Source organism: Electrophorus electricus, chromosome 16 (genome assembly GCF_041902795.1).
Source record: "Electrophorus electricus isolate QZ-2024a chromosome 16, ASM4190279v1, whole genome shotgun sequence".
In the NCBI taxonomy this organism is placed as follows: Eukaryota; Metazoa; Chordata; class Actinopteri; order Gymnotiformes; family Gymnotidae; genus Electrophorus; species Electrophorus electricus.
Genome location: NC_137512.1, coordinates 7,352,501 through 7,465,000, shown reverse-complemented (window position 1 = coordinate 7,465,000; position 112,500 = coordinate 7,352,501). Strand labels below are relative to the sequence as shown.

At 42.3% G+C, this 112,500-nt stretch overlaps 10 protein-coding genes across 27 annotated transcripts in view; 8 read left to right on the top strand and 2 right to left on the bottom strand.

Moving 5' to 3' along the window:
- The window catches only part of frmpd1b (FERM and PDZ domain containing 1b), a 22,654-nt gene extending 15,907 nt beyond the window's left edge, over nt 1–6,747 (top strand). For 5 of the 6 annotated variants that reach the window (XM_027017399.3, XM_027017407.3, XM_081698787.1 and 2 more), the window contains exons 13-17: nt 65–157; nt 432–614; nt 788–932; nt 1,129–2,097; nt 2,247–6,746. In XM_027017399.3, the coding sequence (XP_026873200.3) occupies nt 65–157; nt 432–614; nt 788–932; nt 1,129–2,097; nt 2,247–4,627 (3,771 nt within the window). In that variant the 3' untranslated portion in view covers nt 4,628–6,746. Of the gene's footprint in view, nt 1–64; nt 158–431; nt 615–787; nt 933–1,128; nt 2,098–2,246 lie in introns of all 6 variants that reach the window. The other variant, XM_081698790.1, reaches the window with a different exon arrangement.
- Nucleotides 6,748–8,393: 1,646 nt separating this feature from the next.
- Nucleotides 8,394–12,280, bottom strand: slc25a51b (solute carrier family 25 member 51b). 2 transcript variants are annotated; one of them, XM_027017759.3, is made up of 2 exons: nt 12,067–12,280; nt 8,394–10,669 (listed from the first exon to the last, which is right to left on the bottom strand). In XM_027017759.3, exon 2 carries the CDS (start codon nt 10,592–10,594, stop codon nt 9,659–9,661), a length of 936 nt encoding a protein of 311 aa, XP_026873560.2. In that variant the 5' UTR covers nt 10,595–10,669; nt 12,067–12,280; the 3' UTR covers nt 8,394–9,658. The 2 variants fall into 2 exon arrangements, with proteins under 2 accessions (XP_026873560.2, XP_035388348.1); XM_035532455.2 differs by lacking the exon at nt 12,067–12,280 and adding an exon at nt 11,224–12,006.
- Nucleotides 12,281–15,765: 3,485 nt separating this feature from the next.
- Nucleotides 15,766–21,160, top strand: cenpu (centromere protein U). Of its 2 annotated transcripts, XM_027017107.3 has the most exons (12): nt 15,767–16,429; nt 16,713–16,821; nt 16,923–17,184; nt 17,327–17,408; nt 17,537–17,638; nt 17,949–18,069; nt 18,268–18,370; nt 18,550–18,628; nt 18,755–18,802; nt 19,022–19,083; nt 19,267–19,423; nt 20,563–21,160. In XM_027017107.3, exons 1-12 carry the CDS (start codon nt 16,382–16,384, stop codon nt 20,683–20,685), a joined length of 1,296 nt encoding a protein of 431 aa, XP_026872908.3. In that variant the 5' UTR covers nt 15,767–16,381; the 3' UTR covers nt 20,686–21,160. The 2 variants fall into 2 exon arrangements, with proteins under 2 accessions (XP_081555678.1, XP_026872908.3); XM_081699552.1 differs by lacking the exons at nt 19,022–19,083; nt 19,267–19,423 and having other exon boundaries at nt 15,766–16,429.
- Nucleotides 21,161–24,590: 3,430 nt separating this feature from the next.
- On the top strand, nt 24,591–29,131 carry casp3b (caspase 3, apoptosis-related cysteine peptidase b). 2 transcript variants are annotated; one of them, XM_081699193.1, is made up of 8 exons: nt 24,700–24,743; nt 25,029–25,140; nt 25,637–25,726; nt 26,464–26,618; nt 26,714–26,842; nt 26,940–27,115; nt 27,905–28,022; nt 28,410–29,131. In XM_081699193.1, exons 3-8 carry the CDS (start codon nt 25,656–25,658, stop codon nt 28,637–28,639), a joined length of 879 nt encoding a protein of 292 aa, XP_081555319.1. In that variant the 5' UTR covers nt 24,700–24,743; nt 25,029–25,140; nt 25,637–25,655; the 3' UTR covers nt 28,640–29,131. The 2 variants fall into 2 exon arrangements, with proteins under 2 accessions (XP_026872521.2, XP_081555319.1); XM_027016720.3 differs by lacking the exon at nt 25,029–25,140 and having other exon boundaries at nt 24,591–24,743.
- A 1,006-nt stretch (nt 29,132–30,137) lies between these two features.
- Nucleotides 30,138–41,586, top strand: irf2b (interferon regulatory factor 2b). 4 transcript variants are annotated; one of them, XM_081699130.1, is made up of 10 exons: nt 30,138–30,366; nt 31,265–31,454; nt 32,720–32,812; nt 33,123–33,222; nt 33,386–33,562; nt 33,755–33,789; nt 33,971–34,085; nt 35,270–35,416; nt 36,918–36,961; nt 39,659–41,586. In XM_081699130.1, exons 3-10 carry the CDS (start codon nt 32,726–32,728, stop codon nt 39,971–39,973), a joined length of 1,020 nt encoding a protein of 339 aa, XP_081555256.1. In that variant the 5' UTR covers nt 30,138–30,366; nt 31,265–31,454; nt 32,720–32,725; the 3' UTR covers nt 39,974–41,586. The 4 variants fall into 4 exon arrangements, with proteins under 4 accessions (XP_081555256.1, XP_026872489.2, XP_026872497.2 ...); XM_027016688.3 differs by lacking the exon at nt 31,265–31,454 and adding an exon at nt 30,518–30,673; XM_027016696.3 differs by lacking the exon at nt 31,265–31,454.
- A 3,612-nt stretch (nt 41,587–45,198) lies between these two features.
- enpp6 (ectonucleotide pyrophosphatase/phosphodiesterase 6) lies at nt 45,199–53,156 on the top strand. Its single transcript, XM_027016527.3, has 8 exons — nt 45,199–45,490; nt 49,019–49,198; nt 49,492–49,603; nt 49,845–49,986; nt 50,096–50,275; nt 51,385–51,522; nt 52,057–52,177; nt 52,279–53,156. The coding sequence occupies exons 1-8, from the start codon at nt 45,244–45,246 to the stop codon at nt 52,482–52,484; spliced, it is 1,326 nt and encodes a 441-aa protein (XP_026872328.2). The 5' UTR covers nt 45,199–45,243; the 3' UTR covers nt 52,485–53,156.
- Nucleotides 53,157–54,775: 1,619 nt separating this feature from the next.
- On the top strand, nt 54,776–83,165 carry snx25 (sorting nexin 25). 6 transcript variants are annotated; one of them, XM_081698513.1, is made up of 19 exons: nt 54,779–55,916; nt 57,517–57,601; nt 63,236–63,452; nt 64,955–65,127; nt 67,583–67,769; nt 70,459–70,529; nt 72,133–72,323; nt 73,361–73,492; nt 75,455–75,646; nt 76,127–76,291; nt 77,057–77,188; nt 78,303–78,443; nt 78,712–78,825; nt 79,294–79,455; nt 79,546–79,663; nt 80,366–80,432; nt 80,915–81,141; nt 81,887–81,987; nt 82,503–83,165. In XM_081698513.1, the coding sequence occupies exons 1-19, from the start codon at nt 55,581–55,583 to the stop codon at nt 82,566–82,568; spliced, it is 2,877 nt and encodes a 958-aa protein (XP_081554639.1). In that variant the 5' UTR covers nt 54,779–55,580; the 3' UTR covers nt 82,569–83,165. The 6 variants fall into 6 exon arrangements, with proteins under 6 accessions (XP_026872951.2, XP_081554640.1, XP_026872940.2 ...); XM_027017113.3 differs by having other exon boundaries at nt 54,781–55,916; nt 75,455–75,730; XM_027017130.3 differs by having other exon boundaries at nt 54,784–55,916; nt 75,455–75,730; nt 80,960–81,141.
- On the bottom strand, nt 82,753–87,432 carry lrp2bp (LRP2 binding protein). 2 transcript variants are annotated; one of them, XM_027016617.3, is made up of 8 exons: nt 87,110–87,432; nt 86,442–86,548; nt 85,616–85,729; nt 85,081–85,214; nt 84,862–84,967; nt 84,429–84,652; nt 83,754–83,919; nt 82,753–83,461 (listed from the first exon to the last, which is right to left on the bottom strand). In XM_027016617.3, exons 1-8 carry the CDS (start codon nt 87,228–87,230, stop codon nt 83,396–83,398), a joined length of 1,038 nt encoding a protein of 345 aa, XP_026872418.2. In that variant the 5' UTR covers nt 87,231–87,432; the 3' UTR covers nt 82,753–83,395. The 2 variants fall into 2 exon arrangements, with proteins under 2 accessions (XP_026872418.2, XP_081554641.1); XM_081698515.1 differs by lacking the exons at nt 86,442–86,548; nt 87,110–87,432 and adding an exon at nt 86,306–86,441.
- Nucleotides 87,433–87,845: 413 nt separating this feature from the next.
- Nucleotides 87,846–94,675, top strand: fnta (farnesyltransferase, CAAX box, subunit alpha). The gene is made up of 9 exons (XM_027017629.3): nt 87,846–88,051; nt 88,528–88,613; nt 88,705–88,819; nt 88,956–89,060; nt 89,447–89,573; nt 91,037–91,185; nt 91,294–91,356; nt 91,662–91,839; nt 94,091–94,675. Exons 1-9 carry the CDS (start codon nt 87,921–87,923, stop codon nt 94,214–94,216), a joined length of 1,080 nt encoding a protein of 359 aa, XP_026873430.3. The 5' UTR covers nt 87,846–87,920; the 3' UTR covers nt 94,217–94,675.
- An 8,250-nt stretch (nt 94,676–102,925) lies between these two features.
- tmem271 (transmembrane protein 271) lies at nt 102,926–104,674 on the top strand. Its single transcript, XM_027017529.3, has one exon. The coding sequence runs from the start codon at nt 103,342–103,344 to the stop codon at nt 104,131–104,133; it is 792 nt and encodes a 263-aa protein (XP_026873330.1). The 5' UTR covers nt 102,926–103,341; the 3' UTR covers nt 104,134–104,674.
- The last annotated feature ends 7,826 nt before the right edge of the window (nt 104,675–112,500 follow it).

The following is a 112,500-nucleotide window of genomic DNA, read 5'->3' as shown; positions in this document are numbered from 1 at the left end:
CTCTCTCCCTCTTCCTCCCCTCCATCACTCTGGGTCCTTGCGTGCCTCCCCTTCTCTCTCTCAGGTATTTTCTGTGGCTCAGGCCAGGTTGGCATATCTAACTCAGATGGCAGAACTGATCTCGTACAGTGGGAGAAGCTACAACGCCACCATGCTGGTGAGAGCACACTCTCCATCTGCTGATGTACACACACAGAATAAACAAAATCTGCTTGTTACAAGCTGTCTGCTAGTCCTCAACTCACTGTGACCCTTCATAGCTAAAGCTTGTACGTATCCTTTTCAGGACAAAATCGCTTGAGAGTGTCTGTGTGGAGGAAAATGACTGTTGAAATATCTTAATCCTTCTTTGAAGTTAGCTGTATAACCATTTTTATTTGCTAGACATTCAGTGGGTATCAGGATGATGATAACAAGGTATATGTATTCAGCTGCAGGACCGGGAGTCATTGGTGAGTTTGCTGGTTGGAGCACGGTATGGCGTCAGTCAAATTCTTAACCACAAGCTCAACATGATCTCCACCATCATAGACTTTCATTATATCAGCCGTGTAGAGGTGCTCTCTGAGTCTGACAGGGTCAGCATGCTAAAGATCTACCTGCATGACATCCAGGTGGGTTTGCACACCTGCACAAACCAAGACAGAAAAAGCACACACTTTACACTCTGACATAATTATGGGTTCAAATACAAGCTTGACCTTATGAGATTATCTGTATTTTTGAAGAATTTAACAATGCATCACTATGAACCAATAATCTTTTTTTTTTATCTCCTTGTGTTTAGCCCCTGGCCTTGCTAATGGATTCAGTATCTGCTAAGGATTTGGCCTGTTTGCTGGCTGGCTACTGCAAATTATTGGTAGATCCCAACATGAACGTGTTCCGCTGGGGACCGCGACCTAAAATACGCCGTATACCTTTGGATGAAGGTGATAGGCCATGAATTCAGTCATCGATACTAATTGTTTTTTCCATTCTACTGAGTAGGCTTAAAATCCTTTTGAAGTATTTTACTCCAAAGAGAGTAATCATTGATGAAGAGAGAACATTACATAAAAAGTACATTTTTAGCAAGAAATTGTTTAATTTCTGTGGCGATGAAACTGTAATTAATATATTCCCTAGGCTATGGGTTCCGCTGCGGCAGCGGCTCGGAAGCAAGCTCAGAGGAGGACTACCCAATGGACAATGTTCAGGACGCACAGTTCTCTAAAGACACAGCTGCGACCAATGCAAGGGAAGATGGGAAGGATGAAGAGGACAAACAAGGGGTCAAGGCAGAGACTGTTAGGGTCATTGTGACCCAGGCAGAAGTGATCGTTAATGCAGAGGGAGATTGTTTCGAAGGGACAAGCACAAGTGGCTTTATTGAAGATGAGGATTATGCGACAAGGGTGGATGCCCTTCTGGAGACAGGCTGGTACACTGACCCAAGGGTTAACAGTAGCTTCTCTAGTCTGTCCAGTAACTCCCTCAATGCTCTCGAAGAGAGTAGCAGCAGAGTATACATTACAGGGCCTTTTCTGGAGGAGATATCCAAATCTGATCAGGCTACTGGGTCTAGCCTAGATGTCCACCACCCATACCTTTTGGAGGTGCCTGAACAGCTGAACCAGGATGATGATTCAAATATGCTAGCGCAGCCAGGTTTGAGATACAGTGACTACTCCCAAATGTCTAACTACCTCCCCAGCCCAACCGAGGCCAGTGATGATGCACTGAGTGATTTGGAAGGAGATGAAAATAGAAATTATAGAGTTATTCCAGGTGTGTCTGCAGACCTAGACACTGTGCCAGCTTCAGGGAGTAGCAGTAGCATAAAATCTACAGTAGCTGGTGTCGATGTTCAAGCACTCTTAGCAAGGATCCGAAACCATCCAGCTTGCAAGCAAGAATGGGAAAACTCTAACCTCAGTCAGAGAGAGCATGCAAAAAAATCAGCTAGGGTCAAAGCTCCACCTCCACCTCCAAGAATAGTGTCTTCAAGGGTTTATGAAATAACAAAGGACTCCAGAGACAATTGTTCAGAATCAGAGGATGAGTTCTTTGATGCCCAGGACCGTCTTACTCCACCAGTTCTAGATCCTATAGGAGGTAAGTTAGTTTTCTATAAATAGAATTAGGCATTTAGCCTATCGCAAATGTATGCTTTTCTTCTAGTAAAGCTACTTAGCTGTTTAAGCTGTCTTTTATTCAGTCTCTACTATTTCTTATGTCCAGATGTTTTTCTCTATCTGTTCCAGAAAAGGACTTACGTTTGAGTTGCAAAAAACAATCTCTGAAAATGACTGGGGGCAAGGTCAGCGTGGAGAAGACATCAGCACCTGAAACCATACAGAACCACGAGGACAAGCAGCACAGGAACGCTTCCTTACCTGCCAGTAGATACAGCCTAAAGAAGAAAACTTCCTCCATCACTCTGGCAGAAGCTCATCAGCCATCACTGGTCCTTCTCAATCAACAAACCCTGAAAGAATCTAAGCCTGTCTTGGGCATCTCTGAGCAGAAGGGCCAGCGAAGTAATGGAGAGATTCATGGCCGCAGTGCTCACCTGTTGGAGATGGAGCCAGACACCATGGAGTTTAAGCCTGTTACTACTACTGGGCCACTGCTTCCTTCCCCCTTAATTACTGCGGTATGGCAAGGTAACTCTCAACCAGTGCCCACAGTGAATCCTGAAACACTTTGGAATGAAGGCAAGCAACAGCAAGAAACTTCCAGTCATGCCCCAATATTTTTGGAAAATGCCATTCCCAGTCATGCGCCTGTCAAGACATCTGATTATCAAAATATTTCAAAGCCCACAGAGATTCCAGAAGATGAAAGAGCTGCATTAATCAAGAATAAGAAAGCAGCAGAAAGCCAAACATTGTCAATTTCTCAGCCCAAGAAGGATGTTTCCTCAAAACCCCCAGTACCTCCAAAACCCACATCCATCGTTTTTCAGCCATCATCAGTTCCAAATATTAACCCTCCTCTAAAACCTGAAGGCAAGAAACATGTACCTCTAAATGGGCTTGCTTTGCCCCCCTGGTCCCAGGAAAAAAGAACCAACCCAGCCCCTACTCTGAGTAAAGGGGTGTCTCTGAGCCATGAGAATCTTAGAAGTGAACTAAACACAGAGGACACTACTGTCAAAGTGACCAGTGCATCAACTACTCCAACCCCCACTTCCACACCCACTCCATCCCCATCTGCGGCTATCAGAGGTTCCATAAGTATGGACCACAAAGATCCATTTGGGATTGGGGTCAGTTTAAGTAGCAGAACTTCTTCTGGACGTCTATCTGCTTCCGCACTACGTGGAAAGATCCAGGACATGCCATGGTATCTCACCCGATCCCAGGAAATCTTGGGGACGGTAGCACTCAGCGGAAATAGATCATCAGACACTAAAGCATCCAAGGACACAGATGAGCACAAGGAACCTATAAAGGAATCACAAAAAGTCACTTCAATACCTTCTTTGAATGAATGGAAAGACAAAGATGCAGAGGTTGTTGTAGTGAAACTCAAAGATGGGCCACAACAAGTTGCCTCACTTGTAAAAGAGACCAGTGAGACTTCATTGTCTCTTAGTCTAGACCTGAACCAGAATGCTTTGCGTGGCTCAAATGAACTCTACTCACACTTGGGAACATGCAAGTCTGAACAGCCCCAATCTCAAAAAGACTGTGGTACAAAGGATGGTCTGGAAAGGCCATCTCCTCCATCCAGCACTGGCACACCCCATCGCAAAGCATGTGGTTGCCATACTGTTTATGCTCACTGCTTCAGTGGGGATTTGGAGGATACGTGTAGCTTTGATGATGATCTGACAGTTTACGAGTTCTCCCGTCAAAAGCGGATCAGCAAACCACCACAGACCTTCTCCACACCTTCCTCCCTTACAGCACCTTCTCCAAACATCCTATCCCTGCTCAGAGACTCTCCCAGGCCCCTCTCAAACTCCTCAGAGCTTAGCCCGCTCCTTACGCCACCCCGGCCACTGGAGCCTCGACTCCTGGGATGTAGCCGTCTGGAGGATCCGCTCCGTGACCTTCAGAGCAGACGGTATATAATGGGCCCTAAAGGTACAGGACTTAAAGGGGGATACACTTCCCTCCACAGAGACATAGATGAGCTACTCCTGGTGCTTAAAAATGGAGAGTGTGCAATAAAACCTGCATGCCACAAGGAGCAGTGTGATAAGGGCAGTTGTATGAATGGACACTCCATTTCAGATTCGGAGCGCTGCCTGGTGCAAGCTGAGGCACGGCGGTTGGCCTCGGGCTGCCAGCGTGCCACACGAGTTAGCTGGGCACCAGATGATGCCCTGCTCTCTCTGGGCAATAGCTTTGGAGCCCTGGTACATCTAGCAGCAGCTTGTCTCAGAGTATCTTGTTCAGAATGCAGAGGTTGCCATGTTGATATTGATGGAGCTGAGGCTCTAAGGAAACTCCAGGAGATTGTGTGCCTGTATAAAGAGTTTGTGACAGCTGTGGAAATGACGCAAGAAGGAGAAGGTGTCAGGTTATTGGCCAAACAGTGCACGGTTCTCATCTCAACAGTATTCTCACTCACACAGCTCTTCAGGACACATACTCCAGATACAGACAATAGACACTTACCTCTGAACTTCTGAGCTTGGACCTTATAGGTGAAACTGAACATAGAACTCAAAGAGAGAATGGTGATTCTTCTTTTCATTTAAAGACTATGAATGTGTGCTGGCACACATGAAATTAAAGTGCCGTATACACACACACATGCATATACACATTCATACACACTAACAGGCAAATAAGTCTACCCAAAACTATAAGTTTTATCCATTACAAATGTTGGCCTTGCCAAGTTTCCTTATAAACATACCTGGGTTATTAATTTATTGATATACATACAGTAGTTATTTTCTAACAGTTCTTCTAATATGTACAGTATGTATTCAAGTACTTATTTATTTTTACATACTGTGTGTGCACCATGGATTCTAAGCTATGTTTTTATTTATTTTTACATACTGTTTTTATTTTGCTGTATATAAATTCCTACCTCTTCGAATAATGTCCATGGAAACCTACACGGAAGTATTTTGACATCCCATTTGTGTTCTTTTTTGTTTTGTCACGTTGCTCTTCAGTGGATCAGGTGTGATACTTTAGGATAAGACAGACAGAGGAGATGCTGAACGCTCTCTTTCCCTTACTCCTGAGCATGTACACAAACAGTGGATGCTAGTGAGGATATAAAGAACACTCGGTAACTCAGCAATCTTGGCCAGTCTTTTTGTCATCCCATTACCCAATGGACTTTCCTTTCTTTTTGTCTGAAAGATGGATAAGACTGGATTTAGTAAAAGACTGGAGACAATATGTATGCGACAGTGTGGAATTTTATATCTGTACATCAGTCTGCAAGTTTGATGCTGGTTTTTATATTTGTGATTTAGCTGACACTTAATTGTAGTGATCAGTTTTATCCAAAGATATTATAGCACAAGAGAGGTGCTTTTTCACCATTCAGTTCTAACACTGACTGATCTGATTAACACTGGTCAAACTATGGTATTTTCACTGGTCTTTATTTTATTACTATGCAAGTGTCACCAGTTCATCATGGAAATTTTACCACATATCAGTCTTTCTTATAGTGAATATTTTATGTCTGATCAAAACTGTTAATGAGCTGTCCTTGATCACTAATCATTTAATTTTGATAAGAGGGCTTCCCTAACTAACCTAAGCCTTATACGTGATCTGGAAGGATTTTTAAGGAAATACCCTTCATCAAGGTCAAAATAATTAATTATGCAACATGGATCCAAATTTGCCTTGTGCTGATTGGAGGAAAAAAATACTTTGTTGCCAAGGATTGCTCTGTCTTCCGCTAGCGTTAGGCAACCCCAACTTTAGTCAGCGCATTTGTTGTCCGAAATACACTCAGCTGTAAAGCCTGATAAACTGGCTGCACGGTCTTTAGTAGCATTACACACTTCATGCTGATGGTGGACCTTTCTGAAGTTTCACAAGTAATGTGTGAGGTAAGGATCTGTAAGGGAGAGACTGGTTCTAGTTTGGCAGCTGGCAGCTCTGAATGATGAAAACCAGGTAACGTGACATACTTCTTAAGGCATATGATCTCATTTAACATAAAACATTTTTAGCGTTTACCTGTATTCTTTACATTATAGAAGAGCTTCCAGATGGCAATAGTAGTGTAACACACACACACACACACACACACAGATTAGATGTTGAATCATGTCAGATGTAGCAAAGTTTTCCTTGAGGCATAAGGTATAAGGACAGGGAAATAAGTTCAATGTTGAAGGACGGTTTCTTATAATGACTCAATACTGAATTTTTGGTCATTTGAGCTGTTAATATTTTATACATTTGTAGCATGTCAGCACAAGTTAATACACTAATCTCTGTGCTGACAGAGAACTCTCATATCAGATTACTTTAGGAGGAAAATCTCAAATGTCCTGTAGCTCTCAATGTTTCTAGAAGTGAAATGAGTTGTCGTAATTGCAGCAAATGAAAAGGGGAAAAATGCTAAATATATCTGAAATGAAATGAGAACGGGATATTCAGAGTGCACATAAACCAGGTGCACGTAAGAAAATATCTTGTATTGAGTATACATAGACTAGATTTGAACAGTGGGAAAATGTCTTAACTGTACAGTTAAAAAATTATATAAAATTATATATATATATATATATATATATATATATATATATATATATATATATATATATATATATATAAAAAATGAAGGGACAATCGTGAAATCATTTTGCATTCCTTCTACTGTATCAATAATTAAAGAATGAATTTGAATGGAAATGTGCTGTTGTTTATCATTCATTTTCTAGTTTTAATGTGCTTTTGGGTCATGATTCTTTAGTTCGATGTGCCATCTCCCAGTCTTTCCTGTATTCTAAAATGCTTCATGTAGCATTCTTGATCATTATTTTTGTGTAAACTGCTTGTCAACTAAGCATAATGACTCACATTCATGTTTGTCAGCATGTCTGCAATGGGAGACTACAGATCGAGGCTGGGATTAAATGCTGTCAAATTTAGAATTCAAATCAACCGTGATTAGATTGAGCTCCTGGCCTCAGAGCTTAGCCCGCTCCTTACGTCACCCCGGCCACTGGAGCCTCGACCCCTGGCCTAATCTGTTGTAGTTTAGCAGTGAAAGAAGTTGGGATAACATTATTACTAAGGTATTTATGTTAGCGTCTCCATATTTTTTATGGTTCACAAAGGTCTTTCTCTAGGAAAAATGAAGACTATCCATTGTTATTGGAAAATACATCACTCAACTTTAAGGGATGTCATCTTAAATGCTACACTTCATCAAATAATACACTAATAAATATAGCTTGTATGCCCAGTAAATAATGTCACAGTAATATTTTTGTTGAAAAAGACAGGGCTCTATTAGCTTCACAGGAGAGAAAAACCATAAATGGCCAGCATTCAAGGTGCAATTTCACTGACTACAAGCCTGACAATGCCAGCATAAATATCTGAGATGTGAGGTATTTAGCAATACAGACTCACCTCTGCTCTCACCTCTGCTCAAACCCCGGTCGCTATCATTACAAGCCAAAAATCAACGCCATCTTCTTTGGGGTGCGTGATCATTAAAAATGATGTCAAGAATTGTCTTATCTTCAGTGCTTAGCCTGTCAGGCAAGTCAATTAGTACTATAGCACTAAATAAGAATGACTAATGAATAATCAAACTTAATTTTAATCTTAATATTAATAATGAATATTGACTAATTTTAAACCTATGTTGAAGATCAGCTCTGCAAATGAAACACCTTATGTGGTATGATGACATATATAGAAGTTAAATTGCATGTTTCTGGAGAACCAGAGAAGCCAGTACTTCGGTTGTATCCAAACATCATATAAGACAAAGACTTCTTCAAAGAAGGCAAAATGGGTGAACTAGTGTCAGAACTGTCATATGCCTTTCCTAGTGTACGCTACATTTACCATCACTCTACAAGGCTGTTAACTTCTGCCTTTTCCACTTAGTCTGTTTACTGACACCTGAAGACACTCTAGCACAACTGGACTAGAGGCAAGTGGTCAACTCACAAGGCACTTGAGGTCAGTAACTGAAGCCATTATGTCAGCAGAGGTGTTGCCACTGGAGACAAGAACTGTGTGTGCACATGCATATTTGTGGGAGAGTGGAGCAGTTGGTATGGATAGGATGGGTCCAGGGATCAGAAGGAAAGTAGGTTACATTATTATGTTACATGAATAGACAAATGTCAAAATGAGCTCCTATACAAAAAGAAACATTCTGAAATGGGTTTTAAAAATATATGTGGCACATGTGAGATCTGCAACTTCACAAAACTGAAACAAAACATATGAGGCTTACTGAACTCGTGTTTTTCTGCACAATATTCATAAAATCTGCAGTGTTTGTTTTACTTAAAGAAAACAGTTACACTGTAAATATCTTGACAACTAAAAAAAAAAGTTTCATTAACAGTGTAAAAAAAAAGCCAGTGTAATTGCTCATTTACTTCCAACAATATGAGTTCACACTGATCACAAAAAATAATAATAAAAATGTACACATTTTTTAAAACAGCATACAAGGATTTCATCCAAATGGCAAGCAATACTGAAGAGTCTTACATTTGATAGACCACAAATATGCCATTAACCTTACACCAGAAAATATAGCAGAGGAACAACAAGCAACATTTTCCCATTTAACTTAAATCTTGCAAACCAAAACATAAGGGTGTTTCAAACAATACATCAACACTTCCACCTCTGAAAAATGGATATTAATTCTGCCAGCTTTCAGATAAGAATTTAACCACCACACATTTCCTTTGCTCTGCACATCATTTTTGCCAGTTCTCCTTCCAGATTATTCACACCCAAATCTCAAATGACAGACTCTCTTACTGCCTTGTCAGCGACACCAGCCTATGACACATCATTCCTAACTACTTGACACCCCACTGTACTTGGAGTTGAAAATTAAGTGCTCAATTGCTGTGATCCTGCAGCCTGAATAAGTGGTAAACCATACATCATGGAGGGGACATCTTCCCGTCTCTCCTAAATGAGAATGCAGTAATTACAATTTCTGCTATCCCATGTCACAAAGGTGAACGCGATTCCCTAGCTAGCTCTTTTCCTCTGTGGCTGTATTGGAAAATTTGGTTTATTGTGACAGAACATTAAACGCACTACAAAGGGACCAAATAAGAGTCTGGTGTGGTCCAGGCACCAATTTCTGCATTTTATTAGGTTCAATACAGTTATTAACACAAAATTGATTACCTGTGCACATTTCAGAGACAAAGCGTGTTCAGCCACATTAAGTTATACTGACAGATTAAATTCTTAATCTCCCTTTTCAGGCCTGACAATCCACTGAAAACTCCTAACCGCAAGGACACAATAGGACCAAGAAAAGGGGTTCAGCACACTTTGCAATGTAAGTGTTTATATAGGCATAACATGAACGCAATTTCATTGCAAGTGAATAAGAAATAGCAGTGTCCTAGATCTTGGATAAAGGAGCAAAAATGGGCAAAGAACAAATGCACAGGCAAGATGGCAAAGCATCCTCAGTGCACTCTCTGCTGGACCCCCTTCCTCTTCACCTGTCCTCAGATGACTTTGAGCAGGAGTTCATAAGTGGCATTGATAATCCCCCATGACAGCAAAGAGCGATGGTAGTTGAGCGTCGCGCCCCGGAACAGCTTCACCACGCTGCCACCCCTCTCCCTCCACACGGTCATCAGCACCTGACCACAGGGCACAAAGGCGCCGCCCACCTGTGCCTGCGCCCGCGACTTGGCCACGTTCAGTGGGTAGAACATGATGCCGAGCGCAGCACCCAGCAGTCCGCCGCACACAAAGTCGTTGACCATGTGGCCCGTTCGGGTGTGGGCTTCAGGTAGCCTCTGCTTGATGGGTCCACGCAGGCCGAAGAAGAGTACGTTGCTGGGGCCGTTGCGCATCAGTACAGGCACCAGGCCGCGGTAGCATTCGCGCACGCCATGCTCACGCAGCAGCATCCGGAAGGCATGCGCCGTGTTGCGGAAGCGCCCGTTGTGCCGGTGGTCCTGCAGGAGCGTCTGCACGCGCTCAAACGGCGCGAGCGCCGCCTCGGCCGTGCCGGCCAGCGCCGCCGCCACGCTGCGCGTCAGCAGCTCAGGTGCGCCGCTAGCTCTAGCGCGTTGCAGCAGAAGTCTCGAGAAGTCCTCGTACAGGCCGAACATGATGGCCACCGTAGTGGTCTTCTGCAGTAGTGGTGGCAACAGGCCACGGTACAGGTTGCGCAGGCCCTCGTGCCGGATCTGACGCACCGCCTCACTGGAACGCAGCCCATGTAACTGCTGCCGGAAGAGGACCTTTTGAATGGGGAAGGTGGTGATGATGTTGGTGAAGGCAGCCACTGAGCCGCACACGTAGTGCTTGCCACGAGAGCTGAGCCCCGTTGCCCCAGCGACATGCCCAATTTTGCTCAGTTTGCTCTGTGGTGAAGGCAGGGCCTGCGGTTTCGGGACTGATTCCGGGTCCATAGTCGTGACCGCCCCCATGGGAACTCAGGCATATGACCGCTTGGTAGACTGGAATTCCAGATCCATAAGAACACCCGTCAATAGTGTTCTAGCCTGCAAGAGAAAGAAAATGTAAACCTAACAACTGGGCGATTTAAATATCTTGCCAAATATCTCGCAGACCAAAACAAACCATTAAGTACCAGGACGTCCAGATCCAACGGACGAATAAATATTGCATAATCAAGACAAACGTAGAGCAAGGGAATTTGGTTTCAAGATCACTGCGTAAAAGTTACAAACCGGGCAGCATGCTACATCGAAGTTTAAACGAAAAATAATTTGGCAAAATTATGATGGCACGTCAGATTAGACGATTAGCGTTAGCCGTTATAAATGGACTACGTTGCCTTCACTCTCCATCAGAAACCAAGCCCAGCGCCAAATTACGACCCTGACAGGGCATATAGTCACCGACGGAGTTCACTAGGTTACCCGACACTGAAAAGACAGCAGGCAGTTGCAAACAATGGCATCATATTTAAACGATAGCTAGCAAGCGTCACTTTCAAAGAACGTAGTCTTACATAGCTACATAGTTTAGCTAGTTATCTAGCTAGCGATAGCTAGTGTGACGTACGGAGCTTTTCGCCAACCTAAATAACTACCTGCTTAGGTAGCTCTGAAACACAGAGGATAGAGGTGATTCTCTTTCGTGAAGTTTGAATTCCCAAAGTATCGTTCCTTTTCACGACAACTAAATTATACAAGCTATGTAGGCAGCTAGCAAGCAACTATTTTTGAACGATATAGCTAATGCTAGCTAGAATACACTATGCATTTAAAGACTGCACAAGATACAGGCAGAGATGTTTCACTTCCGATCTAGTACGAGGGTCAGCTCTCAGTCAAAGTGATTAAATTGGGATTCATCCTTTGTTCCAACACGTGTAAAATACTCTAAAGTGTAGTTGAAAGATTGCTTATATGGGGAGAATAATGTCGACAGGGCGTGCCCTTGATTTGCCAGCTAGCATGTATGACACTGATAACTAATCTCTCATTCACCTAGCGTTAGCTGGCTAATCTGGCTAACTGAATTAGCTGGGAAATGTGGGCGTCATGAACCATGACAGATCACACCTTAACAAAGCCGAGTAGCCAGACGGCCAAACGACAGCGTTAACGTCCTGCCATAGCGCTAGCTGGCTAGCTAGCTAGCCGACCTAGCGCGCCACTAATCGACTCATCCCCGCCACTTGCGACAGTTGGCTTTGAAATACTGCCACTGTAGCCGCCAAGTACCGCCGTTAATGTGGGAGCGTTTGTGTAACGCTGGCTACATAAGACACGCGAACACACGCCACGTACGGTCAGGTTGCCTTCAGCAGAGACGCTAACTCTAGCTGGCTGGCTCGCATCCTCAAGTGTCAACGTTCAGATAAGATTTTTCTTTTATTTAAAAGCACAATTAATTTCAGCGACACTGAAACGCAGACTTGTTTAATTACCTTGACGGACACGTTGAAACAATACCGTTGTAAAGAGCCCGAAGCGTCGCTTTGGTTTAGTCTTCTTTTATATGACATCGCGGTAAAGGGCCGTTACTGACACCTACCGGAGACAGCTAGCTACCTGGACTGTTTGTTGCTTTTTATTTAAGCAATTCAGCAGTTCATTCTCGGTCAGTAAAAGGGTTTTATGTTTCCGCGCTCAGGGGTAAATATACGTTTCTTACTTTTAATATAGCCAAAAAATAAAAAATAAAATAAATCCTAGAACATTATGCGGACTCGGGAGCTGAATGGATTGGTTGCACTACGTTTTAGCCAATCAGAAACGAGCCATGCTTATAACACGCAGGAACCTCATGCTCAGGGTGTAGCGTTTGGATCAGCGAGATGTCTGTGTTTTTAGCTGCAGTTGTGTCTGGGGTGGGGTTTTATTTATTTATTTATTGGCAATAAATGTTATTTTAGAGAGAGAGAGAGAAAGGCACAGAATGTTCCGGACAGAAGTCATCAGCTGTGCAAGCAAAGTGCTATATAGATAGATAGATATAGATATAGACACACACACACACACACACACACACACACACACACACACATATATATGGTGGTCGGCCAGACATTTTATGATTTGCTCTTCAGACAAGATAATGCACACTGAATAGCCACTTATTAGCGACACCCATCCAATAGTGCATTGGACCCCCTTTGGCAAAGTAATGTGTTAATTTCTGTTATCCTGAGTACAGCTGTACAATAAAGAAATATTTTTGGATGTTATGTGCTGTTACCCGCGAAGCCACTGGTCATCCTGACTGTACAGTCAAGCACACAGGCCTGTACCCTTCTGCAATAGGCCACGCATGCACTCACCCACAAGTTCAGAATACAGTGAAAAATGACATCTGACTAAATCACTTTTTTCCATGTATCTGTACGTAAGCCTTTGGTTATTACACCACTCATTATGAAATGTGCATTCATATGGGGGATTCTTGCACTGCAACCCCACTATTATATCCCTGTGTAGGGGTCGACAGATAATTCTTGCCAACACTCTGATAATGTTTTGTATTGACATTCTCAGTTACCTGAAGTACAGTCGCTCTTCTATTGTCTTATATACTGTACTCGTGCATAAATCACACATTTTGATCGTGATTTCCAACACTACTTACTGATGTCTTTCCTATTGATCCAAATGTACATGCCATTTTAGTCACTATTCTGATTCAGACATTAGTCAGTTGAGCAGGCTTTGCGACTGAAGCTCATGTCAGTGGTGCCCCAATCGCCCTCTTAAAATTCACCAGTCATTTCCTCTTTTCATTATGATTCAAAGACAAAGTCAAGTGTGCCTGCTCAGGATTTTTATACAGGCATTTTTTTACATTTATTTTTTTTTCTCTGTTGCTTTGGCTCATTTCCTGATACATTTTTAAAATGATCAAATCTATAAGTGCATCACCATATCAGTTAAACCAAATTGCACAGCTACATGGTTTGCAAATGGCCATATCACAGAGTTTGAAAAAGACATTTTTAAATGTTTAACTTTTTTTTTAGTTAATTAGCACTGTAAAACGTGGTCTTTCATTTGCTTATATATATATATATATATATATATATATATATATATATATATATATATATATATATATATATATATATATATATATATATATATAAAATGCATTATATACATTATATATATATATATATAAAAATGCATTATATACATATATATATAAAATGCATTATAAACATTTTATATATATATATATAAAATGCATTATATACATTATATATATATATATATATATATATATATATATATATATATATATAATGCATTCTATACATTATATATATATATAAAATCCTGTAGCTCGGTGTTCATCTTCAATAACTGAACTGTGGATCTGCACTATGGATCTGTCTTTCCATCACCATACTGCAGATATCCTCATATTTGCCATCACCATGTACTTGTCCAGCAAAACACAGTTAACACACTGTCATTCAATGAAAGGATGACCAGTTACAGTATGCAATCGTATTCTGTAGTGGTATGAATAATTACACACCTAGCTTCCTTCCTGAATGTTTGGGTTACTAAGTGCTCTGTGGACTGGCTCATGCTAAGTATCTGCCCAGCTTCTGTCACAATTAGGCCATTGTTGGTTATGTGGCCTGCTGCTTTATCTCATTTGAGACGACTCATGTTGTGAGTGTTATCTCATGTTGTGAGTGTTATCTCATGTTGTGAGTGTTATCTCATGTTGTGCCTTTGTCTCCCTCCTTCCTGCTCTCGATAACCTGATCTTCATCTTTCCAAACGCACCACCTATCCGGGCTTCGACAATAGCAGGCTGTTGATGTTGTCCCAAGTCTACTTGCTCTATTTTTAGGGCTGGAATCCTATGACTTTCCTGTGCCTTTTCTATGACTTTATTCATGTGTTCAGAATGGATAACTGATGAATTACACCTGTGACCTACGCCCCAAAACCTGTGTAATTGGTCGCTCTAAAATGTGAGAAAACTGAATCTCAGGACTCTGCAATGATCAATTCATGCCACATAGCAAAAGTAGATCATTTCATTTACCTGACATTTTTTTTTAAATCCAAAGCAACTTACACTTATGACTGAGTCATACTTGAGCAATTGAAGGTTAAGGGCCTTGCTTAGGGGCCCAACAGTGGCAACTTGTTAGTGGTGGGGCTTAAACCAGCAACCTTCTGACTACAAGTTAAATACCTTAACCACTGCCCCTACATACAGCCTCTTCAGTCACACAGGGAGAGAGGGGGAAAAAATAAAAGAGAAACAGATGGAGGGAGAAAGACAGAGTGACAGCAGTTGCTAATGTGTGCTATGTTGATGGGTGTAGGGCTGGCATAGGGGTTATGTGCAGTATAAGGAATGTGTCGCAACTGCTGGGTCCCTACGACCCCACAACTGTGGCCGCCAGCCCCTGACAGAGAAGGAATGGCTAAGAGGCCAAAGAACTCTCCTCTAGCCATTATTTCCCCAAATTTGCCCTGGCATTCCCCATCCCCTCATTTCTCTCACTCCATTCCTTTCTGCTCCTCATTTCTCTCTCTCTCTCTCTCTCTCTCTCTCTCTCTCTCTCTCTTTCCTTCCCCGTCCCATTGATCAGCAACGTTTACACATTATGCATTTGACAGTATTGTTTACTGGGGGTGTTCTTTTGCATGTAAAGTTCTACATAGTGACCACAGTGATCAATGTGAGTGAGAGAAATTAAATTCAGCAGCAAAACATTGGTAACGGTTCTGAGCAGTTATCAGTTGTCTGTTAGCCAAAGGATACAGATTTAGGATAAAAGAAGTCTATATTATGTTTGTGGAGTATTTAAAGATTGGGAAAAAAGAAGAAACCCCACTCAGGCTTGCTCTCTCTTATGACTCGTTTACCGAATCCTTCCAAACCCCATCTTTTCCTGGCAACTCTGGCCTCTTGCTTAAATGGTACATTTGGGTCTCATTTGTTAATATGTTTAATTGAAATGGTAAAACCCTTCACCGCCTGTGTCCATTCACCGGGTTCAAGACTCTGAGTACTAACTGAAATTAGAGAAGGGCTAGCTACTCCTTCCCTTCTCTCAAAAATGGCAGCTGTCCTTGAAATGTGATACACATTTGTGCAGCACCCTGATGCAATTACAGAATTACTTGTTTAAAGTAGTACGTCACTGCTTCTTAGTTTGTTGCTTTCATTTTATTCTGATATTTGTTTTATGCTTCTTATCCCCCTTGTTTCTTTTCCCCAATAAATGTATGTGTACAGCTACTAGACTAGCACATGTAAATCTGCAGGGTAACGTTCATTAATTCCCTCGTTCATGGAGTCGACTAACTAAATGTGCTGCCATTATATATCAGCAGGTGGCAATATTTACTCGTATGTACTTGAAAAATCTGCTTGCAATAAGAGAAGAAGAAATGGGACGCTATCAAGTTTAAGAGGGGGGAAATATAGACAAATGTTTCATTTCAGTAAATACTTCACAAATATTATTTACGTTATAGTTTCAGTTACATGTGTTAATCGTTAGTTTTCCAAATAAAATACGAGTTGATCAAGATTATATATATATATTTCAATAATGTAGCTGTTTACATCACATTCTTCACCCATTTTACAACTATGGTATAAGAAACGTTATAAAAATTCGCGGGAAAGATTTATGGGACGCAGCGAAGCGATTCCGCGGGCTAATCAGCTTCACAAACTTTAACAACAGGCTGTTTCGTTTGTTTTGATTTTGCTCTTGCTTCTTAGGCAACATGAGTCGGAAAACAAAGATGTCTAAATGTCTCCAAGAGGAGCTGAAGGTTGACAGTATATCAGTTTATCAGTATATAGCTACAAGTTCTAAACTAACAATACGCCGAAGATAAACTAGTTAACGCTAGCTATGCTTGCTAACGTTATTTAGCTAACTAACCATTTTTAAATAGCTGTTCGCAGCATTGTAATTTCACCTGCTTGTGAAATTGGAAAATTATTTAATCATAGCTACATTTATTAACTGAATTACATAGTTTGGCTCACGCAGTAAAGTTAAGACTGGGCTCGGCTGGTCATCTGATTATGAGACATCATCTCTGTTTACAGAATGGGGTTCAAAAAACGTCCGAGGAACTTTTGCAGTCCTCCGGAAGTCTTGATGTGTCTTCGATAGAGAAAGCCAGTTTCCTTCAAGGAGAGCAGTATTCTTCCCACGGCACGTCATACTGTTTGCAGTATTATTTGCCAGACACTTGAATTGTTGAAATGGTTGTTGAATGTTAAGAGCTTTGGCATGTTTGCCATTTGCTTCTGTAGGTAACCCTCTACATAGCACTGCTTTAGAAGGACACAGCCCCGAACCTAACGGTGATCAAATGTCTAATGCGGAGAGGAATGCGGGCAAAGGAAGAGCTGACCATAGCGGCACAGTGACTCCGAAAAGACTGGTCCGTTCAGAGAAGGGTCTGGCCAAAACAAAACAGAAAAGTGGTGTCCAGGAAAAGCTGAAGAGCTCAAATTCTACAGCGAGTCAAAGGCCATCACAGCAAACGCACCAAGCACCAAAATACCAAACTCGGTAATTTTATGAATCTTTAGTATGTCTGTATCTTAACAATTAGCTACATTATTTGGCTGTCTGTAAGGAGACAGAGTTTCATAATTATATCAACCAATAGAGTGACAACAATAAAAGTTGTATGCATTGTGCGTGTTCTCAGACATACGCGGACCATCTCAGAGAGCAAAGAAAAAAGACGGAAAAGTGCAGATTCTGAAGTCTCAGGGGCAGCAGTGTCTAACGTTGGTGTTATTTTATTTTTATACAATCTAAAGTATTGTTTGCTTATTTATTGTTGTTGTGGTCAGTTGTCAACCAGCTGAATATGTGAATAAGAAAATGCGTAAGTGGAATTTTTGCTCCTTTCCAGGATCCAACCACTGATGGTTCTGCAGGTGTGGTGTCACGTGACCCTAGCCAGCAGCGGCAATTTGTGTCCTCGGAGGAATTGACAGATGAGGACGAGAGTTTTGTGAGTTTGATCTGCCTTTGTCCTTGTTTGTTTTACCGTTCATAAACCAGTACACAAGTTGTTCTGAGCCCCCTCTTGCCTGCAACATTGGCTGTGGCATCAGTGAATATAAATATCTTACGTAAAACAGTTCTGTCTGAATTCAGGACTTTTGCAAAGATGTTTTAGAAACGGTACAAGCTGTGCTGTTTGTGGTCCTAGAATCTTAATCCAAGGCAGATTATCAATTCATTAGCTATCTGTTATCTTATGTTTACTTAAGATTATTACTTGTAGCCAAAAATAACTTGATTTGGTGATTATCCTACAGGATCCAAATAATGAGAAACGCAGATCATCCAGTGTGAGACTTCAGAAAAGGCAGAGGTCATTCTCCAGGCACCTGAAGAAAGGTCCAAAACAAAAGAGGAAGTCTTCATCTGGATCCTCAGGTAAAAAAAAAAACCCATAAGATTTATAGTCTGTGATGATAACGATGAAAACATGGTGACCATGCTACTTAAGTTATGGGCTAGTTTGGAAATAACACTAAGTTTTATGTTTAGTTTAGATTCATTAGTTTTATGTATGGCCAAATGTTCTGTAACTTTCAGTTAGTACACAAAAAAGATGAGCAATTTCTTTTATAGATGGTGGAAACCTCAGTAAGAAGACGAACCGTGCTGCTGTGAGAAATTTGATTGATCTGGATGTCATTCTTGAAGCATTCCAGCAATTTGTCACAGAGTACAAGTAAGCTTTCGATACGAGTTGAACAAAGTGCCTTAAATATGTATAGCAATAGTATAATGCTCCTCTCTAAGATTAGATTTTACACTCAAGATTTTTTTTGTTTTGCTCTTATAATGCAAATAAATTGTGGCTTTAAATGTTTCTGAAATATCTCATTCAGATTTAATTATTTTGCACAGGGAGACAGTTAACTCTGAACCTGTTAAACAAGCCATAGATACAGTCTCTCACTCATTTGAAGAGCAGCTCAATGATATGGTAAGTGTCTCAACTCTCATCTATAGTAAATACTGCGCACTGATTGTTTGCTCTTGGTGTCCCATTCTGTTACATTGAATCCTGGTCGACCATGCATAGCACTTAACAAGAACATGTCTGTTCTAGATTACAGCAGCTAAGGAGTGCAGCAGTGCGAAGCGGAGTGCGGTGAAGGTAAAACCTAGCTGTGATGGAGTAGTAGCGTTGCTTAATGCCTCACTTGATTGGCAACAGTAGCTTTTTACATCAGTGCAGAGAAATGGTGAGAGAGTTGTGATTTATTACAGACGAAAAGGGTGTTGGTTTAGGCACTGCTATAAGCTATTTCCCCATCAAGTATACTTTCTCAAATGCTGGGCAAGACATTTAATTTCAAGATCTCTTTCGGCTCAGATTAATAGTACCCTGAACTGCAAGAAGTCTAGACTGTTGGAGGTTAAAAACGAACTAATCAAGTAAGTAATGACAATTTACACTGAAATCACAGGACTTACAGATGCATTTTTATCTTGGAATGTTTTAAGATAATTTGAAGTAAAACAGCAGTCTGAGTAATCTTTATTGGATACCATTTATTCAACTAATGGCACGGGCTTGGCCGACTGATGGGGAGCGGTCGTTGCTATCCACTGTGTCAGGACTGAAGCAGAGCTGGGGAAATTGCAGAAAGAGTACGGTCAGCTTGAGCAGAGGCTAACAGCCCTAACACAGGGCACCACCTTCCTCACTAACCTGAAGGAGCTGAACAGGAGGTACCTGCAGCAACGCTCCGCTCACCCCGAGGACCCTGAAACGGTGAGAGTATATTAAAGTACAGAGCCAGATTGACCAGCCTTTGTTCTGTTAGGCTGTGTATGCTGAAAAGTAATAATCCCCCCCACTCCATACCAGTCGGCCATCACATTAAAAAGCACTTGCTTAATGCTGTGCGAGTCTCCCTTATTCTGCCCAAACAACTCTTGATCTGTGGAAGCATGGACTACAACAAACCTATGAAGGAGTGCTGTGGCATCTGGCAGCAAATTTTGAATATTCTGTACATTGGGATGTACTTCAATAGATCAGACTTGTTTTTCCTGAACATCCCACAGTAGGTCAGTTGGATTGAGATCTGGGGAGTTTGGAGAAAGAGGCCACTGCCATTAGGGAATACCATTGCTATGAAGGAGTATACTTGGTCTGCAACAGTGTTTACATATGTTGAAGATGTAACTTGCACATTATGCCATGAGCCAAGGTTTCCTAGGAGAACATGTCCAGAGCATCATACTCCCTCCACCAGGTTGCCTTTTTCCCATGAACACACCCTGGTGCCATTTCCTCTCCAGGTCCGCATGATTCATCAGGCCTGGCCACCTTCTTTTATTGGTTTCTTTTCCATTTGATACTCACATGCCGATTGTAGATGCATTAGGTGCAGAGGCGTTAGCATGGGCACTCTGACCAGTCTGTGGGTATGTAGTACCATGTGCAAGCTGCAATGCACTGTGTTCCAATACCTTTTTATTATATTATTATAGCCTGCAGTGAGCCTTGGGCAACCATGACACTTCACCAGTTGTCTCTCCTTGTACTGCTTTTGTTAGGTACTAACCATTACATACCAGAACACCCCACAAGACCTGCCGTTTTGAAGATGCACTGACTAGTTGGCCCTTGCCAAGGATCAGATCCTTACACTTGCTAAACCTTTCAGCTTTCAAGACGGCAACTTCACTTGCTACCTAATCTATCCCACCCCTTGATGGGTGCCATTGTAATGAGATAATCAATGTTGTTTAATTCACCTGTCACTAGTTAAGCCTGATTAGTGTGGGGTGTTTCTTTAGCTAGAAAATCCTTTCTCTGGAATCTTAGGATATTCTCTCTTCTGTGTTGTTAGACTATTTGTTCTCTCTGTCAGCAAAACAAAGCTTTTACTTTCCCTTTAACAGTATGGCCCATCCTGCTTGCCTGCAATGCTGTTGGAGGCCAGGAGCATCATGGGAACTGAAAACCAACTAAAGATGATCAATGACAAGATGCAGCAATATTTAGAGGAAACTGGTCACAAGTAGCATTGCTCTTACAAAAAAGCAAATCAGTGAATGTAAATGGTTTAAAATACAAAATATTATAGCTTCAGCAATGAATATAGTGTGTCAGAATGATATGGTTATCAATTTTGTTCATTGAATTTGTCAGTATACAAATCATGTAATGTCAGATGGTGATATGTCTGCTGTTTTGAGAGGAAGATTGATTGATTAATAAATAACTTCAGCTTTATCATTAAGCATATTATGAACACAATATAAATAAACATACTGAAGTGCATCTAAAGACTTTAGCCTTTGACAAAGATGTATAGCAACTGAACTGGAGAGAGTGTTCGTCCTAGACTAGCCTGTTTTCAAGGGTGTAGAAACCCTGAACATGTATCAGAAAGCAGTGGAAAGTTGTTACATTGTATCATTGTTGATTTGTAGAAGGTGTGCAACAAGTCTGTATATAAGAACTGTAAGTCTGTTCAATAAAAGGTTTTTAAAAGAGTATTTGTTAATTTTTTACAATTTCTTCTTGTATTTTGCAATCTGTGCATACCTCTATACCAAACTAAGTACACACACACAAACATAACAGAGATATGAGATATATATGTGTGTGGCAGCTGCATGAATGAGATGTTATCATTTGTACCTTTGGAGCAAACCAGTATCCCATTTTCCTGTGTACCTTATCAAATGTTCCTGTTAGTGTGCCATAGACAAACTACTTTGAGAGCTGGACCTTTGTACCTCAAGGTAGTTTGTCTATGGCACACTAACAGGGATATTTGATAAGGTACACAGGAAAATGGGATATTGTTTTGCTCCAAAGGTATTTCCACATATTATTCTCTACTTAGAACAGAAAGCAGACCCACTCAAACATCAAAACAAACAGCTGGGTCTATGACCTCTAAGATGGAGGAGAGCATCCGACAGATCCCAGGAACGATGTCAGTCTCGGTCCAGAAGAACTCAATTGGATCGTTGAAGAAGGCTTGATTGTGAGGGCAAGGCAAGAATTTAAATAAGCATATATATATTTACTTACATATAATGTTTGCTGTTTTAAGCATGTGCAATAAAACACTGACGGGTTAAATGTAAAGTGCTAATTGACATTTACTGATTTAGCAGTAAGACATTTAACTGTTCTTGTGAAAAAATCCACAGTGAATTGTCATGTGCATAGTGTGCAAATGCAGTCCAGAGTTCATCATTAAATGGCATGTGTGTGTGTGTGTGTGTGTGTGCGCGCGTGTTGGAGTACATCACACAGATGAACAGATAGAATTCTTGTGTCAGTGGTGGTCATTCTCAAGTCTGATGGCCTGTGCATAAAACCTGTTCCTGAGTTGAATGGATCTGAATTTCAAACTCCTGTACTGTCTTCTTAATGGTAGGAGTGTGATGAGACCGTGCTGGTGTGAGTTGTGTCTGGTTCTGGAAGTCTTTACTGCCAAAAGTCTAGAGAGGCTTTCGGTCCTGTACAGTTTCCAAACCAGACTTGAGAATGCTCATGATGTAGAATTTGGTGAGAATTTTAGCTGGCATGAAAAAATTCTTCAGCTTTCTCAGGATGTAGAAGTATTGCTGTGACTTCTTCTGTTGCTGTGACCAATTGAGATGTATTGTGTGAACAGGTGAGATCCTCTGTGACATGAATGGTGAGAATTTGTAGGTGTTCACCCTCTCCAACTCTGTCACCTATATGTAATGATGTGTGCTGTGCTGTCCTCTATCTTAGTTTAACAAAATTTAAATAATCTTGTTGGTATTTAAGAAATGATTGTTGTCCTGGCACAATACCAATACCACAATCACCTCCAGTGATTGGTCCATGGACTGTATCATTAGCAAATGTAATGATACTGGCGTAGTTCTGGGAGGCAACACAATCACATGTCAAAGTAGAGGGATGTGAGGATTATCCATGTGTAGGAGGGTTACAGTCTTGGTAAAGAAGCTGTGGATGGTGGTGTCTTTAAGGTTCTCACTCTTGGTCTCCACTGAGGTGGGAGTTACTAGAAGAGAGAGTGACCAGGGTGTGTTGGGTCAGCTTTGATTTTCCATACCATAGTCCTCATCCTAGATGAGCAAAGGTCTTCAATCTTACGCATGCTGTGCCAAGTTGCAGAGCCGAACCAGACAGAGATGGATGAAGTGATGGAGGATTCTATTATAGCAGTATAAAAATGGAGCAGCAGTACCCGTGGCTGCTGAGCTGTCACTGGAAATAAAGGTGTCTTCTATGTAACTGCAGCGCTGTGTCTGTTCATTTCAGATCTGTCTCCATAACTGCATGTGACAGCCCGAGTGCCGCAGGGCAAGGAGCAGGATGCACAAACGTCTCTCGACGCAGACAGACATTTATTAAACACAATGAAAGATGGATAAACAATAAACATTAATGGCACTCACACATAAACCAGTGTAGCGTGATACAAACGATGAACTAGAAACAAGCATATAACCAAAACATTAGTACAAAACATAAATGTGAGCAGTCCCCTGAACACTGACACTAACCCCTACGATAACTGACAACCAACAACACACACACAGGGGTTTATATACATACATATATACATACATACATACATGATTGGAACAATAAGGTTCAGATTTGAGATAACAAGGGGGGCAGTTTCTGTCCATTTCTGATCTTGCTGAATGGTGGTGTCCAGCAATTTGTAAGACTCTGCTTTGCTGAATGGAACCATGAATTTCCAGTGGCACCAAATGTTTGTGCTTTCTTCTGAAATCAGTGGTTGTCTCCATCGTTTTTCAAGTGTTCAACTCAAGGTTGTTAGCTCCACACCATGACTTACTTCCTCTCCCAATGTGGATTGTTTCAGATGAGTCTCACCAGAGTAGTGTCATCCACAAATTTGATATGTTTGATAGAACCACTTATAAGTATTGTCATGGGTGTAAGGAGGGTAGAGCAAAGAATTGAGAACACACAGCTCTGTGCTGAGGCAGAGAGGGTCCGAAACTTGATCACCCATCCTGACATACTGTTTCCTGCTGGACAGGAAGTTGTGGATCTAGAAGCAGACTGGGGGAAACACTGAACCTCAGCAGTTTATGCAGGAGAACATCAGAGATATTTGCATTGCCTTCAGAGCTAAAATCTACGCACAGTACATGGACATAGGTGTTGGACCCATCCAGGCGTTGAAGGATATAGTGCAAAGACATAATAATAATGCAATCATTTACAGACCTATTAGCTCTGTATGGGAACAACAGAGGGTCCTGGAGACTGTGATCATGATTCTGAGGTGCTCTAGTCTTTCAAAGCCCTTCTTGACTACAGAGGTTAAGACAGCTAGTTGATAGTCATTCAGGAGGTTCTGTTTTGGGGTGGAAGGGGTATGATGACAGAGGTCTTGGATCAAGCAGCCACAGCACCTTGCCAGCGACTGACTGAAAGAATCAGTATGGCTGGGGAAAGCGGATCAGTGCAGTGCCTGAGTACAACAGGTGAGACAGAATCCCATAATAAGCATGCTTGTTTTGGTATCATAAACTGGCGTCACATATACCCCTGCTGTGCATGTAAATATAACCAGTCATTGCAGTTTTAACATGTAGTATATTAGTATATTACACTGCCACGTTCAGTGTTAATACTTAGTCAGCAACTGTCCCCATTATATTATAAGTTTGCCTGATAAAATGTCTGCTGAAGTAACTACCAGGTAGTTATATAGTTTTGGTTTGACAAGTAAAACGTTGCAGCACAACCCCCGCTCATGTGGGGATCATTGGTTAGCGTACGGATTACTTTCTTCGGAAGTAACCACAACCAAATCCGCCTTTGGTGAAAGTAACGCAGCCACGATATTGCTTTCTTACGTCACCGTCAAGCTACAGCAACTGAAACCTTACAAACGAGCGAGCGCGCGCCGGTGTTCCATCACGGTAAATGACGCACCAAATTGACAGCTCGCATTGCTCGCGCAGCAGTGGGTGGAGTCCAAAAAAAAAAAAAAAAAGGGTCCCAAAGGTTTGGCACGACTGTTCATGGTACTCTCCGGCATACCTTATCCGACTCACATTCGACCGACTCATAAAACCCCGTAAGTAGCCTGATTTACATTTACTAAGGAAAACTCAAGCGTGAGCTGTCATTTGTTTTAGTCGGTATGACCAAACTGTGATACTATACTGATAAAGAAAGAGCACGACGATCAAATACATTTTCACACACACTTGCTATTGACAGGGAAACATGTAGGCCTCACTATTGACATGGTGAGCGTGATCGTATTTATGTAAAACTGGCAGGTCTGGGGGGAAAACAGTAATAATAGTAATCTCTAATAATAGAGGTTAAATAATAGTAACCTCTTATTTATTCTCAGAGCATATGAAAAAGAACTTGTTGTTCTAGTATATTCCACGTAGTTTCAAGGAGAAAAGTTTCACAACCCAGCTTTACTTATCTTTTGATGTCAGTGCCTCACTTCCACCTTAGTGAGTATGACCTTTCAGTAAATTTGAATTTTAAAGATGTTGGATCACCGGAATTAGCATTCTAGACGGTGTTTATTGAGCTTAATCACCACTGTGATTGTGTACTTTTTGTCCGGCTTCCTTAAGGGCACCAGTCAGTATACTAAAAAAAGAAACTGAATGCCTGTTAATGATAATGTGATCCACATACATTTAAATGAGGAAGTATCTTACCAGTGAGCCACAGTGTCATCAGTAAATTAGGGCCATTATACAAATAAGCATGAGTAAGACGAACAGAGTAAGACGAACATACAAACAAGTAAGATGAACAGAAAATCTCTGTATGCAAAACAGCACATTACACTGTGATAGAAATGAGACTTTCAGTATTTTTATTAATGTTTTACATCCACATGGTTCAAGGGTGGTCTTTTGTGAAAAGGTTTTTCCAAATGAGCAGGATTTTGATTTTAGAATATGTCTTTTAATTTGACAGTATTTACCTTCCTTTCAGGAATTTATTTTCCAGAGCCATGTCAGAGAACAGTGCCACAGGAGCAAATGTGGGAGACTGTATAGATGCCAGAGTGGTCAGCCCCAAAGGGTAAAATATTTTAAACTCCTGACAATCATGTATGTAGCTCCTGTTTATGAAATGTGGGGGAGGTTTTTTCATGTTTGCATGTTTTATTGTGTTATTACAAACTCTAGTGCTATTGTGTTATGTCATATTTCGGTATAGTTTGTTTTTTAGTTTCTTGGCTTTTTTTCTCTACTCAAAACTGAAAGTGCTAGTTTCCAGGACTCATTGACCTTAGCACTGATACTGAAATAAAATAAAAATGTCACCTGGGTGAGGTACTCAAGCAAACAGAAAACGGGAGGAAACTACACCTATAATTAAACAGCTATGAGGGATTGAAGCAGAATTTTTTAGAATTCAGATTATAGGGCTACACAACATGGACAAAAATACGATATTGCTACTCATCACAATTGCATTGTAATTGCAGTGTGTGCAGTAGATTAAAAGGCAAAGATTCCTCAATGGGACATGCTTACACTTGATGGATAATGTGAATACTGTCATTAATATTCATGATACACATCACGTATTATGAATAAATACCCATAATACCCAACACAGCTGTGATTCATTAGGAGGTTGCTTTGCAAGTTACAGTGTTTTGTGATGGCAGTACTGTCCAGATCAGTGCTGTGAGCACAATTACCAGGTTGTGTATTGTGCAGCCCTAATTCAGATTTAGTCATCTTATTCCCATCCATACTGCACCACAACATCTTGGAGACTGTGAGCATAGCTGTCTTCCTTCCATTCAGGACTCAGACTGGATCCAGTGGGAATAATGAGATCACAACTGGATCAAAAAAAGCCAAAGGAGAAGCACAGTCTGACTTGTATAGATACAATATGGGCTACCCCAACCTCGGGAAATGTATCATCATCAACAACAAGAACTTTCATAAACATACAGGTAGGAACTGAAATAGACAGTTTGTTCCTTATTTGGTTGACGAGGTCACTGTCTGTCATGTGGCATGATTTTTCCCCTCACATTCTCTTTCAAAGGGATGCTTGTGCGGAATGGGACAGATGTGGACGCAGCAAATGTGCTCCAAGTTTTCACAAAGCTGGGTTTCAAAGCTGTGATTCAAAATGATCAGACCGTTTCACAAATGAAGAGCATTCTAAAATCAGGTCTTATGGCGTGATATTCCATATTTACTTTACATGGTTTTTCTTACCTAAAATGATGGAGAAGCCTATACTGCTACTTTTTTCTTTGTACGCCCAGTGTCCCAGGAGGACCACAGACAGTCCGCCCTCTTTGCATGCGTGATACTGAGTCATGGGGAGGAAGGAGTGGTTTATGGTACTGATGGATGTTTGGAGGTTAAGGAACTGACTACATTCTTCCGAGGAGACAACTGTACTTCCCTAGTTGGCAAACCTAAGCTCTTCTTCATACAGGTCTGATTCCAAATGACAAAGACTGATGATCTACACACATACTACATTGATTGACAGATGATCACATGAGAAATCTTTGCTTTTACATCCTCTCTTTCTGAAATACAATGTCACTTCGGTTTATCACTGCAGTGTATTTTAGCAAACATTGCTCTGTTTTTCAGTAATGTATCCATTTCATTTCATAGTTTTCGTTGAGCAAGCAGTTGCTCTTGTTTTGTGTTCTTTGCTTCTCATTTCCTTTCCTCTGTGTCAGCCAGCAGGGGTCACCAAAGGGAGGCCTTTGCATTTTTGTGTGTGTTTCAGTATTCACACCAGCCAAACCTGAAACCTAACATCAAACCTTATTCCCTTTAGGCAAATAAAATGATATAAACGATTTCTTTAAATTATAAAGTTTAATCCAAGATGCACATTTATACTAACCCTAAGAGATAGTTAACATTTTGAATTCTTTTGGAATTTAAAGCCTAGAGAGATACACATAAATGAAAATCAGTGAATAATCAGCATGCAAAAGAACAGTCAGCATGAGACAAACGGTTGGTATGCAGAAACAACATTCAAATTAGAAAAATAATAGAATGGGGGGGAAACCCAGTTAGTATGACATTAAAACAGTGTGAGGGGAAAAAAAAGGTCAGTATGAGTAGAAAACAGTCCGCATTAATCATGATTTTAGGTCATAAGCTACAGAAGAGAAAATGCTCCTGTGTCTGTTTTATCTGTCCCTTCCTAATCTCTGGTTTATTATAAGCGTTCTTATTTCTGTTATCCTTGTGTGGTGAGGCTTGTCGTGGGTCAGAATTGGACAGTGGCATAGAGACTGATGGCAAAAGTGACTCAGAAGACACTCAGATGATTCCTGTTGAGGCAGACTTCTTGTATGCATACTCCACTGCTCCAGGTAAAATCCATTTTACTCCGAGTTAATTATTACAGTATTTATTAGAAACTCTGTAGATGTACATGGATTATAGTCCATCTACTGTATTTGTATTTTGTATTAACCTCCCTCCAGCTCTTCGTCATTGGTGAGTTTCTGACAGCTGTAAAGTGACATTGATGTGTAAACACTGCAGCAATATTGCTGTGCATGATGCACTTATTCCAGTGTTACAATTGCTGACATTTTGTAGAGAATGGTCAATATTCAATATTATCTTACCAACTCAATATTATCTGCAGTGTTTGGGCTTTTAACTGGCAACCTTGTTTACTAGCTAAGTAGCTTAAACGATGATTAAGTGGTTTGTGTGTATGTTTATTACTTCATTCCCCTCTCTCCCTAAAGGTTATTATTCTTGGAGAAACACAGCTAATGGATCGTGGTTCATCTCCTCCCTGTGTGAGATGTTGACTACTTATGCCAGAGAGCTGGAGCTAATGCAAATCATGACACGTGTAAATCGTAAGGTGGCGCTGGAGTTCCAGTCAAGCACTGACCTACCAGGTTTCAACCGGAAGAAACAAATACCATGCATCGTGTCCATGCTAACAAAAGAGCTGTACTTTCCAAATTGATGGTAACATTCAAGTAGGCTAAATAAAATTAAGGTTATTGAGACGTAACTACACACCGCTGCGCAACAATAGGCAGCACAGAGAATCTACAGAATCTTTTTGACCGCAACAGCAATGAAATGTTTTTTTTTCTTCTACATTTATTTTAAAGCAGTGGAAACTCACAGCATTGTATCACTTAAGATCTTGCCCATACATTGTGTTGCATTGTATTAAGCGCTAAAATCTCGTACGTACACTGTGCATGCTGTGCTTACTTTGGAAAGCATTTTCACCCTTTCTAGGAACACCCAGCATAACCTGTGTCAAAACATCTCAAGACTGTGGCAGGTGTGCAAAACCAAATCCATATATAACAACCTGGTACTATTCAGTAAAACGTTTTTCAAAGAGGTGTGTTCACTTCTTATTCCATAATTGTATAATTTACGTATTTATGTATCAAGGATAAAATAAAGTTAAGAAAATGTGCCTTTTGAGCACAACTTATGATCGAATGTATCTGTTCCTTGCGTGCCACAGACGCAATATTTATTTCTACCCGGAACAGAAAGCAGAAACACAATAAACAATCACAATAAACAGTTTCACTTCCGATTCTACTAGCGATTACCAACTTGCATTTGTTGTGTTAAATGTTTTTAAGCAACATTACAAAAATCGGCTATGGTACAGCCACGTAACATAACGTCTAGCACGCAGTAAGCTTTCCAAACGCTGCACTTGTGTCGGGTCTATAACAGCCGACTTCGCGCGCCACACCACGCACATCACGTCCTGTATCCAAATTCTGCTGCCAAGAGCGCGCGCTGTAGCCTCGGCAACGGAGAGTTGCTGGGCGTGTGCGGCTAGACGAGGTTCGCGCGCGAGGCGGTAAGACAAGTTCAGTTGGACTGTTGGGATCACATGACAATAACGGATTAAAAAAAAAAAGTTCCAGAAAAAGATGGCCTTCATTGCAAAACAGGAAAAGTTGCCAAAATTTGACGCTGAGCAGGACATAGCAAAGAAAGGATATTAAGATCATATCATTATTAAAAAAAAAAATTAAAAAAAATGTAAAAGTCATCCTAAATGTGTTTTATGTTCTTTCCCCATGCGACCAATATGCTACGTAAACATACATTTCAGATTAAGTAGGAACTTTTACGATCGTTGCAGGGATTACCACACCAATGGAACCGCTTTGGATTTAAGAAGTGCACCTGCGCACCACCGCATGGTCTAAAAAAATTAATTAGTTAATTAATTATTAAGTATAAGTGGGCCAAAGCTATGTCAATATGTACGGGCAAGAAAAGGCTGCATCTTAGCGGCCGCACCAATTTTTATAAGGCTTGTGCATTTTCTTATTGCGGCATCGTTTACGTTGCTGATGGATTTAAGTTTCTATTATGACTGCTCTCGCTTTAAGAGGCTAGAGAAACACAGGGAAGCGAAAATGAAATCGAGTTCAGCGTGGGGTACATCAATGAACACACACTTCCGTGAGCTGTCCAACTTTGCGCGACGCCCTCTAGCTCTGTCAGACGTCAACCAAACAGTCCGGGAGGGGATTTCCACAAAGCACTGTTTCCTTTGCTTGTTTTGCTTTCGATCTGGAGAACGAAATAGAATACATTTTAAGTTTTTGATTTATTATCGACAGTGCCAAATTAGAGAGCGTTTCAGGGCACCAGTTGCGACATTTTTTACTTATTGCGAGTTCGAATTTCCACGTATCGCAGGTAAAGACGTTTCCGCATTTCTTATTTATTGGCCGATTACAGTATAGCCGATGTAAGACAGCCATGCAGAGTGCTGAGTGGTATGGATAGACATAAAATCGAAAGTGCTGGATGCTTTCATCCAGTGGGATCTGGGAATGTTTATTTTCAGTTTTGAAATGACTTGACACCTTATAATGGCCGGTGCACGCTGATCTCGAAGTTGGGAACTGTTGACAGTTCGTAGGCAGCGACTTTGGAGTGACAGCCCATTGCTAAAACAATCGCCATTTACAGTACATTGAGAATGCTGGTTACCGACGACACCGTAAGTTACAACGAACTAGCTAGCATTTTCATATTTGCAAACAGCTGACAAACAATCGGCTTATATGTTGGCTACATAGATTGCTTTAAATGTGCTCTGTTACACAAACGCACACTCACAAAGTAGCTGTTGGTAAACCTGGCAGATCTGGTAATGCTATTTGGGGGCAAACCTTGTTGCTATATTTGTGATACTGTACGCAAGACCTAGGGGTGTGCATTTATAGATTTTTATAATCTTTCCAAATTTATAGGTCTAACCTTTTATCATTCCACTGACTCTTAGGTCATTTATAAAGTAGGCTGTAATGTGCCATGATTTGGAAATCCGGAATTTTTAAATGCAATGGCGCTTGATCTTATTAATTAGTGACTTATTTGTATGTGGAAAACGCGCACTCTTTATAACTTAAAGGATATTCGAATTTGCAGCAAGCACCTAGGCCACAGGCGCGCTGTTGTGAGCGCACATGTACTCACACGTACGATGATTTGGAATTTCTGGAAGCGAGAAAAAAAACCTTTTTCTTAACTTGACTTTTTCTTAACTTGACTTTCGGTTCGATCTAATCTCTCAAATGCAAAACATCAGCGGTAAGGGCTTTGAACCGGGACGACGGACTCCTGACCTGGGGCGCAGGAGGTCAAAACCAGAAACAGCAGCGGCTCCAGCCTAAAACCCCCCAATGCACATATGGTCATGTAGTTTCTGGTTCCTATCAGCAGAAGCCAGCGGAAAACTGCAATCTTCCATTACTTAAGTAGATTTAAGTACACCAAAGGTAAAACGGGAAACACAACATAGGCTATATTGATCTTTAAAATGTCTTATTTACAGTGAAGTATTCAATTATTTAAACCACTAAAGGAATGCACTTTAGTTGTACGTCTTATTTAAAACAAATAAGTTTAAAATTAATGGTAGATGAGTTGTGAGTTTTGAATTTTATTTAAAATATTAATATTTTAAGTTAATATAGTAATGTACAAAGCCCACCAAGAATCATTAGCTTTTATGTTGTTAATGAAGCAGACTTTAAGAATCCGTGCTCTGAACTGGCTCATCATATTTGGTCAGGCCAGTGAATGTACTGGTATGTTATTGTTTGCACTATGGACACCTAAGTACTGTCCAGATGCGAAAGGGTTATCACACATGCCCAAAGTTTAGCTTACATTAACCACAACGGCAGGTGCTGAAACAGAATCAGATCAGTTGACTTATCCATACAATCAAAGCCATTTTAATTGCTTGATTTGCTAATGTTGTTCTAAAATAAGCAATGATCTGCAAGAAATGCAAAGAAATAATCAGTTATATTTTAAGTCATATTTTATCCTCATATTACTGGATTTTATTTCAGTATATGATGTATATAAATGTATGAATATATGTATGAATTATTAATATTTACTTTGCATATTGCTCACTTTTGAATATGACTGGCAATTGTGCTTCAGGTTATAACAGGCTGGTGAAAGTCAATAAACTTCATTCACACTAAATAGCTCTCCAGAGATGTTATGAGATTATGTCCGAAATAAATACAGCGTGAAACTAAATTGTGAGGGTTCTCTCAGGTTATTTATGGAAATGCTTGCCTCATTTGAAGCTCTTGAATTGTATATATTGTGTTCTCTTGTACATTTTTGATTACAAACAAGATTAATAGGTGCATTGTGCAAGTAACAAAAGCCACATCAGGTGAAGCAGTTGTTTTCCATAAACCATTTTATCACTAAAAGGATCTCTACAGTTATCCTGTTTATAGCTGCAAATTAGCAAATGGGATCAATACTCCAAAATAGTGTTTTTTAATAGATTGGGCTGAGTCATGTATGTCAGGCCCATTTCAGCCTAGTTTCCTCTGTGTTAATGGAGGAATGTAAGCCTGGAGTAGGATTGTAGCTTTCTGAGGATGACACAGTCCAGATGACTTTCTCTCTCTGTCTCTTCTTCCTGCCTTCTTTCTCTCTCTCTCTCTCTCTCTCTCTCTCTCTCTCTCTCTCTCCGATTCTGTCTCCGCCCCCATTTTTCTCTCCATAGCCCACTATGCCCGTGGAGAGAATGCGAATGCGACCATGGCTGGAGGAGCAGATAAACTCATGTAAAATCCCAGGACTCAAGTGGGTCAACAGGGTAGGCAGACTGGTTTTTTTTAAAACAGTTAAATATATCACATTTGCACTGTTAACAAAAGATGTGAGCAGGAGGAGACAAGATTTGAAAATACAAATTTCTGCCACTGTTTGCTTTACATGCATAGTACCTCTAAGCATTTCACCAGTTTGACTTCCAGGACCACAGGAATCGCTTAAATTTTCCACATATCTCTCACATTTTCACATCAATGCGTTTGAAACCTGCTCTGTTGTAAATGCTCACACCGGATGCGCGGCACATGATGTCAGTTACGATGTGTGGTGTTCTGAACGATCGACACTTTCAGGAGAAGAGAATTTTCCAGATCCCGTGGATGCACGCTGCACGGCACGGCTGGGACGTGGAGAAAGACGCACCTCTGTTCCGAAACTGGGCCATACACACAGGTACGGTATATGCAAGCACAGGCTCATACACAGACCCTTTCAAACAGCCTCTCACTAACTTGACTGAGTGACTGACTCACCCATCCTCCATTCACCTTGTTCTTTCATAATGCACTCTACACCATCATGTTGGACCTACGTGTCTGTGCTGTAATTTGTGCAGGCAAATTTCAACCAGGTGTAGACAAGCCTGACCCGAAAACTTGGAAGGCGAATTTTCGCTGTGCTATGAACTCCCTACCGGACATCGAGGAGGTGAAAGATAAGAGTATTAAAAAAGGAACTAACGCCTTCAGGGTTTACAAGATGCTGTCGGCGTCCGAGAGACAGTCAAAGAGAGGTCAGTGATGGACTGATACCCCAGTGATACACACATTCATACAGCCTGGCCTACGAGGGGAAAAGTCCAGTGAAAACTCCATCACGATGAAATGGGTTTTGGAAACTTCTGTGAATGATGTTTCCACGACAGGTTTATACAACATATGGTCAAACACACTGTGCAATTTTTGGTTCTTTTTCTTTGTCATAGGAAAGAAGAGGTTGGATAGGGAAGTGAAGATAAAGGTAAGGGTCTTGGCATTTGACGCATCACGCTGAGATCCAGCGATACCTGATGCCACACTCCGTTTACTCACATGGGCACTCTCCTGGATGGAGTCTGGATTAATACTTGCCGGAGGTCCACAGTGCGGGCCCGTGCATCATGATCCGCCCTGAGCCTCAGTTACATGCCTTCTTCCTACAGGAGGAGCAGCCATGCCCAGTCTCCTCCGCCTGGGAAAGCGCCAACGGCTCCACCCTCACAGCAGGGTCCGGATCGCTCGTGGTCAAGCAGGAAGCGGATCAGCCGTTGGTTGCAGGTGAACCTCTGGGCCCTCGGCGCACGTGACAGACATGCATCCTTATCGCCCTTGGTCAGGCCATCACATCTGCTGGATCCTAGGTCCAGATCCCCAATGAGCAGGTTGTGGTTGACCAAGGCATGGCAGACATATGTAGAGGCACTGTCTTCATCTGTATGGCAGAAGATAGTTATAGTTATCCACATACACTGTCTTCCCCGCACAGGGCACAACAGGTATCTAAAAGGTTTGATTGTGTGGCACTGGAACGTGTAGCAGTTCTGATCTTACTCTTCAAAAAGAAGGGGCAGGATGACATGGTTACTCCAGTCTGTCCTGTGCCTGTTCCAACCCATTTTTGTTCCTACAAGTTATTTTAGGCTTGTTTTCAACAGTGTGACTCACTCTTTGGTGGAAGATTCCCTGGTCGATAAAAAACAAAAGCATTATTCTTTGCTTTATTCTTTGCTGCTTGCTAACCTGTCCCTGCTTCACTGGATCCTGCGATTGTCCTTCTCTCTGGTGCTATCATATGTTGATTAGAGTTTATTTACAGATGTATTTGCCTGCTTTCAGTTTGTGTGTTTAGCACTGAATGTAGCAGCACTAAACACTTACAAGTAATTTTGTAGCAGCATTGTACTATATCTGACTTACACTGTGGTTTGAACGTATCCACCAAAATCTTTTGTAAAGGAAGAGTAATGTTAAAGGATGTAGGGTTCAAACTTTCATGCGTTCACCCTTGCAGAACCCAAGTTCTAGATTTTGGCCTCTGATTTCTACTATATTTAATAACAACTAACTAGAGTCTTATAAAATTCTTCTTTGATTAATATTTTCCTATCTGCATGCTAAATCTCCTTTCAGATAATCCCAGAAGGTCATAGTACAGGTTGGGCAAAAATAAATAGATCATTGTGGAATCATTAGATATTCACTGATACATAAGCACACACAATAGCTGTTCGGCCTTGCCACACTATCTAACAGGAAATGTCAGTTTAATTATTTGTAGCATTCGCCTTCCATTAACCCTAATGAAGTTAATCCCAGTTGGACTACATTTTGTGCCCAGCGTGTCCTCTGGGAACCCCACCACCCCACATACACACACATTCCGACATACACATATTTGTTTTGTCAGTTCCTCCTCACATGTTCTTTATATTCACTCTCTCTTCTCTGTTTCTCTTCCACAGAAATGCCTAGCTGCAGTCCTCCAGAGGACCACCTGGTCATCCCCGAGGTATGCCAGACCATTGAGGTGGTGACGGAGAACGAGGAGCAGGCAGTAAGCTCCAGCCACCCCTACCCTCTCCAGATCTCACCAGTGTCCACGTATGGAGGTGTGTGTGTGTGTGTGTGTGTGTCTTTGCATCTTGTCACCTTTTACCGTCTATTGCTGCCCTGACATGATGTTCCTGGAGCAACCTCAGCATGTCCAGTAAACATCAGCAAAATTCTGACATTTGCCGGTACATGCTGCAGCACCTGTCATGTGGTGTTGCTGGACGTGGTTATCACTGCTTTCCCAATCATACCCGGGGGCGTTCATTATAAGCGTTATAAGAACCTCCAAGCACAGGAGCCAACACAAAGGTGTTTGGAGTCCTTCCACATTACAGTGTCCATTACTGTGGGAGCCACAGCACATCTCGGACATCTCAGCGATGTGTTCTGGTGGGGCAGTAGCATGCTCGAGGCAAGCGATGCACGCGCATTCACTTCCACGGGTGGAACGCTCGCTCCCGAGCCACCAGGCTTTCGAAACGTCAGAGATTCCCCACAGATGCTGCTTTCGGTTTGTGAGTCAAGTCTTCAGCGGACTGTGCCTACTCTGGTTGTTGCTCGATGCACAGAATGGTTAAACACCACGCGGCCGTACTCTAACCCAGGCCACCGGCAGTGCAGTTCCGGCCACCTCCCGGGGCTACTGCTGCCCCACCTTTTGTGGGCTCCAAGGCGAGGGGAAGAGTTAACGTGTAATCTGCTCACACTACTCGACTCGTGGTGTAAACTTTCACCAAAAGTGGGGACAGTCCAAAGTCGTGACGACAGGCTGACGGCCAGTGGCAGGCACACTGTCTCCAGCCACCTTTTGCTTCTAGCAGGCTTAGAGCAAAAAACGGAGGCGGGTGTGGATTTGTGTTTAAACGGTAAGCTTTCTGTCCCCACAGATCCTCTGAAAGTTCAAGGGTGGGCGTTATTTCTAGAGTTCCTCACTCAAACATACTGCAGCTGTGCAAATGAATCCAAACAGTATTTCCCCCCCTCCCCAATTCGTTCTGAGTGCCAAATTCAGGCGAGCTGTTGCTTCATATGCCTTACCTGACAATCCACAACATGCATAAACATATATGTTGCACTATTTTATATGGCTTATTCTGTATTTTCATTAAGATGGTTCCCGTTTCGCCTGATTTACCCATGAAGCCTGATTTACTTATTCTGATCAATGACAAGTTCAATCCTTGTAATCACTAAATACAAATAGGATGGAAAAATGTACTGCATGAAGTGATTTAAATTTTTCACTTATTCATGTTATATATTATACAGATAATGTTTCACTAGATTTAATCTGTTTTACCAGCGGAAGTGATTGCTCGAAGTCTGATAATCGCTGGCTTGTTGCCAACAGAACATGACAAAGCAATCCCTGCTGGTCCATGTGCAAAGTGTGAACACAAAGGGGGATCTGGTTGTTGCAGTCGAACTAATTTTTCATTCAGCTGCCTCCATTCTTTCTCTCATCCACCCTTCTCTTTGCATACAGTAACCTGTCTGTCAGGAAGTCCCTGACTAATCTTTTACTGTCTCTGGCCTCCTTTTTCCTGCTTTGCACAGAGAGCGATACTGACAGTGTGCAGAGTGAAGAAGACTCCAAAGAGGTATGTTCAAAAATGTCTTCGAGTGATCCGTTTCAGACGGTAAAAACTGCAGGTCGCAGAGAGTTTGAGTATAGTAATTTCATCCAGTAAGCAGCCTGGTTGTCAGTAACAGTTTTGCAACTGAGTAAATATGTTCCTTTCCCTTTAAGATGATGTCAGCGCAATGCCCAGAATCCACTTTGCTTGGTCTGTGCTTGTGCTTCCTGTAATGCTCGCAGGCACGTGTTTGTGTCTCTAGAGCCGAAAGCGTCTGACTCCGGATCAGCGTACTGTTTGTTATCGTCAACCTGACACTCAAAGGAGTAAAACAGAGCTGATCCAGGATATGTACTAAAATATTAAAGTAATCAAATGTTTGTGGTGTACTACATGCCTCATGAATACAAGCATGTTCTGCCTGTTGCTACAAAGTGTGCATAAAACTAAATTATATTTTTTATTGAGAGAGAAGTCTGCAATAGCTTTCTGAGCTATTTACACACTGAGTTAATAGTCATACTAATGCTATTTTGATACTCATTTATAGGGATGTAGGGACCCAGTTCCGTTTTTGAAGTTAGGAAGTTGTGCCACACAGCGAAGTTTCCGATGCGTTTACGGACGTCAGTGTGCTCAATCCTTGGCTCAGCCCCTGTTTTCAGTTCCTGTCCGAGTTCTAATGCAAGGCAAAAAAGAACAGAAGAAAAATAGCATGTGGAATGATGTTAGTTGCCGTCATAGACTGCAGTAAATGTATGCAGTGAAAATGGCTAAGAAAAGAACATCTAATCTACAGTTTTAGATGTTCTTGGAGAAAAGTTGACCTTTTTTGCATACCAAATACCAAACATACCAAACACTAAAACTATAAGCTTTACACAACCTATTGACTTGTTTACCCAAGGCAAACATATTTTAAGAAGCCAGTGTGTAAACTAAGCATATTGTGTTTGACATTTTGAGTGCAGTGTTATTTATTGTTGTTGTTTGACTCTGCTTCTGGACAGGCAGTCTGTGTTTCGGAGACTAAGGCTTAGGGTTTGGGGTTGTTTTGTGTCAGGTATCAATTTTACTGTACAGGCAGAAGGAATTCCCCTGCTGTGTGAGTTGTGCTTCATTTCTGAGGGAGCAGAGCTGAATGTTTCACCGCGTTTTGCGCCATTTATCACAGTCATTTTAAATCTGATTTACAGGCACTGAGGAAGCACTGGAGGGGGTTGCAGTTAGCTGCTCCCTGGTGATAATGTTGTGGTGACCGTAATGCTGGCAGCAATGACAATTAAAGCTGCAATAAATAACCAGTGTGCTGAAGGGTCACTGCTGGGGCTTTTTGTGCTAGTTATCAGCTTAAACTGTATGCTACTCTTAAAAAGCCCTGTTTGTATGTATATGAAAGAGGATGGGTGAAAGTGTGAGAAAATGTTGTGTGATTGTGTGAATGTTTGCGTGTGTGGGTGTGTGGGTGTGTGTGTGTGTAAGGGCAGGCGGGCGGTAGTGTGAGGTTTCTCTGCATTCCAGAGAGCAGATGAATCATGCAGAGCTCAACAGAAGGAAGAGCGGTATACTTCAACGTGGCAGAAACACTGCCGAGTAATACAAAGGGCTGAAGCGCACTTCACTTACCCCACTTCTCTTACGCTCTGCAACACAAATAAAAAACTTAGTAAAAAAAACGTCATTTTTAAGTACTGCCTTTTGACATTTGTGATCACTGGAAGTTAATGATTTTGGTTAGTTTTAGCAACAAAATCCAATTTATTCCATATGAAATTGTTCAGGATCTAAACCAGTGGCCCTCAGACTTTTTTTTTTGGATGAACAACCCACTCATGCAGATAGCACGTGTCACCCATGTTTGGGCTTGTTTGGCATGAGAGATGCGTTATTTTACTGATAGACTTTTATTGTTTGCAAAGCTAACAAAGAGTGAAAAAGAAATCACACCCGTAATCACGCCTTAAAGGACAGCCTTATGTTTGCCTTCGTTTATAAATATTTAATGTGTTATTTAGAAAAGGTAGTAAAACATATCAAAACAATGGATATGCCTGCTGATTAGCTGTCGTTGATGTTAGATTCTGATCGAGAAGTATGTTGATATGGCGGGATCCTTGGATTTTGAAATGTAAATGCAGGATAAAATACAGTATTATTTATATATAAATACAGTATTTATAGTAAGAGCTGATATGATAATTCAGTGTCAAATTTAGATTATAGAGACTTCAAAATGAAAACTGCTTACAGAAACCCCAAAATAATGTCGCTTCGAAATGAGCATGGTGAATACCCCCCCCCCCCACCCCACCTCCCAAACCATGTATTCGAGCCCTTGAGGGTAGCACCATCCCCACATCCCCATTAAGAAACACTAACCTAGATAAAGGAACCTAGTTTCTGTAGCTGTAATTCTTGAGTATGATTAGCTGACTTGCTTAGACACGGCGCTGGTGTGTCAAGTCTGTGGAAAGTTCATAGATAATCTGCCAAGACGCAAGTTTATGCGGAGACAACTGTGCAGCAGTGCTTAGGGAAACAGTCAGAAGGTGGACCATTTGGAATTAGAGAATCATATTGTCGTTTGGTTTGGCCGTACTGTAGATTTATGTTCTTTATCAGCCATGCTGTATGTTCTAAGCAATTTGCTCCACTTGTATTATATGCCACTGCGTCCTGACATTCTGCTGCACGTGCGGATTTCTTGTCTCGGCTCTGCAGCATGTTCGATCGGTGGTATGGGGCATGGATGTGGACATGAAGCGAGTTGTCCTGAGCAGCACATCCCTACCCAGCATGTCCACCTTCATCACGCCATCCAAGCCCAACTTCAGGATCACCACCGTGCAGGACCCCTCCTCTTCCTCCCCTCCTCCCGGAAGCCCCTACAACATGGAGGATCCGTGGGGCCTCCTGAGCCCGTCCCACCTCTCCGTACACCCCGCTGGACCGTCCGGCCAGCCCCCCATGCACGAGAAGCGGGCCAGCGTCATTATGAAAACCTCGGACGTCTCCAAGTCTGTCAAAAGCTGCTGAGGCGGGGCCGCCGGCATCCGGAGCTTCAGCCGGAGTGCACCTGGCTTTAGGAGACGCCGTGCTGGACTCGGGACCTGGGCGGCGCTGCTTCCGGGAATCTCGCAGCTGACAGAACTGTCACATCGCAGCACACGCCTGGCTGGCTGAGCGACTCGAGGATCTCGGTACCGATTCCGGGCAAAAATGCATGTTTCGGTGCACCTCCAGGGCTTAGATTCAGGGAGAAGTCCAGTACAGTGCAGTGCTGATCCCAACACTGCCATTGTCAGGAAGGTTTCCAGACTTGTTTGGGATGTGTATATACAGGAGAGCCACTGTGTAATGAGTGGCTGCATCTTTAGCACCTTGTAGAAAAGCACTGAATGAGAATATGGGTGGCCTCTTCTTTCCTCTAGCTCCACAGCTGTGGAGCACATGTCTACAAGACTTTCTTTTCAGCTGTGGCTCATGCCCAGTAGCCAAAGAACGCACTCAACGTCTCTGTAGTATCTTATCTCCAAACCTGTCAATATAGTGTTGTGTCTAAAGGGAGTTTTTTAATTAATATTATTTTCTTTCCCTGCGATGAGTCCTGATTTTGATTAGTGGATGTTTTTATGAATGACACGAGCACTTATTTAGTTTGTTTTTTTAAGAAAGATTACATTGACATTTTATGCTTTCTACTGTATTTGTGAACGTGTGTGTGTGTGTATGTGTGTGTGTGTGTGTGTGTGTGTGTGTGTGTGTGTATATACAAACAAATGTAACTATATAGTACTGTGAAGAAGTATTTGCCCCGAGATGGTTTTCTGCATGTTTTAGATGCTCAGCCAAGATTTTCTGTTAGACAAATGCATCCATGAACACAAAAACAAAAAACCCAATAACTGTTTTTTAAAAAGAAAAAGTACAAACCTGTTGCTAAAGTTAATTGCTCTACCTTCAACAGCTTTGTCTGCAACAGGTATCTCTAGAGTTCAGGTGTTGGCTTTTAAAAAAGCCCTTAAAAATACATTTTACAAGTGTTGCGTAGTTCATTTATTTTTTTCCTGCTGCACATATACATTTGTCCATAGGCCAAAATTCCTAGTGTTTCGAGGGCTGCGAAGGGAGTGATGCAGTTCCTCTACACAGCTGGCAATCATTCTGTTCTAGGGTCTTCTGCAATTTGAGGATCATTTTGACAGGTTCTGATCCTTACTTTCTCTATTGAAGAAACATGTTTTTGACTGGGAACATACATTCATAGTCATAAGCAATCCCTTTCCTAATATATTTCTTAATTAAATGTATTCCGAGCCAGGACTGAATTTCAAGGGGAATTATTCCGGTAAGCACAAATTATCCTTATAATTAGGTCATGTTGAATGAAGGTGACAATCTTTTTTTTTCCCTCATATAAAAAACTCACAATTTTAATTACACACTTAAAAAAAGAAGCTGTTGGTTTTTTTTCTTCCACTTGCTACTGAAAGCACCAAACAGACTCAGGTGCAAGGTGTGTGTGTGTGTGTGTGTGTGTGTGTGTGTGTGTGTGTGTGTGTGTGTGTGTGTGTGTGTGTGTGTGTGTGTGTGTGTGTGTGTGTGTGTGTGTGTGTGTGTGTGTGTGTGTGTGTGTGTGTGTGTGTGTGTGTGTGCAGAAAATCAAGTGGCAAACACTTTTCCACATCACTGCACATGTCTATGGCTGTGTATGGAAGCATGTGATCACCTAACCGAATGTGTCTCTGTACGCATTCATGGGCTTCTTAATCCTGTGGATCATTGAATATCTAATTATACTATAAGATTATGTTATATAAAGAAATGATTTCTTGACAATAAATGGTAAACACAGTTTGTTTCATAATTTCTCTGGATCTAAATTACACCAGCACTGCCAGTCCTGATATTGTTTACTCATGGATTAAATTAGAGATTGCATATTTGCTCCAAGAAGGGCATTTATTAAAGCATTATATCACCCCCCACGACAGTGTGGTTGTGCAGGTAACCACACATTTCATAATGAACATACTCCATGTCTCTCATTCTCAAAATAACCATGCACTTAAATGAATGCAGCAGAACTAAGGTTACACTGTCGTGTTCATATGACACAAGTCCTCATCCAGAGAAGAAATCTTGTATATGGCAGTGAACAAAATGTACCCAGAAATGGTACGGTTGTGACACAACAGCCTCTGTAAAGCCACTCTCCAGGGCAGGGCTGGGGACAGAGGAAAAGGTCTTAGACAGGAGAAGAGGTAGTCTGGTGCTATGAAACAGCAGACAGTTAATTGCCCGACCCCTAATTACAGTGTGGCAACCCCAGGCTGTAAGCCCCTCACATTTTCACATGTTGGATTTTCTCCCACAAACAATCACTGATTCAGTTTTGCATCTCAAGCGAAAAGAAATGGACTGCCGATACTTGCATTTCTGAAACTATGGCTGAAAAAAAATCTATGTAATAGGAATTCATTCTGAACTGCTCTTTCTGGCTTAAGCTTTCATATATTTTTAGATATGTAAAGCATTCAAGTGCTTTGTTGCAGTGCATAGAAGAATTCAATTCTTCTGATGATCCTAACCAAACACAGTTGTCTTACAAGCTCTGTGATGGAATTAGGATTTCAGAAGCAGTGCCGGCTGGCTGTTGTAACATTATCTTACCACTCTGTGTGTGTGTGTGTGTGTGTGTGTGTGTGTGTGTGTGTGTGTGTGTGTGTGTGTGTGTGTGTGTAGCCGGAAAGGAAAGGAGTGGCCTTCTCGCCTTTTGGTTTCAGTTGCTGTTCTTAGGCTGTGTATCTACCCACTTAACACAGCCCAAACCTCGCCAACAACCTTAATGGCACCTGGGTCGCCATGACAACCTCATGGCAGTTAATTACTTAACCTCTAACTAAACACAAAGGTCATTAGAAAAGTTTACTTCCTCACTTCCTCCCCCTCTCTCTCTCTCCCCCTCTCTCTCTCTCTCTCTCTCTCTCTCTCTCTCTCAGCTCCTTTGTCTACCTAGTGGCCAGACTAGGAGCTGTTTATGATCTGAAAAAGAAAACAATATAGTCTACAAATCTGTATAATCTACAAACCGGGCCACTATTGTACCACAGGTACAAGTCTTTGCTCTATTGTTCACCACTGCCATAAACATACCGACATGCTGGCGCTTGATTTCATTACACGATATACTACTGCAACTGTTCTATGGTTTACCTTCAAAAACTCCAGTATAGTACTCTCTCCAGTACACTCAAATTCCTTATTCCCAGTAAGAAATCTGCTCACATTATCCCTGTTCTTTACCAATGACACTGGTTACCAGGTGCAGAGCATGTGTGATATAAAAGTCTTTAAAGTCCTGCTTGTCTTAGCACCCACCTATCCTTCAGAACTACTACTCAAATATGCCTCATCTTTTCAAACTGAGGTCCTCTAAATCTGGTCTGCTAGTTGCCCCTTGGTTCACGTTATCCACTATGGATTGTTGGAAATTTAGTACTGATCCTACCCTCTGGAATTTCTTACCTACATCTATTTATACTCACACCTCTCTATCTACTTAAAAAGCCCATCTTAAAACCTTTTCTCAGAATACTTTCAATCCCTCTTAACTACTACTTCTGGCTAGGGATTCTTTTTTTGAATTGTAAATTAACCATCAGTATGTGAAAGGAACTATATTATTATTATTATTATTATTATTATTATTATTATTATTATTATTATTATTATCATTCATTCATCAATGGCCCCGTTTATACCCCATAATTTGGTGCATTGCACAACCTAGTGGCAGAAACTGGAAATATTCGGTTGCTATGGGATACACCCAGGGTTTTCAGAATCAGCCATACGTTATCAAGCACGTTATCTAATTGATATTGCATTATCATATTAATATCATATCGATAATACGTTATGCTTATCAATAATATGATACAATATGATTGTTTATCGGTCTTCCTTGTGAATTGAAACCATTTCATGGAGGGTCATTTATCAGTTATTCAGTTCTTACAAACACAGGTGAGTTGAGTTGGGAAATGCTACGCCATCGCTATGCAGCCCTCACGAAAACTACACATTCCAATTAACAGGTGTTGCATGGGACTTAAGGCCAAATTATGTTTGATCTGAAGCAACAGGTCAAAGGCTAGATGATAGCAGCAGCTCCGAGAAACCCGACCCTTGCCTTGAACACTAAATCAGCTGACGGGGAAAACGTTAACGTTTAATTATTTCCAGATACCACCTGGAATGTCAGACAACGTAACCAGGAGCTCTATTCAAAATAAAATATCTTGTCTAGTTGTGACGGCCCGAGTGCCGCAGGACGCACAGACTCCCTCGACTTTTGACAAACATTTATTAACGTATACAGGTGGCGCTCACACGTAACATAAACAGTGAACACGAATACTGACGCTGAACAAATGGCACAAACAAGGTAACGTGAACAGAGGAAACGACCAAGCACACCCCTAGAGCGGTTTGAATACAGACAACATAAGACTAAACAAGGTGGAGGTGTGCGCTAAACGTCATGGTGTGGTTACAAACGAGACACAATGAACTCCCACTACACTGGCGGGCCGTACCACGTGACAGTAGTGGAGAATTGTGCGTGTTAGGTTTATCGTAATAGCTAATATTGTAGAATTATACAAAATAAACATTATCCAATAATTAAATATATAAATATACTTTGCTGTCCATCTACCTTATCAACTGTGTTATATAAACTTTCAGTGTTTGTCAATCTTATCAACTGCGTTGTAAATCCTAATAATCTGGCCACTGATTAACGTCCTTGGTAATATGCAAGTCACGATACATTGTGTTTCTAAATCTGCATGCCAAAGAAAAGAAGGTCAGTATGAATATGAATTTTGATGACTTTGACCATGATGAATTTGACTATTGCGTTTTGTTCAAAATTAAGACTGGTCTGTTAATATCTAGTTCTTACCTTAAATTTGCCTAATAAAATGACCTAATTGATTTGCTATTCATTATAGAGATTGCCCAGTATTATAGAGATAACCCAGTCTCTCTATAACCAAGCTGCGCTTTTGTAACTTACCTTCCACAAACTTTTATCAACAGGCGATTAAACGTTATTTGGAGTGTAGTGTAGCATTGTCTCGTAAAATTACTGTGTTTTAAACACTTTCCTAGTGCACGCTTTAGCGGGCAGCCTTAGATGACCCCGCCCCTGATGTACCTCATACCCCCTGTTCTCGTTTACCCCCTGTCCTCGTTTACTTCTGTCCCAGTCCCATACATTGACGTGACGAGGCACCATGAGAAGACCCGCAAACTCGCACATCATCATCTTCATCGTTTCCGTCTCGCTCCTTGTCTCCGGACAGTGTGACGTGAGCCGAAAACTTTTAGTGTTTCTTATCGATGGATTCCGTTACGATTACATTCACGATTTACAGAATTTGCCAGGATTTAAAGAAATTGTGGATAACGGAGTCAAGGTGGATTATATGACGCCAGACTTTCCGAGTCTGTCTTTTCCTAACTATTACTCGCTTATGACAGGTAAGCATAACCATAAAATTATACGCATATCATGACATTGTATCTACAGCTTTTGGCAGACCTCTTTGTACAGACTGACTTAAAGAAATGCTCTGTAGTCTATCAAATACATAGGTATTTGTGTCAAGGATTCTATCAAGATAAAGCCCTAACTACAATGGAAAATAAGACAGCAGTTTTTGTGTGCATATTTTCATATTATGTTTATTGACTCAGCGAGGAGGTGAGTCTTCAGTCTCCATTTGAAGACATACAGTTTCAATTTCAGCCCCTACTCTCAATATAGAAGTTCATTCCGCCACCTGGGTGCCAGGATAGAGAAGGGTCTTTATGCACTGATTATTGTTATTCAGCAATATGTGCAGTTGGCATGTTGTAAAACCATTATGTCGGAGGTTGTGCCTCTGTAGTTTCTTATAATAACTCCCATGTGCCCACTGGACAAGAACTATATTTGCACTTTAGTCAGCATATACGCACTTATAAAAGCACCAAAAATAACATGTGAAGCCAAGAACTTTAAGGTCAAGATGGCTGCGCAAGCCGCTCCTTGACCTAGGCATTGCTAACGTTGGATGTCATAGACTGCACAGGGTGATGGAATCGATTCGGTCAGCATTTTTGTTGTTTTAAATACAGCTTTTAGGTGCAAGCCAATCTTATGTGTTTGAGATGCTGAGTGCGGAAATGGCAGTTGTTCTCTGTTGCCATTTATGTTGTCTGTCCACTGTTAAGAGCACATAAAACAAAAGGAATTCTGAAATGAGTTGTGTCCAGCTGAGTGGTGTGACCTAGGGAACCACAAACCCAATAGGAGAGAATATTTAACTTTAAAATCAAAGGCAAGAGAATCATTGTCAGATTGAAACCACCGAAATACTTAATTGAAATACATCTGTGAGTCACATATGATGTTAAGGGAAATGATTTTGTTAGAAAATCTCTGAGAAGATTTGGGGCTAAAAAGAATATAAAGTGAAAACAACTACTACTGTTTAACTTGTGTGAAGTTGATACTCTTCATAGCATGAGAAGAATAAATGTCTCTCTGAATAACCCCAAGCAAGTATCTTTAGAAGATCTTTGGTCTTGAATATAGGAAAGGCCCCAGTCTTGAGCCTAGTCTCAAAGTGTCAAAGAGGTGTACATATATACCCAACCATATACATTGTACATTGTGTATATAATCATAATATACATATATTGTACATACATTGTTAATATATTTTTGTACATACATAGAAGATACATATTTATCTGTATATATATTTTTTCTCTATGCACCCCTGGTTCTCTTCCTCAGTTTGGACAGAGCACTCTCCACCATTTCACTGCGTGTTATACTGTGTATGACTATGTATGTGACGAATAAACCGAACCTGAACTTGAACTTGAAGTCTGTAGTGTTGGTCCAAAGTCCCAGCCACTGACACAGTTTGACCATGGAAAACCACTGTGTGTGCATTCTACATTTAAAGGAAGAATCACACTTCTTTAGGTCTCTTGTGATTGCTTAGATCACCAAAAGAAAGTGGTAGGCTTGTATCTGAAAAATTCTCTTCTCCAGATCAGAGAGTATGATTCTGTTTGTTATCTATGGGAAATAGATGGTGCTGAACTGCACCCAGGGGTAAGCAATAGAATCCCAGTAGAATATTTGGGGAGCATAAAATGTCATAAATGGCAACCCTCTCAAAACACAGACGAACCCAAAGGAAAATCTCAACACCCTTTCCTAGTTCTTCTCCCTCGGCTCTGTCTTAATGCCTTCATGATTGTGCATGCAGAAATGAAGTACTAAATGGTAGTCAGTTGTGGTGGATGAACTCAGCAGTCTCAGTGCCAAAATGCTGAGTGCAGCCAAATAAATTTGCTGTACATTTCGTGCGAGCCTTTAGCAAGATTTCCCAAAGCAAAAAAACAAAAAACAAAATGTAATAACCCCCGCCCCCAACATAACAAAAACACCAACATCATAAAAATGTTATAATTACAAGAAGACCTGGCATTGTGTTGACTGTCATGAAATGTAGACTGAAAAGGTTTTTTCGCTTCACTGTTGCAAGATCTGTGCCATAACATTTGATTTGATGGACATCTCAAAACCAGAGATATGCATAACAAACTAAAACGATGGATTTATTAACCAGATTCATAACTACTAAAGCACTTTTGTAGTATGGTGAACATGAAAAATGTGTAAGTAGTGTGTGGTCTTGTTTCACTACAGTACACTCCACTCATTTTTAAGGATTTTAAGACACAGGAAATAAATCTGCCTGGGTACACAGACCCTAATTATTATCAGAGGTGGATCTAAAACACAGGTTAAAAACCGTTAGAACAGAAAAGACTTAAAAGTTAAGATGACACAACAAAATGTAAGGACACTTTCTAGCCAAACTCTAATCACAATTACAGTGTTAGTAAAGGTCGCCCTTTTCTGAGGTTCTGCTCTACTTTTCATTATGAAGACAGGTTTTCATTTGTGGAGGGAAATCAGGCTTTGATGGGAAGTAAAACAAATGCATATTATCAGGACAATGCAGATCATTTTAGTGGCATGCAGATGACCAGTGTCTGAATAGCACCATTGAGTACAAGGGGCTGGTACAGCACATGGTTCTAGCCCTTGCCTTTCCAGACAAGGACTCTCCACAGTGATAAAAGAGCTGTGTGAGTTCGTCACCTCTCTCACACAGGGCCTCTATTGGGACGTCACACCAAAGCTGTGCCTTAAGTGAAAATGTGCCAGTTCAGGAGATTGTTTCGTCACAGCATCATTTTTTCATTTTTTTTCCCCACCGCCTTTTTTTGTCATTGTACCGTCACCGTGACTAAACGTCGGAACCGGGTATGCCGGAGTCAGCCGGCTCCACCTGATCTCCCCCTATTGGTAAACGGTGCAAAGGCCCCAGGAAGTGTTTTTTTGCTCACCTCAAACATAAGGCCATGGATGGACAGATATCGCTGTCTGTGGCTTATCATAAAGTGGAACTCTGGACTGGCTGATATCCTATGTTCAATAAGAGAACATGTAAAGATCAGGAGTAGTAAAGTTACATTTTCTGGGTAATGTAATCCATTAAGATTATAATCCATTAAGGTTTTGAATTTTAGATCTACTTGATGACTTTCTGATTATACTACAATCTGTTAATGCCATGTGCCAGTCTTCAATGTACTTCTGAAAATCTTTATTATGTTTATATTACTCTTTCATTAAAATATTATAAATAAATAAACTTTACTGCATTGACATATGTTAGTTTACAAGTTTACACTGGGGAGTTATAAAGTGAAATCTCAGCATTACTCACTAAATATATTTAACTAATTAATTAATTCTGCTATAATTCGGCCATAATTGTTTAACACTTTGCAAGATCCAATGCACACAGTAGGTTCATGGAGGGATTGTTGCCTTAGTGTCCGCTGGAAGATGATTTGTGTTCTCCATTTGCCCAGTTTTCAGGTCCATTTTCATGTCTTGTAATTTTGCCAAGATCTTTCCTGTTGCCACTGCAGGTCGCCATTGTGAAGTGCACCAGATGACTGGGAATTACATGTGGGATAAGGACTCTATGAAGGAGTTCCTGATTGGTGAAAATCCAGACAGTCGCTTACCTATGTGGTGGGATGGCTCAGAGCCTCTCTGGGTAACCATGCAGAAACTGGGCAAGAAAGTTCACATGTACTATTGGCCAGGTTAGTGGTGTGTGTGTGTGTGTGTGTGTGTGTGTGTGTGTGTGTGTGTGTGTGTGTGTGTGTGTGTGTGTGTGTGTGTGTGTGTGTGTGTGTGTGTTTGTACATGCATTCAGCATGTCCATTATCCATATCATCTGGATGATTGCACAAAAGTATATCACTTAACTTTGCCATACATATGCCAAACTGAATTCGATATAAGCCTGTATAACAACAGACCTATGTAATAAACATGGTTTCAGGTCAAACCTATATTTATTTACTGCTTAATTTAACTAATTTATTCTGAGCAGGTTGTGAAGTGGAGATTCTTGGCGTACTGCCTACATTCTGTGAAGAATATGTTTACAATCCCTCTATAAGGAACCTAACTGATGCATTTGAGGATGCCCTCAATGTGCTAAAGTAAGTACTAAACCGACCTCTCTAATACAGTCAAGCCATCAACATAAGCATATTTTGTCATATGCATAAACAAAGCCAATTAAATCTCCTACTTACTCTTTCAAACGTATAAATTAATGCAAAACGTATAAATTAAGCATTAATGTATACATCTTGCTATCGTATTCATTTGTCATATACTTGGTCGAGCCATTTGAAATGCTGACTGGAGACAGCCCACATGTACATTTGTACTGATCAGGGGTGGTAAGGCAGACATGGCAGCTGTGTACTATGAAAACATTGATGTGGAAGGTCACCATTATGGTCCTGGGTCGGCGGTGGTGCAGAGGGCTGTCCGCTCCCTCGATGTGGCATTCCAGACCCTGAACCAAAGAATCAAGGTTTGTGCACTTTTTGTGCTTTTCTATAGCTATATTTCCATATATATGAAGTATTGCCAGAGGGGCGCTGTAGAGGTGAGGCGTTTGAAACTGCAACTGTGCATTTCAGGAGAAAGGCATGCAAGATGAGTTGAATGTTATCATGTTCTCTGACCATGGGATGACAGATATCAATTGGATGAAGAAGGTTATTGAATTAGAGCTGTACATAAACATGTCCCATATCATAAAGATGATGGACAGAGGGCCAGTCGTCAGTCTGTGGCCTAAATCTGCCAGGTTTGAAGAGGTGAGTTGAAAGTTATGTATACCAATGCTAAACCCAACAGGAACGGTTCGTGAAGGAATAGCCTCTGTATCTTGTCTTAATGATATGTTCAGATTTTGTTCTAAGATCATTAAAGTTTAATGTGTGGCCATTACAGGGACTGTGCATTTACTGAAATGCACAGTATCAAAGGTTACTATAGACACAAAGAAAGACAATTCTGCTGGGAAGTTCAGTTTTTCAAAATATTTTGACCTTGTGAACACAAACACATGCTGCTAATGACATCTGGTAATGGTGTGTACCTTTAAAATGTTGTGAATGCTTAATAATGATGGCTATTGGCACATTTTCTCCATGTAGCATGTTTGTATTGCCTGTTGTTAATGTCAGTGTTGTGTCCTTTCATTCATACATTCACATTTACAGCATTTACTGACCCTTTTATCCAAAACGACTTACAACTATGACTGAGTACAACTTGAGCAATTGAGGGTTAAGGGTCTTGCTCGGGGGCCTAAAAGTGGCTACTTGGCAGTGGTGGGGCTTGAACCAGCAACCTTCCAATTATAAGTCAAGTACCTTAACCACTGAGCTACCATTGCCCTCATTCATAACATTCACATAAGAGTCACAGGGGGCTGAGCTTATCCAAGCAACACAAGTCATGGGAACCAACCCCATCATTGCAGTCCCATCACTTGTCTCATTTCTCCATATTAGCTCTTGTATTAAAACCCCTTGTGGTTTGGTCTGGCTTTGAGAAGCTGTGTTGTCTTTCTCGTCTTGCCAAGCTCGATGTCTTTTTTTCCTCTCTTCCTTATTATCTACATTCTTCGTTGGTATTTGGATATTAATTATGGATTGGCCAGTGTTTCTTTTTTCCACATGGCTTCTGACACCAACGTTACTTACCAATATTTCCTGGTTCACTATAAAAACTTTAAAGTGCAAATATATCCAGTCTTCCCTTGCTGTACATTTCCAGCTATCAATGTAATTAAGCCACCCTAGAGCTTTTATAGAATTAGGAGTACTCCTAGTGTGCTATGACGTTATAATGAATTATATCCACAACTAATTTTCTACCCCATACAATCCTCTTATGTCTCACCTTATCTTTATTTCAGATTTACAGAACATTACAGGTAGTTGACAACATGAAAGTGTATAAGACAAATGAGATCCCAGAACGCTATCACTACAAAAGAGGAAAGTTTGTCTCACCACTGACACTTGTTGCTGATCCTGGATGGTTCATCACTGAGGTTAGTCTTTCCAATTCAGCCTTTCGATTTCACCACTGATCAGGTTCACCCCTGACAGTGCAATGCAATAAAAGGCTAGGCTTAACTGATTTTGGGCCCCTAAAGTTCGAGCAAACTTTGTGCCTGAACATATGTTTACATCAGGTATATTTAGCAGTTATGATGGAGTATTATCCAAAATTGCCAGTGATTTCTGTATGGAGCATAATGCTGCTATGTCATGACTGCAGCCTTCCAGTTCCCCTGCTAGGTCCCCTCTTTGCGTTCCCACTTGCATGTTACAGCTCCATTTGGCCTAAAAACAAGAGCCTTCTTTTGGATCCTTTCAGGAATGGCTTGGCAAAAAAAGTAGCCACCCCACGTCAACCACATGTGCGTCACAAGGGATTAAATCACAAAACTGAATGGCATTGCAGAGTCTTTAGACCTCACGAGGATGAAAAGGAATGTGTCAGGGAGTGAGCCAGCGATGAATGCAGAGTCAGGGAGACGGGCCAAACTCATCTCACTTATCTCACCCGATTCTGCTCGCAGAGCAAAGCCAAGCTACCCTACTGGCAGAACAGCACAGGAGAACAAGGATGGCAGCATGGTTGGCATGGATATGACAACGAGTACCTGGACATGAGGGGGTTCTTTCTGGCTCAAGGACCAGGTAAAGCGCTCTTACACTTGTACATTCTACCATGTAAAGTGACACACCCCAATGTTATCTGCCCTGCGACCCGATTGCTTTACTGACCTCTCCCCCATCAGATTTTAAGGAGGATTTCCGAGCGGGGCCGATCAGGTCGGTGGACGTTTACAACGTAATGTGCAAGGTCCTCGGCATCCAGCCCCTTCCGAACAATGGCTCCTGGTCTAGGGTGGAGTTCATGCTCACCGGCTCGGCTGCCCGTGCAGCGCCCACTCTGCTCTGCAGCAGCGTGTTGGTGTTCCTGGTGCTGCTGCTATCTGCTTAGATCTAGGAGCTGAAACCAGTATAGCCGGCCCATCCTACAGTGCTTTCCGCACTGCTGTTTTAGGACCACGTCCGACTGGTCAATGCTGAGAAGCCGAAACACTTAATGCAGACTGAACAGGCGATGTGCAATTATTTGAAAAATTCTGTTCTTTGTATGTTTCAGCATGTGAGACAGGCCTACGTTAATTTTTCTTCAAGAGCAAATTTAGCCATTATTCTTTTACAGCTGGATTAGGCAGAGGTTAACAAAAGAGGTATTTTATGTTAGTAAAGTTGGTTCCATCTCTTTGCACATGTACATTAAACAGAAATATAATTTGAGACCAAAGAGATTTGCTCATCATTGTGACAGAACATTCATTGACATTTTAAAGATTTGCATTACTTGGATACCTTAAAATGTACTGTAGTAATTTTTGTAATCTTGTAAGCAGGCTTTATGTTCTGAATGGCAGACAAATGAGAGGGTGATTTTATCTTTCATTGTTCATGATGTGTTGCAGAATATTTATTTCCTTTAAAGTCGGCACTCTTCTAAATGTAAAGCAATATGAGTCATTTTAATTGCCTGTTAGAGACCTTCCCCCTTATTTTCATTACTGAATAAGCTTATCTGTGGGGTTGTACTAAATAATTTTATTTTCCTAATAAAAGATAAGTAATTGTCATAGTTTTTAGTGACAATATACATTCCATCACATTCCTTTTTGATGTGACTGTCTTGGACCAGTCCAAAATGTAAAATATCATCTTTATTATAATATTGTAATTCTGTGTTTAAGGTTTTTACCCAGCAAGTTCAGAAACTAATAATCAGTTAAATATTCAAACTGCCCTCTTCCCAAGCATGTCTTTAAAGCAATGACTAGCCTTATTGGCAAAAGTTATACATACAGTATATGGGTACAATTATTGACATATGCCTCAGTGTGACATATCAAAATATTTTTACATTTTTACACCTCACTGTAAAGTCAGAAGCACCAGACATTTCAGAAACCTCCCTCGTATATCTTCAGGTGTGATTTAGAATGATTTTTATCTTTCCACCGTAAAATATTTTTCCAAATACACTTACAGACTTGGGCAATTTTTCTAACTGCTCCAACTGAAACCAATTTCAAGCTTCCGCCAGACTCGCTGCGGATGAACTGAGTGGCGATGCTCTTTCACATTTCACAAATCATTCCCTTTTCTAGCCCTTCTTTTCCATACCAAGATTTTCATCCTATTTATATGTTTACTGCCTTCTACCTCATATGCTTCACTACCTACAACAATCAAAATTAGTATAAATATGCCAGAATAAATGAATTCTAAATCCATTTATTTTCCTCCAGTCCGGTTCTCCTCCTTTTTCATCTTCCCATAGGAACCCATTGAGGGGTGTGACTTATTTGGCGTGGCTTGGACACTTTTTTTTGCATGGTTTGAACGGGAGTAAAGCTAAAATAAATGTGTGTCAAGCAGTGGCGCAAGTTCCATTTTAGCTTTGGGGGTGCACCTTTCGCACCACCCAAGCCTAACACATGATATGATGAGTGTATCGACTAGGGTGTCACGACATTTGTGGCCACTGTGCTGATGTTCACAAGATGAACGTGAGATGTCGCAAAAACCACGAATAATATTTTAGGGAACCCACACAACCATACATTAGTATGGTTTTTAAAATATTACAAATATTGCTCGTGGTTGTTGCGACATCTCACGTTCAACTTGTGAACGTGAGATGTCGCAACAACCACGAATAATATTTTAGGGAACCCTCACAAGCATACATTTGTATGGTTTTGTAAAATATTACAAATATTGCTCGTGGTTGTTGTAACATCTCACATTCAACTTGTGAAATAAGACTGAACTTTTTGTATTCTAGTTGTTCATTTTACAAAATGACGGGGGAATATGTTGAGTTTTCATTTCGTAAAGACGTTATATATCAAATGTTTATAAATATATAAAACATGCAAATGTCGTACCCACGAAAATAACCGAAAGAAAAACAAAACCAGTCTTAGACATTTTGGAATGATTAGGCATGATTTACCTTCTGGTAAAACGTAGCTAAACCCTAAATTAATTTCGCTTCTTGCCCGTGTGTCCTGTACAACTGCTGCACGTTTATATAATACTATACGTTCACAAAACTGTTATTATTCTCTATATCGCTCTTCATATCGTCTTCATGACATGTTTATTGTTTGTTCGGCCTATTCCATTACGTCAGAAGCACGACTCGGAGTTCGCCCTGATTGGTGGACTTGCCTCACGTGTAACCTTGGATACGCGTTCCCGCCCACAAAGGCTATATTGACCAAATCGGAGGCTAATGTCCGAGATTAGGATTATTCTTCAACTGCATTAGCTACAGTTTGGATTTGGGGGTATCCGTTTGCGGGTTGCAACGGACATGCCATAAACAGAATGTGTGAATTTAACGTCCTTCCTTTCTTTTTATATGCGGAGTTGGAAATTTAAGCAATGAGACATTAAAATACCTTAACCTGTGCGTTAACTACCGGCGACCTAATTAACCCAGATAACGCTATTTAGGCTAACTGGGTTAGCTAGCTAGCTATGTGACCAAAATTCCTTGAAAACTCCGTCGTATTTTATTGAGGTGTACGCAGCAAAAACGTTTGGGTTGATGCTTAGCTAGGTTATCTGGCTAGCTAACCAGGTTAACTAATTCAGAAAAGACAGCTATCTTAACTGCATCAGAGCCTCACGGGTCGCTTAGCGGTCTGGCTTCATTTACTTTGTGCACTTGCTCGATACGCAAGCGATCGATTCAAGGACTGGAAATAGCAAACTGGCAAGGTCTATGGCAAGGATATCTAGCCGTGTTTTATGTATCTTAACGACGTACTAATGTTTACCTGTAGCATGTCCACAGTCACGACGGCTTTTTGCCCCTACAGTTCAGATGCGACCGCCGAAGTAAACGACGCTTGCTAGCTCGCTACGTTCACGCAACGCAGCTCCTTCGCCTACAGACGTGGATACGAGGTGATGTTAAAAAACTGGTCAAACTCGAGGGGCATAAAGTCTGTCCTCGGTGCGCCTCGGTGGACATGTCATTTCCAGCAGAATGCATCCCGATGGCAACAGCAGCAGAGCCGATAGCGGCGGCGGCGGTGGTGCCGATGCCCCCATGCCGAGCGCTTCAGCCGTTTCGTGTCTCCGAGTCTTCCCCGCTCTCGCCCTCGGTATCGCTGCGGCGGCGGTGCTTTTCCAGCTTGGCTGTGGAGGACTTACCATAACGTCGTTTTTCCTCAAGATCTTCGTTTATCTGTCCTTCGCTTTGCTTTGTTTCTTGCTGGGGAGTTTGGGGTTGCTCGCAAAGAAGACTGCCCCCCAAATAGCTACATTTGACCCCTCTAAGAGGCAGTCGCCAAACCTGTTGGATTTGTTCAACAAATTGATGGTAAGGATGCTTCTGGATCATATGAAACGATCATTGTTGCATTACTTTCTGTACACTCACCTACCACGCCACCATACTATGCGGTTGAAAGCTTTGATTATTGGATTAGGTTTTTTAGTATAACTTACAACTTTATATTTGTACACATGAACTTGAGTTCATGTGTGATTAATTTCCATGCCACGTTTAATAAGTTCTTCATGCGAAATTAAACCGCAGAACAACCTTCAAAAATTATACACCATACTTTGGTTTGATTAAAATATGAATCGAGTTGTTACTAGATTTCAGTGATACGATTCTTTTAAAATGCCCGATGCATCGCATACAAGCAAAGCTAGTTTGAAGGAAATGTGCATTGTTAAAAAAAAAAAAAAAAGTTAAAAAAAATTCTGCTTATTTGCCTTTATATTACAGTGCATTAGTGAAAATGTTCCTAAAAGTGTGTTGCTGATTTACAAAATTTTAAATATTGAATATTGTTTCATGCCCAATTGTAAAATGCTTAACATTGATTCTGTTAATTGCTATTGTAAGACAAGTAATCTGATGTCAACATGCCTTGCCAAAGACCAGTAATGAAAATTGGTCCTCACAGTGCACACACTTGGGGTAAGAACAACATGATAAAACTTCAGAAAGATGGCACTAAGAAAAGTGGTGCTGAAAGGGCAAAGCAGTAACAGAATGCCGTGGTGTAAAAGCACGAGAGAACCTGTGCTTGCGTCATTCTGCAAGATCCGTTAAGCTGCGGTCAGCAGTTGCTGATGCTGCCAGAGTTATTCCTGGATAAATTCTCTGAACAAAGTTTTAAAACACAGGCCAACCTTTTTACCATATTTGGGTTAATTTAGTAAATGTACCACAAAAAGCCTTTCCAAAACTCCATGCAGACTGAGTGAACATGATGTTGTACACTGGTATGTACAGGGTCAAACTGGGAAAGCCATTTAGTCTGGGAAAACTGTCTGTTCTGGGGAGAGTAGAGTATGGTGGATGGTGGGAATCCACTGGGCCTTGGAAAGCAACAGGCCAGACCACTGGGGGAAACTGGGAGATTTCCAACATCCTGTCTGGGCCTGGCTATGGATTTACAACAATAGCAACAGCACATTGACCATTGTTCTTAGCAGGTGTATGGCGTGGTTTGCTCATAATAATTTAGCCTAGGAAATGATGATTGTGCAAATGGTACGCTGGGTATGGGTATGCTGATATTGTGGAAAACTTTACAGAAGCATGTTTTCTCCTAACTGCTTTCAGCATCTTAAATTAACAGGTAAAAGCGGGTTTAAAAATCTACATGTATAACAGCTATCAAATGTTGCTAGTGAAAAATCTGCAGTTTATAATAACTTTTGAAATGATGATAGATTGCAAAATCCAGTAAAGAGATAAAAAAAAAAAAGATATTTGATAAGAGATCATCCAATGTGATCCATAATTAATGACCCTTTCACATTGTCACACAAGTAAAGGTGGCTTCATTATTTTCAATGATGTGCATTTTGGTTGAGTTGCCAGTTGTTTATAGGTGGGATGTGTTCATTGGCAGTGTATGTTGCAGCTGACATCTGCACCTCTCTTTCATTTTCTACAGGGAAGGTTCTCTATGCCCCTGCTGGACTCCGCACAGACCAGACGTGTAGTGGTGTCGCACAGCGTGGATAAAGCCCTTAAAGAAGGTGTGTCGCCTTATCCATTTACAGGAATGCAGAGGAATTTTGGCCTGCATCACCCATGGTGAAAGATCTGTTGTGAATGACGCGTCAGACGCATGTCATTTACAGTAAGCAAATGAGCCTGAAGCTGAGGTCATACGAGGTCCTTTAGAAGCACAGTGAATTAAAAAAAAAGTCACTCTTGGCCACGTCAGCCTAGTTAGAGAAAAAAGCCATTACCAGGAAAAATAGCAGAACAGAGACCCATCTACTAAATCTGTCTGCTGCAGCTGTTTTCAAGTGAAAGGGTGAAAAATAGGAAGAATGTCAGAATCTCTCAAGCCTCACTTGTCATCTCAGCGTATGAAGGATAGGGGTGTCATTGACACAGACACAGTGAGAGGCAAACAGAGAGAGAATGAGGAAGAGGGTAGATTCTTTTGTCTCAATGGAATTTTTTTTTTAACCACAGATTTACTTTTGATTAGAACCGGCTCTGGTGAGCGGCCTAAGAATCGCAGAGTCTGGGTGCGTGCTGGCCCGATGACCTTTGCCCTTCATCTCTCCCTCTTCCTTCCTCTAACGCTGCGACCCGGCCCAACCCACGGCATCTCGCCCTCTCTCCCGTTTTATGCCCGTGACATGTCGGTGAACAAAATGGGTTGCTCTGCTGCTTGCATACCTGCAGCTCACATTAGCCTTAACCGTTTGTGTCGTCAAATGAGAAGTGAATCAGGACCGACGCATCCAGCCTGACGCTTTGAGGGTGTAGCCTCGAGCTGCTCTACCGCGGTATGTGATTTGTCGGGGGGTGAATCTCCCCCCCCCCCCGATGTTTTGGATGCTGTGCCTCTCCGCCACCTCTATCCTTTTCTTTTCTTTTTTTTCATCCCTCCGTTATGGGCAAAATGAGATTGGAGCACGTGTCACTGGTTTCCTGTGCCAAACAATTCATCTCCGAGTTCAGTGACAGGGTCTTTCTTTTTCTTGATATAAAAAGTGATTTTTGCCTTTAATATTTCATGTCACCCAGTTGGTGTCACCCAGTTTACTTTCCTGAAATAAATTGGAACTGGTGTGACAGATGAACAACTTTAAAAAGAACATGTTTTTGCCAACCTAAGAACATACAAGGTTGATGGCAAGTGCCAAAAATTAGGCTTTTTTGGGAAGACATTCAGATGTTCTGAAGTGTAAATATCAAATTATCCAATTTTGATTCATTTTTGAAAAAAGGTTATGTACTAATTTGCATAGTGCATTCAGTTCAACAAGTAGGTATGTCCCAGTGTGCTTAAGAATCAGTCAGGTAAGGACAATTTGATTTGAGCATTTCTGCCATCTAAAAGTCCTTTGTGAAACCTTTGTATAGTTTTTGCACCTTTGTCCTTGTGCAGGTGAGAACTCTGCTGTTATTCCAGGCTAACTGGAAATTACGTGCATTCAGTAGAAGTCCATTGATGTCCAGCTGGGCTGAGTTTCTGCAATATGAATGAGCTCACACTCCAGTTAACTCTGTTAGGGAACAGGGACCGTGGCACCAGTGGCAGATGTTCTGGCATTATTGCATGGAACTTCCTTACACGCTCTTAACCTCCCAGCATAGCCCCACGCTTGCGTTTAAAAGAAGCCAAGCACATGAGGCATTCATGCTTACAGGCAATAGTGTGGACTCAATCATGCCTTGTAGTCGGCAACAGAGGCCTGTTGATCCGGAGCAAAGTGCATCGCCTTAAGCGACACAGATGACTCCATGTTTACATTCTTGCTTACACATGCAGACATTGCTGCCTCGCACCACCCTCTGACCTATTATTCCCATTAGCTAATCCGTGATTGTTATTGAAGCAGCATCCAAAAAAAAACCCTTTTAAAAAAATTGGGCCAGGATTAAAAATGTTCTAATGCGACCTATTTCTAGGGGCAGCTCCTTTGAAAGAGAAGGCAACATGTGATAATACCGTAGTGGTGTAGCCCCATGCCTAATTGGCTCCATCTGGCCAGGCAGAAACTGGCACCGCCAGTGCTAAGTGCTCAGGAGCACAGGAAGCTGTTGTAGATTCAGACGAAAAGGGTCAGTGCATGGTTGCCAAACACAGCAATTAAAGGTTTACTGAAAACGTTTGCCTGGAAAACCAGAGGCAGACGTGCGGACACAGTCTGACACACTCTGATACGGATTCAGAAGAACTCGTGTTGAGACCTGACATTTAAAGTTGTCTCTGCTGACTGGTAACACATGCAGCTGTATTACCACTGACGCAGGTAACACAGCTTATGGGAATTTCTGAGTGTTACACAGCTGACACAATACAATGGCAAGAACTTGGCACCTCACTGCTAACGTGGAGGGAAGTAGCAGATTTGAGCCGGTTGACGGCCCAGTTGACGGTGCATAATGTAAGAATCTAATTAACTGGAGCAGAAGAACTGGAGAGAGATGGAGGGAGAGGAGTGGAGCATGGTTTCTGTTCCACAACAAAAGTCTCTCTTTAATAATTCAATAGGCAGTTTTCCTCATGCTCTGTTTGTCATCATATGAGGTGTCTCGGGGCCCTACAGGCTTGTTTTTTCTAAAGTTGTGCTCACCACAAAAACGATAAATGAGAGTCTTCACATCTTGCCTTTGCTGTATTTATTCATGCTGTGAAAAGTTCAGTGAACTTCAGCGCTTGAGTTGCGGCCTCTGTCAGAGTCTGCATCTGTATCTCCCATTGAGGAAAAGATTGCATTTGACATTTCAGTTTATTACAGTATTGCACTGTGTCTGCTGAGAACCATGGCGAGGCAATATTCTAGGTGTGCTGTTGGATCTAAAGAAAGATCTGTATAAAGACCCTACACAAAGGTGGAGGCAGTAGTAGCAGACATGGAAAAGCCTGGTCTCTGGGCCCCTTCTCTTTTCTGTAATTTGTCTATGAATCACAGTGTGGGCATCTGATGTCATTCACACCATGGACAAGGCTGTCACATTTACATCTGCAGGTATTTACATTTAGGGGAAACTGAAGTATAGGAGAGAAGTTGATTTAGTGAGGGCCAGACGTGGGCAGTGGTAGTTCAGTGCTTAAGGTACTTGACTTGTAATTGAAGGTTGCTGGTTCAAGCCCCACCACTGCCAAGTTGCCACTGTTGGCCCCTGAGCAAGGCCTTTAACCCTCAATTGCTCAAGTTGTACTCAGTCATAGTTGTAAGATGCTTTGGACAAAAGCGTCATCTAAATGCTTTAAAAAAAAAAAAAGTGGTTTGCTCCCAGGTTCGGTGCGCTTGCTCACTTTGAAAGCCCTTTTTTCAGCGATGCAGTCACTCCAGGTTGCTCAAGTGTAACTGCGGCCTGTGTTTTGGCATTCAGGCTTTGGCCAGCATCCTCTGGGGCCAAGCTCTCTGCGATCTGATGTCAATCCCTCAAACCCCCCGGGGACTGACTGAACTTTTACTGGAAACCCTCAATATGGTGAAGAGAAAAAATGTCTCCTACCAATATGGAAAATAGTAATAGATTTTGAGTTAGAAAGTGACTTCATTTGTCATGGCATTTTATGGGATCCTTTGATTATTTCAATGAGGAATGCTATGCCAGAGAGCTGGCTCTTTTTGGGTGTGGTAGTCAGGGCACATGTTTACCACCTATTGGACCTGGGTTTGAGACCCAGGTATGGTTGTTGCCTTCAGCCTTCATTACAAGAAGCGTCAGAAGTCGGATGGCATGGTGAGGCCATCGGGAGTATACACATGGTTAACGAACCCCCTGCTCAGAGCGGATGGTATAAAGCCCAGTGTACGACCCCTGGTGAGGGACATGGACGTTATATTATAACTCATTAGGCTATTGATGAGTCATTTAGGTTAAATTGTATTAATGTACTATTTCTGTGCATTGTGATAGCATGGTATTGTTTGGCATTGTCTATTAAATTACTTGCTAATTATGTAAATAGAAGCTCATGACTGAAGCGGACTGTTGGTGTTTTGCCAGGCTTTTAGCCTGTGGTTTAGCCGTGCCTGAGAGATCCCACATGCCTAGTTTGTGTTCAACAGCGTCTTGCTCCCTGCTTCTATCTCCAGGATCCCAGTTTAACCCAGTCTCCATGCTCTCAACTAATTGGATAATGGGAATTATCAGGCATATCGAGCTGATGTAAACATGTCCGGCACTTATGAAAGTTGGTATTCCTTTCTGTCTCTCTCTCGTACTGGCTTGCTGTCTGTCATCTGAATCTGTTAATATCTACCCTCTGTACACTGAACAAATTGAGAAGAACCCAGTCTCCTCTCACTTTCTCTCACACACACACACACACACACACACACACACACACACACACACACACACACATACATATATATATACACACAATCTTTTTCCTTCTCTCTTTTTATGTGTCTCTTGGATCCTCTCTTTCTTTTCTCCCTCTGTCTCACTGACTCACTCGTATCTTTCTTTCTCTCTCTCTCACATGTTTTTGCTTCTCTCTCTTTCTCTGTCTCTTTGTTCCTCTCTCTTTCTCCTCTCTGTCTCTCTCTCTCTCTCTCTCTCTCTCTCTCTCTCTCTCTCTCTCTCTCAGCCTCATCCCTTTCTTCTCCTCCCCCCCCCTCCCCCCCGGAAGCCTAACAGGCTCGGTTGAACAGCATGAGCAGCACCTGTAGAAGCACTGAAGCATAGTCGCTACCATTCTAGCATGACTCACAAAGCAGGGGGAGGCTGTTCTCATTGAGGCAGCGAGCTACACAGTGCTGAATTCACTGAGCCTGCTCCAATTATTCCTCAGCAAACCAGGAGTTTGTTTCTCGCAAATATTAGACTACTACTTTGGAGGTTCTGTTCAGGTTATGCTTTTAAGAGCCATTGGATTACTGCTCTGTGATGATTACTCGAGCAATATCAAAGCGCCATTTGATGCCTTTGAAAAGAACATTCTAACAAAGTATTGCAAGGCTAGGTTTTGAGTGGAAGCCACGTTGCACCGTTTCATGCACATGGGCACATTTCTTGTTAATCAGCAAAGAAAGAAAACGAGGTCACTGGTAAAATTTGTGGTTGCGCTCACCTTTGAAAAATTTGCTGCGCTAACCCAGTTTCCGAACGCTTCAGCATGGGCATGGGAAACAGATGACTTCACAGAGCCGCTGCAGTAGTCTGCAGTCGTCTGTAATCTCTTGGCAGAAGTACCAACCTCATGCCATCTGTCACTTTGGAACTGAGTGCCTCTGTCCTTCCCAGACTGCCTGTGCAGGGCTGGTTGCATCTCTTTTACAGGCCCATATTCCCTACTTAATGTATCTCTGAAGCTGGCGCCAACTGGGCTGCAGGCAGGGCTTTAGCGGGCCATTGAACCACCCCGACAGCTCGAGTGGCACGTTAAAGACCGTTTGAACTCATGCAGGTAGACTAAAGGGATGAGCCAAAGGTCACCCCCCCCCCCCCGTTCCTCGTCTGGATGAGCACAGACGTGCTCACGCATCCGCAGGGAGACAAAGTAGGGGCGGAAGCTTTGTTTTGGGGTGTGATTAAGTGCTTATGGCGTGGTAAAAGGCTTTCGGGGATTGGCGATGCAGTTTGTTGAGCTTCTTGGGTTTTTTTTCTTATTTTTTTGAAGAAAGTATTATTCTTATGAGCCATAGCATGCATTTAAACAGGCATCTCTTCTTGTTTTCCAGTGTTCGACTACATCTACAGGGACTACATCCTGTCGTGGTACGTGTCCCTGAGTCGAGATGAGGGCCAACTCTATCAGATACTCTCTGAGGATTTCTGGGAGATAACCAAACAGCTGCGGGCTCGTGTGTCTGAGGTGGACGTGGTTAACGTAGTTTGCAATGACGTTGTCAAGACCCTCCATGCTCATTTCTGTGAACTCAAAGCTGCCAACACCAGGTATGATTTATTTCAGTAGCATAGTCCCTGGTACAGCTTTTCAGCACAGTAACCCGAGATTTTCCATTTCCTAATTATCAATGTTATCAAGCTTGTATTAGTTTTTATTATGTTTTATTAGGCCCAATTTGCCCAATTTACTCTTTCCCCATTACCACACAAGCAAAACAGAATAATGCTGTTTTAAATAATTCAGACAACTTTATTTGAGCTGCAGTAGTTATGGCCAGGAATTCCGAGGGAATGGCATGAACATCCTTCATCACCCCTCTTTCATCTTAAGTGTGGCTCCCTCCAAGGCTGGTCTTGATGGTTTTGAATAGACTCAGTCAGATGCTCAGTCAGCCTTTGATTTAACAGAAATGAAAACTCGTACAGGGCCTTAAATTCACTGACAGTGAGTTTGCAGGTTTACAGCCCAAACTTAGCAGGGTCAAATATTTAATGTAAACTGTTAATATTAAATAGGAATAGAGGGGGTTATGAGAATGAAAATACGATACTGAAGACTATTAATATATTTAGCAGTCACACTCATATTTGATGGTGTCATCTCCCAGCTGTAAATGAATTTTATTGTATGTTTGTCTTCAGGTAAATTTTTCAAGACCGTGTGCCATTTGTTTTGCTACTTAAACTTGTAATTTCAGTTTTCTTAATTTGCCATGTACTGGAGCCTAAAATTTCAGGAGAGGGTAGAACCAGTTCAGTCATTCAAATACACACTGTGTGACCAAAGTCTTGAGTCTATCTAACAGAGCGCTGTCTTTGGTGAATGACAAAGGATTTAAAACTCGAAGAATCACAAGAGGATTTTTTTTTTTTCTACAATGATTTGTGTGATTTTCGGGTATTAGCTTTCATCCCATCTCTCGTCGCTTTGCTGTTCACTCTCTGGTTGATGGGTTTCATCATCTTTTGAGTTGCAGGCGAGCAGCAAGGCAAAAAAAAAAAGAGTAAACTGGCTTTCTGTTGGATTAGCTGGAATGTTGCGATAGAGACTCAGCTGTGAATCTTGAGGACACACGTACACAGACACATGCACATGAGCCAAGTCTCTCCAGCCCCCAGCTCTCATTAGACCACAAACACGCACCCATGCATTTAATTGCATTCCTAATGAAGACGCACGAGCAACCTGTTCTGGGTGGTTTTTGCCTTTGTCTTAGCAGTGCAGTGGGTATAATTGATTAACATTTTGAAGGCTGCTGCCTCAGTGTGTGTGTGTGTGTGTGTGTGTGTGTGTGTGTGTGTGTGTGTGTGTGTGTGTGTGTGTGTGTGTGTGTGTGTGTGTGTATACACACACACACACAGAATGCTGTGATTACTACCACTGCCAATCATGTCCTCATCTCTTTCTCTGTCTTTTAAGCGATCGATCAGCAGAACTCATTAACCATATGGAAGTCTAATGCAATCTCTCTCTCTCTCTCTCTCTCTCTCTCTCTCTCTCTCTCTCTCTCTCTCTCTCTCTCTCTCTCTCTCTTGCCACCCCACCCCAGACAGGAGGAGTTTCCAAGGCCCCTCCCACTTCACCCATGCCTGCGCAGCTCCGTGGAGGAGAGGAGGTTCCTGCGCTGCTGCTCACGCCTGCTCGTGCTCCACCTGCTGCCAGCACGCGATGCTTGCTCCCGTTCGCTCCGCCTTGTCCTCGTCGAGGTCGTCGCCGCAAGAGGTGACCTTCAAGCTCCCTCTCAGGAACCGGAACCAAACCGACGAGCTTAGACCCCTTTTCCACCCTGACCAAGAACAGCGCATTGAAACATAGATATTTATACCTCTTGTATAAGAGCGACGCACAATAATATTCTGTCTACACTGATGTTGGCTGGTAGATAATTGATTTTTTTAAAGAAACTATGTCTGTTCAATATTGGGATCAGCAGATGTGGATTGCAACCATGCAAGTGCATTCATTGGAAGCTGCCTTTCTCATGTTCTTAAAGCTTGCTAAGTTTTAAGCATTAAAGGTTGCCATAAAGCGCACAGCACTGACCTGCTCTCAAACAAGAAGGGAAGGCTGTAATTCAGGGAGGAAGTGCTCCACACTAGACCCTCTGCCGCAACCAACTTTTACAGCAGTTAGCAGTTAACGTGTGAGTCACTGCTGCAAATAGGCACCAGGGATTCCTCTGGGTCAGTAATTAGCTGAAAGCAGCCTGCTAATACAACTGGTCTGTTTGACTGCTGTTCTTGTTTTTTGTTTTACATAGAGAACCCAAGTCTGCCTGCACGGACCCACTGAGTACACAAAAGCACAAATCCGATGAGAAATCCACTACAACAGATTAATTTAATCCTCCAGATAGAAATATGATTGATTTTGTTTTGGAATATCCAAACAAATTTTCTCACTTGGTCTGCTTGAGCATAGTGACAGGTCACTGTTGAAGTGAGATTTAATTGGGGAGGCCTTAGGTTTTAAGTATTCCTTTTTTGTCTCTTTGTCTACTTAATGTACAGACAAATGAGCATTGCAATGTTGTCCTTTAGAAAGCGAAATGAAATGGAAAAAGACGGAAAAGAATACATTTTACATCGGTGGACTTTGTGGAACTGAATTGAAAGATTAGCATACAGCTGCTGTTGGCTAGCTAGCTAACTACAAGTGTGCCTTGTGAATGCATTTTTGCAACAGCCGCTTGGCCAAACAGTAAACACAATTAGCAATATCAATTTCCCATCAAATTTAATACAGTTTAATTCATATAGCATAGTACTACTTTAATAAGATAAACTTGATTGAGCCAGTTAAGCGATAAGTCAGTCAATGCATTGCAAGGCATCAATAAATTGCAGAATTGTAGAAGTGGAGGGCTCAGGTGGTGCATGTAGCTTTTTCCGCTGGCCTAATTTTTTGGCAAGATTGTAATAGGAACACTTTGCATTTCCTTCATATTGTAGCTCAGCTCCGCATAAAGGCCCTGAAAGGTTGCAAAGCTCCATAACGGTTCGTCCCAGCCACGGTGTGTGTCGAGTGGGCAGGGCCTGCTCAGACACCCAGAGGAGGGGGAGCTTATTTGTCTGGCACGCTTGTTGAAAACAGCAGGGTGACAGAAATATACTTAAAGAAACTAATTTAATCTTTTTATTCATTTTTTTTTTCCCTGATCACTGTTACTAAGCAACGTCTCAGCAACCAGTGCTGCAGATCTAAGTCATTTCTGTTTTTATGTGTGTGTTCATGTGTTTTACCCCCACTGTAGGGTTGCTTTAATACTTCCATTTCTGTTCCCTTTTCCCATGGAAAGGAACCATCTAATATACAGTCATTAGGAAAAGGACATTTTAATAATAGTAAATAATAATAAGTTAGACTTATTACAAATAGTGCGTTTCACATACTCAGTCATTTTACAATTTCAGAGAACCACACACCCAAAGGTTTAAGACCTGCTAATTAGATTAGGAAGTTTTAAGTACTGTTAAAAGAATGTGATCGGGACCCTCCAGTTCAACTATAGTTCAGTTCAGTAAAAGGAAAGAGAGTTTTCAGAGCATCTTATGTACAGGAACCCTCAGGTGGAATCCTCCTGGTGTCACAAAGTTCACTTTTAGAAATCAATAATGCAGTAACTTCAGTCACTGCAACCACTTCTGTTGACATTTCTCTCACTTTGACCGTTGCCCTGCTAGAACCTCTACAAACACCCAGCGCTCTTCTTTTGTCATCCCGAGCGAGCTCGAACAGGAGCCAGACTTTGAACCTTTCGCCCATGCCCACGTTCTCTCTCCTTAAGCAAAGGGCAGGGAGTGGCTCTGCGTTTGAGGGGAGTGTTCAGGCCTGGCAGTTTGCCATTGCTTCGTGGAGGGGAGCGTGGATCTCATCCATTCCCCCTCTGTTGCCTGATAACGGTCTGGTGCCTCTGGGCCGTACGCTGAGCGGTCGACACTGATGCCTTTCACAGAATTAAGGCCCCTGGAAGATTAAACTCCCCATTTAAAACCACTGCATTCCATTATACATACCAGTGTGTACACACCACTGGGCGCAGTTGAGCAGAGTTCATTAAAAGTCTGTGGATGTGAAGCAAAATGTTTGTGTGTATCTGAATATTTATCTATTTTTGCTGCAGCGTTTTGCACGCATTTGATCTCGTTCGATTTCGCGGTTCTCTTCTCTCCGTCAGTGCTGAAGCCACTGGTGGACGCGCTAAGCGACCCCGACTACATCAACCAGATGCTACTGGCCCAGCTGGAGCATCGCGAGCAGGTGAACGAGCACCACAAGAAGGCGTATACGTACGCACCCTCCTACGAGGAGTTCATCAAACTCATCAGCAGCAGCTCCGACATCGACTTTCTCAAACAGCTCAGGTGGGGCACCCCCCCCCCCCCCCCCCACACACACACACACTTTTTCCTTGCCACTGTCGCCTTTGGCTTGCTCCCTGGGGGGCTTTACAGATATCTGACAATGGCAGTTGTGAAAAGCACTATATAAGTAAATTTGACTTTGACACAAACACACACACACAAATCTCAGATGGAGCACTTTGTGCCCCCTGCTGATTCTCACACACACACACACACAAGCACACAGTTGCACACTTGCGTTATCAGTTGATCAGTGGTCAGTATTTTCATCCGAGGATGAAATGTTTTCCGCCTTTTCAACTTGACACGACGAGCTTCATCGTAGCACAGACGTGATGCTATTTTGCCTGTTGCACATATGGGGTGAGGATTGCACGGAAGGAATCTCATTGTTCAAATCACAGATGCAGTAGTTGGTTTGACATTGCTGACAGCCTGCACTGCTAACAAGAGGCTTTCTGTTTATCTAGCACTTAGCAGTTTCTGCCCTTTTGCTTTCTTAACTTATCTGGGATTTGCAGGAGCGATTGATTGGTTGTCTGAAGCCAGATGACTCACTAATAGTGAATCTTCCGGTATATCTTCATACTCCCAGGCTAGCCGCCGATAATATATCAGGTATTCTAACTCAGTTTTGAAGTCATATGGCTTGTATTGGATGTCTGCGTAAGACATATTTTGAAGGATTCAGTTCATCTTATGTCAGAGCAGTTCAGCTTGGATCTGGTATTTCAGAGAGCTGAAGTGCTGGCAGACAGTTTGTGGGTCTGGCATCAAGCGGCCATGAGTCATTAGACAGTGCGTTTAGAAGATTCAGCAGAAACGAGTCGGCCCAGCCGAGCTGCATCAGAGAAGATGTGCTTTGGGTTCACGTGGGAATGTGCATACAGGGCCCTTGAACTTCAAGTGAAGATAGTAGCTTTCATTTGGTTAGCTGAGTGCTAATAATAATGTATAAATATGTGCTTTTAAGGGAGACTGTAGCACTTGGTTACTTTTATTAAAATTTTAAATATTATGATTGCCATTGAGGATATCACAGTATATTAAAACGGGTACTGGTTCATTTTAATTTGTTGCCAGTTGAATCACTCTTTTTTGTCATGTACTAAATCCACCTTAAAAGAAACCATAGTTGCCTCTATGGTTTCTAAGAGTGCTCTCATACAATTTCATAAACCAAGTTTCTGTTACTGGCTGAATAATAAGTCTCTGATGTCTTTTACATATTTGTTCCTTTACATATTTAGAATGTGCTGCACTCTTTTAAAGGCCCTCTCCACTGCTGCCTTTGGCCCATCACGTAATCGTGTACAAGCTTGTTCATTGGCTAAGACAGCTCTATGCTTAGCTGTATACTGTAACTACGCTGTTATGATTCACATAGACAAAGAGAGGCTAATGCTGGTTACCTCGAACAAGAGCACTTGACTTTAGCCAAGAGCAACGCACCAGTCTGGTATGGAGGCTACTGTTGTCTGTTAATTAACCAGCATACATCTATGAATGCCTAGACATCTGCCCACCTGTGTCATTGTGAAGATTCTCGGTAAACTACAGAGCTGCTGGATACCCGTTGTCTAGACTTCTGTTCCATCAATACACACACACACACACACACACACACACACACACACACTGGCTAAATCATCCAGGAAACATGATGGTATGTTAAGAGAAATCTCCAGATCTTTCGCTGTGATGGAAAAAATTAGTCTCCATAATGTGGTTAGTAGTGTTTGAGGCAGGCACTATCTTCCCCGGCCATCTTATTGCTCTATGGGAGTGCTGCAATGGGGAAGAGCTAATGAGCATGTTGCTAGGCGACGCAGGTAAACACAAAGTGTAGGATAAGGGCCTTAGCAGAGCTGGCAAAAAATAGAGGGCAGCAAGCGTTGATGTCATTTCCTTTAGCAAGGCACAGGAAAATCGAATACAAATTACGCTAGGATAGAAATGCATTGTCCTGAAAAGGAAATACTGTAGACCAAGAGCCAATGAGATTGTGCATGGCAACAACCATTGAAACTGTACTCTCATCTCCGAGCAAGTATCTGGTAATGCTAAAACGAACAGTTAAAGTTGAACCGGAATTACATAATTTACAAGTTTTTACATTTGCTGTTCAGTGAGTGTTTGTTTACTTAGAGATACTGTTTGTCCCTCTATATGTGATATTTTGTTGCGTGTCATTTTCCGGTGGCAGACCAAGACAATATTTATGGCAGGTGTCTGAACTTTCAGAATTACTTCAGTTTGACTTTCCTGAGCTCATTTAATTCCGTGCATTTATTTCTCTCATTCTTATCAAACCCCTTAAGCAAGAAGAAATATTTAATGAATATTTAGCTTTTTTTTTTTTTTTAAATTAATGCAAGATGATCCTTTCATCCATTTATAGCAAGATTACATCCTTGGAGGAATTCTCCATGTTCCTCAATGAAACATTAGGTGATCAGAGATCTTAATAGCCTATTTCATCACCATCATAGGAGATTTTGAGGTAGTTTTGCACCGCAGGCTGTATGAAATTAAACAAAATGATTCTTCCGTCTCGGACACTGCTGTAATTATGTGAAAAGAGGCGTGGAGGGTTTGTTATGACTGCTTTCAGCGTAGCATAGCTTTAAACAAGACGGTGCCGTTTGTTAGGGTGTCATGTAAATTGCTCCGTTCCTGACCCTTCCAGGTATCAGATAGTGGTGGAAATCATCCAAGCAACCACAATCAGCAGCATCCCCCAGCTCAAGAAACAGAAAGGTAAGTACCGTCTCGCCACCTCTCCGTCCGGCGGCTTTGCACGGCATCCGGTGGATGCGACAGCTGATGTCTGTTACGGAGGAGTGAACGTTCGTCCCCAGCCTACCGTCGCACGAGCCGTCCCCGCGTTGCCCGTTTCTCTTCGTGTGTGCCGTTTTTGCCCTTGCTCACTTCTATACAGAGCCGTGGAGGTTGCATGCACTCTCTCGCGTCTCCAGCCGGGGCTCACCGGATGCCCCCTTTTTAGGAAATGAAATCCTCTGGCTCTTGTCCGATTTGGTCCTCAAAGGCCAGCCGGCTCTTAGACCTTTATCCCAGGCCCGCTCCAGCACTTTAGGAGACGATTTGATTTTCGATATATACATCTGAAACACGCGTGTGAATTTAGTCATTTAGTGAATGTAGCGCGCTTACGCTGTTTCTGATGGGACCGACCTCTGGCGTGGGTAAACCCGAAGAAAGTGTAGCAAAGCTATTGTGTTTTAGTCCAGCTACTCACCTGTGTATAACAGACAGGTCAGTAATTACAGCGTTGCTGCTCAGCCGGCTTATTAAAACTGATCCATTATAGAGATCTGTGCTAGCTAGAGATGGCATTTAATGTGTCCTCTTCTATTTACTTTGTAGCCCATAAACTGTAGCCACTGCTATACAACTAAATGTCACCCGCTGACAGGTTGTTTTGTGTTTCAGTGGTGCTTTTGGTCATTTCTGTCCTTTTGTTCAGTGTGAAATGGCTATTGGCGTATAGATAAATGGATGGATCACAACAGATATGTTTAGTTAAGAAGAGATGTGGCTAAATGTAATGAAACCCTATAGGCCATGAAAATGGTTGTTTACAGGAGCAGTGGTTCTAAGTTTCGGCTGTTTGTCGGCAGGAGGTAGTTAGCATTTGATCCTTGCTTGGTGGATACTGCCATGCGAAAATATTTGATGTAGCTGTAAGGGATAATCTAAAGAATCATTCTACAGGCTGTATGACGTGGCTGTGGAAGCCTTCATTAATAATTTTTTTTAGCTAGCATTTTGTCATTCTTCAGAGACACGTAGTTCTGACAAGTGTTTAGCAGCGTTTGCTGAACAGTAGTCCTCAGAACCAGCTAAATGCAGGGCATGTCCTTAAAAGGTATTTCTAAATGTAAATGTGTCGTGTAGGGACTCGTCTGTCGGCACTAAGTCAAGGCCGAGCTTCAGTATAACGGCTTGGATGACTGAAAACCTTGTCTGACAAACTCTCAAGAAGTTCTGCCGTTTTTTGCTGTTTGTTGGTCCAGCATTTTTTCTCAAGACCCACCAGCTGCAGCCGCCCAACAACGGGCCAATCAATAAACCCGGTTTATAAGGCACGGGCCCGTCACAGTGTCACATTCTGTTTAATCAAGCAGATGCTGTTAAACCGAGCCCCTCGCACACTGTCCTCAGCCCCTGCCGCTCTCTCGCTCTCGCTCCCTCACCGTTTTTTGTTTCCTTTTTCTTTTTCGCTCTCTCTCCATTTGTGATGCCGGGCAGCAGCTGCCGAAATGACGTCCGTCCTCGGGAATTGTGCGTTTAAAAAATTCCTGCCCCCTTTCACTTTGCACTTAACTGTGTCCCTGTACAGACAGTAAAGGGAAGGAAACTGCCGCCATGAAGGCGGACTTGCTAAGAGCCAGAAACATGAAGCGCTACATTAACCAGCTCACCGTGGCCAAGAAGCAGTGTGAGAAGAGGATCCGGCTGCTGGGGGGTCCCAACTACGAGCAGCAGGAGGACGGGAACCAGGATGAGGGGGACGGACCCCAGGGCCAGAAGGTAAGCCCCCAGGCAGTGAGGTACCCTTAGGCAAAACGAAACGCTCTCCTACCTCACAGCACCATTAACACCGGATGGGACCAAGATGAGCGCGCTCACTCACAGGCTCCGGCTCTCCTAATAAGGGAGGTTTAACACAAAACCAAGGAGAGCTGCTTTTCTCATGCGACTTGTCAGTGTCGCTGTCTTGCATATGGAATTTCGTGCAAGGTTGTTGTTTTTTTTTTTTGGATGCCATTAAAAAGATGAGGTTCACGCACAGCCAAACTTCCTAATGTCAAGTCAATCAGGAGAAGACCCGGTGTGCTGCTCTGAATCAGTTTCCAAAAATAGCTTCAGCTGGTGAAGCACACAGAGCTGTTATGTCTCCATTATCGTGATACCCAATGGTCCTGTCAGAGAGATTCTCTCTCTCTCTCTCTCTCCTATCTCTACTTCTCCTTGTAGCTTTTCCCGGAGGAGCAGGGTCGTGCCACAGTACAGTGGAGTCCTCCGGTCCTGCTCGCCATGGACTTAATTGTATTACATGCTGTTGTTGTCGGGGCCGCGTGGGGCCTGGGGACAGGCGTCCGCTCCCTTCCGCTCCAATAGGCCACATTCTTACGTGCTCTGTAATTTCAGTGTCAGCCGGCCGGGATAACGGTGCTATGCGGTTCATCTTCATGTTTCAGGCTGGATAGTCTGTTTTGTCAAATGCTGGTCCATGTTGGAATTCGCCAATAGCTTCAAATTTGAGGGATGACCATTTTCCAGTAATTTGTTATTTATGAAATCTAATCATGTAGCAGCCGTTTCTGTGCTCTGGTAAAGCCACTGTAGAACTCCTAGTCAAGCTAACATAATGAAACGCTTAGTGATCAGACTGCTGAAACTTGAAGGATTCATCCCTCTATCCAAGCTTGTTTTGCTAATTCCAGTTGACTTTTCTCCCCTGGACACGCCCTAATTAAAAGGAGCGTCTCGTCGAAGCCCCAGTCTCTCGCTACATGGACGGCAGCTTCGACAATTCACAGATCAGTTTTATCCTTCCCCCCCAGATTCTGCAGTTTGAGGAGATCATGTCGAACGCTGTGTTCCGGGAACATTTCCGCGTCTACATGGAGCGAGTAGATAAAAGAGCCCTGATAGGCTTCTGGGAGCTAGTGGAGACTCTCAGGAGCGCTAACAAGGTGAGACACATGCAGAAGGACTTGCAGGCACATGCAGAAAGGTCTTTCACAAGAACTGTCTACTGCTTGCTTCGTTTCAGAATCAGACCTCATTAGCACCCTTAAGCAAAGGCAGTGAGCTGAGGCAATATCGAGGTAATAGACTTTCATTGAGGCAATAGACTGAACTAGATGTAGCTTTGAAAAAAACTGATCATTCAGATTCTATCCTTTAATGACTGTACATATTCATTGTTAAATATCAATCACCATTAAGATATTTATTGGAATAGTTCTCTGCTTTTTTTTTTCCTGATCACTAAATGCATAGCTAGTTTAACACTGCTTGCTTATCTGGGTAAAGTAAAGTTAAAATAAAGTTATCTGGGATTTTTATCTGACACCCAAGCAATGAGAGCCATATCAGCATAATTCATTTGTTGCTCAGTAAGTAATGTAATGTAATGCAGAGCATCTTGAAGACAAATAGTCCATTTAAGAGAATTGAAAACTGATTTCTTCATACTGATAATGATGGGGAATCAGAGATTATGATGTTAACAATGACCAATCCGCAATATCCATTTAGCAGTGGCATTTAGCAAACGCTCTTATCTAGAGAGACTTACAAAAGTGATTTGTCATCTAGAATGCATGCTAGCCAGTGCAATGGGTCGGAGTCCAACTAAGATACTGCTAGAGATGATGCTGATGCCTAGAAAAATGACACAAAGCGTATATCAGAAGTGTACTACCAAACAACAATCAGCATCAATTTGTGGGAAGAAGAAAGATTCAGGATGTTACAAGACAGATTCAAAGATTCAGGATGTTACAAGACAGTAAGATACTTCAGTAAGTGCAGGATTAGTGGTCCTTTAAATACTTCACAAATAGATGAAGTCTTCAGTCTGTTTAAAGACAGCGACAGACTCTGGAGTTTGGATTGTAGTTCATCCAAATCTGTAATAAACAAACAAACAAATAAATACATAATGGCCACAACTAATCAATCGCTCCTGCAAATAGATAAATAAAATAATACATTTTCTTGAAGTGCCTTGAAAACCTGAAACTCATTTTCCTGTATGTACTAGTCTGTATGGAAAATATGTATGCTCAAAGCAAAAGTAACGTTAAACAGCCTGAGAGACTTTATATTTGTAACAATATATTTGTTATATTTGTAACAATTTGCTCACTTTTTGTCAGCTAGGGTATTCTTGAGGCATTTTAGAACTGTGTGTACAGAAGCATACAAGCAAGCTTTTACATGTTTCTGTTCATTTTTCCGCTAATTTAAAATTATTTAACTCCATGCTTAATCAAGCAAATAATGCAAGGCAATGTTGTGGAGAAGCACCATCTGACCATCGAAACTGAGAAGCTTCTGTTCATTGCAAAAGAATAATGTCAATCCACTGTGTGGAGCAGATCATTTGAATCATCATTTAGACCAGTTTTGAATGAATGTACAACGGTGCCTTGTAAAACCAATCATGTCACTTGCCAACACCGCTAGCAACATCCTGTTATGGAAAGAGTACTTTATAACAATGTCACTTAGAAGTAATACTGTCCACGGGAAAACTGAAGGTTCTTGGTCTTGATCATTCTTGATATTAAGCAAGGAAATAAATAGTTAAATTGGTGGTACTTGAGTGATCATGCTTTTGTGCTTTTTTTTTTTGCGTTTTGCTTGCCAGTCATGATCTCTGATCAAGATCCCCACACGGCAACAAACCTCAATTATTAGGAGATGGAAATACATTGACGTGATGGGAACAGTACACCGATAAGAGCTGCCCTAACTAATCAAAACATTCTAACATTGGGACACGTATGGTTTCATCTCCTAAAGCAGATGTAGTCGTTGGCTTTGCACCATTGTTTGCAAAAAATGGCACTGAATCCATTCAGACTGATCCTTAGACTATTAAAGTCCATTTCCCCTGACCACTGTGACTGCCTTCCTCCCCACAGAGTGAGGTACCTCAGCTGGTAGGGGAGATCTACCAGAACTTCTTCGTAGAGAGCCGCGAGATCCCTGTGGACAAAGCCCTGTACAGGGAGATCCAGCAGACCCTGGTGGGGAACAAGGGCACAGACGTCTTTCACAAGATCCAGAATGACGTCTACGAGACCATGAAGGAGCGCTATTACCCGTCCTTCCTGGTGAGCGACCTGTACGAGCGCCTCATGAAGCGGGAGGAGCAGAGGAGCGGCTCGCAGGCCAGCAGCGAGGACAAAGACGACGGGGTGAGCTCGCGCTGCCCCGCGGAGGCGGCACCACATGGGTCCGCGGCGCTGCATAAAAGCCAGTGCTCCGGGTAGCATGAGAAAGGCGTAACGCAGTTCAATAACTACATGGCCGGTGGACCAGCAATTGCCAGTGCTTTGTAGTGTTAAGATTATATTAACCTTTAGAAGCGTTTTTAAAGTGATACTCTTCCAAGTTATGATGACCTTTCTGGTACAGTGCTTTTGGGAATTGTAGCAATCTGTAGCAGCATGGTTTTCAGTGCGTCCGCTATCGTGAAGACATCTGTGGGTAAAAGATCTGTTTATCAGGTCGTGACTGGCTGTGTCCAGGGAAGTGGTTCTCAGTCTTGTGTGTGTGTGTGTGTGTGTGTGTGTGTGTACTTGCGTGTGTAGTGCCAGTCCATGGATGGGGGAGAGCTTGCTGTGGATGAAGGCAGTAAAGGCATTAATGAGCAAGCCAGCTATGCTGCCAACAAACTCCGGCAACTTTATGAAAGACTGGAGTACAAACGGCAAGCACTGGGCTCCATACAGAATGCACCCAGGCCAGACAAAAAGGTAGCGTGCGTGTTTGTTTGCGTGTGTGTGTGTGTGTGTGTGTGTGTGTGTGTGTGTGTTTTTTTTCCGGGTGGGTTTGTGCCAAGTTCATCCCTATTTAAATCTGCAGCAACCTTTTCAAAAACACAAGACCTGAGCAGTCCAATCAAGTAAAAGCTTTTCCTTGTTACTAAAGATGCAACAGAGTAAGACATAAATAGAATATAAGCATATTGCTTTGTTTGTGGAAAGGAGCCAGCCTCTGGCTCTGGGTGTCCGAGGGCTTGACCTCACTGCCATCTGGTTTATTAATGTCTCCCGTGGCAAATCGTGTCACAGCCTGTCTGTCTAAGCCAAGGTCATTGTTGGTGTTGACTTAGCAGAGCCGCCCATGTTGAACCTGTGAGCTTCGCTGGCAGGAAGTGACATGGGTTACCCTTCCTCACTTGCTAGTGAAAATGCCAGAGAGCTTCCTGTGTGATTTCACTAATGGAACTGAAAGCAATTGGCAAGCGTCTGTGAATGCAAGTGCACTTCATTCAGCTAATGGTGCTTTGTCTGACTGAATATGGCTGCATCAGTGTTCAGTGTTTCATTTATAATTCTTTTATGATGGCAACAAAGTCCAGTATTTAAATGCAATGTTGTCAATCTTTTATTCATCATATCAGGTGAATAAAAGGTAATAAGGGCTTTATAACACACTTTATAACACACTTTATAACGGCCTCTCCTGCCTGAGCTGTGTCGGTGATGACTGCCGTGCTCATGCTTGTGTGCGCGCAGATCGTGTCCATCCTGCGGGAGGAGATCATGACGATGGAGAAGGAACACGGCGAGCTACAGCTGCACATCTCCCGCACAGACTGGTGGTGCGAGAATCTAGGTACCTGGAGGGCCGCCATCAGCGCCGCGGAGGTGAGTCTGCCACAAGCGTGACGTTAACACGCGTCACTAAAGCTCAGTGTTGTTGTTTCGTCATCGTTAGTTTAACATGACGGAATCATTTAAACCATGCAACAGACGAACCTTCCAATCACATCCGGTACAACGTTTGTCCATAATGTTACTCTTAAGTATCGTGCTGTTTCTTGCTGCCAAGTGGAAGAATTACCGCTGGTGCCTTTTGCGAGAGCACAGTCCCCTCATTAAGTTCGTCTTAGCCACAGGATCATGTTAATGTCTGTTGCTTCCTCCTCCCAATGAGTTCCCCTCTCTTTCAGAAATAACTTCTCCTTTGCTCCCATTTTTTGCTGGCTTTGCTCACTGCTACAGATGGCTTTGTAAAGAAACAGTAGAAAAGCGGCCTTGTGGTTAGGCCGCAGAGTGAAGAACACCTGTCCGGTGACGGTGTGGTCTGAAAATGAGAAACAGGTGTGAGAGGAGGTGCTGATGCTTCATGAGAATTCATGGTGGAAAGAAAGGTTGCAGTGTTTTTTGTATTGTGTTTTGGCGCATCACTAAATGTTAGAAATGTTCATTAAGTTTTAACATTTACATCATAATGTTCTCATTTGTTTAGAACTTTTTAGATATTTTAAATGTAGTGAACAGTAATTTCTTCAGTGAATTGTCCATCTAGGGTTTTTTTGTTTTTTTTGACAAGTTTGTCGATATGTTATTGAATTTTTCTCCGCATTTAATGCGTTTTCCTTGGCTTAATTTGCTGTCTGACATTGATTATCTGTCAAGATCAATAGAGTCCAATGTGTCTGATTATGCAGCTGTATGCATTTCTGCCAGTTGTAACCTTTAGAGCTGAAACTGACGGTGCTTTTTTTTTTTTTTTTTTTAAAGCATTTACTATCCATCTAAAAATATGCATGCAGTTGTCCGGATGGCTTTTAATTAAAACTACTCAAAACAATAGAGTAGTTTATGACACAGAAAAAAAATCTTATTCAAACCACACTTGAAGATTGAAGATCATAGCAGTTTTGTGTGTGTGTGTGTGTGTGTGTGTGTGTGTGTGTGTGTGTGTGTGTGTGTGTGTGTGTGTGTGTGTGTGTGTGTGTGTGTGTGTGTGTGTCAGGCCTGTGAGGAGAATGGCGAGCAGATGCCATGTTATTCTGTGGAGGTGAGTCTGTTAGACGGAGATGAGTCTACGAACAGCCGTTGGAGTGTCACCAGGAAGCTGAGTGAGTTCCAGTCCCTGCACAGGAAGCTGACTGAGGTACCTTTCTCTACTTGGTACAATTGTTGTTTTGTTTTTTTTTTGTTTTTTGGTTGGTGTGACATTTCACCTTCCTCCTTCAGGAGGATGCTAAATACATGCAACAGCTGAAATACCACCGAGTCTTGACAGTGACACTGCTGTCCTGAACTATGTTGCTATGGAAACGGAATGAGTCATCACACTGTTGCATGTTATGTGCGACAAATTATGCACGACAGAACGGTAACACCGCATGCTGTCAATCTCCCTCTTTCTTTCTGTCCAGTGTTTCCCCTCATTGAAGAAGGTCCAGCTTCCCTCTCTCAGTAAACTGCCATTCAAGTCCATTGACCAGAAATTCCTTGAGAAATCCAAAAATCAGCTGAACACATTTTTACAGGTGAGTCTCAACATGCAAAATACGTTTCCCACAGTTCTGCGTTCTTCAGGCCATTTTATTAATGGCCAGGTTATCCATCTTCATCTTCGGGACCAGAGCAATTTTAGCTCCCCACATATTTAGTATTTTGAAGGTTTGTTGGCTTGTGTATTCTGATTGGAAATGTGTCCTAATAACCTGCCAGTCACCATTAGTCCAGTGCCAGAGGCTCATGGCTGCAGAGACCCAGTTAGGAAAGGAATGACAGAAATGGCAGACTCGCACCTTGCCATCTTCATGTTTGAATGCACCAGCATGTAGCTTTAAATTAGTTATGAATCACAGTCTGCGTTACGGTCAAGGTGTCTGCCTGCCTGTGCCTCTGTCTCCCCGTCCGCCCACGTTTGTATCTAAATTCTTACCCGCCCGCCCTTTCCTGCCGTAATGATGGCTTTGTAACAGTTTTCGCCTTCTCACTGTGCTCTGCAGAAGATGCTGACAGACGAGCGTCTGTGCCAGAGCGAGGCGCTCTATGCATTCCTCAGCCCGTCACCAGAGCACCTTAAGGCCGTGGACGTCCAGAAGAAATCCTCCTTCTCCCTGGCTTCGCTGCTCGAGAGACTGCCTGGGGATTTCTTTTCCCATCAGGAGGTTTGAACACGCACGCGCACGACAGACACGACCGAAGACTGTTTGCAATGGCAAATGCAATAGCCCCGTCCCCCTACACCTCACCCCCAGGACGAGGCCGACGAGGACAGCGATTTCTCCGACTACGGCGACGAGGTGGACGGGAAGAAAGACGCCCTCGCCGAGCCCTTCTTCATGCTCATCGGAGAGGTCTTTGAACTCAGGGGCAGTAAGTGAACCTGCACTTTATGCAGCGCGCACACGGGTGCCGCTCTACTGCTCTTCTGTACGTACGTCCACACATCTGCATCGCACTCGGGCAAATGTGTCGTCTTCACACGCGATTGAGATAAGATATTACGTACTGCGGCTTGCGGGTGTTGAATGTTGAATAAATCAGGCCTGTGTATGTCTGGGTGTCGTGGGTGGGTGGTGCGTGCGTGTCCGTCACAGAGAACGTGCACAGGTCACTATGCTTTAATAGTAGGTTGTCTCATATTTATCATATATTATATATATCATATTATATTTGCTAGTGAATTTGCTTTGAAAGCCCTGAAGCTGTATGTACATGGTACAGGCTGATGTCTGAGCAGACAGGCTGTCTAGAGTACTTGAGTAAATTTGTGCATTATTTCCACTTTGCAGCTGCAGGTAAATGTTCGCGCTCATGTTCTTTCTTCACTCTGTGTTTTGCATGTTGTGTGCTGGTGCAGGCATATAGCAGGGCTTGTCTCTCGCTTACACACAAACCCACAATGGGGGGGGGGGGTTTCTCACACACACACACACACACACACACACACACACACACACACACACACACACACACACACACACACACGGTTCCTGGGTGCACATAACCACAGCTTCATTTGAATGCTAGTGTACTGATGGAAAATTTTAAAGTAGCGTGTTCTGTCCTCTGCAGTGTTCAAGTGGGTCCGGAAGACGCTGATTGCACTAGTTCAAGTCACATTCGGACGCACCATAAACAAGTAAGCCCGCCCGCCTCTCCTCTGCTCGCTGCCCGACGGCTAATCGATCCGAGCAGGCGATGGAGTGAAGAGGTCACGCTACACTCTCGCTGTTTGCCCTGAAATCCCTGCCAGTCCCACCGCCACGCAAAAGCTCCCTAGTAATGACGTCATCAACGGCGTGATCTTTGACACAAGACAGCCGTTGTCTGTGGAGGTCGGGTTGGTGGCGCGGTGTCATAGCTTGGGATTGCAAGTATAGGAGAGGCTTTTCCAAACCCTAGGTGTCAGGTTATGGAGAGGATTTTTCACAGGGCATAATTTTAAAATGTATTTATTTGGAATCAATTACTATGGCAGATATTAATTATATATGGATGGGAGTGTGTGTGTGTGCGTGAGTTCTACTTTTATAGCAGTAGTAGAAATAAACAAGCAAACAAATTGAAAACATGGTCTCGCTTTTTTCTTTTTTCTTCTTCACCTGAGTCTTTTACCCTCAGAAGACTCGGTGCTAGATCTCTGACTCTCTCTGTGATGCCCTCCAGGCAAATCAGAGACACAGTGAACTGGATCTTCAGTGAACAGATGATGGTTTACTACATCAATATATTCCGGGACTCATTCTGGCCTGACGGGAAGCTGGCACCGCAAGGCGAAGCTCGCTCGGAAGTCGAACGCCGCAACACCAAGGACAAAGCCCAGCAGAAGCTGCTCGACAACATCCCAGGTGAAAGGTCATGCCCATGGTACCACTCACAAACACGATTCCCCACACCCCACATCCCCCGTCGCCTCTGTCGTAAGCATTGACGCAGAATTAGCAGGTTGTTTGAGTGATAGACTCTCCCCCGCCTGGCGAGGTACCACTTTTAATTATAGGCGTTCAGCTGGGCAGTCACCCAGGGCTCCCTTCTCAAACGTCCACGTGTGGCAGCTCCCTGCATCCCCGCTCCCAGCTTGGGCTCTCCGCTGCCGCTCCACTTAATTGTCTCTCCGCATGAGGCTGTGATGGACTCCCAGCACGATGCCTAGATGCTGTGGATTTTACAGTGATTTTATTCCTATTGATTGTGAGGTGCTAATATCCCCACTGTGATCTATTTCTGTTCATTGGATCTGATGCGATTAGCAGTGGCGCATCAGATATATGCCTCCGTATGTCTTTATATTCCAGGTAATGAGTGGAAGCCATAAATTAAAATGGTCTGCTGAATGGGCTCAGAAAGAACTGATTGTGGCATCTGTTAATACTGGTGGTGTTTTGGGGAAGCCACAAAGGTTTATTAAAGCTGATATGAAAGTAGCTTTATAAGGTAAAGTCGATATGAAATCGATGCTAAGAGTAAATAGTCATCAGGTCCTTCCACACCAATTCAGCCAGGACTTATCCCTGATCTTAGCAAAGCAAAGTGGAGTGACATGTCTCCAATAAAGTTCTTTTAATGGAAAGATTCTTGATTTGTGGCCATCAGATGCACTACAGAACCTTGTGGGGCAGCAGAATGCCAGGTACGGAATCATCAAGATCTTCAACGCACTTCAGGAAGCCAGTGCGAACAAGCATCTCCTTTATGTAAGTCCATGCCATGCCCTGTGGATAACTTTGACCCCGGAGCATAGTCTCATCTGCAGCTGCCACATTCATTTCTCCTTTTGTCTAGAGCTGTCTCGTTTTACTGAAGGTCTTCATGGAAACATCCAAAATTAGTTGCCCTGGTATTTAGATTTAAATTTGGTTGCTTCAGTATTTTCCATTACTCACATTTTTTCATGATCCTGTAACTAAACATCAAAAGCATTTTCCCTCTCCCTCAAGTGGATGTAATACTTTTTTTTTTTTTTTTTTTTTTTTTTTTTTTTTTTAAGTGCACAAACAGTTGATTGGTTGTTGAGCTTTGTAATGGTGTAATGGAATGGTGCCATCTACTGGCAATGTAGGGTTATAGCCACTGCCCTTCAATATTAGTCAGAAACTGCCAGTCAGCGTGGAGGTTTTTTTGTTTGTTTGTTTGTTTTTGTTGCAGATTTCAGTGAAAATCTCCTCCATTCTTCGGTCTTCACCTCCCTTCCCCTTCGTTGTTTTCACAGATATTTCTGGAGATGCTCCTGAAAGAACTCTGCCCTGATCTGAGTATAGAAATGGAAGTGGTGTGATCTTTACATGCAGTTCATGGTCTGATAACACCCACACGTATCCATGGAGAAGGAGGGTTCACCTTGGCTTCTATCGGGTTTGGACGACGGGGGGGGAAATGTTTTTCCTTTTTGTTCTTTACTTTAATGTGCTGGAAGGGTGTCGTTTTATTTCTGAATCGTTTTCCGACAATACTTGACTTGTAGCACTTGTACTTGCAGGCCTAACTGGTGATATTTCGTTCTCTGTCTTATCCGTCCTCTCATCCTCATGCTGAGTTGCCAGCCACCCAAGATCATTTGTTTGATTCTTTTTTTTTTTTTTTTTGTATGCCAGTTTGTTAGACCCAATATGGTCTACAAATGTGAAGTTGTAGAATGAGTGTTGTATTAAAAAAACAAACAAAAAAAAACACGAATGAAAACATGGACCTCTTAAGCCTCCCTACAGTACATTTACATACATTGTGTACATACATTGTGATTATGAAAGCTTTTAATTGTGCAATATGTCATGTAAAGTTATTGTGACAATTTCATTTGTGATATTATTATAGATTTTATTTTTACGAAAAATAGGCTAGAGCATTTATAAGCAATAAATTGCAAAATAATGTGTCCTTTTGTCTTTGTTCATTTCCAAAAGATTTCCAAAAGAAGACGTTTTAGTAGACCTAAACATGAACAAACCCGCACGGTCGAGTACAGTACAATGACCCGTCCCTGTGCTGAGTAGGAGAGGCAAATTTCACTATTGTGACAGACAGACCCTTGAATGCAAGCTGTGTTTCTCCAGGGTTACACGTTTACTACAGGAACAGAAAGGCATGAGGAGACACTGACGCGCATTACATTCTGCCATGAGTGACGTCTGTCTGGAGGCCCTTACACGTGCCTGGGTCCATTAGAGCTGCCTAGAGAGAGCGAGAGGGAGAGAGGCAGGATAGTCACCACTGCACCAAAGCAGTACTTCTGTGCTTTCCGATGTCGGTTTGCAGTGCAATTTTACAGCACCAGGAGGACACAACTCTCAGGGCGCAGCTTGGGGGACCTGGAGGGAGACGATGTAACAAGCGCACGGGGCTGGCAAGGCACTCGTCATGGTACTCTTTTCACCAGGTAATAAGACTCGTCGCAGTTTGTTACTCCTCTAGGGAGTCAGCATTACATAGAGCTCTGCACTCAGGTTTTCCGCAGTGCGAATACCTTGGTGTAGTAATGCTGGGCTCTCTGCCTGTCCTGTGGGACTCCTCGACCCAGCTGTAGGCAGCGGGCGTAGAAGAACAGGGCCATAGAAATGCCTTTCCTGACATAGTCAGGGAGACAGCCGGTGAAGTTTGCTATGGCATCGATATCTTCATATTGGCAGAGCCTGCAGTGCAACAACATGCATGCTGTGTTTAGAAATATTACCAGATTCACCAAAACATGGAATATATCTTTACTTGGAAATTGACTTGGAGTTGAATCATACATGACCATTGACCCATTTACCGTACACCTCTACAAGTCTACAACTTTTGGGAGCCAAAATGAGAACAAGAACACAAAATTTAAAAATTAAATTTGTTTTGCTTTCATGCCGTCAGGCTCCTGGTATACTTCTAACTTCTATCTCTTCTCTTTGTTGAACAACCCATACGATATAGACATACAACACAGATATATTTTTAACCACCTCCATTTACATTTAATTTAAATAACAATAGCTTTCCATTGAAATCTCATCTCTTTCAAATTTCTGATTCCATATATGGCCTGTCATGTGGCAGCTAAACAGCGTAACAAAGCAATGAAAAAGACTATGTAAAATGGAGATTTGCCCCACGAATGTTCAGTCCTGCGTTAAGTGTCATGAGGGAGGCCCATGCTCAGCTGTACCTCTGTGCCAGGGCTGTCGCATTGCTATAGAGTTTCTGGTGGTAGTAGCAGGCCATGAGGTGGCCCTGGGCGTAGACGTTTCCCCTCCCCGCGGCTTCCTTCAAGCAGAACAGGGCAGCCTGCAGGTTCTTGGGCACACCGTGCCCGTACAGATACATGATCCCCAGTGCCCCCTGGGACTCCAGGCTGCCATTCCCACAGGCCTTAGTGTGCCAGAAGAATGCCTGAGGTGCAGATATCACGCAGTTATGCATTTTATCGTGCTTGCTCCCGCATTACTTTCAGAATTCGCTGATGGGCTTTCTCAGTCTCTGTGCTGTCACTGATAAGGCCACCTGTCATCGTAACTCTTATGTTAATTGCCCCCATCCTTCTTCGCTACTGTTTAGAGGATTGTTAGTTAGGTGTTCAGCTCTATGCGATACTAAAGTACCCTTTTGAGATCCAGCGTTTCAGGGCTGGAATAGAACAAGCCAAGAGAGGACTGAGCTTCCACACTCGCGCCAGGGTTTCCATCATCAGCTGCCATGAGCCAGTATCTGGGAGGGAGAAAGAAAGAGAGGGAGAGAGAGTGCACAGCTAGCTGCTCTCAACGAGACATCAATTAGTCATTATTCATCAGAGAAGCTGGTGTTCTGACCCGGGAGCGCACTTCTCTGCCTCAGCTCTGGACTGCTGCGTTCCGTAACCCTCCAGGTAGGCCCTGCCCAGGTTGTACAGTGCCGTGTACTGGATCTTCCCTGTGTCCCACTCTGCCACTCTTCTCATGTGTTCCACAGCTTTCATCTGTTTGGGATATTCAAAGACCACAAAGCAGACAAAAGGCAAGGCACTGAATTTCACATTTCTTTGTCTTGCTGATTTGGGTGATTCAAGAGCAAGATGTATACTTTTTTTCTGTTCCAGAATTATATGATGTGATTCAAATGAAAGATAAAGACAAACAATTATTGTACATGATTGCTGCATTATACTGTGTTTAAGGTTCTAATCATGTCAGTGAGGTCACAGACATAAATGCTATAACTAAAAAATAGATCACAGTAGTATTCTGTTTCTATACCTGTGATTACATATACTGTACTCTGTATTATGATGAAATCATACATGGAGCATCTTGGAACCATATCTTGTAACCATATTCTTCAGAAGTGCTTTGGGGACATAATAATTTAAACAGAACTCACCTGATCTGCAGTAGTACCAAGGCCATCATAGTACATCACAGCCAACTGGTAAAGAGCTTGAGGTTCACTGTCCTTAATGCCATCAAATATGGTCTCAGCTTCTGTATAACGGCCCTGCAGCACAAGATTATTTTCATAAAGTGACCCAAATTATACAGTTTAGTATCTACTCTTATCTAATGGGACGCATTGATCTAATATAGTCTCTAATATAATATAGACTCATTGATCTAATATAATGTTATCTGCCAAACTATCAAACTAAGCACCAAAATGCAAATGCTCTAAAAAACATTAATGGTGTAATATGAAGTTACACTTATATAGCACCTTTCTTAGCACCCAATCATGCTTTATAAACAACATTTCTACATCTAGTCAACACACAGGTGAGAAGCAGCACACAGTGTACTCTCAACCAGAAACCACAGTCCCCTGGGATACTGCACTGGGCACAGGAAGGGGTGAAAGGATAACACCCAGGTCAGAGGAACATCCAACACTGGGCATGCAGGCACACAGCCATTCACAGACACTCGCAGCACGACAGTTTTCCTCCATGTTTCTGGACTGTGGGAGAAAACTGGAGACCCCAGAGGAAACCCACGTAGACATGGGGAGAACATGGAAACTCCAAGCAGATAAGGACACACACCAAAGACCCTACCGCTGAGAGGCAAATATGCTTACCACTAAGCCACCATGCTGTCCTCATGGTCTCCCATGTATACCAGTAAAAAAAAAAAAACAACAACCAAAAAACAGTAATATGGCACAGAAGTAACCAGTGAGTCAAGTGAAGAGGGCAGGAACAGGGGGCCATTACCTCCTGGTAGTAGAGCTGTCCAAGAAGGAACCTGGCCTGTGTATCTCCTGTGTCTGCTCTGTCTCTCATCAGTGCCTTGGCCCATGTCACCAGGGTGGCAAAGCCTTCTGCATGAGAATGCACACACATGTTGTTAGACATTTCCAGTTACTACAATGAAATTAGGCTAATACTTTCAGTTAGTCAACGTTCATCAACTTTGTTGATTTACTAGTCTTATTTTTTGACCCTAAATATTTTCAGATCCTTAAGCAATCTGTAATGTTATTTCCAAGTATCCCAAATGAGCAGGTAACGTAATATTATAACATATACTATTATATTATTAACATTGTTTTATGCATTTATTAAGATAAGGTATGTAATGTCTAGGGGCCCACTCCTGGTATGCCATTAGTGTTACACAATATGACAAATCAGCAACCAGATTGCTATAGTTTCTTACTTCACTTTAAAAAACCCATAAAAAGTGATTTCAAGTGAAATTTAGTTCAAACCACAGACCAATGTTACATCCAGCTCAGAAACGTTAGCAAAATGTCTTTTCTTTGCCCCATACAGTGGCTAAATATATTTGGTACGAAACATCTACAACATCTACCTAGTTATGTTTTAAAACATGTTTACATGCCAAGCAAGTAGCTAGTTTCACACAACCTGAACACTACCTGTATGCTCATTGAGATTTGATTTCTCCACTTGATCCTGATAAATATCAGTAATCGCACTGAGTAGTTTGGCAGTAGGTTCATCCGAGGATTCAGTTTTACAACCCGGCTCGGAGTCCATGCCTCTTAAAAGGCATCAAGGTATACCTTCAGTGGCTGGCTGGAGGTTTATCTCTCTAATAGCACACAAAACGGGGATTTAAATTCACTCCGTAAGACCTGTAATCTACTACAGACCTTTCCGTGCTTTGCTTACTCTTGCCTCGATTTTTTGGAACGCAGTGAGAATGTGTTTCTGTAGATCGTGTCATAAACAGTCTCCTTGGCAACATGTTCTATGACGACGCTCTCGTCCAGACTTCTGAATTCGCGGTACGAGCGCGACAGAACACCTGAAGCGATAGTCCGCGATATTAATTATTTTCAGTAAATGAATAACCCTGTTCTAACCTTAACGTTTTTACAGCATTTTATCTCTCATTTTGAAGGAGAGCCATGTAAACTGGCTTTTTATTGACCTTTGTGAAAACAGCATTATTTATGTTGTCGTAAGAGTGAGGTTTGTTGACCAAAACCTCACTTTAAATTAGGTCATTTCAGCACTACAACTTCACCCTAATATTTTCCCATGTTCTGGCTTCGAACATTAAATCAATAATTTGTTATTGAGCAACCGGTATCAGAATGGGACACGACTTTTATTTTGAATGGTATTATCTGGCACTTTTACAGTCCAATCCATGTTCACAGTAAATTATTGTGAATTACAGCGCAGCTCGCTAGCCAGTTAGCTAAAGAAATACCATTGAAAATGTCAGTTGAAGAAATATCAAATTCCCTTCCAGAAGCCGCGGAGGAGGTACAGACAAATAATGAAAATGTGGAAGGAGAACCAGAAATGGCGTATGACGAGTCTCCGAGAGAAGGATATGTGCTTTACAGGTATATGGTAAAGCTTAGTCGCTAGGTTAGCTGTCCAGTTAGCTCATCTCGCACCGTGTTTAACGGTCCCTGTCGTAACGTTAATTCCTGGATATCTTATGTTCATTTAGGATTGATTCTAGCTAGTTAACTAGTAACCATCGCTAACCCTGGATAAACAGATAGATGACTTTAACCTAATGTGGGACTCGCCGTGAAGATCTGTTTTATATCTTAGCTAGCCGCTGTTTCCTGAGGTGACTGCTATCGAACCTGTATTCGCTAGTTAGCTATTTAAATTTTGTTCTGCAGCATTAGCTAACTAGCTAGTATGTTTATGTTGCTATGCGTTATGGTTATTTAGCTAACCAGCTACTCTAGCTACGTCGGAGAATGTTTTAAGGCCAAGCTGGCTGGATAGTAAGCAATATAGGTTAGTTGAGTTGTTGACTTGACACTCGTCGGTAACAGGTTGACTTTTGTTTTCGCTGTCTAAGGGACAGGAAAGAATGGGCAGATCTGGAGCCGGTCCCTCAGGACGACGGACCCAACCCTGTGGTCAAAATCGCATATTCAGAAAGATGTGAGTACCTTTGGCCTGACCCGAAGCAATCGGCTTTTTAGTAGCTAAACGGTAACCGTCTACGGGAACGTGTTCTCTTTGCCTCTCACAGTCAGAGACGTGTATGACTACTTCAGAGCCCTGTTGAAACATGACGAGAAAAGCGAGCGAGCACTTGCGCTCACCGCCGAAGCTATTGAGCTGAATGCGGCAAATTACACAGTATGGTACGTTGGCAGTACATTAGAAATTGGTAGAGGAGGAAGGTGGTTTTTTTTGGAAGGGGGTAACATGACTGATTTGCACTGGAAAGTAAGTTGTTAATGCTGTGTCTTGCTTTGCTTGCTGGGGTAATATCTATAGGCACTACAGAAGAGTATTGTTGCAGGCTCTGGAGAAGGATCTAAGAGTGGAGATGAAATATATCACAGCTATCATAGAGGACCAGCCCAAAAACTATCAAGTCTGGTAATCCATCCTTCCCTAATTTAATTACTACTTAACCAACCTAATTTTTTCCATAGATGAAGAGTTGTGGAATTGTATTGGTTTATTCTATTTTATAGCTGAAGTTCAGTTGGTTAGACATGTATATGCTTTGATTTGTATGTATGTATATTTGTTCATATCTTCACACACAAGCTCCATTATGGACATTGCATTTGACCTGTATATTCTTGCTTATAACTTACAATCTGCTTTGGTAACATACAGGTTAGAATTCATGTTCTGTCATGCGAGATTGCGTTACAAGCCAATTTTGCTTAGGATTTTGCTAATTAAGCATAGACATGCTTACAGCCCTGCTGTATCTTCATTTGTCTTGATTTGGGTACCTCTGTCCTCGGCCAAAGGCACCACAGACGCATGGTAGTCGAGTGGCTTAGTGATCCGTCTGAAGAGCTGCAGTTCACAGCGGAGATCCTCAGTCAGGATGCCAAGAACTACCACGCATGGCAGCACAGACAGTGGGTCATTCAGGTAAACGTACTCACCTCGCTCAGCAGGAATCTGGCTTTCTCGTACAGGCTTGCAAACTTTGCATCCTAGTAGGTTTCTTTTAGTGGGAGAGCTCTCTTAGGAGACAGTCTTGTACTCATGAAAAGCATTGTAAGGGTAAATTGTAGAATGCTGGCGGTGTTTAAGGGCTTAAATGGAAGTTTGTGGTCTTGGACCAAGATACTGTTAACAAAAAAACGTGTGCCATATGTTTTACGGGTTAGCTGGGACATTATGAGAGTTTTATATTCTGTTTGGATGAATTCAGTCATCTCCTTATGAAGCAATAAAAAGTTTCCAAGAGCATTTGACAACATTTTCTCTGTGATGTGATTAATTAACAATTAGCCTGATGTTCCTAATGTTTGACAATGTAAGCAAAGTTGACAGCAAATAATCATTATTGACTATTGCTTATTCAGTTTATCCAACTGAAAATGGAACCAGTGTTTTGTAGTTATTTCCCTTATAATGCTTGTTATGCAGTTCACAAATTTATTCATATTTTATTCTGTATTTTGCAGGTTAGAATCCATGTCCTGTCATGTGAGATTACCTACAAGCCAATTTTGCTTGCAGTTCAGCCTGGATTTTGTGAATAAGTCATTATCTTTAGTCTGTATTGTAAATAAATAATTCCAGTAATTCCAAGGCCAGCTGTGTACATGTATAAATTGCCAAATACCAGCTTCAGCAATAATAGTGAGACCTCTGTGAATTCAGGTGCTTGAATCTCAAGCTTAATTAATGTGACTGGATATAAAGACTTTTATTATGAGGCAGAATGTTGTAATAAACCCTAGTACCAGCCAGACTGTGTGTGTGCGTGCCTGTGTGAGTGCCCGTTTGTGGCCGTCCCATTAATACAATTACCTGTGGCCTGGTTGTAATGCTTTCACTAGTCAGTTTTGATAGTTGGTGGGGACTTGTATTGAATTCTGTACCAGCAGGTTTGCTGGTCCTTCAGCTATACATCTGTATAGTGTGGAATAGGAGGCTAAAGTTTGTGTGTGTGTGTGCATGTATGTGTGTAATGATGAATGGCAAAGCAAAGCTAATGGCAAGGCAAGCGTTGTCACATTCATGCAGCGCAATGCGAAAAAATGTGCAAGAAAGCAAATCTTGGTGTGGGAGTAGGCTTCCGGAATTGGTTCTTGCCAAGAAAGCGAGCATGCTCTCTGAGCGATTATGCAAAGGTGCTATCCATAAAAAAAACCCCATGTTTCACAGACAGAAACTGTTTGAGACTGCCGCGTTTGTGCCTTTCGGCTTGCTGCGCTCATTAGCCTTTGAGAACACCTTAGTCATAAGCTCTGTGTTAAACGCTCTCCGCGCGGCGCATTTACTGCCGGGCTTTTGGAGGCATTACCTGTGGGGTGGGCATGCCAGTTTGCTGTGGTTTGCTCCACGCCCTCAAAAGCAGGCCTGCGCACGCGTGTCCGCAGGAGTACAAGTTGTGGGCCGGGGAGCTGGAGTACGTGGAGGAGCTGCTGGAGGAGGACGTGAGGAATAACTCGGCTTGGAACCAGCGACACTTCGTCATCAGCCGCACCACCACCTACTCGCCCCCCGAAGTGCTGGAGCGAGAAGTGCAGTGAGCGTGCCACCGCTTCCGCTGTAAAGGGCCCAGTCCCTTTGTTGCTCGGTGACCGTGAACAGCTGGGGCTGACTCGTCTGTCTCTCTGTCTGTTTTCCGTGATAGGTACACCATTAGGCAAATCAAGAAAGCTCCTCATAATGAAAGTGCATGGAACTATCTGAAAGGGTGAGCTGCATATATTGCCCCTGCAAATGTTAATGTATTATTACTCATTTACAACTAGCAATGTGGTCCCCTGGTGAGCTGGCACTGTAATGTCGACATGTTAACAGGAGATGGAGCCATTTACTACAAGAGCAATCTCTCATCTTGATGAAAGGAAAGGGATTTGTTCAGATCATAACATACCATGTAATAAATGTATTAATGTTCTTCCACACTTTTCTTACGTCTTCACATGCAAGACAGGGATTTGCCCCTAGGTTTGTGGGTGCTACACTGAGGGTGCTGTGTGTGTCTGTGTGAGGTAGGATCCTGCAGCCCACGGGACTCTCGTCCTACGCTGGATTGCTGGAGCAGGTGGAGGGACTGCAGGGCTCGTGCTGCTCTCCCTACCTCCTCGGCTTCTTGGTGGACTATTACGAGGAAGCTCTGGAGACCAACGGTGGAAAGTACAACCTGACGGAGACGCTCAACAAAGCCTTAGGGGTGAGCTCAAAAGAAGTCTTTAATCTGGGATTTAAGCACAGATCCCTGTTCTTAACACATTTTGATTCAGTAAAATGAATTAATCTTAAAACATCTGATAGATTGAGAAAGCATTTTTATCCTCATCAATGTCTATATCTACATGATTTTCTCCACATACACAAAGGAAGCATTCCTGTGCAGATGTTCTGGAGAAAAACTAAACTCTGAAATTTGGTCTGTGATTGTCTTCAAGGATTAGATGTCATTAAATTGAGTTTGAGCCAGTGAGTAAGGGGCATAAATGGTCCCTGGTGCAGACAAAATGCAGTACAATGTCAACTTGGGTCAGCCAAAAAAAAGTTATATAGAAAATATTTACTTGGTCACACACAAAAAGTGGTGTTCTTTACTTTATACACAGGAAGCTTATTGTCTTTGTTTCTGTGTAAGTGATCCCACATAGACTGGTTATGTTGAGGGTGGGACTTAGTTCTGCCCAGTTTGTAAATGTTCCATCTGTCACTCTTTAATTGAGTTTCAGGGTCTGAAGTCATTATCAGACTGAAAGATTATTACTTTGCTCGCGGACGTTCCATGTTTCCAGGCATCACTGATGGTTTGGCCCAGCTCGAGTGCCACCTCCTTCCTCTGTCCACAACAGCCTATTAAGGAGATGGAAAATAGCATAGTCAAAGGTTCAATATGGCTATATAATAGCATATGGCAGTCAAGTGTATGGGTACCTGCCTCCCCCCATTAAAAATAATGGACTAAGATGAAATGAACACGTATACAGCCAGATTTCACTGCTTCAAAATAGTTCTGCTGGGCTGAATAACAGATGTGGTCACAAAGGACACATCTGAAGAATTTAAAAATGCTTTGTTTAATCATGTGTAAAAATTACAGAAAGCTAAGATCCCTCATAAGATGGATACAAAAGGAAAAGAGCATATTCGGCTTGCTGCCTTTCACCAGTGGGATCACATGGTTTCCGGGACATGAATAGAGGAGTGGCAGCGACAATGTTGGTGATAGAGACAGCTACATGAATGAATTTTACAGTAGAAGAGATTAGATTTAGTCAAGGTGTATGGATCAGTAGAACTAAAGCCATATTGTGCAGCAGTGTGTAGCTGCCAGCCTTCTTGAAAGTGGGACTGTCTTTTTGATTGGGTTGTCTTGGATATGCATTTAAAATTTAATGGGATATTTTATTTCTTTTCGATTTACTCATAGCCATACATATTTCATTGGACTATTACACATTTTAAAATCCGACAATCCTGATGAAAACCGTGGTAAGACCCATTTCCATTTTGATCAAAGGGAACTGAGAGGCCAGTGTTTTGCTGGAGAGACTGCAGTATTAACCTGTGAAAAGACTGATGAATGATTGATCAGAAATAATGAATACTCTTTAAGTGCTAGAAAGAAGAATCAGAACTCTTATTGGATCCATTAACACTGATGTATTCCACCTCTCTCTCATTCCCCCCCTTTCTCTCCATCTTCCTTTTCCCTCTCCCGCTCTCTTCGTCATGCCCCACCCCCACCTCTCGTGATGTTGTTTGACTTCCTCTCTCGTGTCCCAGCTCTGGCCGCTGGCCTGGTGGCGTGCAGCTTGTCCATGTGTGGTGGACGCATGCCTGGCTCCTGCTGTTGGGTTAATGGGCTTTCTGTATTCCATATTTGCTGTCCTGTCTTGGCATGATCATGTGGCTGATTGGAGTTTGGGAGAAAAGCCCTGCTGGATCCCCTGTCCCAACATAGACTCCCATGAACAGATATAACACTAAATCTACGTTTTTCAGCAGGAGCCAGTTTCAGTTCACACACACAGAGATGGAGAATAATTTGGGTCGTTTACAGGAAATACAAAAGAAATGGCACCTATGAGAAGTTTCAAAGGATTCTGTTACTCAGAAATACACAAACCATAATTCTTTTAAGGCTTTATAATGGGTGTAGCATGCATACAAAGATGCTTTAACCAAGGTGCATTTAAACACCAAGCCACTGTTTACCGTTTGTCGGTCGAGAGTCTTCTTCAGAATTCCCTTCTCCTGTTTCTAGTCTCTTGTAGAACCCAGACCAGCCAGTCTACGGGGCCTGAGAAGATGGGCTGTTTTGTATTGACATTTATTGCTGCGATTTCATTGCCTTGCTACTGTGAATCAATTGCTGAAGTGTATAACCAGTTAATTTTGGTTACTAACACTTACATTCTCTCTCTCTCTCTCTCTCTCGCTCTCTCGCTCTCTTCCAGCTGTGTGATCTGCTCGCCCAGGATCAAGACACTATCCGGAGGGAGTATTGGCGCTACGTTGCCCGCACCCTTCAGAGCAAGTACGACTCGGGAGAAACGTCCCCTCCCCTCACAGAGCAGCAGTAGATACCCAAGGATGACTGAGGAACAGGGAGTGCCTCCCAGATCTGGAAAACCAATTTACGGGAGCCAAACAAAATGAATGCTGACTGGACTCTTTGTGTATCTGCATTTCTGGTTTTACCACATTGGTAAATCCCATTATATAGTTCTTGCAAGTTGAGGACTGATTAGAAGCGTCCTTGCAGTCACATGACAAAGACTTAAAAGGCTGCACAGAGTCATGGTTTACATAGTTCGACATGCACCTGAATTTGTAAATTTAAACCAGTAAATATTAGCTTATGGGTCTTATATCTGTTCTATGGTTGCGAGCTATACCAGTGTATACGTGAGCTGTAAGTACAGGCAAAACACCGTTGCCAAGCCGTTCTCTAGTCTGTATTTAACGCTGCATTACTCCTGAATTTGGACTTTTTTTCTTTTTCTTTTTTAATGCCTGGAATAAAATAGCGGTTAACACCAGGTAAATTGGAGGCATCGCTTTATTCCTGCATCCTGTGTTGTTGGTGTAAAACTGGTGATTAATAGGCTCTGCCGACTAAATCATAAGAAGTCTGTTGATAACATTGTTGGCTTTTATGGCACTGGGAAACACCCACGTAGTGGCAAACTACCCGAAGCTGGAAGAAAGCGTAAAGAAGCCGTAGATCATTTTATCTCCCTAGAATTCCTCTTAACAGTGTAGATGTAGCTGTCTGTTGTTCACTCACTGTATCAGTAATTTGCTATCAGCCAATCCCTCCTTGGCTGAATATTTTCATGCCAGTGCAGGGAAACTGATGTAAACTAGAAACCTCCTCCTTTCAGAGATGAGTTCAGCCGACACTCATGCAGGGCTTTCCAGTAACCCCATGTCTGTATTCTGTTTGATCTGGCCCACTTTCGCCCATTAAGCTTTTATGAGGGACTAGGCCTAATGAATTGTTAGAATTACTTTGAATTATGTTGTATTTAAACCATTCTCATAAATTCGGGCCTGTTCTAATGGAGGCTGGTCAGGACTGAGAGTTAATTAGCAGGGATTTTGGGGAAGAACACTTGAGGAAAGACTTAAACCACAGCATGGCCGAAATGGGTGATTGTGTATGAGAGAAAGCAGGATAGATGAAAAAATAGAATCTGGTGATTCCCCGCCCCCCTTCAAAACAAGAAAAGTTTGAAAAGAGATTAAATGCGTAATGGTTGAAAGAGCAAACAAATTAGCATAATCACGAGTTTAAGGGCTTCTGTATTTCTATTTACTGTTCTGCTAAAAATGGATGTCATGGCTGGATGTTCTTTCTGCGGCAGTTAAAGCTATTCAACCCGCCACACGATGGTCCATTTCTACACTGCAATCATTAAGTGCATAACCAGGACAGCGAAAAAGATTACCGGATGTAATCAGTCAACACTTCAGGTATTATATGCAACAGCAGGGTCACAAAGCATACTGGTGAAGTCACAGCTGACCCCTCACTCTGGACTCCATCTCTTTCAAACGCTCCCTTCAGGCAGAAGACTCTCAGCCAGTCACGCGGACCGCTCCTTCCTCAGAGCAGTGGACACCATGCAGTTTAGTTTAAAACCCAATGCCTCATTTCATTGTCACCCATAACTCCATTGCTTTGCAGTACTCAAATAATTGCACAAATATATCATCCACACTAAATAGAACTAAATAGGTGTACAAATGCCTACTACACTGCATATAATGTCACTAGATCTCCTCAGAGACTTGCCGTGTATATGCCTTCAATGCTTTTTTAATACTTTTTTTTTTGTCTTTTTTATTACATGTTGCTTTGTATATCTGTAAATATTATAGTGTGTTTGATAAATCTAGTATGTTGTACGTGCACTCACTGAGACAAATTCCTTGCCTATGTAATAGACTTGGCAAATCAAACTGATTCAGATTCAGCTCTTCAGCTAGTTTGATACACATGTGAATATTCATTTTTACTCCATTTTTATTGGCCGTTAGCAAATATATGCAAACAAATCCACACGTTCCCGAACATCTATGGGGGAGCGGGGAAATGAGGGTGGTTGTAAGTAGGACTGGCGACAGTTTTGGTCTTGTGTCTTTAGGGAGTTGGAAGCACCCTAAGATACTCAACATAAGCGAGGAAAGGCCGCCTTGCAGTAAAGAACCAGACAATGCATATCTCATCTTTTCTGTTTTTAAGCGTTACCTCAGAAATCCTTCTACCAAATGTCAGGGATGCGGGCTTGTCATTTTTCCAGAGAATATTCTTTTTAACGTAACAAGGTAGAGAGTTCTCTTCATTTGAGAACGTTCAGAACCTTGCCTCAGGACTACGTGCATCTCGTGTATTTTCGTCACAGTTCTGCTTTGTGGCCCTGGACTGATTTGAGACGCAGAAGAGAGATAAAATGGTGTCTTATTTCTCATTATAAACAGACTGTGGACATCGACCTCCCCATTGTTAAAGTGAAACGATGCCTTTCGGAACACGGAGGAGGGAACAGGCAGATGCAGGGCAGAGCAGCTCTGGGCAAGATCCAGAGTGAGCAATCTTCCGCCTTAGTCCTAAGGAGCCCCTGTTCACCCAACCTGAACGGCAGCAGTGCATGAAGGCCATGGTCATTTCCACCGGACCCCACTGTTTAAGAAGGTGTCAGAGCAAGGGTGTGGGGTAGCTTATTACTCCAGTTACTATGTCCAGACTGGTGAGTAACTCGGCCCCTGGGGGCAGCTGTTCCATTACTAGTGTGGAGTTCTCTCTTAAATGAGAGACCCCCAGAGTTCAGTAAGTGGACAGGGGCTACTGATTTCTTTTGTTTTTGCTCTCTTTCTCTTTCTACACTTATTTGTTCCTCTGCTTGATCTCCCCTGTGAGTTCTGCTCTTAGAGAATCGCCTATAAACCAGAAGTGGTTGATTCTGTTGGCATGGTACCTCATTGAGCAGACACATTGGGCTGTAGACTCTGGTCTCCTGACACTTGTGCGCTAAAAGAACTAGCTTTTCCAGTCTGGTTCACCAGGGCCCCATCTGACTTCCCTCAAGACTTGCTTCAAGGGGCAGAGAATTCTAATGAACTATTAATGAATTAAACTGTGCTTTAATTGTTCTGCTTGAGGTACGCAGTTCAGTTCAGTTCTGCAGCATGTACCATATTATTAATATGATGTTATTACTTTGAGGGACGATCGAGCAAATCGTGTTTGTTTTTCCTGCTCATATCTGGATTGCCAAGAGCTCACTATTACCTCAATCTGCTTCAGACTATATATGTCTAGAGACAGAAGGAGATCTTAGGACGTTTTATATAGCCACCAAGCGAAATGGCATGAACATGAAAATAAATAAAGCAGGAACTCATCAGAGAAGTGCCATAGCAAATACATTCTGATGCTCTGTCTCAAAACGACACCCATCCTTTATTAATTAAAGGGTGTGCCAAGAGCCATCACCCAAGCCAAAATGACATGATGAGTCATTAGCTAAGTTGTTTAAGCCAACCTAGGGCTGAGCCATCCTCAAGTGAACAGGGATTTTGATGAATTAGTGGAAATTGTCAGGGTATTTTAAACAAATATTCATTCTGGGTACACTAGCTAAAACGTGATTCTCGAGGCCTTCGTTATGTGTGTGTGTGGGTGTGTTTGTGGTTAATGTAACTCTCTTCATGTCTCAGAGCAGGTAAATCTTATCTGTCTTCAGGCACAGGGAGGGAATACCAATGAGTGCAGTCATATTTATTTCAGAACCTTATTAAATTCTCCACATGTTCATTTTTTTTTGCACCTAGTTCCATTTAACGATGCAGTGTTCTGTTTCGCAAACCAGTGAAACTGTAACTCAGTATGTGTCCATAAACACAGTAGATTTCGAGACAGCAAATGTCTGCTTCCCAAAGATGCTGTGAGCATGCAAAATAGAAAAAGAAGAAAACAAAGTGTGACAGAGACCGTCACTCAGTAAGGTAAAAGAAAATCAGTGCTCTGGCTGCTGTACCACAGAGCTGTCTCTGTGGTCTGGTGGTCAGGGCGTGTAGGACCTGGCTTTGAGGTGGCTTGAGGTGCACTCAGCCTTCATCACAAATGTCGTCAGAAGTTGGATGGTACTGTGAGGCTCCCTGCTGAGGGACATGGGTGTGACCCTGGATGAAGGGAAAGACACATGAAAAGTGTGTAGTGCAGGGGTGCCGTCTCCACCTGAAGGACAGGACCTGGTTTCGAGACCAGGTGTGCTTGCTGCCCTCAGCCTCAGCAAGCTATGATGATGTACAGTGACATGTTAATTGATTTAGGAGATTTTTTCGTATTTTGGTAAGCGTATACAAAGAGCAAAGAATCAGTCACATGGCAATGTAATGTAATTTGTCAGAGCAGTTAATCAATTTAGACTGCGGGCGTCCTTCATTGTATCATATGACTTACTGACTGGTTAGTCACTGTGAGGACCATTGAATGTCAGTTGGAGAGCAAAGGACTCTGAGCCCTGATTTCAGAACAGATAGTTTTAACACTTCAATCAGTGCAAATTTAATTGATGTGTTAAGATATCGGACAGAGCAGTATTTTAAAGGGGGTGACATTTTTCTTAAATGAAAACACATTTCAGCTTTTATTTTAATGAATTAAATTCATTTGAATGAAAATTTGATCTGTTGAGTGGAACGTGCAAGTTTTCTCTGGTATGACAGTATGGTTGTATTAAGACACATGAATGTGTAGCCTCTTTCCTGATAATTTTGGGAGCATGAAAACAGGAAGATGGCTCATGCATCCCTCTTGCTTCCTGTCTGATTCGCACAGGTCCCGTTCTGAACAGCTGTTGCTTATGTTGTTGTTGCTTCAATGAATGTGGCAGTCAGTCTCTCTCTCTCTCTCTCTCTCTCTCTCTCTCTCTCTCTCTCTGTGTGTGCAACATCTGCAGCCATAGCAACCTGATGCTCCATTAGAGTGTTTGTCAGGTGGGGTGGTTTCAACAAATTGCATCCCCGGTATCACACTCGTTTCTGTTCTCACTCATGCAGCTCTCACGTCGAAACCCCATAACTAATGCCTCTGAAAAGAAGGTTCTCCAAGCGTAATAGCGATTTCTACAGTAGTACTCTGTTATTACTTTGTGGTATGCTTCTATAGCTTTTCCATAAGGGTCTCGAAATAGACCGCACAGCAAAGCTCATAGACAAATCCACCCTTACGAGGACAGACATACTGCTAAAGAGGGAAGCTGAAAGAGTAACTGTGAGAGGCTAATGCCCGTATCCGTCTAGACTCATCGGCATGTCAGGCTGCACTGCCGGTGTGCCTCGCTGGGTCTGCCTGCTGTTCCTCCACCCTGACACCTCCCTGCCAGTCACTCAAAATTGCACTTATCATGCTTGTTGCCCATGCACGCCCCTCTGGTTGCCAGTGCTGGTTGTGACCTCTTGCAGTGCCTATGTGCCCTGCTGCCTGTTCTGTGTTTTGCTCCGTGCATGTCCAATCTGGTTTTCACCCTTTCTCTGTGTTTGTTTACTCAATTATGGCATCACCTATGGTTACCGTGTCTGTTTGTGTTTGTGACCTTGCTGGTCCAAATGAACTCACCCCATGCAAACAGTATACTGACTAGGTCTTGCATTTGTTGCAGAAGCACTAGCACAGGCCAGCAGTGGTCCCTATGGCACAGAAGAGCCAAGTCTCGGCTACTCTGAAGAAAGGGCTGTCTTGCGGGGCAGCAGACACGGATCTTGCTGCTGCTGTAAACCAGGGAGACCTGAGGAGATCCAGGGTGACGCGAAAAGTGAAGAGGCTGCCTTCATGGTAGAAAACAATCATCTGCTCCTAAGACCAGGTCATCTTCTTTAACACCATCACCTGTGCTTTAAACAGTTTGTGACTTTGGCTGCGGTACCCACTGTTAAGTAGGTGGTCAACTAAGAAGGTGTCTTAGCTCGACACTCCCTTTTCATAGTGCCTCTGCACGGTAATGTTCAAGTATACTGTAGACATGTAGGAAATCGCGTACTGCATGTCAGTATTTTTGATTTGTCACTGAGCCATTTGCACTGCAAAAATGCTATAATCCAGTATGATATAGCATACTTGAAAGCACCTGGACGCCATTCTGAACTGGCAGAGAAATGCTGTCACTCGCCATGCTATTTCAAGTCCAGTGTTCACCAGGAAAGCAAAGGGTGGGGCCATCAGTGGAAGAAACATATAAAAAAAGAAAAAAAACACTAGATGCATTTAAATTGGCTGTGGTTGCATCTCCAAATGACTAAATATGAAAAAAATATTTCCTTATATTTCTACATGTATTTACAGTTATATGTATCAGTTTCGTTCAAAAAAACGTGCCCATGCTAGATAGAAATGTGCCCGTTATAATGAGCTAGATCACCTGATGGATCCACGATCCTACAAAGGCGTCATGTAATGCAAGTGCGTTTCAGTAGTATGAAACTTAACCACATAGTTCTTAGTTGGTCCTTAGTTGCATACTTCACAGATTACTGAGGAGTGATAAACAGCATTGCATAGCACAGCTCCTGTGCTAAGTATGGACTCCATACCTAACGACGCATTGTCTTTAGCACATCTTGCTAAACGTGCAAGATCCTTCCATGCAACCTGCAATGGTTCCTCCTTCTTCAACCTGCCATCTGGAGCTGCTTCAATACTTTGGAGCTATTTGCTTGTACTATTCACACTCAACCCTGGAACCCCCCCCCCCCAAACCCTGGTACTTTTATCCTCTAACCTAATGTGTGCTCATATTAAACTTCCTATCTGTCAGCTTCTGTCATCCTTTACTTACTCATTAGGAGTTTCTGGACTTGGTTTACTGCGAAGCTGCTCTGTGACAGTCTATTACATTAAAAGGATTAGAAACTGAATTACCTTCTGGAAAAGTGCAAAAGGAGATTCTGTTCACTTATTTCAGCTAATTTGTCACCTTGTTTTGAGGTCTACATTTTCTTCCGGCAGATTGGATTAAAGTCTACGTCTGTGTCCTTGAAACTACCCAATATCTTTTTTCCAGCACCAGAGATGCAGGTATTTTTGTACACTGACATTTATTACCATAGACTTTGTTTTTGTACCTGCCTACAGGAGGCCAGTTCTATACAAGGAAAACATTCACCTTAAAAGGATGCTAATCACTAAACAGCACAGTTTTGCAAGTAGCCCTGCTGGAGCTGTGTACAGTCCCCGCCAGTGTGCATACTAAGAAGTCGACATCTGAGGCAAGCCACAGACACAGTAACACCTGCAGTTCGCCTTAATTGCTGTGATTAGTGCTGTCATGGGGATAATTGTTGGTTTCTATAGCTGAAATTAGATTTTTTTTCTGCATAATTTGCACCGTTTTAATGAATATATTGGGTTGCTAAATAAACCGGTTCTTAGGAGTGGATGTAAACAATCTTTCCCCTACGCATTGAGAGAAGTAACCAGAGCTTTTTGTCCTAATTTTTTAAACTCATTTGCTCATTTTCCTGACCTCCATTTCAACTCACTTCTTTGTGGTTTTGTTGATGAGTCCCACTGCCATCTCGCCCTTAATCAATGACCTACATAAAAAACGTACAAACATTATGCAAAGACTGCACTTCGTGTTCCGTCAACTCCACAATGTTTCAAAACTGTGAATGTTACAAAATTGGCATAATATACAATATTAAAAATATTGCTTTTTAGTTAACTTGACGCACAAATCTTAGTTAATTCCTTAGTCAATTAATCAATCCAATCTTACTATATGTCTTATCATAAATCATAACTGCAGTAAATATGCATTAGATTAATAATATTTACTTGTTTTATATGTTTATGTTTGTGCACAGAAGAATACCTGTCAAAGCATCATATTTCTAACTTTAACGCATTAATGAATTTGCATTAAAGTCCCCTTTATAACGCTCTTTAAGTTATGGAAAACTTTGGTATAGTGTGTTCATTTTTGTGACAGCTTCTATATACTAGATTAGCGATAGGAATTTTCACCAGCAACCTACAGTGAGGAGAATCCTTTCCCATTGCCTCTAAATGTCTTCTGGCGCCACCAAAACTCCAAACAGACCCGTTCCAACAGAAGCGTCTTCAAACGCGACTCTATGTAGAGTGCGTCTTTGCGCCCTGAAGTGTTGCAAAGACGCGTTTGATTCGCACGTAGTAGCACGTAACGCTCCTACAAGGACACGACTGTATCTGAGAATATTGAGATTATAAGGCCCTCTGACTGGGATAAGGACATGTGGGAATTAGGTTCTACTTCACCAGCTGTGGTTAAAATGTATTTTTCTTTCTTTCTTTGGTACTAACTCCTTCAGCAGTCTTCAAACCCTAACTCTCCTCAAAAAAGTTACCGTAGTAGGTTTCAGCACCGTGGACAGCTCAAATAACCGTTAGAAACGAGATATGAGCTTTTCACCGTTTTTTTTTTTTTTTTTTTTTTTTTTTACAATACAAAAAATGATGTATACTTTTGCACTCAGTGTTTTTGTTTTCGTTTCTGAAGTGACCGCATATACTTCACCTTCGGCTTCGTTGTTTTATGAAAATCAGGCCTACTGAATGCATGCGTTATTTGCATTATATGCTTATAGTCAGACTATCATTTTGCGTATAATACCATTCCCAAACTGTCTGCTGACATTTTTGTTAGAAACTGGGAAAGCGGTAAAGGATGAACCGTGTGTCGCATTCTCCTGTTTCCAGTCACTCGGCCAAGTTCAGCGCTGTGAATCAAAGCACGGCGTAGTTGATCTGCGCTCACGGCGGCGCGTCTGTGCCGCATGGCGCGCATCAGCGCTGTGCACGCTGTGAAAGAGCGGGAGGTAGCGTCTTTCCCGTCGGCGATCGAAACAAAGCTTGGAGACGCGCTTTATCGCGTAGCGGAGTGGATGGCGGGAGAGGGTCATGAAGGTAATCACTACCTTTAAGCTGGATTTAGGGGGCTGGTACCACAGAAGGAGTGCGCCCTGCCTATCAATAATTAATCCATTTCTGAAGCGGCGGGAAAGGGGAGCACAGCGCGCGACTCCGGAGATCCTCGGTTTGAGCAGCGATCATCGGCAAGTCATGTCACAGTCTGACAGCGCTTCGAGAAGAGCGGACGAGGAGGACAAAGGAGGATGAAGGAGGGAGAGGAACCGGGAGTGGTAGAGGAGGAATATAATGAAGTTGAGTGGGCAAGGACTGTGTACCATCGTCTCCAGCAGTCTGCTTTTTGTCTGTGCCATAAGCACAGTTGTCGTCGGTTTCAAATGCATCTCTCTGGGAGCCCAAGTGAAAGTACATTTCCATCTCGGGACCGCGGCCGGGGCTTTTTACTCGGGAATACTTGTCGGACTCGGACAAGTGCTGTTGGGGATGGCGCTCGTTTGTTGCAAAGGGAAACCCGGGTGTCGGAATTTCTTTCTCTTTGGAATCTTGGTGTTCCTCCTGGGAGTTCTCACTGCGTTCTCGGGGGCCGTGGTGGATGGCGACACAGTGTCACTGGTGGAGCGGAAATATTCGCACTATTGCTTGGACTCTGTGGATCTAAATCCCGTATGCGATCAGCTGAAGGAATATCAGAGAGGTCTGGTCATATCCACCATTCTTAACACTTTGGAATGTCTCCTAGGGTTGATGAACCTGGTGGTTATTAAGAGGTACCAAACCGCGCAGTTTTATAGGAGACGGCGCACGCAGAGGCAGAGTGCGGGGGCGATCATTCTCAACGAGGAAAGAGACTTTGCGGTGTCGGAATTCCAACCGGTGTCTTATATTAACCTCGGGGTGTTTCACGTGTTTGACGAGGCTGGCGTGGAAGTGCAGTGCTGCGGCCACCCGTCTATCGAACTACCGGGCTACTCGCCAAGCGATCCAGAGTTGAACCAGTCTTATCCCTTCTCTTACCCACTTCCAAACGAGCTGCCGCCAGCGTATGAAGACATATTCCCCGGAGAAGCGAGTAACAAATAGTGACAGCAAAAAAGTTATAAATGGGCTTTAAAGTCTGCAGTGACAATCATTGGTGATTTGGCCCACACCGCCGAACCTGACGTGTGTACTATGTTCGATACGAAAGCTCTTTCTCTGACGGCAAAAGCTAATTGCGATAATGTACTGCCTTTTTCGTGGGAAGCAAGCAAATATATGATTCAATATACAGTCAATGAACTGCAGTTTCCAAACCAGACTGAATGGTAAGAGATCTATACAGATAATATATAAGCAGTATAAATAAAAAGAGGTTTAAATATGAACGCACATTTGTTTTAACCCACTGATTGATTGTACTCATATCTTACGCCCATGTAGTTTGTTAATGTCATTCTATTGTTTGCCTTAATACTGCCTACGTTTAGCTCATGAATAAAAAGTGTATTTACTCTTCCTTGACGTAGATATTTAATCCACATTAACAGGGATCGCAGCTGTATCTATTAAGAATGAGTTAAAAATAGTACAAATAAAAAACAAAAACAAGAAAACAAACAAAAACGGTGCAATATGTCCCATGTGGTAGTCTACGGGCTACGGTTCTATGGCCTACTTTATCTACAGGTACCTAACAGTAGCAAAGCGCCTCTTTGATATGCAAATGAAGTGATGCGTTTCGTACCACATTCAAGACACAAACACACAGGGCATTGCGCAACGGACACGTGGAGTTTTCTTGCTTTTAGTGTGAACTGCGCAAGTGTTTCTCTTTCAACGTACGAGTAGTCAGGGTTATTTTATGAAAAACAGCAGTACGGAAAACGGAGGCTGCTACAGCTCCAAAGCCGGTAATGATTCCGATGACATGGGGCTGGCACAACACCAAAGGTTTACAGACACGCCACACGACTGATCATGGAATGGGATAATTATATACCCGCGGTACAGCGATTGCTTAAAGGCGAAGCAAACATCCAAGCCGTAAAGGCATCACGTTTTCATGACTTTATTTGTCAAACGGCAGCAGCTTTGAATGAGCGCAGTTGCGCTTGTGAGCGACAGAATAGAAGGCACCTCGTGTCACAGAGATCGTGCCTATAAAGTTACCTGGAATAGTCCTCGCCTATTTATACTTCAAAGATGAACAAGCACTTATCGACAGCTACAGCGAGGAGAGATTTTTCAAAGAAAAATGCCCAGAAAAGTTTGCCATCACATTATCACTTATGAAGTGAAGGTGCTACTTCACGAGCCCCTAGAACCCCAGCAATTATTACTCCTGCCATATGCCGTATTTTAAGTATAATTAAATACGACTCCTGTGTCATTATGTTGAAGGCAACAGCTGTTCGTGATCGTACGTGTACCAGTCACGCTGCGTAGAGTGTGGAATTTAAACCTCAGCACAGCATGCATGAGTGTGAACGGCTGTTCTGTCTCCGAGAGGCTCTGTAGTGTGTCTTTGGGCCTCTATTGAGGGTTCTGGGTTGTGATGAGGCATTTATGTCAGAATTGTAGGGGGGCGGGTGGGGCATGTGTCAAATCTAATAGAACGCCGTAGATGGGGGCTTTCCGTATATCCTATGAACGTATTTTGCTCAGAGTATTTGGACACCGAGCACCTAATTACTTAAAGTGCCTCTTAGTTCTCTGCCCCCTCCAGTTTTATCAAGTACTTAGTGCTTGGAAAGATATACTTAAATGGAAATGTCAGTGAGCAGTATATGATTTGAAAAATGTGGGAACACATGACAAAGTATAAGCAACAATCTTCTAGAAATGCCCCTCTGTCACTAAAAGAGCAGTAGTGACATGTCCTGTGGGCTTTCTCTTTGTTTATGGCACTTTCTCAAAAAGGTTTAATTTACCTAATGGAAGTGAGCAAAATTTAATGCAATTTACATGTTACCTCATTCTCTTTCTATATATCATTATCTATTATTTAAATGACTATGACCAGAATAAGCCTGGGGCATTCTAATTCTGAGAATTAAATACTTAGTTTGGTGGTTAATGTAAAATTCACTTATTTATCTGGGGGCAAAGATGAGATGCTACTTGGCTCCTTCGTCTCTCTTTCAGAGAGAGGGGGGTATTTGAAAGGACTAGAAGCAGAGTGGAATTCATCATTCTTTTTAATTATCTATACAATTTAATGAGATGATTTAACCAATTGTTAGAAGTAACTAATTAGGTGGTGTTAAGTCTGCATCTCTCTTTGATGATTTCTGATATGATTTATTTAGCTCTCTCTGAGCGCTATCACCAGCACATCCCCAGCATTGCAGTTCATTATAAACCACGTTTAATACGTCAGCACTAACATCCTATATGAGGAGAACTAATCCAGCATTTCTTCTAGCCTGGTGATAAGATCAGGCCACAGCACAAAGCATTTCCCCTGGGTTACACTCTGTGTATTGAGGTGGGTTTGTTTTTTTTTTTTTTTTGTTTTTTTTTTTTGTCTTTTTGGCCTGCATGGCACTATTTATAGAGATGATGGGGGTGATATCACAGCCACATCAAAGTAATGGCACTTCAACACCCAGTGGTTTTGGTAACTTCGAATGTATATCATTATGTATATGTTTGTCATAGTTCTAGAAGACTGCTGCAGGCACTGCTTCTTAATGCTCTCTTGTATCTGGCCCCTGTCTGAAATGCTTCATTATTCAAATACAACTGATGTGCTGGCAAAGTCTCTTATAGGCATATCCCTTGCTTGCCGTTCAGCATTGAAGGGATGGATTTGGTTAGGTGGCTGTCGGGAATCTATATTTACCATGCACATTACAATTACACTACACCCGTAGGTGCTTATGTTGTTGGAACTTCTACAGCGAGCACTTCCGAGTAAATGACTCTAATTCAGGTCAGGCAAAGTGGGGGTGGAGGTGTGTGGGGGATGTTCTGCAGTGGTAACTTCTGGTAACTCCGACAGCTCTGTATGCTCTCCGAGGACCTCCGCTACTGCTAGGTTACTGCATTCTTTTAAATGACGCAGAGTGAAAATTAGAGAGAAGGTTGAAAGTGAGAGGGGAGCACAGGGGGAAGAGGCACTAGGCTGCGTCGATGAGGGGCTGCTATGATCTCTCAAGACAGAAAAAGGGAAAGAATAGAACGGGTGTTTCGCTTTTCATGGTGACCCCTTTAATGAGCTAATGCGGGCACTCTCCATGCGAACAAAGCCTGGGTTTCGAAGTAAGAGGGCAAAAACTAGTAGGAGTGCATACTGTCAATATGGTCGGGTTGCCAGTCAGAGGCAAGACAGAAAGGACAGCGTCTACCCCGTTAACGTAACTACCTTCAGAGGCTGGGTGAAACGTGTTTGTTCAATTTAGCTTTTACGACTTTGGCGGTTCTCTGCAATTTCCTTTAGTGTGGATGGTATAGTGCAGGGCCTTATGAAGACAGCCTTGTAATTACTCTCTTTGTCTAAACCCCATAAATAAACGCTCCACTGCTTAATTTACGTGGATAATCTTTTCATTAGTGCTGCTTGGCCTCACTCCAGTGGTTCTGGTCCATTTTGGCAGGTTGGTCTCTCTAGTTTTCATGCTGGTCTCCTCTTTTGGTGGTATAGCTATTTTATGGGACAGTGGTGCTATCCCTCCAGTGAGGGTTTCACTCATATGTGTTCCAGTTTTGCACAATGATTTGGCCTGTGCGAACGGAGCAGGGTTCCTTGTGAACAGAGCACGTAGGCACAGTGTAGAAGCTGTCGCCAAAAACATCAGTTCTGTTGACTGGGTCTTTCACATTAATCCTCTGGACTCCCAGTTATTCTTGCCAATGACAAAAAAAGATATAGTAATTAAAACACATTATTTCAGTTTATTGCCTCAAATGACATCATGTTTTTGATCTGAAAATAGCTTCAAAATTATGTTCTAGTTTTCCAGAAAAAGAAATAACATTTTAGAAAAGCTGCCTCAACCCTCAGCAGACCGTCTCACTGCATTTCATTGTGGACACATTTTGACTCGCAAATGCCCTGAAGTTTGGGGTCATTCGACTGCAGTCCAACACACCTGGTGCATAAAGTGGACAGTCGTGAAGCCCCGAGCTGGAGCAGATGTGTGAAATGAGGGTTGAAACAGCTGTGCAGAGTGAAGGAAAAGCTGTTGAGCCTAAATATGCATGACTGCTAATTTAGAATCATCAGTAGGATATTGCTAGGAAACGGAAAGCTCATTTTCTCAGTATTAAAGTATAGTCACTCAATGTTTTCAATATCTACATTTCATGCAGAATCAGAACTGCAAACAATAGAAATGGGATATTTCTTGGAAGGCTGAACTGTTATGGCAGTAGTACTCTGAAACTGATTTTTTAGGAATTTTGGCAGCTCTGCGACGGAGGAGTGTTAAGAATGAGTTTAATATTTCTGGATGTATTTTAGTACTTCTGGGAAATCTGTCAAATAACTGGAGGAAAGAGACTATATATGATGTATTTTGAATTAATGTTCACCTCAGAAAAACAAACTCACTTCATCCAAATGAACTTTCATGAAATAACATTATTTTCTACATTCAATCTGTCTAACAGAAAAATTCTTGAACTTTCTTTTAAGGCTGACAGCAGCATGTATAGAGAAAGCTCTGGGAAAAGATTTCTGTTCAGAAAATGAAACATTGTGTAATGGTCACAGCAAATGCCTGGAAAAACTGCGTGCTGTAAAAAAAAAAAAAAAAAAAAAAAAAAAAAAGACACGATGGAATCAAGAAATGGATTTAGAAGGGAATGCCGTAATATTGCGTGGTATGACAGACTGAATCTGGCGGCATCGTTTTGAACCTTCTGCCTAATGGACATTCCCCCATTTCTGTTTGCCAAGCTTTGCCTGTGTGTGTGCGCGCATGCATTTGGGGTCTTTTGAGCGCGAGCACAAGGGGAGGTGTGAGTCACTGTGTGTGGAAAACGGAGCCCAGCGCAGCGAATTGCACCCGCCCGCCACTAACTTTATGGGGACCCGCTTAACGTCAGCCGAGCGAACGGCGTCGAGCGTGGACGAGGCAGCTGGAATCGACTCTATCACCACAAACTCTGCCGCCATTAATCATGCAGGCAACACTCCAGACAACACTTCATTACAGCAGATGACTGATCACCCTCCATCACAGCCTCTCAATAACTCCTCTCAAGTGCGGCACCGGGATCCAGCTGCCACGGACACCGCAGTCCCAGTGCCGCTGCCTCCCACAGCTCCCTACCGCTCCACTGACAGTGACGGGATAATCACATCACTGGCGCGAGGCAGCCGTGTACAGCGGCTCAGCGTAATTGGGCTCTCCATGGCAGTGGAGCGAACGCATCCCCTACGACTTGCCGCCGCTATCGTCGGCAGCGACGCGCTCTCCGGGCTGCTGGTGGTGCTACTGCTGACTGGGTTAATGATGGGAGATGCAGGTTCATGCTTCTGATTGGTCAGGTGTGGGAGGGAGGGATGAGTGGTGGGCATGAGGATGCTGGAGGTCAGGACAGGGTGAATGCAGAGAGGGTTCCGTCAAATGCATATAGACACAGACACACACACACACACACACACACACACACACACACACACACACGCAGACAGATGGATAGAGTATTTCTGAAAGGGGGACTGAAAGAGAGAAGGGGATTTCAAAGGTCACATGGGGAGACACAGAGGGCTTTGTTCCAAGGCAGGGGTCCTGATAGGCTTTGTGTTTCACACACACTAGACACGGAGTAGCAGCAGTAGCAATACTGGGCTAGTATACTGCCACTGTGTGGGGCTGAGTGAGAGGGGAATGGTGCAGTGTGGCTAAGGTTTCAGGAAAGAGGATAACAAACAGGAAATTAAGTGGTGGGTTACATCAAGGAGACTCCATGGCTGTCAGGGTTTGGGAGAAAAATAAAATAGGGAAAAAGGTTAAATCATTTATGGCTCAGAGGATGCATTTAGTCAGACTTTTATCAGCTTAGGCCCAATATCCAGGCTCACTTGCCAGCTACTATTAGGAAAACTCTTTTTTTAACAACCTGAGACCACCAATACCTGCTTTTTTTTGGGTCTATGTATGCATTCAGATTGTAGTCCAGTTTTAAAGGTTAGGAGGTTCTTCTCCTTGGTTCCATGCAGAGTGGGGATCAGGGTTACCACTAGCTGGAGTCTCTACACTCCTTCCAGATCCGAAGGCAACCAAGGATCCAAAGCAGGAAGAGGATAAGAATGCTCTCCCGAGCTGAACAGAATAAATTAGTTTGTGGAAATTAAACAAGATAAAAGTAAATTAAATGTTGATGGGAAAGTTTGATAAAGTGACAAACCTGAAAGGGCTTTAATGACATGGGAGAGGATGAAGAAAGAAAATGAGAAGGTGTGATGAGAGAGAAAATGTTTAATTGATCAATTTTACAGTGACAAGTCTTCATAATCACCTTTGTTAAAGTCATTAGGAATGCTGACAGTGAAAAAATCAATTGTTGCGGTGGGAACAATTAAGTTTTTTTCCTTGGCTGATCAGGTGATTAGTCTATGTAATAAAATATTCTGAAGTCCCTGTGGATATAACTGGGCCTGGTTTTGTTGTTTTATGGGTATTTTATGGCATATATGAAAGTATTGCCCTATTGTCAATACTGATACAAATTCTCATTTGTCTCGTTATGTGAAGACTAAAAAAGAAAAAAAATCAATGACAAATATCAACAGCAAAGCATGCAAAAAATAAACAAGCAAAACATTCAGGTGTGAAAACACTGCTGAGCTTCTGATTCAACGATGACCGTGTATGCAGTTTAAATCAGGACACTGGATATACCGTGCATATAGATAGATATAGCAAAAATCACTATGCTTTGTTGATATTTAAAAGTGATTATAGTACATAAAAAGATCCTGTATTACTGTAGATCCCCCCCATACAAAACTAATCTGATCATGGGCCATCTGAGCGCTCTTTTAAGGATAAGCACTAATTCAGAATGCCTGGAAAGCAATCATGACTAAGTGCTTTCAAAGTGCCATACTGCTTCACTATCCCTTTCTCTGTCCTGTCTCCTGTGGCCATGGATACAGCTTTTCTCAGTCTTAAAAAGAACATGACCACGACAATGATGGAAAGCAAAAATTGATCTCTGCTAAAAGCTGCTCATTATGTACAGATCCATTTGTCTGTGTGGAGCAGACAGGTAAAAGTTGCTTCTGGACAAACTCCAGACGTTAAAGACAGAGCACAGTTCTTCCACAGAGGGAGAATCGATTAGCGAACAGTGGTTGACTAAACAATTGCAGATAATGCTAAGCTTTTTAAAAACACAAGACTCCCAGTGTCTTCTCCGATCAACAACCAGCATCAAATGTTCATGAAACAAAGTCAAACACTGAAAAGGGGAATCTTTTTGACCCAAATAAGAAAACCCAGACAGTATCATCAGAATTTTTATCTTTCTCTGAAAGGTAATCAAATCTAATCCCCACTTTAAAGTATAATGGATAATTTGTGGATCCGTTTTTCTTCCAAAGGTCCAGGGAATCTTGTTGGGACACATGGAATTATGGACTATCAAATACCAGGAACCCAGAGTCTAACAGCTTCTGGCTGGAGGATAAGACTTAGTTGTAGCTGAATCTTCCAGCAGGGCAATGATCCAAAGCTTACTTCTAAATCCACGCTAAAACTGTTGCTTGACCACAGAATCCAACTTTTACAGTGGCCAATGCAGGCCCCTGAACCGCACTGAAAAACCTGCGATGGCTGCTGAAGACAAAGTCCACAAGCAAGAACCAAGGACATGTATACAGAAAACAAACAAACACACAGAAAACAGCCTTTGCCAGCCAAGTGAAAAAAAAGTCTCACACAGTCACATAAGCAAAAGCTGCCAAAGTTGAGAAATAGTTAAGTTTGTCAATCCAGACACAGTGACCCTTACTGCAGCTAGAGACCTGTAGGCAAACTGCTCTCTGATCGAGCTCATTAAAGCTTTACCATCGTCTGGACAGCCACAACTGCAGAGTGTAGTTCTGGAGACCAAACCTGTCCAGCTGAGGTCAGAGGCTGAACACAAATAGCCTACAGTTTGTGGAATGTGTTGTAAATATTTAATAACTCCTCATAGAGGGATCTGAATATATGGATTCCCTTTACTGATATTGATATCCTTCTCTGGTTTACACTTGCTGGAGGATTAATGTACGTTTTACTGAATGTTAAATATAGTATGCAAAGGGCAGTGCATATTTGTTTATACACTGTGTTTACATTACATAGTTCATATAAATAAGTCAACACCGAACACTGATTTCCTAGCCAATCCGAGAAGAGGCAACATTCACTAAAGTGACTTAAAATGAGTTCAGATTGTGAAATGCTCTGGCAGATGGAGACCCGAGCCAAATCACCCAAATAAGAAGAAGGACTTTAGCACCACTGA

Coding starts and splice junctions, on each gene's coding strand:
- slc25a51b (XM_027017759.3), bottom strand. CDS start 10,594: ATGGGGGCGGTCACGACTATGGACCCGGAATCAGTCCCGAAACCGCAG.
- cenpu (XM_027017107.3), top strand. CDS start 16,382: ATGAGTCGGAAAACAAAGATGTCTAAATGTCTCCAAGAGGAGCTGAAG. Junction 17,409..17,536: donor CAGGGGCAGCAGTGTCTAAC/GTTGGTGTTATT, acceptor GCTCCTTTCCAG/GATCCAACCACTGATGGTTC. Junction 19,084..19,266: donor GTTAAAAACGAACTAATCAA/GTAAGTAATGAC, acceptor CCACTGTGTCAG/GACTGAAGCAGAGCTGGGGA.
- casp3b (XM_027016720.3), top strand. CDS start 24,688: ATGGTACTCTCCGGCATACCTTATCCGACTCACATTCGACCGACTCAT. Junction 26,619..26,713: donor GAACTTTCATAAACATACAG/GTAGGAACTGAA, acceptor TCTCTTTCAAAG/GGATGCTTGTGCGGAATGGG. Junction 27,116..27,904: donor CTAAGCTCTTCTTCATACAG/GTCTGATTCCAA, acceptor TTGTGTGGTGAG/GCTTGTCGTGGGTCAGAATT.
- irf2b (XM_027016688.3), top strand. CDS start 30,653: ATGCTGGTTACCGACGACACC. Junction 34,086..35,269: donor GGATCAGCCGTTGGTTGCAG/GTGAACCTCTGG, acceptor TCTCTTCCACAG/AAATGCCTAGCTGCAGTCCT. Junction 36,962..39,658: donor GTGAAGAAGACTCCAAAGAG/GTATGTTCAAAA, acceptor TCGGCTCTGCAG/CATGTTCGATCGGTGGTATG.
- enpp6 (XM_027016527.3), top strand. CDS start 45,244: ATGAGAAGACCCGCAAACTCGCACATCATCATCTTCATCGTTTCCGTC. Junction 49,604..49,844: donor GATGCCCTCAATGTGCTAAA/GTAAGTACTAAA, acceptor TGTACTGATCAG/GGGTGGTAAGGCAGACATGG. Junction 52,178..52,278: donor CTTTCTGGCTCAAGGACCAG/GTAAAGCGCTCT, acceptor CTCCCCCATCAG/ATTTTAAGGAGGATTTCCGA.
- snx25 (XM_027017113.3), top strand. CDS start 55,581: ATGCATCCCGATGGCAACAGCAGCAGAGCCGATAGCGGCGGCGGCGGT. Junction 65,128..67,582: donor CGAGGTCGTCGCCGCAAGAG/GTGACCTTCAAG, acceptor TCTCTCCGTCAG/TGCTGAAGCCACTGGTGGAC. Junction 80,433..80,914: donor TTCGGACGCACCATAAACAA/GTAAGCCCGCCC, acceptor TTTTACCCTCAG/AAGACTCGGTGCTAGATCTC.
- lrp2bp (XM_027016617.3), bottom strand. CDS start 87,230: ATGGACTCCGAGCCGGGTTGTAAAACTGAATCCTCGGATGAACCTACT. Junction 86,549..87,109: donor AAATCTCAATGAGCATACAG/GTAGTGTTCAGG, acceptor ATTCTCATGCAG/AAGGCTTTGCCACCCTGGTG. Junction 83,462..83,753: donor CCCAGCATTACTACACCAAG/GTATTCGCACTG, acceptor CGCTCTCTCTAG/GCAGCTCTAATGGACCCAGG.
- fnta (XM_027017629.3), top strand. CDS start 87,921: ATGTCAGTTGAAGAAATATCAAATTCCCTTCCAGAAGCCGCGGAGGAG. Junction 88,052..88,527: donor GAAGGATATGTGCTTTACAG/GTATATGGTAAA, acceptor TCGCTGTCTAAG/GGACAGGAAAGAATGGGCAG. Junction 88,820..88,955: donor GCGGCAAATTACACAGTATG/GTACGTTGGCAG, acceptor TAATATCTATAG/GCACTACAGAAGAGTATTGT.
- tmem271 (XM_027017529.3), top strand. CDS start 103,342: ATGAAGTTGAGTGGGCAAGGACTGTGTACCATCGTCTCCAGCAGTCTG.